The sequence below is a fragment of the Saccopteryx bilineata genome, chromosome 4 (assembly GCF_036850765.1).
Source record: "Saccopteryx bilineata isolate mSacBil1 chromosome 4, mSacBil1_pri_phased_curated, whole genome shotgun sequence".
In the NCBI taxonomy this organism is placed as follows: Eukaryota; Metazoa; Chordata; class Mammalia; order Chiroptera; family Emballonuridae; genus Saccopteryx; species Saccopteryx bilineata.
Window position 1 is genome coordinate 254,941,133 of NC_089493.1, and position 121,896 is coordinate 255,063,028.

Below are 121,896 nucleotides of genomic sequence, written 5' to 3' on the forward strand. Positions count from 1 at the left end.
ACATCAAAAAGGGTGGGAAAGGCTTAATCCCAAAACCAAGCCCCAGGTTACAACGATCCCCAACACACATTAATATCACCTGGGCAACGGCCTCACGTGGGCAGCACCATCTTTAACAAAGTGAGCATAATACAATTTATCTGCCCAACAGTGGTACAATCCCATCATGTCTCTGATAAGTGACTTTGTATTAGAGACTTCCCTATTTTGTATATTGGATTAAAGGTTTTGATTTCTACACTATAAAATGGGGGCAGAACAGGAGCTTGGGCTCTTGGTTCCTGAGATTATCATTAGAGGAGACAGCAGAGAGCAGAGAAAGGCCATGTGAAGGAAGCCAGGAGAAGCAGCCAAGATAGCGGAGTGCTGAGTGAGAAGCCAGTTTGAGCAGAGTTTGTGCAGGGAGAAGGAAGGAGATGGGGAACAGAGGTGAATAAGGCTGGTGAGCTAGAAACCTTTGATTCTAGGAAACTCAGATTAAGTCAGTAGCTTTGTGAGCACTGAATGTGAGTGGGTTTTGGAGCCCAGTGTGTGTTTTTACTTGCCCGCCGGGTGCAAGCTAGAATTAAAGAAGATGGCCCATCAGTTTTTGGCTCCATTGTTTCTTTACCAACTGTCCGAATCCAATGCGAACCTGCATGGGCCAGGCGGCTGTGATAGTGGCCGTGGCTTCTGGATTTACAGTTCCCCATCTCCTTCCTTCTCCCTGCACAAACTCTGCACAAACTGGCTTCCCACTCAACACTCCGCCATCTTGGCTGCTTCTCCTGGCCTCCTCCACGTGGCCTCTTTCTGCTCTTCTCTCTGCTCTCTCCTCTAATGCTAATCTCAGGAACTGAGAGAGCAAGCTATCAAAACCTTTAATCCAATATACAAAATAGGGAAGTCTCTAATACAAAGTCACTTATCTGAGGTATGATGGGATTGTACCACCCCACATCAAAAAGGGTGGGAAAGGCTTAGTCCTAAAACCAAGCCCCAGGCTACAAAGATCCTGCCTGCCCACAGCTCGCCCCCAACACACATTAATATCACCTGGGCAACGGCTTCCACATGGGCAGCACCATCTTTAACAAAGTCAGTTAAAATATAATATATTTTATCTGCCCAACAGGCAGCAATGTTTTCACTATGATAGTATTGTTATAATATGTTAGTAAGATACGTTTTGAGTATATATTTTTTATTTTTCTTAAGTGAGAAGTGGGGAGGCAGAGAGACAGACTCCTGCATGTGCCCCAACCAGGATCACTTGGCAAGCCCCCTATGGGGCAATGTTCTGCCCATCTGGGCCATTGCTTTGTTGTTCAGCACCCAAGCTACTTTAGCACCTGAGGCAAGGCCATGAAGCTATCCTCAGCTCCCAGCACCAGTTTGTTCCAATTGAGCCCCAGCTACGGGAGGAGAAGAGATAGATTGACAGAGAAGGCAGAGGGTCAGGGGTGGAGTAGCAGATAGTCACTTCTCCTCTGTGCCCTAACCGAGATTCAAACCCAGGACATCCACAGGCCAGGCCAACACTCTACCACTGAGCCAGCCAGTCAGGGCCGGGTTGTTTTTTGTTTTTTGTTTTAAGATAAAGAGTAGAATCTCTGAAGCTCGCAAGAACTGTGGTCTGATATACAAGTATATAAAATGCCAAGCCCAGCCACTTTGATATTTCATGAGATAATGTTTTTGTTCCTTCTGAAGTCACTTTATATTCTTTCCAACCTTGTCTCTAACAATATCTGTTTGTGCAAACTTTGCTCCTGCTTATTGGCTGATCTGGATTGCTTATGTCTACATCTTGATCTTCCAGATTCCTATTGTCTAGGACCGTGATGGTGAACCTTTTTATAAAAACCGCCCACTTTTGCAGTGCTAGTCGACCTGGTCCCTTCAGCCCACTAGTGGACATTCCAGCTTTCATGGTGGGTGGTAGCAGAGCAACCAAACAGCGCCGCGATTGGCCCACCATGAAAGCTGGAATGTCCACTAGTGGGCGGGAGGGACCAGGTTACCAGCACTGCAAAAGTGGGCGGTTTTTATAAAAAGGTTCGCCATCACAGGTGTAGGATGTCCTTTCCCCTTGTTGTAGTAATATAATGTTATAATAATTAAATATATAGAAATATAAAAAAATATGGAAGATATATAAAAGTAATTAAGATATATTATTAAAATTAATTAAGAAAATCAAAGTTATGCCATCTGGATAGGAATTAATATAGTGTGTGCAGATGTGATAAACTGACTTTCAAGCAGGGTCCAGTTAGTGTGTGTGTGAAGTTATACATAGATAAGCAGTGACTTGATGTCATAACTCTGTAAGTTAACATAAACAAGAAGCTTCCCTAGGAACATCTTAAAAGTGGCTTGATATAACATTTCGTAGATTAACATTAAAAGGGCTCCCAGTGAGGAACTCCCAAAAAGGTGGTTTGAGGTGATAATCCTATAGATTGACACCTGTTAAAAGGTCTTGGCCAGAAAAGGTACTAAAGCTGAGGGTCCCCCTGCTGAGGTAGCTGCCCAGACTCCAACATGAATGTGAACTGTCTCCAGGCCGCTCTGCGCTCTGACCAAAGACAGCTGAGAGGAGCACACCAACGGGGCCCCCTTAAGCTGTACCCAGGCACGCCAAAAGGATTTGTGACTGATAAATTGCCTGTGTGATTCTTGCAACTAACTTTGTGTGTCTGTCTTGTGCTTTTCCTCCAGTGGCAGTTAATGTCTGCACTCATAAGTAGAATCCTCATAGCCGCCTCGAGTAGTCTCGAAGAGGCTGCCAGCCCTGCTGATATAGCAGCAAGAGGGTCCCACTGCATGGAGAAGTCGAATCAGGGACGCCTGATCGACGCAGAGCTTGGGCTCTACTGGGACACCACTCTCCAATCTCTGATAGCTAAATTCTTCTTTTTTAAGGCCTAATTTATAGTTACTTCCTTTATGAAACAATTGAGAAATAATGATACTATTTCCTAAATTTTCTCATCATTTTTAGGTTAAAATTTGCCATTTTTCCACCCTAGAACTGTCATTCTGATGGTGACAGTCTTGTCTGCTAACCTTGACTAGGAACCTAGATTTCTTCTCCACATGGCACTTCTGAGAGTCCCTAGTAACCAATCAAAATTTGCTATAGCCTGACCAGGCAGTAGCGCAGTGGATAGAGTGTCAGACTGGGATGCAGAGGATCCATTTTAGAAACCCCATTGTTGCTGGCTTGAGCCCAAAGGTTGCTGACTTGAAGCCCAAGGTCGCTGGCTCAAGCCCAAGGTTGCTGGCTTGAAGCCCAAGGTTGCTGGCTTGAGCAAGGGGTCACTCGCTCTGCTGTAGCCACCCCCCCCCCCCCCATCAAGGCACATATGAGAAAGCAATCAGTGAACAACTAAGGAGACTAAGGAGCCAAAATGAAGAATTGATGCTTCTCATCTCTCTCCCTTCCTGCCTGTATGTCCCTATCTGTCCCTCTTTCTGTCTCTCTCTCTGTTTCTGTCACACACAAAAAAATTAAATAAACAAACAAAATTTGCTCATAAAAAAAAACTTACTGGCCACTTTGAACACTGGGCAGTATATCCTTATTCTTCCACATTTGTAACCCTAATAGCTCATATCTCATGAACATTATAAAGCTTTGCCTCAAGAAGATATTCAGTAAATGTTTGGCAAACTGAATTAATTGAATGGAGGGCAAACCTAAAAATAAGTTAGTGGTAACTAGTTAAAGCTAATCATGAATTAAAGATAGATGTTTCTAACATAAACATTTAAAATGTGAGAACACAGAGTTTTCTTTCCCTAAAAAGTATGTTTTCATAAAATGTGAAATAAAATCTTACCATATATAAAAGCTTTGCCTGAGGAAATGGTTAAAAATTATTTAAAGCAAGATACTGGCATCTGATCCCAAGAAATAAAGTATTTCAACAGATACAGTTATTTAGAGAATATATCAATAGTATGTGGTAGGTAATGTAACTGAAGAGGGATGATAAAAAATCCATTCTCATAACCCCTTCTGGCTGGGGAATAAGTTCTGGAATTGTGGGCAATTATTGTGTATATTTTTAGCCATAATTTTAGATGACCTTATAGTATTAGAGATTACAGCATTTTATAACCTAGAAATGATTACACAAAATCATGTTAAAGTGATTATCATAAGTAGTACATGGGCAGTAATGTTTGCTGCTTTGCAAAACACTTAGCTCAGGAGGCTCTTTAAAGCTGAATGAAACAGAAAATGCTTATAGTTATTATTAGACCTGTCTCTTATAAAAATCAGCACTTACCAGCATCCGCAACCAGCACCATTTGCTCTGAATGTCATATCTCATTCACTACTTGATATCAAAACTTCCAGTTACTCTCTTGAAAAACAGAACAGATAAGATATTTAGTATCATGTCATAAGTGCCTCCTCACTTCACCCTCATGTCATTTTTATTTAAAATGCTCTGTTTTGAAGACACTGACTTTTAATTCATTTAGGCCAATCAATAAAAGGGAATGTAAAAACAATATAGAAATTAAAGAATGTAAAGTATCTCTTAATTTAGCCTACATAAAACTTCCAGTTTTTTTAGCACATTTTTTTAAACAGATCATTTTTATTTTTTAAAGACTTTATTCATTTTAGAGGGGGGAGAGAGAGAGAGAGAGAGAGAAAGAGAGAGAGAGAGAGAAAAGGGGAGAGGAGCAGGAAGCATCAACTCCCATATGTGCCTTGACCAGGCAAGCACAGGGTTTTGAATTGGCGGCCTCAGTGTTCTAAGTCGATGCTTTATCCGTTGTGCCATCACAGGTCAGGCTAGCACATTTTTTTTAATTAATTAATTTATTTATTTTTTACAGAGACAGAGAGTGAGTCAGAGAGAGGGATAGACAGGGACAGACAGACAGGAATAGAGAGAGATGAGAAGCATCAATCATTGCTTTTCATTGCGCATTGCAACACCTTAGTTGTTTATTGATTGCTCTCTCATATGTGCCTTGACTGTGGGCCTTCAACAGACCGAGTAACCCCTTGCTGGAGCCAGCGACCTTGGGTTCAAGCTGTTGGGCTTTTGCTCAAACCAGATGAGCTCGTGCTCAAGCTGGCGACCTCGGGGTCTCCAACCTGGATCCTCTGCATCCCAGTCCGACGCTCTATCCACTCTGCCAAGCCTGGTCAGGCAGGCTAGCACATTTTAATAGCAAAATAATTAGTTCTTCAGTAATGTTTCTATCATATATTCATCATTAAGAGAAACTTTTAAATAGGGTATTTATCAGGCTTTTCCTTTACAAATGGCATTTCAGTGTATTAAGGCAGTTGATAAAAGAATGGTGTTCTTTGCAGAAGAATCCCAGTTCATAAATGCAGAAGAAATTATATACGACCCCCAATATAATAATAAGCCTAGTCAATGAACATTAACAGTTGTTAATACCATTAGTGAAATGTTCATGGAGAACTCTATAATGGATAGGTCAGATTGGCAGCACCTGAACCCACTGATAATCTTGGTATCATTAACAGTATGTCAGGCACAGTTTGCAATGCCCTGGTAATTTGTTTTTGCTGCTGCCTAACGTATTACTCCAAAGCTTAGTGCCTTAAAACAACAGTAAATACTTATCATCTCATAATTTCTCTGATGAATAATTCAGTAGTGATTTAGCCATGCAATTCTAGCTCAAGAAATCTCGAGGTTGTAGTCAAGATGTCAGTGAAAGTAACAGTCATCTGAAAGTTTGTCTGGGGCTGGAGGATCCACTTCCAGGATGCTCACTCACATGGCTATTGGCAAAAGGAGTTAGTTCTTCTTTGCGTGTCTTTCTCCATAAGATGGCTTAAGTTTGCGCCTGCCCTGACAACTGACATATATAGTGATCCAAGAAGGAAAGAGGAAGAAGTTGACTTATAACTAACTTAGCTTCATATATCACATACCATCATTTCTGCTATATCCTATTGGTTCATAAGTCAGTCTGTTCGTTGGGCAAACCATGTGGTTTAAGTGTGAATGAAACAAGTGTACTTAGGTTTGCTCACTTGTATTTTGTATTGGCACGGGGCAGTGCCCTGTGTGTGTTGTCAGTGAAAGGCTGTGGGTGCTTGCCCCCAGGGCAGCAGATTGCAAATTATGGACTGCCTTCCTGCTTGGGAGGGGCTACTGTCTGCTATTGTTTGCTGGAGAAGGGTTTTTTTTTCCCCCAGCCTGTTTAGCTGGAGAGAGCTGAGGCTGGTGGGGGCTGTGAGTCAGGTAAAGCTGGAGAATGAGTTGGGGCTTGGGAGCCCTGAGTGAAAGGTAAGTGCTCTTTCCTGCCTGTTTGCTCATCCACAGTTATGAGACTTTAATAAATCAAATGGCCCACCATTTTCTGGCTCCACAGTTCCTTCACCATCTGCCCGAATCCCCTGCATGACCACAATGGCAGCGGCCACCAGCCCTACACTGTTCAGTGTGGGAGGGAACTACACAGGGCATGACTATGAGAATGTGGGGTCATTGGAGGCTATCTTGGTGGCCAGTTACCACAAATGGGATGCAATCCTATGAAGTATTCTTGCCCCCTCTCCCATAAAAATCACTCCAGAGTCTAATCAAACATCTAGATCTATTTACTGCTTTATAGGAAACAGTTGAGGGATAAGGACTGGGTAGGGGAACACAACTGTAAAACTATCAGTCAATTGCAGAATATGGGACAATCACAAGAACAAGTGATTCCTTCAGCCAACAAGAAATGGTATAGGGAATAGTTACGGATTAAAAGATTTAAGAGATGTTAACCAAGTGGTAATGACTCAAATATATCAATTATAAAAATAATTTTTTCTACAATTGTGAACATTTAAAGGACAGGGTATTAGATGATATTAAAGTAACATTGTTAGGCATGTTCAGGAGGATAATGGCATCATGTTTATTATCCTTATTATTACTTGCTGAAGTATTTACAATTAAAATGCTATGGTGTTTGGAATTTGTTTTAAAAAATCCAACGAAAGTAACAGAAAGTTGGGGAGATAGATAAAATGAGATTGGAAAAAAATAATAAAAGTTAGCCATTTTGACACTGGCCAGTGGTGTTATGGGAGCTCATTTTACTACTCTCTCTAACCTGAATATGTTTGAAAATCTTCCACAGTTTTAAGCCACTGAAAGTTTTAGGTTAGTTAGTTAGGTTAGAAGCTAGCATTACCTAAAGATACCCAAGAAGACACTACAGGATTTCTAGCTGAGTTGGGAGGCCAGAGGGAGTCCATAGTTGTGCTTCTACGCTTCCATGACCTTGTGGCATGTGGCCGAAGAGGAGATGGGCCGGACTTGACGGAAAGGTGAGGGAGGCAAGAAGGTCGTTTTGGAGTCAATGCAAAAGCCTGCAATTAATGGTGATAATGATTTCTTGTGGGGAAGTGACCAAAACACCAGAAAGAAAAGAAAAATCTTGCACTGGTGGGTGGCCACATCCTCTGATAATCTGCAGTTGCTTCCCGTCCAACAGCCACTATTTCCTGTGTAGCTTCCCTCTCTGGTGTAACCCTTCATTTTTGCCTAAAATAAATCTCTTAATCATTTAAACTCAAATTCCCCTAACCTTTGTAAAAGTTTTTGTTCTGTTTACAGTTTAAGACTTGTTTTCAAGGCAAGAAGATACTCGCTTTTACTCTTCCTTTCAACCTATATCTCTCATAGGAATATTATGACAATATTTTTAAGTGTGTGATATATATTTAGAAACTTGGGAAAAGCCACTATGTAAATATCAAGTGTTGATTATCATGAGGGTAAATTGGATGTCACAAAAAAAAAAAAAAAAGACTAAGAAAGACTTTAATTTCTTTTTTTCTTTTTGTTTTGTTTTTGTTTTTTACAGAGACAGAGAGAGAGTCAGAGAGAGGGATAGGCAGGGACAGACAGACAGGAACGGAGAGATGAGAAGCATCAATCATTAGTTTTTCGTTGCACATTACGACACCTTAGTTGTTCATTGATAGCTTTCATATATGTGCCTTGACCGTGGGCCTTCAGCAGACCGAATAACCCCTTGCTCAAGCCAGCAACCTTGGGTCCAAGCTGGTAAGCTTTTGCTCAAACCAAATGAGCTCGCGCTCAAGCTGGCAACCTTGGAGTCTCGAACCTGGGTCCTTGGCATCCTAGTCCAACGCTCTATCCACTGTGCCACCACCTGGTCAGGCTTTTTTTTTTAACTTTAATTTCTTATAAATATTTTTAATCATCACATTTAAAAAGTATTTGTATTTAACTTTAATGAAAGGACTCAAAGCCAGTTTTAGAAAGTTTTTTATATCTTTTGCAGTCTTTCATGGATGAAAACATTAGCAATTAGAAAATTCTAAATTTGTGAGAAAGAATAAAGCATTGTCTAAGGACAGGAAAGCCTCAGACTCAAATAATCAGAAATATTTTTACCAAAACCCTGCTACTAAAAGATAGTGTTTTATTCCAAAATAGAATGGAATTCCTTAGCTATTTATGGCTCAGAAAAAGAATCATCTTGTTAGGCTCAGCTATGATTTGTTATTGGAAGTGGTGGTTAAGAAAGAGGAAAGGTAGTCAATTATATCTCAATAAATCAGGGGGAGGGGATGGAGGCAAAAGAAAGAGAAAAGGTATCAAGCTTCAGTTTCCATAACTGAAATGAAGTTAATTACATGGGCAACTGTTCAGAGCATATAAACACATTTTATTGTGTGTAGAATGCTTTTGTTTGGGGAATTTGTTTAATTTCTTTCTATACTCTACTTTCACAGAGTTGTCACAATGATTTCAAATAAAGGAGTCAAAACCTGAACCTTTAATAAAAATAAAACACATTAGTTGTGAAATTTAAAATTCTGTGAAAGTGATCACTTGGGGTTATATAGAACCATAACACTGGGTTTAATTAAAATATAGAATTCAATAAAGACTAATTCAGAAAAAGAACATGTTTTCTTCCCAAAGGGGCCCTGTTTTCTAAGCCATTAGTGAGCGTGAATATGTGTTTCTCTGGGCTGGAGGGTGAAGGCACTGTGCAAAAAAAATATTGCATCTCCTTTTTAGTCTCTTGATACTTTCAGTGTGGCCCCTGGAGCAGCACCTTCTGTATCAACTGAGCAGCTTGTTAGATATACAGACTGTTAGGCCTCATTCTACATCTACTGAATCAGAAACTATTTCATTTTATTTATTTATTTATTTATTTACTTATTTATTTATCTTTACAGAGACAGAGAGTGAGTCAGAGAAAGGGATAGACAGGGACAGACAAACAGGAACGAAGAGATGAGAAGCATCAATCATTAGTTTTTCGTTGCGCGTTGTGACACCTTAGTTGTTCATTGATTGCTTTCTCATATGTGCCTTGACTGCTGGCCTTCAGCAGACCGAGTAACCCCTTGCTTGAGCCAGCAATCTTGGGCTCAAGCTGGTGAGTTTTGCTCAAACCAGATGAGCCTGCGCTCAAGCTGGCGACCTCGGGGTCTCGAACCTGGGTCTTCCGCATCCCAGTCCGATGCTCTATCCACTGCACAACCGCCTGGTCAGGCTCAGAAATTATTTTAACAGGAATCACTTATATGCATGTATGCACAGTTTAAGAAGTACTGCTCTAGAACATGCAAGAATGCTTCAGATTCTTATTCCCACCTTTCACTCCAAATCTTATCATTTCTGTTTCCATCTCAGTCTCTGAGATGTTTCCTGCCCATATCTGGCCCAGGCTTTTAGGGTACTACATATAGCATCCTGGCCCAGACCCTAGCACCTCAAGTTTTAAGCCCCTTGAGGGCAGGGAACAAGTCAAAAATTATGTCTACATCTACTTCAGTTCTTGCCATATAGTACAAACTCAGGTACCATTGAAGAGTGAATAAAATGGATGGCTAAGGCACACAGCTTTTGATAACAAAAGTAAGTATGAAGCCTGATTCCTACACTTACAGTTGTGTAATCTTAAACAGACTACTTAATTTCTCTGAGCCTCATTAAAATGGGAAATAGAATCTCTGACTCAGAGAATTCTTATAAAGAGTAAATGAAACAATGTATCTGGCGTCATGTACACATTTCAGTCTAAGAGTTCTGGGTTTGTTTGTGTTTTTTTTCATATATTAATAAAACAGTACTATATTTTTTTTTAATTTTTTAACTGTTTTGCCCTGTCTTAGTCAGCTCAGGTTGCCATGAAAAATACCTTAGACTGGGAGGCTAAAACAACAGGCACTTATTTTCTCACAGTCTGGAGGCTGAAAAGTTCAAGATCAAGTTTCCAGCAAGATTTGGTTTCTGGTAAGGACTCTTCCTGCTTTATAGACAGCTGTCTTCTCACTGTGTCCTCACATGGTGGAGAGAGAGAGTGCTCTGCTGTCTCTTTCTTCTTTTATAAGAATACCAGTCCCATCAGATAAGGCAGAAACACCCATAAGACCTCATTTAATCTTAATTACCTTAAAAGCCCTTATCTCCTGCCTGACCAGGCGGTGACGCAGTGGCTAGAGCGTCGGACTGGGATGCGGAGTACCCAAGTTCAAGACCCGGAGGTCGCCAGCTTGAGCGTGGGCTCATCTGGTTTGAGCAAAAGCTCACCGGCTTGGACCCCAGGTCACTGGCAAGGGGTTACTGGGTCTACTGTAGTCCCATGGTCAAGGCACATATCAGAAAGCAATCAATGAACAACTAAGGTGTCGCAACAAAAATCTAATGCTTGATGCTTCTCATCTCTCTTCGTTCCTGTCTGTCTGTCCCTATCTCTGACTCTCTCTGTGTAAAAAAAAAAAAAAGTCATTATCTCCAGATACAGTCACATTAGGGTTTAGGGATTTAACATATGAATTTTGGGGAGACATAATACTGTCCATAGCACCCCCAATACATGGGCATTGCAGTACACATAAATAACAAATATTTTCTGTTAGACACATCTACATTGACCGTAACAACACTATTTCTATTTGTTTGACCTTCTGATGTTGTAATGTTCCCATCATTCCAATTTTTATAATTCCTGTGGCTCTCTATCCACCTTACTTATAGAGTCTCATTTGGATAATTTCTCTAATAATTACCATTTCCTAGGTTCTTCAGATTTCTAATAACAAAATTCAGCTATTTTTGCATTTCTTAAAATTTTAAAACTTGGATAAGTAAATGAGCTACCATAAATGGAATAAGTATTTACCTATCCTACATTAAGATAAAAATGAGTTCATTATATATTTTAAAAATCTAAAACTTTACTTGCAAATATACTAACTAGCATCCCTCTTTTACTTTCTGAATTCATCTCTATTTTCCTGCTCCTTTCACTCTAAAAAAAGTGTATAATTCTTTAAGAGAGCCATTTTCTACTTTCCATCTGGGACTGATAATATATTTTAAATGGGTGTGGTTTCAACTGCAGTGATGATATGAAAACCATGCAAGTTGAACTCTTCAATATCACCAAGTACTGTACAGAAATAGACAGTACATTTAACTCAGAGAAAAACTTAATGAAAGGTAGTTATTATTCAATAAAAATCTTCATGGATGTACTGGGCAAGAATAGAAAGCTGAGAAAAAAACCAAATTTTCTCTGAGAGCTGGTTGGCTGGTTGGAAAGGCACCCATATGAACAAAAATAAAATGTTATCGTTGATTCTCTAATAAAAAGTGTCTATAAGATAGATACAAATGGCCTGACCTGGCAGTGGTGCAGTGGATAGAATGTTGGATTGGGATGCGAAGGATCCAGGTTTGAAATCCCAAGGTTGCCAGCTTGAGTGCGGGGTTTCTGGCTTGAGCATGGGATCATAGACATGACCCCATGGTTGCTGGTTTGAGCCTAGAGGTCACTGGCATGAAGCCCAAGGTCGCTGGCTTGAGCAAGAGGTCACTTGCTTTGCTGTTCCCCCCTCCCCCATCAAGGCACATATAAGAAAGCAATCAAAGAACAACTAAAATGCCACAACAAAGAATTGATGCTTCTCATCTCTCTCCCTTCCTGTCTGTCTGTCCCTATCTGTCCCTCTCTCTGGCTCTCTCTGTCTCTGTCAATATATATATATATATACACACACACACACAAATGATTGGTGATGTTATAAGTATACCTTGACTGTGGTTATAAATCAATATTGACTGCAGAAAAACTCAAGAGCACTGTCTGGGTTTGCTGTCTTCAATTCTTCTGCTAACATCCTCTCAGAATGTATACAGCTTGGCTTTGATCCCTGTGACTCCACTGAAACAGACCTTGTCAAAGTCATCAGCTCCCTAAGTAATTTTATTCTCCCTCATGGTTTGAACTCCACTGTACATTTCACAGGTTTATTCTCTAGCCTGATTTTTTCCTCATCTGAACTACAAACCATCCACTTGAATGTTTCTAAATGATCATATCTGTAACTGCATCCTCAATTTTTTCACGCAAACTCTCCTCCACATCTGTTCTTTCATCTTACTATTCAACTAGTTTCTCAGTTCAAAAATACTAAATTATCCTTAATTCTTCTCTTTACCTAACATTTTACATAAAATTCACCAGCAAATCCTGCTGACTTCTCCTTCAAATAATATCCAGATCCAACAACCTCTTATCACCACTAAGTTGCTCTCACTGCTACAAACCATCATGATCTCGTGCTTGAATCCTCCAATAGCGTCTTAGCTGGTCTCCCTGCTGCCACTCTTTCTCCCTGACAGTTGGTTCTCCACGCAGCTGCCAGAGATCATTCTCTTCAAATATCAGCCAAATCATGTCACACTTCTGCTCCAAAACCCTCCAGTAGTTCTCCATCTCACTGCATTCAATAACCTACAAACCCTACACAGTCTAGCATTGCTTACCACCTTCACCTTTAACCTCTGAACTCCTTTCCAGCTTCCCACCCTCACCCTTATTGTGACCCCACCTCGCTGGCTTCCTTGCTGTTCCTTAGTCACACCAGGCATGCCCTTACTTTAGGGCCTTTGCCTTTGCTATTCTCTCTGCCTGAAATACTCTTACACCAGATGCCTATATGCATAGCTTGCTCCCTTACCTCCTTTAGGTCGTTTTTGAGATACCACCTTTTCAGTTAGGCCTTCTGTTTCAGACAGGTTTTAATCTCAGGAGCAAAATCACTTGGAACTATATGGATGGATGGATGGATGAATGGATGGATGGATGGATGGATGGATGGAACGCATATTGCATAAAGTCCAATCCTATAACAAATCAATCTACATATAGATATGTATATATATATGTCAAAAAATTTAAATTGTTTTATATAGTATATACTTTATATATAACTTTATTTAGAGATAAATATTGATAGAATAGCTCAATAACTGATTTCTTAGAGATTTGGCTCTATACAATTGTGGGAAAATGTCAAGTAGTCGCTATGAGGCTGTTTTCTTTACATCTGATACTGGAGAGTGAAGTCCACAGATCAAAGAGTAGAAAGGAAAGAAGGACACAAAATTGGGGAGAATATGCTGGAATTCAACAGGACAGGTTAAAATTCATATCAGTTCTCCCCGCCCCCAACCCAATGATGTGGGTGGGCGTCCTACGTGAGAAGCTGGCCTCCTTTGTCAGGGAGCTAAGCACACACCTGGCCCAGGAGGCAGAGACACTGAAGCAGTTGCTGGCCTGGCCACTGCCCCATATGAATGAAGGGAGCCAGCAGAGAAGCTACAATGCACATGAGTTAAGATAATACCTGTCCCAACCTTTCAAGCATACACAAAAATAAAAAACCAAAATAATAGCTGTTTTCCTTCTTCCCTCCAAATACTACACAAGAAACATACAAGGAAGGGAAACATAGATTAGCCTCATCAAATTACAAAGAAAAAAGCCACTCCCCCTTCCATGATCCCTCAGTCTGAAATCATGATCCTGCCTCCAACATTCACTGTCCTTCTCCCCTGAATTATTTTTGTCTATGACATTAACATTTTTATATTTAACTTATCTGTTTATTTATTGTCAGTCTTGCCACACTTAAATATGAGATTCATGAGGACAGGGATTTCTTTTATTATTCACTGTTCTATGTCTAGGGTCCAGAAGAGTGCCCGGCACATAGTAGGCCCTATGAAATATCCATTGAATAAATGAATTATGTAAGCATCCTGATGAACATTTGAAATGTAGGTGTAATTATTTGTCTCTACGACAATCACAGATTTTCTAACTGAAGCAAATAGAATTAGAGGTATAGGTGATGAATTCACAACCTGTGAATTAGTGAGAAAGCTAAAGAACTAATGGGTTGTAACTTATTTACAGTCTTTATCCCTTAAGAACAGCGAACAAATTTAAGAAAATAGTAAAGGAACAAGATGTTTTCTAGCATCTTTCACGTAATATATAGAATAGTGAAGATGAGGTTTTGTTAATGTAAAAAAGAATGCTTACCCTCAGATTTTGCACTTGATAAATATATTTGGCTGTTACTGATGACTACTTTTAACCTTTTGTCTTCTCTTCCACTCTTTTTTTTTTTCAAAATGTGCACAGCAGGTGCAGATTTGTGGTCCAACGTGATATGAGAAATAAAGATCAGTGCTTCCCTTTCCCCTGCACCTTGTTCAACCCTCCTTCTCAATGAAAACTCCCCCATCACCCAATGATAGCATGAATTGCTCTCTTTTGTGGGATTCTTTTATATTAGCTTATCTGCAACACAGTTTATCTCTTATGAATATCTGCATGTATGTCTTACAAGCCCAATATAACAGTCAGGGTCCCAACACTAAACAGATGGTACATACACATTGGAATAATTCACAATGAATTTATTACGTGGGGCTGAGCAAGATGTACAGAAACCACAAGAAAGAGTCTAGAACAGTGGTAGTCAACCTGGTCCCTACCACCCACTAGTGGGTATTCCAGCTTTCATGGTGGGCGGTAGCAGAGCAACCAAAGTATAAATAAAAGGATAGATTTAACTATAGTAAGTTGTTTTATAAAGATTTATTCTGCCAAACAGCGAAAATCCAACATAAAGTACTTGGTATGTAATTATTATTATATTCTTTAACTTGCTGTAACTCTGCTTTATAAATTTTATAAAGTAAAGTTGTAGGTAGAGCGCAGAGCACATTCCTAGCAGCTGTGGCTGATGCAATGCTGTGAGAACACTCCAGCACCTGAAACCCTCTTAAGCACACCCAGGAGGGAGCTCACCCTCTATAAGGAAGTGACTCAGCGCCAACCAGGCAGCTCCCTAATCTTTTTGGTCATTGGCTTTGAAGAACACGCTGTAGCACCCTATAGGCTGACCTGTGCATATAAGCTAGCTTACTTCCCGAATAAATCAGATCTGCATCACTGAACCTGGTCTCCGGAGTCGGGTCTCTGCATCTCTGTTGTCCTCACCCACAGTGGGCCTTGTCCACATAAAGTTACTTCCCTACTTTATAAATCACCATTACTGTGGAACCGGTGGTGGTTAGAAAATTTTACTACTAACAGAGATACAAAAGTGGGCGGTAGGTATAAAAAGGTTGACTACCCTGGTCTAGAAATTCAGGCTACCTAAGGGATGCTGTTACCATCTCAGGTGTAAAAGGAGGAAGTGGTTACCAGAAGGAGAGTTGTGGACACTTTTTTTTTTTTTTTAGTGAGAGAAACAGAAACAGAGAGAGGAGGGGGTACAGATAGGGGCAGACAGGAAGGGAGAGAGATGAGAAGAATCAATTCTTTGTTGCAATGCCTTAGTTGTTCATTGATTGCTTTCTCATATGTGCCTTGACCAGGGGGCTACAGCAGAGCAAGTGACCTCTTGGTCAAGCCAACAACCTTGGACTTGAGCCAGCAAACTTGGGCTTTAAGTCCATGACCTTTGGGCTCAAGCCAACGACCATGGGGTCATATCTATCATCCTATGCTCAAGCTAGTGACCCTGCTGTCAAGCTGGTGAGCCTGTGCTCAAGCTGGATGAGCCCACAATCAAGCTGGTAACCTCGGAGTTTTTAACGAGTGTCCTTTGCATCCCAGGCCAGCACTCTATCCACTGTTCAACCAACTGGTCAGGTGAGAGGCCCACTTTTTATAACAGCCAACTAAAGGTGGCTTCACAAGAGGGTAACCAGGTTCATAAATACCCTTACCTCATTCTCCTCATTTTCCCTAATTTCTTGTTGAAAGAACCCATTGGCTGACCCCAACCTGAAGCCAAGAACTACAGGAACTCACTGATGGAATCACTATCAGTCAACTTCCTGGGACAGGTAGCAGGTTGGAGGAAAGTGGGGAATAAACCTGGAGTGTCACATGGAAGCTATTCGGCTTCCCAGTGAAAGCAGGGGCTGGGTCCCTCCTTTTCTTTTCATTCCCCAGAGCATCTTTCACAGATCACTTGGTCTGTATATTCTATACCCACAACATATACCTGTGAGGCCTACTAACCTCTCTCAAAACACTTGAGCAGAACATAAAGTGGATCTCAGTCACATCTATAGAAGGGATCATAGTTTTATAGTCATGCCCCATTTAATGACAGGGATATGTTTTGAGAGATGCATTGTTAGGTGATTTTGTTATCATGTGCATGAACATCATAGAATGCACTTACACGAGCCTGGGTAGTGCAGCCTACTACATACGTAAGCTACATGGTATAGCTTCTTGCTCTTAGGCTACATGTAGCTGTACTAACTACTGTAAGCAATTATAACACCATGGTAAATATTTGTGTATATAAACATATCTAAACATAGAAAAGGGACAGTAAAAATATGGTATAAAAGATAAAAAATGGTACACCAGAATAGGACACTGACCATGAATGGAGCCTGAGGGACTGGATATTGCTCTGGGTGAGTCAGTGAGTGGGGAGTGACTGTGAAGGCCCAGGACATTCCTGTGCACTGCTGTACACTTTATAAACACTGTACACTTAGGCCACACTAAACTTATAAAACAACACAAGATTAAATAAAAAAGAAAAGAAAACGATGCAACCAAGAAAGGCAGTAAAGAAGAGATGTGTGAAGCTGCTGCCAGCAAAACATGGCATACTGCTTTATAGCAAACGTTTCTGTAAGTGGAAAGAGTATACTCTAAAATAATGATAAAAAGTATAGTCAGTACAGTAACAGTCATTTACTGTATTATCATTATCGAGTATTATGTGCTATACTTTTATATGACTAACAGCACAGTAGGTTTGCATCCCACAAACATGTAATACATTGCACTATGACGCTGCAATGGCTACAGTGTCACGTGGTGATAGGAATTTTTCAGCTCTCTGATAATCTTATGGGACCACTGTCGTATATGTGGTCCATTGTTGACCACAACATCGTGATGTGGCATATGACTATACTGTAATGGCTGCAGTGAGTCTTGAGTTTACCATTAAAAGAACAAGAATCAGCTTGAAAGGCAAGAATATTCCAGTAAGAGTTATTTGTGACATGATCAAAGACAGGACTGAAACATAAAGCCCTGAATGACCTTCTGAAATATTTCTGGTCCATTGATACTGTGACCTGAAGGTGCCCACAGTGTCCCCTAGGCAGGAGGCACAGGAATGGTGCGATGAACTCTAACAGCAGTAAATCACTCAGTCCCTACAACAGGATGCCTTATGGTAAATGCTACGGGGTATGAATTCATGGACTGGGCCTCACAGTCACTGAAAAAAAACTCTCTTGTATAAAACGGGTTTTAACCAGGGTCTTGCAGGTTTACCCTGTTACTTGATATATTACTCTTTTATCCTGATAACTTTGTATGTGTGATTTATGTGTTGTGTTTAAATGCTGGTCAATGACAGATATAAAGGAAGATCAATAAAGGAAGGAGAAAGGTGCCTGAGAACTTGGAACTTAATTTTTTCGGTGTCAAGCTAAGGAAATCAGAGAGGGCAGCTAGGAGCATGGCATATATCTTAAAAACCAATTAGCATTCTACATGCCTTTTATTAAATAGATACATCCTTTAGCTACAATGCTTTGGCTCCTAATAACCTGGAAAGTAGTAAAACTAAATTAATACCTTATTGATTAGCTGTCAAAAACATTATAATATTTCATCCTCATAAAATATATGCTAAAAATTTATTAAGACATTAATAGAAACATTCACCTCTTTTGTGGGATATACTGCAAATACAAAATAATATGCTTTCTTTGGTCCTTCCAAAGGTAGCATTTTTGTACAGAACTATGGAAAATTTACATATTTATAGCAATTTTCATAAATAAGGGTTTGTCCTTGAGCTTTTCGATGTGTTCTTAGTTCTCTTTCCAGGATTTTAAAATAGCGTAATTTCTTTTTGCTCACTTTAAAGATATTAAAGAAAGAAATACACTGCATAAACATATATTAAACAAAGCTCATTTTTTTTATTCCTGAGAACATGATAAAAATAAAAATTATTGAGGAACAATCATGTTTAAAGAGAAAAGACCATGTCTTATTTTCCTTTGGGTTCCCAAAGCTAAAATTAATGCCTGTCGTATTAGGAGAGTTTTATAAATGTTTTAACTGACAATATAGCATATATACTAAATAAATAGCTGTGTACCTCTGCTATCATTAAAACCCGTTCTATAAGACTAATCAGCCTGACCAGGTGGTGGTGCAGTGGCTAGAGCATCAGACTGGGACACAGAGGACCCAGGTTCAAAACGCTGAGGTTGCCAACTTGAACGTGGGTTCATCCGGCTTGAGCGCAGGGTTGCTGGCTTGAGCATGGGATCATAGACATGACCCCATGGTCGCTTACCTGAGCCCAAAGATCACTGGCTTGAAGCCCAAGGTTGCTGGCTTGAGTAAGGGGTCACTCAATTTGCTATAGCACCCCCCCATCCCCATCAAGATACATATGAGAAAGCAATCAATGTACAACTTAGGTGCCACAACAAAGAATTGATGCTTCTCATCTCTCTCCCTTTCTGCCTGTCTGTCCTTATCTGTCCTTCTCTCTTTCTCTCTCACTAAAAAAAAAGAAAGAGCCTGACCTGTGGTGGCGCAGTGGATAAAGCGTCGACCTGGAAATGCTGAGGTCGCCGGTTCGAAACCCTGGGCTTGCCTGGTCAAGGCACATGTGGGAGTTGATGCTTCCAGCTCCTACCCCCTTCTCTCTCTCTGTCTCTTTCTCCTCTCTCTCCCTCTCTGTCTCTCTCTCCTCTCTAAAAATGAATAAATAAAATAAATTAAAAACCATGCAAGAAAATTAGGCTTTAAAAAAAAAAAAAAAAAAAAAAAAAAAAAAAAGAAAGAAAGAAAGGAAATATTTTGAATGATGCTTATGGTATACTTAATCAATTAGAATGCTTTTAGCTTTTTTTTTTAATTTTAATGGGGTGACATTGATAAATCAGGGTACATATGTTCAGAGAAAACATCTCCAGGTTATTTTGACATTTGATTATGTTGCATACCCCTCACCCAAAGTCAAATTGTCTTCCGTCACCTTCTATCTGGTTTTCTTTGTGCCCCTCCCCTTCCCCCACCCCCTCCCTTTCCTTTTAGCTTTTAATTGGACAGAAAGCCTGGTCCAAAAAAAAAAGCAGAAAAAGAAGAAGAAAACTGATTCTTATAGGATAAGAAGTTATGGTTGGTTAAGTGGCAGCTGAATGACATTTGAGGATCCTGATTCTTTCCATCTCTGTTTTGTAAGCACATCAGCCTCCTCTTCAGACTAACTCCCCCCACAGATAATTTTAGATATTAATACAGTGTTCAGAGACAAGGAGAAAAAATACCTTTCTTTTCCCTGGGTCTTTTTTTAAAATCAAGGAAAAGTCTCCCAGAATCTACTTTTTACATATACAGTAGGCTTCTCCTCAAGTCTCTTGGGCCAGAAAGTAAGTGTGTGTGTGTGTGTGTGTGTGTGTGCGCGCGTGTGTGTTAAGGAGACTAAATCTTAATTATTTCAGAAATACCTGTCCTCCTACATTCTAATACAGCAATCAAGAATATTCCTACAAATGTAATTGTAAGTAACCTATTTACTATATTCAAGCTTTAGGAAATCTGTGTTTTCTCTTGTGTACCAGATGATATGGACTACTCACCCAAAAGCAAAAAATTATCTCCTTCTCCCCAAAAAACACTCTGAAAAAAAACCAGAATGATATATACAGAAAATACTATACCTCTGGCTGACCAGGCAGTGGTGCAGTGTATAGAATGTCGGACTGGGATGCGAAGGACCCAGGTTCGAAATCCCAAGGTTGCAGACCTGAGCATGGACTCATCTGGTTTGAGCAAGGCTCACCAGCTTGAGCCCAAGGTTGCTGGCTTGAGCAAGGGGTCACTTGGTCTGCTGTAGCCCACCCCACCCCCACCCTTGTCAAGGCAAAAGCAATCAATGAACAGCTAAGGTGCCACAATGAATAATTGATGCTTCTCATCTCCCTCCCTTCCTATCTATCCCTATCTGTCCCTCTCTCTGCTTTCTCTATCTCTGTCATACAAAAAAGAAAATACTATATAACTTTAATGAAACTGGAAGACAAAATTAATTGCTAGCAGTGAAATATTTAGAATTCTCCATAAGAAAGAGAGCAGACAGTTTATTCAAAGTATGTCCAACCAGAAGTGTGTGCCAAAGAGGACTACTCAGAAAAATAGATTTGGCCAATGAGAGGCATGGGCAGGAGATCAGTGAGCAGGATAAAAAAGTGGACACTTCTTCCTTCACTCCTGCCTCACTTCAGTGGAAAGTTCTGGAGGAGGTTCTGTTCTTTTACAGCTATGGTTCTTGTTGGGCAAGTCCTCTTGTTTGGCTCTAGGACCTACTAGGCCATTTCCTCCCCTGGCCAGAATACTAGGTGCTCAAGTACACCCAGCTGAGCTTGCCTTCTCTCTCTCTCTCTCTCTCTCTCTCTCTCTCTCTCTCCCCCTCTTTAGTGAAAGGAGGGAGGGCAGAGAGTCAGACTCTAGCATGTGCCTCGACTGGGATCCACCCAGCAAGTCCACTAGGGGACAATGCTCTGCCCATCTAGGTATGTTACTCCGTTGCTCAGTAATAGAGCCATTTTTTTAGCACCTAAGGCAGAGGCCAGGGAGCCATCCTCAGTGCTCCAGGCCAACTTACTCCATCCAATTGAGCCATGGCTATTGGAGGGGAAGAGAGAGAGAGAGAGAGAGAGAGAGAGAGAGAGAGTGGGGGGGGTAGAGAAGCAGGTGGTTGCTTCTCCTGTGTGCCCTGAATGGGAATTGAACCTGGGACATCCATATACTGGGCTGATGCTCTACCACTGAGCCATCCAGCCATGAGCTTGCCTTCTGTTTCCTGCCAGAACTGTTCTAATATAATTATACTTACTAAGATTCTTATCTAAGAGCTAATAAGCTACCTCTTTCATAAGAATAGTACAGGCAAAAAGAACACAGTAAATTGGCATAGTTTTATAAATAACAAGGTCTATGATAGAAATTTGAAAGAAAAAAATTAGGTTGAAGAAATTATATCAAGAAAAAGGGTCTTGAGCTAACAAATAAAAATTAGAAGTTTGATAGGAAAATGATAAAAATAACTTTCTACTTATTTTTAAAACAAAGATACAATTATACAAATGGTGAAAATAATTCTAAGAAATGTACAGCTTATATTTATTGCTTTTAGATTTAACAAACTAACAGGTACATTATCCATATGAACAGTTTCCAAGTATGGCCATGGGAAGAGATAGAGGGGACTGGCAATGTTATTCATTCACATTAACAAAATGTGTGTCAGCAATCTGCATGTTTAAAATGGTCAAGAGCAATGGCTTCAAATCTAAATACTATTAGCACAGGTCACTTGATATACAAACACCATGATAAATAAATGAGCTTTTAGTAAACACTAACTCTGGAACAGGTCCAGTGCTGATGTGTTCACATATATTGTCTTCATTTATTTTCTTAAAACTTGTGCTGGAATGTCAACTTGATTTGTTTGAGAGTTCTCTTTCTCAGAATACCCTTCTCTCTTGTTCCAAGTTAGGGTTGAGCAAAAAAGAGCCTTTTGGCCCTGGCCGGTTGGCTCAGTGGTAGAGTGTCAGCCCAGCATGTAGATGTCCTGGGTTTGATTCCCAGTCAGGGTACACAGGAGAAGCGCCCATCTGCTTCTCTATCCCTCCCCTTCTTGCTTCTTTCTCTCTCTCTCTCTTTCTCTTTCTCTCTTCTCCTCCTGCAGCCATGTCTTGATTGGTTCAAGCGAATTGGCCCCGGGTGCTGAGGATGGCTCCATGACCACTACCTCAGGCGCTAAGAAAAGCTCAGTTGCTGAGCAACAGAGCAATGCCACAAATGGGCAGAGCACTGTCCCCTAGTGGGCTTGTTCGGTGGATCCCAGTCAGGCACATGCTGGAGTCTGTCTCTCTGCCTCTCCTCCTCTCACTGAATTTTTAAAAAAAGAAAAAGAAGAACCTCTTAAGAGCCTGACAGATTATAGTTAACAGACAGATGTGGAATGCCCAGCAGGGTCTCAGCTTGTCTTCATTATCCTCTATGCTGAATCCAACAACATCTGACTGTTGACCAACTGTGGCCCAGGGATCACCACATGGTGCTTGACTGTGCCGTAACACTACCCATATTTTGGATGAGAAAACATTTTCCCTTCTTCCCCCACCATACTCAATCAAATTCCCCAGAGGTAGAAGTCGGGGATCAGTCAGTTTGGCTTGAATTACTTGTCTTCCCATGAGGACGAGTATCTAGAGAGTTCCACCAAGGCTACTACTGCACACTGGGAAATAGGTAACTACTCAAAAAGGAAATCAAGGCTTGGGAAGGGAGAATGGAAATTACATGACCGAAAATAACAAGGACATCAGCTGTCCACTCTGTGCATTTACCTGAGATGTTCTATCAGTCACCAGCAAGTAATGGTAGATAACATCAGCACCTTCTCTGTGCCAATAACTCATTTACATGTACGATCATATTTAATCCTCACAACAGTTCTAGGAAAAGATATTTTTCTTCATTTTACATGGAAGAAAACAAGTGAAGTTGGCATTTTTTCAGCTTCCATCCTGTAAAATATAGCTTCCCAGAGCTAGAGTTGGTTAAAGGTGTTGACTATAATTTCAGAACTACTAGATTTTCAACCCCAATTTAGCTGGAATGTTTGTTAATCCATTGTACAGTAATCTCAGTACTGCTAATTTATATTGTAATAACTGTGTTATATAAAACTCATCCTCTTCCTTCCTTAGGAAAGTCCTACACATGCATGAGGTATTGTATTTTTTATTCAGTTTATCAAGATTAAAAGTTTGAAAACCTACTTTTGCTCTAAGCTTTAATTATAATTCATAAATCCTAAAATTATTTAGCAAATTTTAACAATCACTTTTAAGGGAGCTTTTACAGTTCAGTTGCTCTAATGCTTTTAAATAGTTTTACACTGAACTTATGTGTTTATTTCATTTTACTCAGTATTACAATGAACTCACAAACAAACCTTATCAAGAACACAAATGATTTTGCCCTGGCCAGTTGGCTCAGTGGTAGAGCACTGGTCCAGCATGTGGATGTCTCAGGTACAAGTCCCAGCCAGGGCACACAGGAGAAGTGCCCATCTGCTTTTCTACCCTTCCCCCTTCCTTTCTATCTATCTCTCTCTTCCCCTCCCACAGCCAAGGCTCCATTGAAGCAAAGTTGGCCCCAGGCGCTGAGTATGGCTCCATGGCTTCCACCTCAGGTGCTAGAATGGCTCCTGTTGCAATGGAGCAACACCCCAGATGGGCAGAGCTTAACCTGGTGGTGGGCATGCAGGTGGATCCCAGTTGAGCGCATGCTGACGTCTGTCTCTCTGCCTCCTCGCTTCTCACTTCAGAAAAATAGAAAAAAGGAAAAGAAAAAGAACACTAATTTTTTAACAGCTTAATGAAATACAATGAACATACCATCATCCATCCATTTAAAATGTATAATTTAAAGTGTGTATTGATGGTCCCTGACTTAGGATTTTTCAACTTTACAATGATGCAGAAGCAATACCCATTCAGTAGAAACCATGTATTACATTTTGAATTGTAATGTTTTCCTGGGCTAACAAAGTGTGGTACCATACTCTCTTGTGATGCTGGGCATTAGCAACAAGATCATTTTGTCCAATGGTAGGCTAAAGTGAGTGTTCTGAGCACCTATGAGGTAGGCTATGATGTTGGGTAAGTTAGGTGTATTAAAGGTATTTTTGACTTACAGTATTTTTCAACTTACAGAAAGTGCATCAGGATGTAATCCCATTGTAAGCTGAGAAGCATCTGTAATTCACTGGCTTTAGTATACTCATAGAGTTGTGCAGTCATCATCACCATCAATCTTAGAACATTTGCCTCACCCCATGAAGAGTCTTAGAAATCAAGTAAGTTAAATGTATGGATAACATTAATTTTATGTTTTCGTAATTGTTCTAATTGTACTCTTTATAAACTTAGTACAATTTTAACTAAAATCACAAATATAAAACAGTTATCCAATTAATCACTTTAAATTAAAATCATGAGGTCCTAACAGATTGAATTATGTAAGCTTTATACACATCTAAATCTAGATTGTTTCTTAACAAAAAAAAATAATAATATCTATTACTTACTTCATAATTTTTATATTTAATTGGAAATCTTCCCAGAGTTAAAGAAAAGTTGTCTTACAAAAATAATTTAGGGCCTTGGCCGGTTGGCTCAGTGGTAGATCGTCGGCCTGGCGTGCAGGAGTCCCGGGTTCAATTCCTGGCCAGGGCACACAGGAGAAGCGCCCATCTGCTTCTCCACCCCCCCCTCCTTCCTCTCTGTCTCTCTCTTCCCCTCCCGCAGCCAAGGCTCCATTGGAGCAAAGTTGGCCCGGGTGCTGAGGATGGCTCTGTGGCCTCTGCCTCAGGTGCTAGAGTGGCTCTGGATGCAACAGAGCGACGCCCCGGAGGGGCAGAGCATCGCCCCCTGGTGGGCATGCCACGTGGATCCCGGTCAGGCGCATGCGGGAGTCTGACTACTGCCTCCCCATTTCCAACTTTAGAAAAATACCAAAAAAATAATAATAATAATTTGGTATTTGCTTTCTAGAACAAGCTTGGGGAACCACTTTTTCAGCTAGATGAAGTTGCATATCAACAAGAGATGAGGGTTTGAAAAAAATCTAGAATCAAGGACACCCAAAATAACATTTCTCATAACCGGGAGTGACAAGTTAAGTCTACTTTTATGGACACTATGTGAACAGACTTGGCCGTTGGCACGTTAGTGGCAGCTGAAGGGGGGAGTGTAGGGTAACCTTACAGAGAGAAGGGCCTGAGCAATATGGCAGCAGAGGGAGGCTGGAGATAAACTTGTACAAGAAGAGATTTTATATACTGATACAATGAAGGAAGCTGAGGAATTTTAGGACAGGAATGGTTAATATCTTAAGCTGCTGTTACCCTCTGTTTCTCCCAGCCTTCAGCAGAAGTCTGATAGTCTTATATTTGAAATGTTGAAGTAGGGCAACTGGGAAAGTCAAGAGTGATGTGAGGAACCAGGAGGCTCTGTAGAGGCCGAGACCACTTGGAAAGGGTGCCGAAGCAGCAGGGGGTGTATTAGGGAGGCTCTGGACTGCAGCCAGTGGGATGGGCTTGGCCATGTGGTTTGGATATTAAAGGAAAAGGTGATTCCAGAGAAACAGAAGGCCAAGGAAGCCCCAGGCATCAGAGGCTTGGTTAAAGGAGGATGTGGCCACATGCTTTTTAAGGAAAACTCTACTCAGGAAAACAGATGGGCCATTTCCTCTCATTGTTCCTAAGAAGACCAAGTCATGAAGTATCTCGCTTGTGCTGATTTATGAATTCTGCACAGTTGTGCTCAGCCACTCAGCACCTCAGCCACTAGAGAAGGCTTCTCAGATCCTCTTTTTCAACCAATGCTCAAGAAAGGTGTCAGCTTCTCATACCATAAGGCAGGAAATGAATCATTTGACTGCTATGCCTTGAATTGGCTCACTAACTCCAAAAAGTCTGAATCTTGCCTTTTCTATGTAAGCAGAATGTTTTGTTAATTTTTTCATCAGGGTTGTTTATCTTCATAACCCTCTGATTTGATTTGATTTAAAGATTAAAAAAGTATTTAATGTAAGATTATGCTTATGTGTTCCCAAACAACGGATCTGTTTGGTAAAGTTAGTCAAATCACCGGCACATAGAAAAAAGGCAGCGGTTGAACTGACTCCTGCCATCACAAAGGCTTAAGAATGGAGCCTTAATCCCTACTTTTGATAACAATTCATTAGCCCTCTGTATCTAAATCAGACCATTTGGTTTTGGCTCTTTGAGCCCCAAGTGGACATAAGCTGAGTTTTGAGAATTGGTGTTTCTAAACAGCTTTTGATGTTCTCCTTGACCAGGTATATAATTAGTAAAGGGATGCAAAAGAGAAAGGGTGTGTCCTGCTTCATGCCATTGTGCTCTAGCTTCCAGGAACTTTTCACTCAAACCACCAGGGCCTGTCCGGGCTGTCCCTGGCAAGTGTCCCCACCCAGAAAGTCCCCCACACCCCCTAAGAGAATTCAGGAAACTCCTTGATGAGAGGAATTGAAACAAATGTGAATGGCAGCTAGAACTCCTAAACGTATCACATTTTTTTACATAAACTTCCACATTTCATAGGTTGCTCTGTGGGGTGATTCCAGTTACTGACAGACCCAGTGAGTATGTGTATAGCTTCACAACAGCTGCTCTGGGGAAAGAAAATGTGGGTGGACAACTACTTGCAAGGAAACATATTTTTCTGCCTGCGAGAGAAAAATTTCCACAAGATGGAGCGAAGCTGTCATGATGAGTTTGCTTCCATCTTTTGCCGAGGAGCATAGACCCCTCTGCATTGTCCTTGGCAGAGAACAGCCTCCCCCTGCGCAAAATAGAAACCTCTCTGGGCCCCAGTGAGACAGGTCAGCTGCGCAGTGGAAACCACAAAGGTGGCGTTCCTTGCAAAGAAAGAAAATTCATTTTGATAGTGCATCTCGATACTCCTGTTATTTTCAAAACAGTGGTACGCTTTCTACAAGAAAACATTTGAATTTTTTCTAGTTTTATTTAATCATGAGATGATTAAATGTGGAACCAAGTAAATAAGGTGTTACGAGTTAAATTTTGTGTGCCCTCAAAATTCATATGCTGGACTCCTAATCCCCAGTCTCTCAGAAAGTGACTTTATTTGGAGCTAGGGTCTTTGCAGAAGTAATCAAGTTAAAGTCAGCTTGTTAAGGTAGGCCCCAATTTAATATGACTGGTGTCCTTATAAAAGGGGGAGATTTGGACACAGAGGTACACAAACAGAGAATGTCGTATGAACATGAGGACAGCCATCTACAAGCCAGAGCGAGAGGCCTGGAACAGCTCGTTTCCTCTTAACCCTCAGCAGGAACCAGCCCTGCCAACACCTTGATTTGGGACTTCTAGCCTCAAGAACTGTGAGACGATAAACTTCTAAGTTACCTAGTCTGTGCTACTGTACTTTGTTACAGCAATGCTAACAAGCTACTGTATGTAGCCAAACAGTAAGCCTTCCTCCATCCCAGCCAAGACAGGCCATAGTTTGGGTTTCTCCTCCAGAATCACGAGCTCAGATGCCAGTAGTGCCCAAGCAAGTACCAATGCAGGGAACCGAGTTGGGGGGACTGATTGGGATGGTTAACGGGGGTGGAGGCAAACTGGAAAGAGGCAGCAGCCAGCTCCTGCCAGTAGTTACCGTGCAGAAATACAGGCCTGGCATTGACAGACAATCTGACTTTTTTTGCAAGAAGCCCAAAATGCAGATTTTTAAAAATGTAAATGTCCCTATATTTAAATATTGACAACTAATTGAAAGAGATCTAAATATTGTCCTCAGCCAAGTAAAATGTGTATGAAGCCAAATTCAGCCCACAATCTAGTGGCAGTTTGAGAGACTGCACAGGATACTCACGGGCTATGAGAGACTCTGGGGGTTTCAGTGGAGCCAAAGACTTCATTTCCAAGCTCCCTGCATGTAGATGGGGTTGTGTAACTAGTTCCGACCAGCGGATGGGACTGAAGGAACAGAAAGAAGTACGTCGCTGCTACGCTGAGGCCCGCAGATAATGTGAGCTGCCTGCCTTTTGTTGTCATCCCTTTCCGGAACCTTGGAGGTATGTACCTTTCCAATTCAAGAGGTCCGATTTAATCTGACAAGGTCAAGAAGTATGAGGAAAATTACAAACTGTATGTATAGAGGCCACATCTCCCTAACCCTGACACCTAAGAAAGAGAAAAGAGACAGGAGAAAGTGGCCATGTATTAAGATAGAGAGTCAGAGGGCACAGTTTCAGCCTCCTCTCCTCAATCTTGAGGAAAGGAGAAAATAAGAGTTAGGGTCAAATTCCCAGCTTCATCTGTGAATGGGCACACAGAAAGCAATGGCTGGGAGGTAGCAATTATCCCTTGCCCAAGAACATGGAGGAAGAATTTATTACCCTTTTTGATTTCATTCCCCTGGTGGCAAGGTCCCTGTTTCCCCAGTTTTGCCCATTGCTAGACAACCTGAGGCTTTCCACCTTAATGACCTTTTGTACCTGGCTCATCATCCTTGTTCTGGTCATGTCTATCTAACTGCCTACCACACTTCTTTTTTCTTTTTCTTTTCTTTTTGCAGAGACAGAGAGTGTTGGTTAAATAAGTTTGTAAATATGATATATATATTTGCTCACTTATACTTTGCATTGGGTGTGGGGGACAGGCTGTAAGCAGACAGGGTCATTATAGCCTAAGGCTTAGTTTTAAGACTAAGTCTTTCCCACTCTTTTAATACTAAGATCTTTTCAAAACTAAGTTTTCCCCACACCCTTGACTGTTGCGTGATGTGGGGTGGTGCATTCTCATGAGAATCCCATTATGCCTCAGATAAGTGACTTTGTATCAGGGACTTTCTTATTTGTATATTGAATTAAAGGTTTTGATTTCTACACTACAAAATGGGGGCAGAGGAGTCCAGGCTGTAGGAGAGCAGAGAAAGGCCATGTGGAGGCGAAGAGAAGCAGCCAAGATGGCAGAGTGCTGAAGGAGAAGCCAGTTTGTGCAGAGTTTGTGCAGAGAGAAAGAGATGGGGAACAGAGGTGAATAGGCTGGTGAGGTAGAAACTTTGATCTTAGGAAAACTCGGATAAGTCAGTGGCTTTGGGAGCCCTGAATGGAAAGGGAAGTGTTTTCCCACTGTGTGTATTTCTTGCCCACTGGATGCAAGCTACGATTAAAGCTAATGGCCCACCAGTTCTTGGCTCCGTTGTTTCATTAGCATTTGTCTGAATCAAATTTGAACCTGCATGGGCTAGGCAGCTGTAATGGTGGCCGTGGCTACTGGCTTTACAGAAAGAGTCAGAGAGAGGGACAAACAGACAGGAAGGGAGAGAGATGAGAAGCATCAATTCTTCGTTGCAGCATTTTAGTTGTTCTTTATTTGCTTTCTCATATGTGCCTTGACCATGGGGCTACAGCAGACTGAGCAACCCCTAGCTCAAGCCATTGACCTTGGGCTCAAGCTAACAACCCTGGGCTTCAAGCCAGCAACCTTTGGACTCATGTCTATGAACCCACGCTTAAGCCAGCAACCGCTCACTCAAGCTGATGAGCCTTTACTCAAGCCAAATGAGCCCGCACTCAAGCCAGCAACCTTCGGGTTTTGAAGCTGAGCCCTCCATGCTCCAGTCCAATGCTCTATCCACTGAGCCACCGCTGGGTCAGGCCCTACCACACTTCTAACACCTAGTAGGTTACAGAGCTTAATGAAGTGGTGACATTACTAGAAATGTAACATTTTCTGGATACTAGAAAATGCCACAGAAAGGCTGAACCCCTTTGCCTGACCAAGCGGTGGTGCAATTGACATAGCGTCGGACTGGGATGCAAAGGACCCAGGTTCGAAACCTCGAGGTCACCAGCTTGAGCATGGGCTCATCTGGTTTGAGCAAGGCTCACCAGCTTGAGCCCAAGTTCGCTGGCTTGAGCAAGGGGTCCCTCGCTCTGCTGTAGCCTCCCAGCCTCTCAATCAAGGCACATATAAGAAAGCAATCAATGAATGACTAAGGTGCTGCAATGAAGAATTGATGCTTCTCATTTCTTTCCCTTCCTGTCTGTCCCTATCTGTCCCTCTATCTGTCTCTCTCTGTCTGTCAGAGACAGACAGACACACACACACACATACAGCAGAAAGAAAGAAAGAAAGAAAGAAAGAAAGAAAGAAAGAAAGAAAGAAAGAAAGAAAGAGAACGAGCCTGACCTGTGGTGGCGCAGTGGATAAAGCGTCGACCTGGAAATGCTGAGGTCGCTGGTTCAAAACCCTGGGCTTGCCTGGTCAAGGCACATATGGGAGTTGATGCTTCCAGCTCCCCCCCCCCCCTTCTCTCTCTCTGTCTCTCCCTCTCCTCTCTAAAATGAATAAATATAAAAAAAATGTTTAAAAAAAAGAAAGAAAGAAAGAGAAGAAAGAAAAAGAAAAGAAAAAAGAAAAGAAAGGCTGAGCCCCTTCTTTGTGACTTGCAACTTGACCTTTGGGCTCTTTCAAAATTCCTGTTTTTGCCTAGATATAAACCCGTGGGTCTTGTGACTCTTAGATGAATACATATTAATTTGTCTTTGCCTGCTTTATCTACTATCATTTACTGCTCACATGGGTTTATGTCTGTCATTCATCTTTCTGTCATCCTAAAGGCTTTTGCTGACTATTCCCTCCCACGCCGCACCATTATTCTCCCTGGACAAGCCCTTATCTCACTAAGCTGACTTCCCAGCACTTCCAACATTTTTGTACTTCTGTTTAAGTCCTGACATACTATAAATTTCATATTGTAAATTCCTTGAGGGCAAGAACCGTATATTTTATTTATTGATTTATCCAAAGTACCTACTATACACTGTAGCCTTTTATATTTAATTGATCACATCTATGTCAATTTAAGTTAATTATATGTAAATATGATTTATCATGTTACTTTCTACAATTCTACATATCAAAAACAAACCCTTTGTTAAGCAATATACAAGTTCATTTAGTTAACCTTTAACCTTATAAACACCTAAACCTTTTGTGTCAATATCTGTTGATTGATTTTGATTTTTTATTGTAAATTTGACAAACCTAATGGCATTAGGGAATTATATTGTTCAGACCTTTAACCATGGGAATGCTTATACTGAATGTTTACAGTTCCAAACTAGTCTGTTTTCAAGTTAAATAAACAAGTAAAGTAGATATCTACAGAAAGCCTCCACCTAGAATACAGGATGTTATAGTAACACAAGATGAGTACATATTATTGCGGTAGACTTTCCTCACTCAGCTGAAAATTTTCCTTTGTCATTTAAACATTAACTTGAATAAACTGAATTTTACATAAACATAAACATGTTAACTTTCCTCTCTGATGCAACTCAAGAACATTGTGTTCGGTAGGTCACTGCACTGTTGCTGTAATTCTGAATAGGTTCCCTGGTCAAATACTGAACATAGTAACCCAGTGGCTTCTATTTGTTGGGTGACACTTCACCGATCTGACATGTCTCATGTTTTCGCTCTTCTTTGTACTTTGGAGTTCCTAAATAATCCCATTAGGGATTGTTTCCTAATGGGTATTTGTCAGCAGTTTAGGCACAGTATCTTGATGCACTTAGCAAAATGTCCTGGAATGGTTTGGGAGTGGCGGGAAAGATCTAAAGGCAGGGAGGTAATGGGGAGGCTAATGGAAGGGCAGGGAGCAGAGTGTCTGACCTGGTATCAGATAAGAGGTACACCTTCAGAGGCTTGCAGTGGGGATGCTGGGAGGAGATACAGAGCCAGGAAAGTCAGTGAGGAAATACACTAAATGAGAAAGCTAGATCAAGGCTCAATCCCCAGAAAATACCTGGCAAGGATGTCCCAGGAAGCTGGCTAGCAGGTGTTTGGGTAACTTTACCCTTTGGAGAAGGGTGAAGGGGAAACAAGAGCCTCAGATCCTGGGCATAAGGAAGCCAAGCAATCATCGTGCCTTCTCCCCAGAAGTAAATAAGGGGTCTGACCACATGGCTGACAGCCAGGAACAGTGCAGTGGAAGTGCTCAGGGCTTCAAAACTCCATTGAGGGGCAGCTGGAGCAACTTTGCAAATTCCTTATTAGCATGGAAAAAATCTAATACCTAATCTCTCTTGTTTACTAGAAAGGGACAAAGCAAGTTAGCAAATTATATACTTTGAACAAACAGCTAGGGTGGAGTTGGAAGCAGGATAGAGAACTGGTATTTCTCATACAAGTGCTTACCTGAGTAAAAATCTGTAGGAGGCTTTCCTGCTCAGTAACAGTTTAACACACATGCATTAGAATTAGAAAACATTATTTTTAAATAGTATTATTTTAAATAGTTTAAAATGTATTAATTTTTAGAAAGAAAAAAAGGAAGGAGGGAAGGAAGGAAGGAAGGAAGGAAGGAAGGAAGGAAGGAAGGAAGGAAGGAAGGAAGGAAGGAGGAGGGAGGGAGGGGACAGAGGGAGAGAGAGAAGGAAAGAAAGAAAGAAAGAAAGAAAGAAAGAAAGAAAGAAAGAAAGAAAGAAAGAAAGAAAGAAAGAAACTGAGAGATAAGCCAATTTGTTGTTCTAGTCATTCATGCTATCATTCATTGATCTTTGTATGTGCCCTGCCCGGGGATCAACTCACAACCTTGGGATGTTCGGACAACACTCTAACCATGCCTGACCAGGCAGTGGCACAGTGGCTAGAGCGTTGGACTGGGATGTGGGGGACACATGTTCAAGACCCCGAGGTCGCCAGCTTGAGCATGGGTTCATCTGGTTTGAGCAAGGCTCACCAGCTTGAGCCCAAGGTCACTGGCTCAAGCAAGGGGTTACTCGGTCTGCTGTAGTCCCCCAAAAACCCCCGTCAAGGCACATATGAGCAATCAATCAATGGACAACTAAGGATCCACAACAAACGCAACAAAGAATTGATGTTTCTCATCTCTCTCTCTCCCTGTCTGTCTGTCCCTCTCTCTGACTCTCTCTGACTTTCTCTGTTTCTGCCACAAAACAAAAACAAAAAGAAAGAAACACTCTAACCAACTGAGCTACCTGGCCAGGGCTTATGATTATTTTAAAATATGATATATGAGTACAGCAATGTAAAATTCCTAGATACCATTCAATGCTTCACTCACTATAACTGTCTTAAATAAGTGTTTACTTTAAACCCAGTTTAATTTCCAGGTTTGAGTAGGACACGCTTTAAAAAAAAAATTACTCCCAGACTCTTTTTGTGTGTGTGTGACAGAAACAGACAGAGAGAGGGACAGATAGGGACAGACAGACAGGAAGGGAGAGAGATGAGAAGCATCAAATCTCCGATGCAGCTTCTTAGTTGTTCATTGATTGCTTTCTCATATGTGCCTTGACCGGGAGACCACAGCAGAGCGAGTGACCTTTTGCTCAAGCCAGCAACCTTGGGCTCAAACCAGCAACTTTGGGCTTCAAGCCAGCAACTTTTGGGCTCAAGCCAGTGACCATGGGGTCATGTCTATGATTGGTTGGCTGAAGCCCCAAGTGCAGAAGAAAATATTGGGTCCCTTAAAAAAAAGAGGGACAGAGAAAATAAAAATACATGTTAACCATATTTTTAAATAAATAAAAAAAATTACATACTATTAATGTTAAAATTGCACATATGAAACCAAACTTGGTGTCATTAGAAGAAAACATAAAGTTGAGGTTTTGGGGGCCCTTGAGAAGTTGAACCCAGGGCATGCATCCGGTACGCCCGCTGTTAAATCCATCATTGTCTATGATCCCATGCTCAAGCCAGTGACCCCTCGCTCAAGCTAATGAGCCCACACTTAAGCCTGATGAGCCATCACTCAAGCTAGTGACCTCGGGTTTTCGAACCTGGGTCCTTTGCATCCCAGTTTAACACTCTATCCACAGCACCATTGCCTGGTCAGGCCCTTATGATTTTTTTAATAACATATTTTCTTGAGCCTTACTTTGTTTTAAGAATACAATAAATAATACATATAACATACATATGTGTTAATCAACTGTTTTGTTAAAGGTAAGTCTTCTGGTCAACAATAGGTTATCACTAGTTAAGTATTTGGGCAGTCAAAATACTCTCCAAATGTTTGACTACACAAGGGTGTGGTTGTGGGCAGTTGGCACCCCTAAATCGCATGTTGCTCAAGGGTCAATTGTGTATCATATTGATTATTCCTCAGTGGGTGAGTGGGGGTAATATTTGCTTTCTAATTTGTATGCAGAGAGTTTTATCACATTCATAAATGAATTTTTAAGTTATTATTTTCAGGTAAGCCTACAGAAAAATGGTGCAAAGAAAAACTGACTAGTACCAAAAAGATATGCGTTAAGATCCAGGACATTTTATAAAGGGGGCCTACCAATTAATCTCTGAGATTTCTACACACCAGCAAAGAGGAAACTCAATTAATTACTGATTCTTAAGGTCCATGTGATAAAAAAAAAACAAAAACAGCCCAGTTTACTCCTGTATTATTAGTCCCGTGATGCAAGTAGAAAAACAGGCATTAATTTGCTCAAAGTTCCACGGCTCATGTATGACAAAAATGAGAAGGATGACCTATCCAAACACGTTCATCTATTCACTGTATGTGACTGTTCAAAAGAAGATGAGGTGAGAAGAGAAAACATGGAGTAAGTGTCACTGAGTTTGACCAGATGAGAGACCAGAATTTCAGCTCTTGCAGGAAAGGCATAGAAAAGGTGTCTGTTCCAAACAGAAACAAAAACCCAGCAGTAGAAAAACAAGATCGGGGAACATTAAACAGCATAGCAGCTCATAGGAAATGCAAACACTCCTAACCCTTTGATATAATACATTGAAATTTTTTCATTAAAATTTCATTAAAATGGAGTTCTAATTATGATTCAGTATCACCCAAACATTTTCAATAGGGATAATGATAGTACCTACTTCATAAGATTTTTGTAAAGATTAAATGATATGACATATAAACTTTTAGCTAGGTACCTAGCACAAGCATTCAATAAAAATTAGCTGCTTATTAACATTTTAATTATGATTCAGTCAATACAGTACTTCCAGGCATTCTCTAAATGCACCATTTAAAAAACATTCTTTTCGGCCCTGGCCAGTTGGCTCAGTGGTAGAGTGTCGGCCTGGCGTGCAGAAGTCCCAGGTTCGATTCCCGGCCAGGGCACATAGGAGAAGCGCCCATCTGCTTCTCCACCCCTCCCCCTCTCCTTCCTCTCTGTCTCTCTCTTCCCCTCCCGCAGCTAAGGCTCCATTGGAGCAAAGATGGCCCGGGCACTGGGGATGGCTCCTTGGCCTCTGCCCCAGGCGCTAGAGTGGCTCTGGTCGCAACAGAGCGACGCCCCAGATGGGCAGAGCATCGCCCGCTGGTGGGCAGAGCGTCACCCCCTGGTGGGCGTGCCGGGTGGATCCCGGTCGGGCGCATACAGGGGTCTGTCTGACTGTCTCTCCCCGTTTCCAGCTTCAGGAAAAAATTAAAAAAATGAATAAATAAATAAAAATAAAAAACATTCTTTTAAAAATCATTAAAACTTTCTTCCTTTCCTCCCTTCCTCTGCCCTTCCAGGTTGATGCTTTCTCCACTGCGTCACCACAGGTCAGGCCACATGCTAATATTTTAAACAGAGCATTGGTACCCAAATGTTAACTGCTATATTTAATCAAGTTTTATCCCCCTCTTTCACTGAAAGTTTTCAAATACTACACAAATCTGGCATCAAAGATAGAAAGCCTGATTGTAATTGATATTTACCTCAAGGGCTTTGGCCCTATCCAAACTGGTTATCCTAGAAAATTCTCGCAAAAACAAACTGAAAACTGTCATTTTAAAATATCTCCACAATTGTACCTTCATAGAGTTTTAAAAATTGTTGGAAAAATATTATTAGTATAATCTCTATCAGTTACAATATGGTTTCTTAGATCATTTTTAGGGCTATTTTGTGTCATTTATTCCTGAAGCATCATATCATAATTAAATAGAAGAAAGACTTGCGTTTTTTATTTAATTAGAATATTTCTTTAAATCCAGAGGGCAATGGGGGAATGATATGTAAAGGATTCTTCTCGTTAGTAAATGACTAATACATAAAAACAGACTGAAGAACAAGATGTTGTCACTACAGACACTATGAGTAATGAACAAAAATGTCACAATCTAATTCTACGTAAATAACATTGACTTTGTGTATACTATTTTTTTTCCATCTATGCAAATATTTTCCAGTTATGCTCTATTTGGCAAGTAAAAACAAGTTTTAAATGACTTCCTTACGATGATACCATCTTCTTTATTTATTCTAAGCCCCATATTTATTTTCAACTAAAGATGTTTTTAAACTTTCAGGCTTCACAGGAGATAATTTTAGGAAAGGGCTTAAGAAAAAATTTTCTAATTTTATAAAAACTACCAAATAGATTTAAATTTTTTTCTGATTTTAATTTGCTGGCGCAATTGGTTTCCACATTTTTTTTTAAAAAAAGACAAATATATGGAAGTTGTTCTATTTTTTTTTTTTCTTTCATTTTTTCGAAGCTGGAAACGGGGAGGCAGTCAGACAGACTCCCACATGCGCCCGACCGGGATCCACCCAGCATGCCCACCAGGGGGCGATGCTCTGCCCCCCTGGGGCATCGCTCTGCTGCATCCAGAGCCATTCTAGCGCCCGAGGCAGAGGCCACAGAGCCATCCCCAGCGCCCGGGCCATCCCCACTCCAATGGAGCCTCAGCTGCGGGAGGGGAAGAGAGAGACAGAGAGGAAGGAGAGGGGGAGGAGTGGAGAAGCAGATGGGCGCTTCTCCTGTGTGCCCCGGCCAGGAATCGAACCCGGGACCCCCGCACGCCAGGCCGATGCTCTACCACTGAGCCAGCCGGCCAGGGCCTGAAGTTGTTCTATTAATAAGAGAAATATCTATGTTTTGTATGTACATTGTTCTTATTTTATAAAAGCTATTCTGACTCACTCCAATAGCAGGAATTAAGTTTCTTAATAAATGCAGGGTTCTTTTGAGATTTTACTTGTCTAATAATGGTACTTTGAAAGAAAATATAATACCTGTTAAACAGTCATCAGATTCTACTACTTTATCTTTTTTTTTTTTTTTTTTTTTGGCAGAGACAGAGAGAGTCAGAGAGAAGGACAGACAGACAGGAAGAGAGAGATGAAAAACATCAATTCTTTGTTGCAGATCCTTAGTTGTCCATTGATTGCTTTCTCATATGTGCCTTGACATGGGGGGGCCTACAGCAGACTAAGTGACCCTTGCCCGAGCCAGTGACCTTGGGCTCAAGCTGGTGAGCCTTGCTCAAACCCAATGAGCCGTGCTCAAGCTGGAGACCTCTGGGTCTCGAACCCGGGTCCCCCGCGTCCCAGTCTAATGCTCTATCCACTGCGCCACCGCCTGGTCAGGCCAGATTCTACTACTTTTAAGGGGTGATTTAAGTGTGATATAAAAACATTTAAGATTTGAGATTCCTTCATTAGCCTTAACTTTAAATATGATGGCTTGAAGTAATAATAGTACACTGGGCTCTTTCATATTCTGGTAAAAACATTTTCATTGTTACTCCCACACTTTTTAATCTTTCTTGATGCAGGAAGAGCAGAGTAAGGAAAAAATGAAATGTGCCTTTCTTTAATTCCACATGCCTCCCCAACTCCAGGACAACATTCTGTCCCATCTGCCTAGAACAGGGGTCCCCAAACTACGGCCTGCGGGCCGCATGCAGCCCCCTGAGGCCATTTATCCAGCCCCCGCCGCACTTCCGGAAGGGGCACCTCTTTCATTGGTGGTCAGCAAGAAGAGCATAGTTCCCATTGAAATACTGGTCAGTTTGTTGATTTAAATTTACTTGTTCTTTATTTTAAATATTGTATTTGTTCCCGTTTTGTTTTTTTACTTTAAAATAAGATATGTGCAGTGTGCATAGGGATTTGTTCATAGTTTTTTTTATAGTCTGGCCCTCCAACGGTCTGAGGGACAGTGAACTGGCCCCCTGTGAAAAAAGTTTGGGGACCCCTGGCCTAGAATGTAAGGAATGAAACTCTTTTATTTGGCTACGTGCATTATCTCATCTAAACTTTCCAAGAAACCATTAAGAGACCAGAGGTGATTTAATGGCGGGCGCACCAGGCGCATGCCCTGGACCCTGACTTCTGAAGAGCTCTGCAAAACCCAACTTGACACTTTTTTCTAATGACACCAAGTTTGGTTTCATATGTGCAATTTTAACATTAATAGTATATAATATTTTTTATTTATTTAAAAATATGGTTAACATGTATTTTTATTTTCCCTCTTTTTTTTTAAGGGATCCAATATTTTCTTCTGCACCCAGGGCCACAATCGACCTTAATTGGTCTCCGTAAGGGGGTTACTCTTTTTGTTATCCTCATCTATGAGATGAGAAAATAAAAGCCTAAGGATATTCAGGAACTCCAAAGCCTGCATGCTTTATCACCGCACAATATGACCAGAGATAGAGGAGGCTCAACCAATTTATGTTCATGGAGTGAACAGCTACCACTCCCAAACTGTGGGATCTCCTGTACATGTTCTACTTCCCAGAGACTGGGATTTTTTTCATCCTATTTACCTTTGATAATAATAATCATGATGAAGAAGCAAAACCTTGCTTATTGGAGATGACTTACAATTGTATTATTTAGGATTAGGTTTGCCTGTACACAACTGCAATTCACAAACAATGCTAGTTTAAACAAAGTAAAAACTGTTTGTCTGGTTTAAAAGCCTGGAGGTAGGCATCCCTGGGCTGATGGAGCAGATAGATTCTCAGAGCCAGAGACTCAGGCCCCCTCTGTATCGCTATACCAGTCCCAAGGTTACCATATAGTCATGGCTGTTGAAGCACCAGCAATTACATTTGAAGTCCAACCTGCAGAAGGAGAAAGGGGGGGGGGGGGAGGGCATGTCTTCTCCTTTTAAATATATTCCCCAGAAGTTGCACATAAAAGTTTGTTTACATTAAATAATCTGGCTAGCACAGAGTCACAAAGCCACCCCTGGCTATATGGGAGGAGAAAAAGTTCTCATTATTCAGGTTACCATGATGTCTGCTGAAACCTGATACTTATTAAGGAAGATTAAAAGTCCAGTTGGATTTGGAGGATCAGTTTACAGTCTCTGCTAAATGGGGTAAAAATGCATTCATGTTGAGAGGGCAGCAGTGTAAACTGAGGACTGTGGAGAGCTGGAGAGCATGCCCATATAGTTCTGGGCCATATGTAGGCAGGTCTTTTGATTTTCTAAAAATAACTCAGAAATTTGGATTTTTGTTTGCATTTGCCAATTTTTAAATATTTCCAATTAATCGAAATATTTAAAAAAAAACAGTGTGGGCTAAATAAAACCTATCTGTGTCAGCCTGCAGGCTGACAGTTTGCTTCCTTTGGTCTAATATAATTTTTTAGATTATTTTCCATCAAACAACAAATATGGATTGCAAAGTACAAAGTGTAAAGTATCATATAAAGGGTAACAAAGAAAAAAAAGACATAATTTCATTCAAACAAGAAAGTCTCTGATGTAAGAGGTGGGGTTTATGACTAGAATGGAAAAAAGAGGTTGCTGTAACTGGTTTTTAGGTTTTTTTAAATTTTTTGCGTTGGTTAGGATCCATTGTCTTTGCCTGACCCCCAAACTGTTTCTTATTCCCTTACTCATCCAAGTGAACAACTAGGTTCCTAGAATTCTGTTTCATATACATACCTTTTGGAAATATCATATATTCTCTTCCTTATTTTCTTGCCAATGTTCTAGTCAACTAAAAAAAGTTACTTTACGTCTTTCCATGTCTCAATCCTTGTCAAGTTAACCATACACATAGAGGCGTCTGAATGTCCTCAAAAGCATGTGTTATAAGACAAAAATTATTAATGTGCAAATGTTGACAACATTCACTGTCGCTCCTCTCAGAAGTAGAGAGCTGAAAGGCATGGTGAAGCCACCAAAGCACTGAGCCCATTCTCTTGGGAATGCAGCGAGAGTGGAACACAGCCTAGATGTCCCTGGGGGACATGAGACACACACTCCACTGTCCTCTGGAGCTGTCATAACTGGCAGACCGGAGCAGGACCAGCTGCATAATTTGCAGGGCCCTTGTTAAAAATTTTTAAGAATTTTAAGACAGTCACAGAAGAGCATTAAACTAAGCATGGGACAGGGTTTCTATGTTGCTTTTTCTGTGTGCAGGGTACTAGGTTGCTGTGCAGGTCTCACGAGCATCAAGCCAGCCGTAACTATGGTAATGAACCTGGGGATACTGTGACCAGAGAAACGTGGGCCCCAGACATAGGGGGAGGGTTTCTTTCAGGGGCATTTTGGGGTGAGAAAGGCACCAGGGACAGTTTGCAATATGAGAAAAAAAATGGAGGGGGAACAATACAGATTTTGTTTGTTTAAGTGTTGTCATGATTTGCGTGTCTCCCTTTATGAGGTTCAAGAAATACAAGTGAAGAAACAGTTATTTTGAAAGAATGTTTTATTCTGTAGGGCTCTGCTGCCATTGAGGGGCTGAAACATGGGGGTCACAATTATAAAACCATTTTATAGTTATTAGTAGTGGTACTGATTTGGGATCGATGACACATACAGAGTAATGGTAATTTTTTTGCATTTATGACCTGTGAAAAAGAGAATACTATTCTTTTTTAAAAAAAAATTTATTGATTAATTTTTAGAGAGAGGGGAAGGGAGAGAGAGACAGAGAGATACAGCAAGTTCCATTCATTCATGCCATCACTGGATAATTCTTGTATGTGTCCTGACCAGGGATCCACCCTGTAACCTCAGTATGTTGGCACATTGCTCTAACCAGCCGAGCTACCAAACCAGGGCCTGAAAACACTTCTTGACTGATTCATTTCCTTCCTTCAACAAAAGCAAAGTCCTTCATTATCTTTTAGTAACAAGTTTAAATATTTTTACTTAACTATTATTAAAATTAAGCAAACAAATGATTATTTGGCTAAGCAACCAAATAAGCATTTTCCAGATATAATTGCAAGATTATATCTGGAATTATAATAATGAATCTTATTTGTTCATAGCTCCTACCCCATGCGTCACTTCATTCACTAGAAGCTGCATTCGGGATAAGGTCCCTTTAGGGTCTTCTTGACCTGCTCCTTCACCTCCTACACCCCGATAATCCATAGCTGACTTCCAACTTCACATTTTTACCATGCCTCCTATATCCCCAATGCTCATGCAAACACAAGTTCTTACATCATAAATTTCCTCCCAGAAAGTTCCATTGACCTCCTTGCCTGGAGTAATATGTCACTTTTCACCAAAAATATAGCTCATACTATCACTGTTGGAAAGAATGTCTCTTTCTTTGAGATACATGCTACCTGCTATCCCTCCCTGTCAGTGAGAACCACCTACTTCTGGTCATTCCTCCCTGTTGAGAGGCCTAAAAAGTCCTCAGCTCCGTGTCCCTCCACCAAACGAATCCTAAAAATGTCTAACCATGGATAAATTTAACCATCCATCTCCTCTCTTACACCCCCAATGCTAGACTATTGGAGAAAATCATATAAATGTTGGGATTATTGCCACCAGAAACATATGGTCTCACCTCATTTAGGTTTCCAGTACTATTTGCCAGTTCCTCATATGTCCCTGGGTGAATGTTCTCTCCAATCTTCACAAGATCTACTGAAAATACTTTTCAATTTCCTCATACCACCTGTGCTGACACTGAGCTCTTTTTTTTTTCCGTAGAAATTAACCTTTATTAGTCCATAGGAAAGAATTATATTGCTCTTAGCCCTTGCTGAGTATCTTAGTTGGTAAGAGTATCACTCTGGTATGCCAAGAATATGGATTGGATCCCTGGTCAGGGCACATATAAGAATCAACCAATTAATGCATAAATAAGTGGAACAAGAGATTTATGTTTCTCTCTCTCCCTTCTTCTCTCTCTAAAATCAATCAATACATTTTTTTAAAAATCTTAAATATTTATATATATATTGCTCTTAGGAGTGGACTTTTGCCGTTTCCTGACCCATATTTACAAAGAAGTCTATAAAATGCATTTACTTTTTGGTGAACTGATTGCATTAATGGCCCAAATTAATGGTCTCCCTATTCCATACCCTTTGCCCTGCAATTTTTTTTAATTTTACTTAATCATTTTTAGAAAGAGAGAGAGAGCGAAGGAAGAGAGGAGCAGGAAGCATCAACTCTCATATGTGCCTTGACCAGGCAAGCCCAGGGTTTTGAAACAGTGACCTCAGTGTTCCAGGTTGACGCTTTATCCACCGCAACACCACAAATCCGGCTGCCCTGCAATTTTGTAGTCACTCATTCTGATCCTGGGCTTTGCTATGTGACTTTGTTTTGTGAAAGCTTGAAAAGGTCCTTGTGTGTCTTCACCTTCTGTTTTGGAGCCCTGTCACAGCCCTGAAAAGAAGCCCAGTCTAGGAATATGAGGGCATATGGAGCAGAGCTGAACTGTGCTAGCCAAGACCAGCCTGGTCCAGCCGGCCCCTAGTCAATCCCTCAGCTGACCACAGATATAGAAACAAGCCCTCAGACAAGATTTGCCAAATTTGGTGCAGTACAGCTGTCTTGCTGACCTGCACTCATAGAAAATAATAAATGGTGGTTGTTTTCAATAATTAAGTTTTTGATGGTTCATTATGAAAAATAGCTAATACGAACTCTAACCTCCCTCTCTCCATTCTCAGGGGAAGAAGTATACCTTCTCTTTTTAAAGGCACATTTTCCACTTTCTCTTTATCCCATTATTGCTGGTATGCTTTTGGATCTTCAGGTCTCATTCCTTATGATTACAACTCCTCGTATTGTATTTTCAACCTCTTTGTCTCTTTGTACCTCTTGCCCTGAATATATAAACATGTTTAAATCTAATTAAAACAAACATACATACAAAAATAAACCTGTATCTTCAGCAAGTTACTGACCTAGGGTGTGTATTATGTATCAACAGGGTGTGTGTGTTTTTGTTTATATATATATAAAGAACAGGGTATGAATATATATGCATAATATATGTATATTATAAAAGAGAGAGACAGAGACAGAGAAATGGGGGGGATTTATTATAAGGAATTGGCTTATATAATTGTGGAAGTTTGGTGAGTCCAAAATCTGGCCAGCAGGCTGGAGACTCTGGCCAGAGTCACAGTGGAAAGGCAGTCTGCTTGCAGAATTTCTTGCTCAACTGAGGTGTTTGCTCTATTAAGGCCTTCAATCTATTGGATGAGGCCTGCTCACATTATGCTGGGTAATCTGCTTTAACTAAGAGTCCACTATTTAAATGTTAATCTGATCTCAAAGACACCTTCACAGAAACAGCTGGAATAATGTTTGACCAAATACTTGGGCATCATGGTCTAGCCAGGTAGACATACAAAATTAACCATCACAAGTTGTTATATTCATTTTTTGTACTTATTAATTATTCACCTTTTCCGGTTATCATCATATTAATATACCCAAGGTATTGATACTGCCAGTCTCTTTTTCTTTGTCTGTTTACTTCATTTATGGCCTTTTTTCCTAGATTGCTTCCTATCTCTCTGACTGCTGCTTTTCAGTTCTCTTGATGACACCACTTCCTTTGTCTACTTCTTAAATGATCCTTAGGGTTATGCTTCCCAGACTACCTTGATCCTCTCATGTACTAGATTCAACAACTAGATCTATATCTTCCACTTAGGCCTCTATTCTGAATTTCATACATTCATTCATTTAAAGTACTAGTAGGCTATTTTATTGAGTATTAAGCACTGAGGGTTGGTGGTAACCTATAAAATGGCCCTCAAGATCCCTGCCTCCTATTTTTTACACTGTTGTTTTACCCCTCCCCTTGAGAGTGAGCTTCTGATGAACAGAGTACAGCAAAACTAATGAGATGCCACTTCTGAAATTATATTACACAAAGACTCTGGCTTTTGTCTTGCTTGTTGTCTGTTGTCCACTCTTGGCACTGTCTCATTTGCTCTTAGAATCATTGCTCGGGGAAAGCAAGCTGACATGTTATGTGAAAAGCCTTATGCCAAAAAAAAAAAAAAAAAAAAGCCTTATGCAGAGGCTCACCTGGCGAGGAACTCATGTCACCAGTCAACAGCCAGCAAGGACCTGAGTCTTGCCACCATACATGGGGGTATGTTTGGAAGTACATCTTCTCCCATGGTGGGATTCAGCCGGTTTGTACCAGTTCAGCAGAATCGATACCTAATTTTTTGTTGGGTTTGGCAAACCGGTTGTTAAAATGGGACTTGTAATCAGAGTTCTTTCTAAGGTGGGTGCCTGGGTAGGAGCCCAATGTAGAAATCACATATTTATATTCCTTACTCCTTTTTAATGTTCATCTGTGCAACAGCATATTCTAAGCATCTGTAGTAATGTTCATTCTGCCCATAGGTGAAAAAGTCATGAGGATGCCAAACAAGAAGCAATATGGACCCTGACCAGGCAGTGGCACAGTGTAGATAGAGCATCCGACTGGGATGCAGAGGACCCAGGTTCAAAACCCTGAGGTGGCCGGCTTGAGCGCGGGCTCACCAGCTTAAGCTCAGGGTTGCTGGCTTGAGCCCAGAAGGTCACTGGCTTGAACAAGGAGTCCCTCACTCTGCTGTAGTCCCCTGGTCAAGGCACATATGAGAAAGCAATCAGTGAACAACTAAGGAGCCACAATGAAGAATTGATGCTTCTCAGCTCTCTCCCTTCCTGTCTGTCACTATCAGTCCCTGTCTCTGTCTTTGTCACACACACACACACACACACACACATACATACATACACACACACAAAAGAAGCAATATGGAAATATCTTAATAGTTTTATATCATGTATTATTTAATATTTTTCATTAATATTTTAAAACTCTTATAATCTAGTTTTGTGTACCTCTTTTATTCTTATTTAAGTACTAAATGCATGAAATAAATTACATTTTGTTATATCTTTCTTTATACTTAAAATGGTCATTAGGGCAGAGAACTGGTTGTTAAACTATTAAACCCCAACACTGGTCTTCTCCCTGTTGAGTCTTGAATTGACTGTAGTTCTGATAGACACATTCATTGAAGCCTTGTAAGACCCTGAGTTAGAGGCATTCAGTTTAGTTGCATCTGGATTTCTGGACCCACAGAAATCATGAGAAAATACATTTTTTTGTTTTTAAGCTACTAAATTTGCAGTAATTTTTTGTGTGTGTCTGTGTGACAGAGATAGAGACAGAGAGAAGAACAGATAGGGACAGACAGGAAAGGACAGAGATGAGAAGCATCAATTCTTCATTGCAGCACCTTAGTTGTTCATGGATTGCTTTCTCATATGTGCCTTGACTGGGGAGCTACAGCAGACCGAGTGACCCTTTACTCAAGCCAGTGACCTTGGGCTCAAGCTGGTAAGCCTTGCTCAAACCAGATCAGCCCACGCTCAAGCTGGCAACTTCAGGGTTTTTAACCTGGGTCCCCCCATGTCCCAGTCCCATGCTCTATCCACTGCTCCACCACCTGGTCAGGCTGCAGTAATATTTTTTAAAGCAATATTTAGTTAACAATGGGTTAGCCAGGATCAAAAACCAAATAAGAAATAGTCCCAGAAGCCCTGGTCCGTTGACTCAGTGGTAGAGCATCTGCCGGTATGTGGAAATCCCAGGTTTGATTCCTGGTCAAGGCACACAGGAGAAGCATCCATCTGCTTCTCCACCCTTCCCCATCCCTCTTCTCTCTCTTTTTCACCCCCTTCTGCAACCATGGCTCAATTGGTTCAAGTACATTGGCCCAGGAGCTGAGGATGGCTCCATGGAGCCTTGGTCTTGGGTGCTGAAAATAGTTTGGTTGTGAGTATGGCCCCATATGAGCAGAGCATCGGCCCCAGACTGCAGTTGCCAGGTCGATCCCAGTTGGGGTGCATGAGGAAGTCTGTCTATCTCCCTTCCGCTCATTTGGAAAAGAAGAAAAAAAAAGGTCTCTAAACTCAATAATCCTGCAAACTATTAGGGGTGATAGAAAAGTAGCCATGAATACAGTACAATATGATAGGTGTTATGGAAACATATACAGCAGGTGATGGAGGAGAAGAAAGAGGGCGGGTGGGGAGGGGCGGAGAAGCAGATGGGCGCTTCCCCTGTGTGCACTGACCGGGAATCTAACCGGGGATTTCCGCACACCAGGCCAATGCTCTACCGCTGAGCCAACTGGCCAGGGCCAGAGAAGAGAATTTCAATCATACTTGAAGGCTGAAGGATTCATTCAGCCGATTTTATTTGAAATTGAAAGTGAGGAGAAATGATGGTGGAATACTGGAGGAAAATAAAGAATTTTTAGAACCTCTACTGGAAAGAATAGTTGAAGGAGTTGGAAAAGAAAAATATAATGGTATCGAGGCAGGGTCAATTTGGATTTGGAGATAATGGATTTATATTGTAGGATCTGCAGTTAATGTTGGGATTTATTTATCTTCTTTTTTATGTTTATTTTATTGACTTTAGAGACAATAAGAGAGAGAGCAGGAGAGAGACAGGAACATTTGCTCCTGTATGTGTCCTAACTGAGGATGGAAACCAGCAACCTCTGCACTTTGGGTAGATGCAGTCTAACCAACTGGGCTATTGGCCAGGGCTTAGGGTGTATTTTTCAAATGCTGTTAGCAATATGGATATAACAGAGAAGTTGATGACTGAAAAAAAAAAAAGAGCTGAGAAAAAATAGCAAGACAATTCTTATAATTGTGGTTCACGGACTTTAGATTAAAAACATAGGAGAAGAAAGACAAAGCTGCTGAGAGCTTGGGGGCGAGCAGCCGATTCTGACCTCCCACCGATCACTAGGACTAGCTGAGTCAGTGCTATGTTTGGCTTAAGCCTACTTCATGCTCTCCATTTCTGAGTTGGAGGAGACTTTCAGTCAAGGGTGGGAAAGTAATGGTTACCCAGAAAAAATTCCAAGTATACTACTGTGATGTGAGTGGATGCTTTAAAACAGAGACTGCTGATTCCCTACAATAGTTTCTATTTCTTCCGAATAAGGAACCCTTCATTTTTAAAAGCTAGAATAACAACTGCATTTCCTAGTCTCCCTGAGCCAGGGAGTCCTTATAACTAATGAGCTGATCAAAGGGATGTGGGCAGAAAGGGTTTGTGCAAATTCTGGACTGTGCCCTTCAAGGGAAGGAGATATCATTCCATTTCCCTTTTACTTCTTTTCTGCCCGCTAAAATGTAGTTGTGGTTGTGAACCACTTCAGACCATGAGGAAGAGATTACCTCCTAGGGATGACAGAAGAACATAAGGAACTTGTAATCCCTAGATGATCTCATAGAGCTTTTATGGCACTATATATATATGAGGAATAATTAAACAATATTTTTAAAGCTACTTTTAATGTGGTTCTCTGTTTTAAGTAGCTGAACCTATATTTTAACTAATTCAGATGTCCAGTAAAAAAGATAAGCTACACATATAAATGACCATAGCATAAGATAGAAAGTAGTAAGCAATAAACAAAGGCATGGGTAAAAGTTATGGGTTACAAGGAAGAATCACCCCAACCCAGGCTGCGAGCTCTCAAAAGATCTTGAAGTTTCTGCTGTGTAACAGACCCCAGAATGTACACATGTGGTGGGCTGCAGGTCAGGGAATGTGCCTCCACAGCTCATTCTTCAGTAGTGGCTCTAGAAAACAACGGTGATGGTAGCAGGTTAGTGACAATTGACCCATGCATCAAACACATCCGGAACATTGGAACCTATTATACCAGGGATCTCAAACTCGTTGCCATGCGGCCCGCCCACCAATTTTGTGCGGCCTGCAGACTAATCAAACTTCGTGGATTAATCTGCTGGCCAGTCTGCGGGCCGCACAAAATTGGTGGGCGGGGCGCATGCGGCCTGCAGGCCGCGAGTTTGAGACCTCTGTATTATACTCTCTTAAATTAGTCTCGTTTGGCTTGGTGCTTCTGGAAAATAATCACAGAGATTTTTAAATTTAGGGGTAGAAGAAATCTTAACTAGAAAATCTTTCTGCTCCGATGTACTCCCCCCCCCCAAAATGCCATAGGTTTGGACATAGCCATTGGAACCCAGGACTCCCACCCCAGAGAGAGCTGACGATTTGTACTTTATTTGTAAAGAATCCCTGTGAAGCTTTTCTTTCTCCATCAAAATTATGTCAAGATGCTATTTGCATTGTCCCCTTTTATTTTTCAACAAACAGGCCCTGGCCGGTTGGTTCAGTGGTAGGGTGCTGACCCAGCATGTGGAAGTCCTAGGTTCAATTTTTTGTTAAAACACACAGGATGTGCGACCATCTGCTTCTCCTCCCCTTGCTCTCCCCTCCCACAGCCAAGGCTCAATTGATTCAAGCGCATGTGTGCGTTTGCCCTAGGCTCTGAGGATGGCTATGTGGATACTCCTCCTCAGGTGCTAAAAATAGCTTGGTTGCCAGCATGGCCCCAGGTGGAGTTGCCTGGTGGATCCCAGTACGGTGCATGTGGGAGTCTGTCTCCCCTCCTTTCACTTAAAAAAAGTAAAGAAAAAAAGAAATACTTTTCTACAAACATACATTGCATTGGCATAGTACCCTTTCAGAATATTTTCACTTATTTTCTCATTGAATCTTGACAATCTTGTCCAATGAGGTGAGTGGAGGGTTAAGTAACATTCCCATTTTACTGATAAGAAAACTGAAGTCTTCAGTTTCCTGACTGAAGACTTCACTGAAGTGACTTTCCCATGATGAAAAGCTAGTAATTAGATGAGGAAGTTGAGTATGATGCTCTTACCAATTATCCACTTATTTCTCTGTCATTTTTCCAGCCTTTCTTCTTAGGAAAATACAGGCTTGGCAAAAGTAGGTTTACAGTTGTGAGTAGGTGAAACACAGTTTATTATGTTATTATTTATTAAGTATTGTATTACTTTACATACAAACAACTGTAAATTTACTTTTGCTAACCCTGGTAATGTGTGGCTCATGAGGAAACTGGAGTGAACTTCAGATGACAAATTATTCAGGGTCTTCTTGTTATCTAAAGCTGTATTAACCAGTAGGTAGTCTCTAACCACCTGTGGCTATTTAGATTTAAATTAATTAAAATTAAATTAAATACTCAGTCCCCAATCACTCTAGTCACATGCCAAGGTCTCAGTGGTCACACATGGCCAGTGGCTACTTATTGGACCGCGTTGATGGAGAACCTTTCCATCACATCAAAAAGTTCTATTGGATACCCTGAGATGGCTCTTTTTCGTCAACCCTCAGGCTGAGTATAATCCAAGCGGTTCCCAAACTCTTCCACTTCTTAAAAGAGATTTTAAAACAGGTAACGCCAACAGAAATCGTGGGGCCTACTAATAAGAACGCGATATGGTAACAGAAGTCCCATACGCTTCCACAAAAGTCAGCACAGCGAGTGGGCGGTGAAAACACAGACCAAACCCAGACGCCGAGGTGGGAAGAGGCAAACCCGCGGGGCTGAGCGCTGTCACGTGTCGGGGGCGGGGCCACGGGAGGCGGGCCGGCGAGGCGGGGAGCCTGGCGGCCGGCGCGCCAGCGAGCCCTGCGTGCTCACGTGACAGGTCCGCGAGGCCCCGCTCGCGCAGTCGTCTGGGCAAGCGAAGATGGCGGCGGAGAGGGAGCCTCCTCCTCTGGGGGACGGGAAGCCCACCGACTTTGAGGAGCAGGAGGACGGAGAGGACCTTTTCACCAGCACCCTGGAGGTGAGACCGCGTCACCGTGGGCGCTGCGTTCCGCCGCGCGTCTCACCTTTAGGTGCCTTTTTCCTGCCCCGACTTGGCCCTCCTCGCCCCCCAGGTTTGCAAGGACCTGGTCTGGACGCCACCTGTGACGCGGGCCCCACCTCGGGCACCTGTCAGTGGGCTGCAGCTGGCGGGCGGCTTAGGCCTTCCCAGACCTGCCGACGGACCGGGCTCTGCCCTCATCCCTAGAGGCCAGGGACCCGACGGAGCATCGCAGCGCCCTGCTCCCGTGCAGCTGGCCTTCCTGGGTGGCCCTTGCACCTCTTCCTCCAGACCAGGGAAGGGCTTGCCCTGGGTCCGAGTAAACGGCACCGCTGTCCCCGGCGACCTCTGCAGCCCTTTTGCAAGGGGCTTGCTTTTCCCTTCCCCGGGGACGGTGTGCCCCGAAAGATGAAGTGAGCGCCGAGTGACCCAGCCTCTGGGGCCGTGTGCGTGCACTTGGCCCCGTCGTGGCCCTTCATGGACGGCTAGTTTCCCCCAAGCTGATGCCTCTTTGTCGAACGTAAAGTAGGTAAATGCATGTGACCGGTTTTGTTTGTCGTCCTTAGTTCCTAGATTTTTTTTTTTTTTTAAGGATCGTATTATTTGTAAAATATAAAGTTCAAGAGAAGGAGTATTCCAGGAAACTTTTTTTTTAAGTTACCAGGGGAGAAATAAAAATGGGTCCTCACTCCCTTTTCCTCTTTTCTCGCATGGTCAGCGATCTCTGAAACTGACTGTTCCTGTTTTTGTCAAAGGAAGCACCCTCTATGAGCTTCACTGTAGTGAAAGTCCTACACCCAGTTCACGTTTGTATTGCTTTGCATTTGATGAGAGCACACACCCCTCATAGCCCAATTTAAGTGTGCATATGTGTATTAAAATGGAAGCAAATTTTCCAGAGGTTTGTCTGTTTACCTTCCTTTTAAACTTTGGGGTTTTTGTTTGTTTGTTTTGGGGAGCTTTCTTGGCTTGTTCAGCGCTGGGCCAAATCAATTGGAATTTACTGTAAAATATCTACAATATGTCCATAAAGTCATGGTGCACTTTTGACAGGTCACAGGAAAGCAACAAAAGACGATAGAAATGTGAAATCTGCACCAAATAAAAGGAAAACCCTCCCAGTTTCTGTAGGATGATGTGGCAGTATGTGCGCATGCGCAGATAATGACATAACACCGTGTATACAGCAGAGCAGCCCGCGGCCATGCCAGTCGAGATGTGGGTGGTACAGAGGAATGTTCAGTGTGTTCTGTGGCTCACTAAATTCAAATCCATGACCAAAGTGCAACGTGCATATCGGCGTGTTTATAACGAAGCGCCACCACATAGGAATTACATTACTCAGTGGGATAAGCAGTTGAAGGAAACTGGCAATTTGGTGGAGAAACCCCGTTCTGGTAGGCCATCAGTCAGTGACGAGTCTGTAGAGGCTATACGGGATAGCTACCTAAGGAGCCCTAAAAAATCTGTGCGTGAGCCCACATCGAACTGCACTGAATAGGTATGAAACTGGGAGAGTTTTCCTTTTATTTGGTGCAGATTTCACATTTCTGTCTTTTGTTGCTTTCCTATGACCGGTCAAAAGTGCACCATGACTTTACGGACACACAGTATTAACCTGAAATTGAGTTGCCTGAAACTGGGAACTTTCAGGAACAATTTCAGCACTGACTGACCATATTCTTCTAATTGTATTGCAGGTGCAGGTCAAACCCTACCTCCCCTCAGATATATGCTTTTTGAGGATACTGCCTTGATCATCCTCACAAAAATCTTGAACATTTACATTTAGTAAATGTTTTGTCAATCCAGCATCTTCTAAGAATTAGTAAAAGTGATCTTGCAAAGCATATTACCTTTTGGGGTTGGCATCCTTTTAGTCCTTTATACATATTATACAGCTACTTTAACACGTATTGAAAGTTAATATCTACGTGTGATCCTAAGACCTATATTCCCTTTGAGTGTAACAAAGGTTTTCCGATAACTAGCAAGGATTGGGAGAAAGTTGACTGATCTAGTGTAAACTAGAATACCGTGAACACTAATCGTTCTGCTTAATTGACATCTTTTAGAGTTGAGTAAGAGGAATTATAATCTGTTTCCATTTGGGTGGACTTTTGGTAAGGTATTTGACTTTTATCCAGTAACCGTCTGCAGAAGTTTGAGTATGAAGAAATTTATCTTTGTTAGTGCACTATAGAGTTGTAAATAAAGTTGGTTTTTATTGTTCATCTAAACCCCTTATGTCATAGACAGATTAAGGTTATAGATTTTTGCCCTGGCCAGTTGGCTCATGTGTTAGAGCATCGGCCTGGCACATCGATATCCTGGTTTCCATTCCGGATCAGGGCATACAGAAGTGACCATCTGCTTCTCCACTCTCCCCCCTCTTCTCCCTCCCTCTCTCTCTTCATCTCCGGATCTCCTGCCCTGGCTCATTTGGTTCGAGCACATGGGCCCCAGCGCTGAGGATGGCACTGTGGCGCCTCCACCTCAGGCGCAATAAATAATAGCTCCATTGCAACATGACCCTAGATGGGCAGAGCATTATTCCTAGATGGGGCTTGCTGGGTGGATCCTGGTTGGGGAGCTTGTGGGATTCTGTCTCTCTGTCTCCCCTCCTCTCACTTGGAAAACAAAATTTAGGGTAGTATAACTATGAGATTTATAAATTAAGATTTCTTTCTATTTTTTTTTTCTTTTCAAACTATTTGAGAAAGGATATATAACTGTATTTCTTGGTATACCAAAATATATGGGATGTCCTTTTAGTACTTCACTTTTCTTTTAAACAGTTCTTACCATACTTCATTGTGCAAGAGAAACCATAAGATACTTGTTTAAAATGCAGAGGCCTTAGTCTCACTGGAATCTGCATGTTTAATGAGTGAATTACCATCTCAGTCAAGATATAGAGTTACTTCCATCACCCCCTCCCCCAAATTTTCTCTTGTAGATAACCCCTTCTTTTCCCAGCCTCTGCCAATGACTAATTTGTTTTCTGCCTGTGGTTTTGTTTTTCCTGGAATGTCATATAAATGTAACCATACAATATGAAACTTTTTTTTAATTTACTGATTTTAGAGAGAGGGGAAGGATGAGAGAGAAACAGAAACATCGATCTCTTTCTGTATGTGCCCCGACCAGGGATTGATCCCACCACTTTTTCATATTGGAATGATTCTTTAACCATCTGAACTATCTGGCCAGGGCCAGTAGGAAACTTTTTGAGTCCAGGTTCTTTAACTTAGCATAAAGCATCTGAGATTTACCAATATTGTTGCATGTATCAATAATTCATTTATGAATTTGTTGGATGGCTATATCACAGTTTGTTATTGAAGGATATTTCTGTTGTTTCCAGTTCTGGCATTAATGAGTAAAGGCAATATAAACAATTTATGTACAGATTTTTGTATGAACACAGTTTTTATTTTTTGTTTGTAAATATTTAGAGGTAGGACTGCTGGGTTGTATGGTTAATATTATATGTTTAACTTTGTAAGAAACTGCCAAACTTTCTCCCAAAAAGGTTCAATGGAGGTGAGATACAGGGAGGTGAAGTCATTTGCTTTCAGTCCTATGAGTTAATGGCTGTACTATAATATAACTTGAGACTGTTCAGTAGGACAGTGTTTGAGAATTGATTGTCTGTGGTTTCATTAAAAGAAATGCATGATGCTTCAAGAAAAACATATTACTGTATTTCCTAGTATCATAAAAGTTATTTTCATATCAAAATTCATTCCTAATCAGAGTCATGTTTTGTGTATACAAGTGGTCTCTTGTCTATTCTGGGAGATAGGTTCTAGAACCCCCCGCGATAGGCGAAAATCTGCGAAGTAGCAACCTTATTTTTATTTTATTATTTATATATTTTTAAGGCTTATAAACACTCCCCATACTCTTTTTTTTTTTTTTCCTTTTTTTTTTTCTTTTTCTTTCTGAAGCTGGAAACGGGGAGAGACAGTCAGACAGACTCCCGCATGCGCCCGACCCAGCACGCCCACCAGGGGCGAAGCTCTGCCCACCAGGGGGCGTCGCTCTGCCGCGACCAGAGCCTCTCTAGCGCCTGGGGCAGAGGCCAAGGAGCCATCCCCAGCGCCCGGGCCATCTTTGCTCCAATGGAGCCTTGGCTGCGGGAAGGGAAGAGAGAGACAGAGAGGAAGGAGGGGGTGGGGGGTGGAGAAGCAAATGGGCGCTTCTCCTGTGTGCCCTGGCCGGGAATCGAACCCGGGTCCCCCGCACGCCAGGGCGACGCTCTACCGCTGAGCCAACTAGCCAGGGCCAACACTCCCCATACTCTTATAAACTTTTCCCACACTCTTATAAAGACTTCCTATGCTCTTAAAACACTTTCTACACTCTAGAAAGTGCTTATTTTACCGCAAAATAATCAAAATAATAAATATATAAAAGTACCTATATATTGCAAAATCCCGCAATGTAGTGAAAAATCCGTGATACAAAATTAGATATATACAATTTAAAAATCTGCGATGTTGTGCGATCACGAAAAGTGAACCGTGTTATCACAAGGGACGACTATTATTGAGTGTTTGAACCCTGAAAGCTAGCCCCAAGGAACCTTGGATGAAACTGAGGATGTCTAGTGAACCGTGTTATCACAAGGGACGACTATTATTGAGTGTTTGAACCCTGAAAGCTAGCCCCAAGGAACCTTGGATGAAACTGAGGATGTCTAGTGAACCGTGTTATCACAAGGGACGACTGTATTATTGAGTGTTTGGATCCTGAAAGCTGGCCCCAAGGAACCTTTGATGAAACTGAGGATGTCTAATTTTGTCTCTGGTCAGGTTCATTTATTTGATTTTTGAACTCTTATAAAATTATACAAGATTCTAAGTATAAAAAAATATTCTAATTATAAAAGATTCTAAAAGAGAGAGAGAAAACTGCCTATTTTCCAGAGCAGCTGTTTCATTTTGCATTCCCGTCAGCAATGAAGGAGAATTCCAGTTCCACATCCTTGGCAGCACTTGTTAGTGTAGGTTTTTATTTTAGGCAGCAGTGAGATTGAGGCTTATACTGACCCATAAGGAGATTGTTCAATTTTCAAGAATTTTGTAAGCTGAATAGTAAATGTAGCCATTGTTAAAATTGGGGGCGGGGGGGAATAAAATAAAATTAAATTATATTAAAACAAAGGTAAATATTTTAAACTTGTCACTTCCTGATTCCTTTACTACATTTTACTGTTTTTTGTGCTCTTGAGGTTATATGTCTGTTGTGTCTGTATAGTGGAAAGAATATACTTCCCCAGCTTCATAGTCTTGTGAGGAGTAGTCAGTCACAGCAGGCATGTTTATGCCACAGAAATTAGCAAAAGCTAAAAATCAGGGGCCTCTCACCTGACCAGGCAGTGACGCAGTGAATAGAGTGTCGGACGGGGACACAGAGGACCCAGGTTCGAAACCCCGAGGTCCCCGGTTTGAGAGTGGGCTCATCCGGCTTAAGCGGAGTCTCACCAGCTTGAGTGAGGAGTCGCTGGCTTGAGCGTGGGATTGTAGACATGACCCTATGGTCTCTGGCTTGAGCCCAAGGTTGCTAACTTGACCAAGGGGGTCACTTGCTGTGCTGTAGCCCCACCCCCATCCCCCTCAAGGCACATATGAGAAAGCAATCATTGAACAACTAAGGAGCTGCAACAAAGAATTGATACTTCTCATCTTTCTCCCTTCCTGTCTGTCCCTATCTGTCTCTCTCTCTGACTTTCTGTCTCTGTCAAAAAAATACAATCAGGGGCTTCTCTCCCTAAGACCTGGTTGCTAAACATTTACCAGCACACCACTGATTTTTTTTTTTTTTTTTTGCATTTTTCTGAAGCTGGAAACAGGGAGAAACAGTCAGACAGACTCCCGCATGCGCCCGACTGGGATCCACCCGGCACGCCCACCAGGGGCGACGCTCTGCCCACCAGGGGGCGATGCTCTGCCCATCCTGGGCGTCGCCATGTTGCGACCAGAGCCACTCTAGCGCCTGAGGCAGAGGCCACAGAGCCATCCCCAGCGCCCGGGCCATCTTTACTCCAGTGGAGCCTTGGCTGCGGGAGGGGAAGAGAGAGACAGAGAGGAAGGCGCGGCGGAGGGGTGGAGAAGCAAATGGGCGCTTCTCCTGTGTGCCCTGGCCGGGAATCGAACCTGGGGCCTCCGCACGCTAGGCCGATGCTCTACCGCTGAGCCAACCGGCCAGGGCACCACTGATTTTTTAGCTATTCTAATAGGTACATAGTGTTATATCATTGTGGTTTCAATATACAGTCTCTAATGATTAATAATGCTGAGTATCTTTTCATGTACATATTCACCATCTTAATATCTTTGGTGAAGCATCTTTTCACATCTTTTGCACAGTTTTAAAAATTGGGTGACTTTACTAAATTTTGAGAATTCTTTGTATAATCCAATACAAATCCTTTGGCAGATACTTTTTCTCCAGTTTATGGCTTGTCTTTTTATGCTATTAACAGTATTTTTCACAGAACAAAAGTTAGTTATTTTGGTGAAGTTAAAGTTACCACTTCTTTTTTATTGATAGTACTTTATATGTCACATATGAAATCCTTTGCTAACATTAATTCAATGTCACAAAGGTTTTGTTTGTTTTATTCCAAAAGTTTTATAGTTTTAGCTTTTATACATAGGCCTAAGATTCATTGAGTTACTTTTCCTGTGAGTTGATGTTTATTATTTTTACCTGTAGATATCTAGTTTCACCACCATTTATTTCTTGAGGGGTCATCATTAAGCTTTCTTTTTATGACTCAGAATATGTTCAATTATGTAAGGTATTATGTGTGCACTTGAGAGGAATATATAATCTGATGTTACATGGAATGTTGTATACATGTTAGGTCAAGTTGGTTGATAGTATTTTTCATTACACAAAGCAATGTTTTTGAATTTCAGGTGCTTTATGCTAAGTTAGAGAAGATCTTAGAAAGTTTCTCCATTGGGTTGTCTTTGTATCTTTGTTAAAAATCAGTTGAGCATATATGTGTGGGTCTATTTCTGGTCACTGTTTTGTTCATTGATCTGTTTTTTGCCAGTGTTACGCTACCTTGATTCCTGGAACTGAGTATTGAAATCAGGTAGTGTGAATCCACTTTGTTCTTTTCAAAATCTTGTTGACTTATAGTTTTTTTACCTTTCCATATAATTTTGTAATCAATTTATTGGTTTCTACCATGGATTAGTTTAAGGAGAATTAACGGATTAACAATATTGTCTTTATGCCATAAGTATTCTCTTCCAAACCATTTAATACAGGGGTCCCCAAACTTTTTACACAGGGGGCCAGTTCACTGTCCCTCAGACCATTGGAGGGCCAGACTATAAAAAAAAAACTATGAACAAATCCCTATGCACACTGCACATATTTTATTTTTTTAGTTTCCACATTACATTTGAGTTTGTTTTTTTATAAATTTTTATTAATTTTAATGGTGTGACATCAATAAATCAGGGTACATATGTTCAAAGAAAACATGTCCAGGTTATCTTGTCATTTAATTATGTTGCATACCCATCACCCAAAGTCACATATCTTATTTTAAAGTAAAAAAACAAAATGGGAACAAATACAATATTTGAAATAAAAAAATAAGTAAATTTAAACAAACAAACTGACCACTATTTTGATGGGAACTATGGGCCTGCTTTTGGCTAATGAGATGGTCAATGTGCTCCTCTCACTGACCACCAATGAAAGAGGTGCCCCTTCCGGAAGTGTGGCAGGGGGGGGATAAATGGCCTTAGGGGGCCGCATGTGGTTCGCTGGCCGTAGTTTGGGGACCCCTGATTTAATAGGTCTTATTTGATTTTTTTCAACAGTGTTTATAGTTTTCTGCATATATATATATAGATTGAGTACATGTTCTGTTAATTTATATCTAAGTATTTCATGGGTTTATTGTACTTCTATTTCTTTTTACATTTGCTCATTGGTGGTATATTAACCCTGTATCCTGCAAATGTGCTAAACACTCATTCGTTTTAGTAGGTTTTGTTTTGTTTTGTTTTGTAGAGTCCTTGTTATTTTCTGTGTAGGTAATCATGTTGTATGTGATTAGAGCTTGCTTACTTTACTTGCTTGCTTTGCTTGCTTGTTTGCCTGCTTCCCTTTCTTCCCTTCTCCCCCCTACCCCTCCCTTCCTCTTCCTTCTTTCCTTCTTTCCTATCTTTATGTCTTTCTAAAAATATTACTGCCGCCTGACCTGTGGTGGCGCAGTGGATAAAGCGTCAACCTGGAAATGCTGAGGTCGCCGTTTCGAAACCCTGGGCTTGCCTGGTCAAGGCACATATGGGAGTTGATGCTTCCAGCTCCTCCCCCCTGTCTCTCTCTCCTCTCTGTCTCTCTCTCTCTCTCTCTCTCTCCTCTCTAAAATGAATAAATTAAAAAAAAATATTACTGCCTTAATGCACTGGCTACAGCCACCAGTATTATATTGAATTGAAGCAGAGAGAATGGATATCCTTTTCCCTTTCATGGTTGTAGAAGGAAAATATTTATTCTTTATTCCTTAAATACGAAGTTATAGGTAAGATTTTTGTTTTTGTTATTTTGTAGGTGACCTTCATCACGTTAAGGAAGTTTCTTCTATTCCTAGTTTTCTGAAATTTTTTATGTTTGAATGGATCTTGATTTTGGCAATGCTTTTTCTGCATCCAATAAGATAATCATATAATTTTCTTCTTTAGTTTTTTGATAAAGTAGGTTATACTATATTGATATTCAAATGTTGAAATAATCTTGAATTTCTAGTATAAACCACACACAGTCTAATGTATTTATTTTTATATACAGTATGTCCATAAAGTCATGGTGCACTTTTGACCGTTTACAGGAAAGCAACAAAAGATGACAGAAATGTGAAATCAGCACCAAATAAAAGGAAAACTCCCAGTTTTATACCTATTCAGTGCAGTTAAATGTGGGCTCATGCACAGATTTTTTAGGGCTCCTTAGGTAGCTATCCCATATGGCCTCTACAGACTCGTCACTGACTGATGGCCTACCAGAACGGGATTTCTCCACCAAACTGCCGGTTTCCTTCAACTGCTTATCCCACTGAGTAATGTTATTCCTATATGGTGGCGCTTCGTTATAAACACGCCGATATGCACGTTGCACTTTGGTCACGGATTCGAATTTAGCGAGCCACAGAACACACTGAACATTCCTCTGTACCATCCACATCTCGACTGACATGGCCATGGGCTGCTCCGCTGTATACACGGTGTTACGTCGTCATCTGCGCATGCGCACATACTGCCACATCATCCTACAGAAACTGGGAGGGTTTTTCTTTTGTTTGGTGCAGATTTCACATTTCTGTCGTCTTTTGCTGCTTTCCTGTGACCGGTCAAAAGTGCACCATGACTTTACGAACACACTGTATTATTGCATTCAGTTTGCTATATTTTGTTTTTAGGCTATTGTGTCTGTATTCGTGACAGATATTTGTGTGTTTTCTCTTATAATGTATTTGATTTTGGTATCAGAAGTGCTGGTGTCATTAAATGAAGTGGGTTGGTTTATTCCTCTTCTATATTTTTCAAAAGGTTGTATGAAATTAGTTTTATATTTTTCTTAAATGATAGAACTCTAGTGGTTTTGTTTGTTGGAAGACTTTTAACTACAAATTCAATATTTTTAATAGATAGAGGACTTCTTGGTGAACTTTGGTATAATATGTGTCTTTCAAAGAATTTGTCCATTAAAAATTGGGAAATTTATGGGCATAGATTTTTCATAATACTCCCTTACCATGTCAGTGTTGATGGGGTCTATCTATGGGTGATGCCTATCATTTGTCATTCCTGATATTGATAATTTATGTGTTTGCTTTATTATTTATTCTTTTATTTTAATCTTTCAAAAGGTTTATCATTTTCTTGGGATCTTTTCAAAGAATCAGCTTTAGGTTTACTGATATTTTTGTCTGTTTTTAATTTTGTTGATTTGTCCTTTATTTCCTTTCTTCTGCTTGCTTTGTGTTTAATTTATTCTTAACATTTTTTTAAGTTTTATTTATTTTTTTAGAGAAGAGAGAGAAAGAATGAGGGGGAGCTGGAAGCATCAACTCCCGTATGTGCCTTGACCAGGCAAGCCTAGGGTTTCGAACCAGTGACCTCAGCATTCCAGGTTGACACTCTATCCCAGTGGTAGTCAGCCTGGTCCCTACCACCCACTAGTGGGTGTTCCAGCTTTCATGGTGGGTGGTAGCGGAACAACTAAAGTATAAATAAAAAGATAGATTTAACTATAATAAATTGTTTTACAAAGATTTATTCTGCCAAACTTAGCGAAAATCCAACATAAAATACTCGGTAAGTAATTATTATTATATGCTTTAACTTGCTGTAACTCTGCTTTATAAATTTTATAAAGTAAAGTTACTTCCCTACTTTATAAACCACCATTACTGTGGAACCTGTGGGTGGTTAGAAAATTTTACTACTAACCGAGATATAAAAGTGGGCGGTAGGTATAAAAAGGTTGACTACTCCTTCTATCCACTGCGCCACTATAGGTCAGGCACTATTGTTAACATTTTTTTTGTACTTCTCTGAAGTGAGAGCAGGGAGGCAGAGGGAAGGGACAGACTCCTGCATGTGCCCCACCGGGATCCACCTGGCAAGCCCACTAGGGGGTGATGCTCTGCTTGTCTGGGGCGTCACTCCGTTGGAACTGGAGCCATTCCAGTACTTGAGGTGGACGCCATGGAGCCGTCCTCAGCGCCAGGGTCAACTTTGCTCCAATGGAGCCTTGGCTATGGGAGGGGAAGAGAGAGAGAAAGAGTGAGAGAGAGGAGGAGGAAGAGGAGAGAAGCAGATGGGAGTTCTCCTGTGTGCCCTGACCAGGAATTGAGCCTGAGACATCCGCACTCCAGGCTGATGCTCTACTGCTGAGCCAACCGGCCAGGGTCTTAACATTTCTTAAGATAGACTTCTAGATCATTGATTTGAGACCATTGTTTTAGTATTCATATTTAGCTACAAATTTCTCTAAAACCACTTTAGTTGCATCTCCCAAATTTGGTTCTATATTTTTCTTTTCATTAAATTTAAACTATGTTGTAGTTCTCTTGTGACTTTCTGTTTAACATATGGCTTTGTTAGAAGTATATTAACTTCCAAATTTGGGTAAATTTCTAGTTAGCTTTCTGTTACTGATTTTTAGTTTATTTTGATTATGGTCAGAGAATGTTTTATGATTACAATACTTTTAAGTTTGTTAAGGTTTGTCTTGTCTTATAGTTCAGAATATAGTCTATTATAGTTCATATTCTGCATAGACGGGGGTCCTCAGGTTATGACACAGTTTCGTTTCTGTGACAGAGATGTAACTCTAATTTTGGTGTAAGTTGAAACACACCCTAGCCTAGCCATTTACCTATCCTAACACAGTTGTAAAATCATAATCTAGAACGTAAAAACACAACTAAGGCACAGAAAAAGGAAAAGAACATAAATATACTGTACTATATATTTTACTGTAATAACAAAAAAATGAGTATAAAAAAGTTCCTTGCCTTTATTCCTGTGGTTGGCTTGCACACTGGAAGGGACATTGCAAGGAGGGAGAGAGTGACCTATTGGGAGGGGGAAGCTGAGGAGGCAGGAGAACCTGCAGAAGGTGCTGGAGATACTGGGTCAGGTGAATCAAGATTGCCTAAGGACCATGCAGGAGATGCTGGAGATGAATCTGCTTGTACTACAGGTGTTTCATCTTGAGAAACAGCTGATGTAGAGGGTACAGGATCTGTTGCAGGCCTCTCTACCTTCTTTAAAAAAATTGTTCCAGGCTAGTCTGGAAGGTTGATGGCTTCTCTTCCAAAATCTGCCTATAGCATTGCAAGGCATCTATAACAGTTCTATAGACCTTACTGAAATTACAGGTCCTCAGCCTGAAATTTTGCCAGCCGTCCTCTACTGTAGAAAAACCTTCTGCCAAACCTTTGGTAGTAAATCTCTAGGGTTCTGGCATTTCTATCTCTTCCATTTCAATCAGCTGCTTCTCCAGCTGAATGAGGTCCTCAGCAGACAGCTCCTTCATGTGATGCCAGTAGCTCTCTGACATCCATCATGATGGCATTCTTTTTCTTCAAAGCACTACCATCTGAAGACTCTGACTTTCATTTAGGAGCCATGATAAGAGCCAAAAAATCGCCAAACAAATCAACACAAACAGAACACTTGTGCTTTTGACAGCCCAAAATGGCGTAGGTAAGCGTACTGGGGGATTCCAGCTCCCTCACTCATACACTGTGTTACTGTATATTATTCCATCAGGCACAGCCAAACTAGTTTGCCCATGTAGTCCAAAAGCATGATGCCCACAGGTAAGCCAAAACACTCACGTCTCAATTTTTTTAAGTTAAATGTTAGAACACTGAGGCTGCCAGTTAGAAACCCTGGGCTTGCCTGGTTAAAGTACATTTGGGAGTTGCTTCCTGCTCCTCCCCGTTTCTCTTTTTCTCCCCTCTCTAAGATGAAAGTAAAAAAATCTCTAAAACAGAAAAAAAAGTTTTTATGGGCGTGAGCATATCATAAATTCAAAATGTTTTATGTCGAGACTGTCGTAATTCGAGGACCCCCTGAATATATATAGTCTGATGTTATTGTTGGTTTGCTCGAAACTCTTGATTGGTAGTATTTTCCAGGTCTTTCTTTTCTTATTATCTAGTCTATCAGTTACTGAGGAAGAATGTTAAAGTCTCTAAGTATAGTTGTAGATTTTAAATATTTTACTTCTTTTAGTTCAGTTTTTCCTTCATGTATTTTGAAAGCTCTGCTGTTAGACACAGACATTTAACTTTGATACAAATTTTTTTTTTTTTTTTTTTTTTTTACAGAGACAGAGAGTCAGAGAGAGGGATAGACAGGGAGAGAGAGAGACAGGAATGGAGAGAGATGAGAAGCATCAATCATTAGTTTTTCGTTGCACGTTGCAGCACCTTAGTTGTTCATTGATTGCTTTCTCATATGTGCCTTGACCGCAGGCCTTCAGCAGACCAAGTAACCCCTTGCTCAAGCCAGCAACCTTGGGCTCAAGCTGGTGAGCTTTTTGTTCAAACCAGATGAGTCTGTGTTGAAGCTGGCGACCTCGGGGTCTCGAACCTGAGTCTTCCGCATCCCAGTCCAATGCTCTTTCCCCTGCGCCACCGCCTGGTCAGGCTGATACGATTTTTTGATAAATCAATCCTTTTATCATATGATGACCTTCTTTATTGCTGATGATACTCCTTACTACTTTATCTGATGTTAAGGTAACACTCCAACCTTTAAAATAGGTTATTTGTAGGCAGCACGTTGTTGTGTATTGTTTTTACATCCAGCCTGCCACATTTGTCTTCTAATTAGTATGTATAAACTACTATATTTACATTAAATATAATCATTGGTATGATTGGATTAGATCTACCACTTTGTTTACTGTTTTTCTACTGTTTCCCCTTTCCTCCCTTTTTTTTTGTATTACTTTAGTGTTTGTTAATATTCCAATTTAATTTACTGGCATTTTTACTTTTTTCTCACCTCCCTCCCTCCCTCCCTCCCTCCCTCCCTCCCTCTCTCTCCATCTCCCTCCTTCTCTCTCTTTCTCTGTGTGTGTATGTATATATGTGTATATATATACACACAGTATATATATATTTATTTAAATAATCTATATATACTTAAATATACATATTTAAAGTTATTACTCTAGGAATTACAATATATGCCTAAGCATTCACAGTCCATTTAAATTTAATATTGTATTTCTACAAATAGAATTCAGAGGCTTAGAACCATATAGGTTCATTTACCTCCCTTCTTTTATGTTATTTTGCAGCATTACTAGTAATAGCCAAGATATGGAATCAATATGTATGAATGGATAAAGAAGATGTAATACACACACACACACACAGGAATATTATTCAGGACTAAGATAAAATGAAATCTTTCCATTTGTGACATCATGGTTGGACCTAGAGGGTAATTATGCTAAGTGAAATATGACAGAGAAAGACAATATATAATCTCAGTTATACATGGACTCTTAAAAGCATAAGTGAATAAACAAAACAAAATAGAAACAATTCTATAGATATAGAAAACTAATGGTTGCCAAAGGTATTGGAACAAGCCCTCCCTCCCATCTTGCGTGGGAGTTTCTGGTTTTCCAATTTCAGAAACCACTGCGAACTCTTTACCTTCCTCTATGGAGTGAGTAGCAACAAGAGAAGCTATTGATGAAGCAAAGATGGCTCACTCAGCAGGAGAGCAGGGGCCTTGAGAAAGGACCTTTAAAACAAACAAACAAACAAACAAACAAACAAAAACAAAGGGGAGTAAAAGGGGAGTGAGAATTGAACAAAAAGTAGTTCAGCTGGATTTTAAGTGATTATAGTCAATGTAAATGGCTCTAGACAGTCCCCATATACTGTATCTCCTCAATAGAAGTTTTCTTGAACATCACAAATATACTTCAAAATTATATGCTTGTCATGTATTAAGTTGAACATAACATCAGTGCAGAAAAAAATGAAACCCCAAGAGAACATCTACAACTCTGGCCTGGTGATCCAGGTAAAGAAAACCTAGTGATCTATAGAATAGGCAACAGAAATCCTGATTATTTTTCTCTCCCTTCTTTTACTGCTTTTCTACAAGGGTGGTCCTAGCTGAGCAAAAATGTGTGGCAGTACAGGTAGCTAAAACTCTTGAAAGAAGTATGTTTCTGGGAGAGTACCTTGGAAGAAAGATAAGTATCTCTTTCCCAAGTAAAGACCAGGTTTGTTTGAGATAATGTTTCTTCTGGAGAAAAGAATAGCTAGGTTTGGCCTGGGACCATTAGCTCAGTGTTAGAGCGTTGGCTGGGCATGTGGATATCCCGGGTTCAATTCCTGGTCAGGGCACATAGGAGAAGCGATCACCTGCTTCTCCACCCTCCTGCCCCCCCTTCTCTCTCTCTCCCCCTCTCTCTCCCCCTCCCTCCCTCCCTCCCCCCCTCTCCTTCCCACTCCCTCCCTTCCCCCTTCCTCCCCCCCCTCCCAAAGTCATGGCTTGTTTGGTTCAAGCACATCTGCCCTAGGTGCTGAAGATGGCTCCACGGAGCCGCTGCCTTAGGCACTAAAAATAGCTAGGTTGCGAGTAGGCTTCAGATGAGCAGAGGACGGGCCCCCAGATGAGGTTGCTGTGTAGATCCCAGTTGGAGTACATGTGGGAGTCTATCTCCCCTCCTCTCACTTGGAAAAGAGGGGTAAAAAAAAAAGAATAGGCAGATTTATTGCCTATTACAAATGATTTGGGTGCCCTACCTAATGTTCCTCAGCTGTGACACAAACCAAAGCAGTGCAGTATTGGCCCCGGGCCTTTCAATCTCATCACAGTGATAAGTGAGGGGCAAGGGAAATTGTCACAAATATGATACTCATGCTGCTGATTATACTTAAAAAATTTTTTTAAGTTTTTTATTTTAGTGACAGGAGAGGAATACATCCCAACTGGGATCCACCCAGCAAGCCAACTAGGGGGTGATGCTCTGCCCATCTGGGGCCGTTGCTCCATTACTCAGTATCTGAGCCATTTTTTAACACCTGAGGGAGAGGCCACAGAGTCATCCTCAGCACCTTGGGCAGATGCACTTGAACCAATCAAACCATGGCTATAGGAGGGGGTGCAGAAAGAAAGGAGAGAAGGGAGAGGGGGAGGCGTGGTGAAGCAGATGGTTGCATCTGTGTGCCCTGAGCAGGAATCGAACTCAGGACATCCACATGCTGGGCAGATGCTCTACTACTGAGCCAACCAGCCAGGGTGATTATACTTTGAATAATACAGTCCTTTATGTTATCTTCTTCCAGCAACCATAAAACAATTATTTTATTAGCTTACAAGGAGGGTGAAATTTCAAACCCTTTACATTTCTTGAAGGTAAGTAAACTTGAAGATAAGTCATTAGAAAATAATCCAGTCTGAAAAACAAGGGAAAAAAATGAAAAAAAAATAACAATTTAGAGACCTGTGAGACAATATAAAAAAGTCTTAACATTCATGTCATTGGAGTTTTGTGGATTTTTTTAAAAGATTTTATTTACTGATTTTACAGAGGGGGGAGCGAGAAGTATCAACTCATAGCTGTTTCACTTTAGTTGTTCCTATGTGCTTGCTTGACCTATGTGCCTTGTCCCAGCAAGCCCCCGGTTTTGAACTGACACCCTCAGCCTTCCAGGTTGACACTCTATCTACCACACCACCACAGGCCTAGCCATACACTGGAGTCTTAACATTCAGGTCATTGGAGTGCAGAAAAAATATTTCAAGATGGCTAAAACCTTCCCAAATTAAGGCACTGAAAGCAGCTAAAGAAAAAAATTACAGTTAGGGAAACAATTAGAAGAACTGTATATTTCTCACCAGAAATCAGAATTAGTGTTTTTGTTTTCTTTGAATAAATACCCCAAAGTGGAATTGCTGGGTCGTGTGGCAGATCTCTACTTTTTTGAAGACTCTCCATTCTGTTGTTCATAATGACTGCTCAAATTTACAAAATCGCTGACAATACACAAGGGTTCCCTTTTTACCACATCCTCACGAACACTTATTATTTGTTATTTAGTTATTTATTGAGTTACAGTGGTATCTTGAGATACGAATTTAATTTGTTCTGTAACTGAGCTCCTAAGTTAGTCAACTCATATATCAAACTGCAGATACTGGACCCGTGTGGCAGTGCGCCAACTAGTGGCAGCTTCCCGAATCATGACTCTTATCGGAATTTCACTTGGATCTCGAACAAAAATATGGACCAAGTCGCAGCTCGTATCTTAAAAATTCGTATGTTGGTCTGTTTGTATCTCAGGATACGACTGTATTGATGATAGCCCTACTGACTGGTGCAAAGAGATATCGCATTGTGGTTCTATTTTATATTTTAGTTTGATGTATTCCCATTTGTTTATTATTTTATTTTTAGCGAGAGAGAGAAAGAGAGGGCCAGATAGGGACAGACAGACAGGAAGGGAGAGAAATGTGAGAAGCATCAAGTCTTCATTGTGGCACCTTAGTTGTTCATTGATTGCTTTCTCATATGTGCCTTGACCTGGGAGCTCCAGCCAAGTCAGTGACCCCTTGCTCAAACCAGCAACCTTTGGGCTCAAGCCAAGGACCATAGGATCATGTCTATGATCCTACGCTCAAGCCAGTGACCGGTGCTTAAGCTGGATGAGTCCGTGCTCAGGCTGGTGACCTCAGGGTTTTGAATCTAGATCCTCTGAGTCCCAGGCTGATGCTCTATCCACTGTGACACTGCCTGGTCAGGCTGTCATTGTGGTTTTAATTTGCACTTCCCTTACTACTGATGTTGAACTTTTTTTTTTTTGCATTTTTCCGAAGCTGGAAACGGGGAGGCAGTCAGACAGACTCCTACATGCGCCCAACCGGGATCCACCCGGCATGCCCACCAGGGGACGATGATCTGCCCATCTGGGGCATCACTCTGCTGCATCCAGAGCCATCCTAGCACCTGAGGCAGAGACCACAGAGCCATCCTCAGCGCCCGGGCCATCTTTGCTCCAATGGAGCCTCGGCTGCAGGAGGGGAAGAGAGAGACAGAGAGGAAGGAGAGGGGGAGGGGTGGAGAAGCAGATGAGCGCTTCTCCTGTGTGCCCTGGCTGGGAATCGAACCCGGGACTCCTGCACGCCAGCCTGATGCTTTACCACTGAGCCAACCTGCCAGGGCCTGTTGAACATTTTTTCACATATCTTTTAGTCATGTCTATGTCCTCTAGGGAGAATTTTCTATTCAGGACCTCTGCCCATTTTTTAATTGAATTTTATGGTTATTTTGGAATGTAGATGTGTATGTTTTGAATATTAATATACCTTTATTTTGAATATTTTGAATATTGATACACCTTTATCAGATGAATCATTTATGAGTATCTTTTCTCATTCTGTAGGTTGTTGTCTTTTCATTTTGTTAATGATTTCCTTCACTGTGCACAAACTTTTTAGTTTGATGTATTCCCATTTGTTTATTTCTTTTTGTTTGCCTTGCTGGAAAAGATATATCCAAAAAGATACTTCTAAGAGCCATGTCAAAGGGTTTACTGCCAATGTTTTCCTCGAGGGGTTTTATGGTTTCAGGACTAAGATTTAACTCTTTAATTCATTTTGCCTGACCTGTGGTGGCGCAATGGATAATTCGACCTGGAACGCTGAGGGTAGCCAGTTTGAAATTGTGGACTGCTTTGGTCAAGGCACGTATAGGAGTTGATGCTTCTTGCTCCTCCTCCCTTTGTTTCTCTCTCTCTTTCTCTCTAAAATAAATCAAGTCTTAAAATTTTTTTAAATAAATTTTTCATTAATTTTGAATTTACTTTTGTGTATGGTGTAAGTGGTCTAGTTTTATTTTGTGTGTGTATATCCAGGGGAGGCAGAGAGACAGTCTCCCACATGTGCCTCAACTGGAATCCACCTGGCAAGCCCACTAGGGGTGCGATGCTCTGCCCATCTTGGGCGTGTTTTTGTTGCTCAGCAACTGAGCTCTTAGCGCCTGAGGCAGAGGCCTTGGAGCTATCCTCAATGCCACGGGCTACCTCTCTCCAATCGAGCCATGCTGCAGGAGAGGAAGAGAGAGAAGAAGAGAGAGGGAGATGGGTGGAGAAGCAGATGGGTGCTTCTCCTTGTGTGCCCTGACCAGTAATCGAACCTGGGACATCCACACATGTGGTGGACACACTACCACTGAGCCAACTGGTCAAAGCTGTATCTTCAGTTTGGCAATACCTCTTATTGAAGAGACTGCCTTTATCTATGCATATCCTGGCCTCGTTTGTCATAGATTAATAGACCATATAGACAAGGATTTTTGTGGCCAGAAATTTACTGTAGTTGATACTCTTATATGTATCAATTGACTTCTGTAAAATTGGTTTCATTATCTGTTGTTTCACTTAAAATTGCAGTTTCCAAGAACTTAGTGATTACATTAGATTAGGACTTACTGTAGACTTATAGTTATACATATATTTAATCACTTCTGTTGCTTTTTCTTCTCCCATTGCCCCCTCTTGTGCCATTTTTCTTTAGCATAAAGAACTTCCTTTAGCCTTTTTTTTTTAGAGGCAATCAGTGATGCATTCTCTTATTTGTACTTTTATCTGAAACTCTTTATTTCACTTTAATCTCTGAATGATATTTTTGCTGATTATAGATTTCTGGGTTGATTCTTTTTTTTCCAGACCTTTGAAAGTGTTATACTGTTTCTAGCCTTTGTGATTTCTGTTGAGAGCTCTCCAGTCATTTGTATCAGTGCTCCCCTGTAAAGTGTCTATTTTTTTTATGTGCATTATTTTTCTCTGTTTTATTTTCAGCACTTTGATAAGGTTATATGAAAGTATAGTTTTCTTTGATTTTTTTTCCTCTTTGGAGTTTAACTTCTTGAGTCTATAAATTTGTCCATCACCCAATTTAGAAATTTTATTTCTCCTTGGACTCCGGTGACATAAATATTAAGATGTTTTGATACTGCCCCACAGATCCTTGAGACTTTGTTCATATTTTCAAACTTTCTTCATTGTTATTCAGATTATATACTTTCTATAGACTTTTCCATTTCACTGACACTAATTTCTATCATCATCTTCCTGTTATTGAATCCATTCTGCAAACTTTTTATTTCTGACAGTTTCTTTTTCAGTTCTGAAATTTTTATTTGGTGATTTTTTGTAGCTTCTAGTTCCTTGCTGAGAACTTCTGTCTTTTAATTTAAAATGTTTTTACCTTTACCTCATGGAGCATAGAAAGTTGTTTTAACTATTATCTTCAATATCTGTGCTATATTGAGGTCGGCATCTGCTGATTACCTTTTCCCTTGAGATTTGGTTACAAATTCACTTATGTAAATATTACATTATAACAATGAATTGAGATTCCCAATTTTTAATATTGCATTTATTTTTTTCTAATTTTGCTGTTTTGTTTCAAGATTAATTTATTTCTTTTTATCTCAAAGTTAATATCAAGCAAGGTTGAAAAATGCAAAGAAAAATAAAGTTAGGTGGCTCTGGATTTGGAACTTATAAAATAATGAAATGGATAGATTAAAAGAATATGTTAGAACAGCCCTGGCCTGTTTGCTCAGTGAATAGAGCCTCACCCCGTTTGCAGAAGTCCCTGGTTCGATCTCTGGCCAGGACACAAAGGAGAAACAACCATCTGCTTCTCCCGCCCTCCCTCTCCCTCTTCTCTCCCTCTTCCCCTTCTGCAGCCAGTGGATCAGTTGGTTCCAGTGTAACCCCTGGTGCTGAGGATAGCTCCTTTGGAGCATATCAGCCTCAGGTGCTAAAAATAGCTTGGTACTTGAGTATTGTATTTGGCCCCAGATTGGGTTGCTGGGTGGATCTCAATCTGGGAGTCTGCCTCACTATCTCCTCTCCTCTCAACTTAAAAAAAAAATTTCTGATGCACTTATATGGACAAAAATAAGTTGGCACAAGGAAATTTGTTATGTAGCCATAAACAAGTTAGTGTGCAGGCAGAACTAGAATTTAGAGCTAATTCCCAGGAAATTTTACAGATAGAAATCTTTGTTTAAAGTGAAGTTGAGGCCTTGGCCAGTTGCTCAGTGGTTAGAGTGTCAGCCTGACATGTGGACATCCCAGGTTCGATCCCTGGTCAAGGCACACATGAGAACTGACTATCTGCTTCTCTTCCCCCTCCCTCTCCCTCTTCACTCTCTTTTCCCCTCTTGTAGCCAGTGGCTTGATCAGTTCCAGCACAGGCCCTGGGCGCTGAGGATAACTCAGTTGATTCCATCATTAGCCCCAGACACCCTCCTCTCACTTAAAAAAAAAAATGAAGTTGAGTATAGAAATCATATTTAGGACCTTAATGCCTATATTTTATTCAATACAAAGTATATGTTAGTTTCTGGGGGGACAAAGAGACTAGGAAACATTTATTTATTTATTTATTTAGGGACAGAGAGAGGGATAGATAGGGACAGACAGACAGGAACAGAGAGAGATGAGAAGCATCAATCATCAGTTTTTCGTTGGGACACCTTAATTGTTCATTGATTGCTTTCTCATATGTGCTTTGACCGCAGGCCTTCAGCAGATCGAATAACCCCTTGCTCAAGCCAGCGACCTTGAGTCCAAGCTGGTGAGCTTTTTTTTTTGCTCAAGCCATGAGCAAAAAACGCCTGACCATGAGACGCACCTAGGATTTTAAGGAGGAAAATAAGAAAAAAAATACTCTGAACCAAATGGTGTGTTAAAATATTTAGTAAAATATAGCACAGTAATATTTCAACAATGTAAACTCAGCAGTATTAACCATTAGCACTGTTATTAACAAAAGAGAAGAGACTTTAATGTTCAAATACTCTTCTAGTTCTCCGGGAACACCAGGAACTCATCATCGCTAGTGTCAGAATTTAAGAAGCCCAGTTGCTCACAATCACTGGTATCACTTTCTTTACTATTTTCATATATGATCCATCTTCAGTGCCATCCAAGGCATTGCTAATGCCACATTTTTTGAAGGACTATACCATGGTTTCATTCTTCACTGACTGCCATGATGTTTTTACCCAATCACAAACTTGAGTGATAGTTGGTCTCTTCATTCATCCAGTTGGTGTCAGATCATGATTACCAGAAGCCATCCATTTGTTCCACTCTTCTCGCATAAAGACTTTAAACGCTTTGTTTATGGAAATGTCGAAAGGTTGCAACTGGCTGGTAAGACCCCCAGGAATACAGCTAGATTAGTCTTCACTTCTTAAAAGTTTTTGTGTGGTTTCGCTAATATGTGCTCCAAACTGGTCAAGCACTAATAGGGCAGCAAGTGACGTCAGCACTTCACATGGAGCTCCAGCAGCTGCAGCGCAGCCCTCCACCCCTGCAGCGCGCCTCTCACGTCTGCCCTCGATGATGCCAGATGAATGCGCCCACACGACGTTGCTCACCTTCCCTCCTGCGCTGCATGCAACTGTGGAAACCAGAACCAGGAGAGATCACTCAGCAGATGTCAGTTCTGCACGCCGCTGTGGCGGGTATGATTCCACTCTTGCTGGCGCTCATTCTACATGTTTACCAGCGCAGCACCCCACAGCAGCTAAAAAATAAAATGAACAAAAAGATTTATATAGGCAGATGGGGATCCTCAAACCCCTCAGCGAGATCTTCTGAGCATGGCCTTTAAGATACCAAGAGCCAGAAAAAGCCCAATAGAGATCAGGGGAACTACCAGCTTTTAGGATACACCCTTAAAGGCTCCAACGCCTCAAAGGGGTCTCATAGATTGCCATCTGGGTCCTGCTTCAATAGTGGAAAGGAAGGTCATTGAGCTAAAGCCTGCCAGACTTACACGCCTCTGCTGTGAGGAAACAGGGACACTGGAAGGTAGGCTTCTCCCTCACTCCTCTAAGAGAGGGTTCAGTCTCTTCCAGCCCTGCTCCAGCCACCTATGACCTAACCTTGCCTAGAATGCTGGGGTTTGCCACTGAAGGCTGAAGGTGCCCAGGGCCGTCGACCCCATCTACAACACTGTGGATGAGCCTAGGGTATTTCTTCCAAGAAGCAGGTAAACTGATCTCATTTGCACAAGGGCCACTTAACTATGTCTTGCCTAAATAGTCAGGTTTTTTATTCTTCCCTCGAAGATCTCTGTTGTGGGTGTTGATAGTCCTATTTTCTGCTGCTTTGTTTAATATATAGTGTTTCCTTTATTCCTCCTACCTCAATGCCCCACTTATATTTCAGGCTGGGACCCACTCCTAATTTAGAGCTCTCTTTCCCCCTTTTGCCAACTTCTATTATGAAACTACCTTTGCCACCCAGCTTAGTGTATCCCAAGGTTCTCTTTACCAAGCCACAGTCGCAGAGCTCCAGGGAAAAGCAGCCTGGTCTCATCTCTCCAGGCAGAGGAGAACAGAAGCTCCATCTCCACACATGCTGCAGATGGCTTTTCCAGTCTACCTGAATCATTACCAGCTAGAAGCAGCGTTCATTGGGACTTGGACATGAGCTGCAAAGCATAGAAATGTGACAACAATTTTAGTGCCGTGCGGACTTTTCCTGGATGTGGACTTTTCCTGGACTCCTGCTCCTTGTGACAGCTCCTTACAGACTGAACTGGGGTTGGGTTGCATTTTTCAGGGATTTGGCATGGTGTTGGGGCCAGCTTGGACTTGGTGAACATGTTAAGGACACTGCTCTTTTATGGATTCTTGCTGTATTGGCCAAGAGTTTGCTTAAAGGCTTTAATCACTGTAAAAAAAAAAATAGAAGACTGGATAAAGAAGATGTGGCACATATACACCATGGTATACTATTCAGCCATAAGAAATTATGACATCGGATCACTTACAACAAAATGGTGGGATCTTGATAACATTATACGGAGTGAAATAAGTAAATCAGAAAAAAAACAACTGCAGGATTCTATACATTGGTGGGACATAAAAACGAGACTAAGAGACATGGACAGGAGTGTGGTGGTTACGGGGGGCGGGGGGAGGGGGTGGGGAGGGGCACAAAGAAAACTAGATAGAAGGTGATGGAGGACAATCTGACTTTGGGTGATGGGTATGCAACAGAATTGAATGGCAAGATAACCTGGACATGTTTTCTTTGAATATATGTACCCTGATTTATTGGTGTCACCCCATTAAAATAAAAACTTATTTATTGAAAAATAAAATAAAATAAAATGAACATTCACTTCATAAGACACATGGGCATTTTCCCCTCTACTTTGGGGGGGGGGAGCATCTTATGGAGCGAAAAATATGGTACAATGGCACTTCATATTCACTGGAAGTTCATAGTTCACATTAGGATTCACTATTGGTATTGTACATTCTATGGATTTGGTCATATGTATTGACATGTACCTACCATTATATTATCACACAGAATAGCTTCACTGTTCTACACATCCGCTCTGCTCTGCCTATTCATTCTTTCTTCCCCCCAACCCACTGATCTTTTTTACTGTCTCTCCAAAGTTTAATTTTCTTCCAGGATGTCATATAGTTGGGATCACACAATGTGTAGTCTTTTCAGTCTGACTTCATTCACTTAGTAATATGCATTTAAATTTTTTCTTTGCCTTTTCATGCATGGCTAGATAGCTCATTTTTTTTAGTACTAAGTGATATTTCATTGTCTGAAATACCATGCTTTATCCATTCACCTAACTCAAGGACATCTTGATTGCTTCCAAGTTTTGGCAGTTATGAATAAAGCTTCTGTAAGCATTGTGTACAGAGTTTTGTAGAGACATAGGTTTTCAACTGCACTGGATAAATACAAAGTGTGATTGCTGTACAGGATGATAAGAAAATGTTTAGTTTTACAAGAAACTGCCAAACTGTCTTCCAAAGTGGCTGTACTATTTTTGCATTCCCACCAGCAATGAATAAGAAGAGTTCCTGTTACTTTACTATATCCTTGCCAGCATTTGGTGGCCATTCTAATGGGAGCTTGACCATTCTAATAGGAGTATCGAGTGTACCACAGTGAGGTATAGTGGTTTTAATTTGTTTTCTGAGGACAAAGATATGAGGCATCTTTTTATATGCTTATTTATCATGTGTATATCTTTGGTGAGGTGTCTGTTAAGGTCTTCGGCACATTTTGATTGGGGTGTTCATTTTCTTACTGTTTAAAGAGTTCTTTGTATATTTTGGATAACAGTCTTTTATCGGATATGTCTTTTGCAAATTTTTTCTCCCAGTTTATAGCTTGTTTTTTCATTCTCTTGACAGTATCTTTGGAAGGGCAGAAATTTTTAATTTTACTTAAGTCTAATCAATTCTTTATTTCTTGGATTGTACTTTTGTGTTGTATGTAAAAACTCATGGCCAAACCTAAGGTGATCTAGATTTTTCTTCTATGTTATTTTCTAAGAATTTTATACTTTTGTGCTTTGCATTTAGATCTGTGATCCATTTTGAGTTGATTTATTTAAAGCAGGGGTCCCCAAACTTTTTACACAGGGGGCCAGTTCACTGTCCCTCAGACTGTTGGAGGGCCACCACATACAGTGCTCCTCTCTAACCACCAGTGAAAGAGATGCCCCTTCCGGAAGTGCGGCAGGGGGGCCGGATAAATGGCCTCAGGGGGCCGCAGTTTGGGGACGCCTGAAGAATATAAGGTCTTTGTGTAGGTTACTATTTTTTGCATGTGGACGTACAGTTGTTCCAGCACTATTGAAGATACGTTTTTCCTCCATTGTAATTCTTTGCTACTTTCTCAAAGATCAGTTAGCTGTATTTATGTAGGTCTGTTCGGGTCTCTGTTCTGTTCCAGTGACCTGTTTATTTTTTCACCAATACCTGTTTAGTGAACAGCCAGTCTGAAAAGGCATAGAGGAAACTTAAATGTACATTTTTAAGTGAAAGAATTCAGTCTGATTACTGTAGCTTTATAGTAAAGCCTTGAAGTCAGTAGCATCAGCCTTCTAGCTTTATTCTTCTCCTTCAATATCATATTGGCTATTCTGAGTGTTCTGCCTCTCCATATAAATAAACTTTAGTATAATTTTGTCAATATTCTCAAAATAATTTATGGGGATTTTGATTGGGGTTGCATTGACTCTGTAGATCAAGTTAGGAAGAACTGCCATCTTGACAATATTGAGCCTTCCTACCCATAAACATGGAATATATCTCCATTTATTTAGCTTTCCTTTGATTTCATTCATCAGAGATTTGTCATTTCCCTCATATGAAACTTATACATATTTTATTAAATTTATACCTAAGAAGTTTTCATTTTGGGTAGTGCTGATATAAATGGTATTCTTAATTTCAAATTCTATTAGTGTATAGGAAAGTGATTAACTTTTTTTGTGACAGAGGGACAGACAGACAGGAAGGGAGAGATATGAGAAGCTTTCATTCTTCATTGAGGCACCTTAGTTGTTCATTGATTGCTTTCTTATATGTTCCTTGACCAGGGTTCTCCAGCAGAGCGAGTGACCCCTTGCTAAAGCCGGCGACCTGGGGGTCATATCTATGATCCCACACTCAAGCCAGCGACCCTGCACTCAAGCTGGTGAGCCAGCGCTCAAACTGGGGTTTTGAACCCAGGTCCTCTGCGTCCCAGTCCGATGTTCTATCCACTGCGCCACCGCCTGGTGAGGCGGAAAGTGATTAACTTTTGAATATTAACTTTGTATCTTGCAACTTTGCTTGTTAGTTCTGCAGGGGTTTTATTTATTTATTTATTTTGGATTTTCTACTTAGATGTCATGTCATCTGTGAACCAAGAGTTTTATTCTTCCTTCCCAATCTGTATACTATTTCTTTTCTTGTCCTACTACTTTAGTACACTCAAATACAATGTTAAAAAGCAGTGGTAAAGAGACATTCTGCCCTTGTTCCTGATCTTAGTGGGAAAGCTTCGGTTTTTTCATTATTAAGTATAATGTTAGCTGTGGGTTTTTTGTAGAGAGCCTTTCTCAAATTGAGGAGGTTCTCCTATATTCCTAGTTCACCGAGATTTTTATCTTGAGTAAGTGTTGAGTGTTGTAGCCACTCTGCCACATTTTTATGTAGATACGCTGTGGGTTATTTCAAAATTTTCAGTATTATTGACAAACTTGTGGCCAATCTGGCTAATTCTTAGGCATATTTATAATTATGTTCGTAGAATTTATTTAAGAGTCATTGAGTGTTTACTGCCAGGAACTAAGTAAAAATTATTAAAAAACAAAAGATACTTTATTTCCTTACAGAGTTTATAGTCTAAGTGGATGATAATTATACTGTAATGTGGTAAGAGCAATTATGATGGAAGAAGTAGATACTCTGTGGGAGCATATAGACCAGCGGTTCTCAACCTGTGGGTTGCGACCCCTGCGGGTCGCCTAAAGCCATCGGAAAATACATAATGCATATCAGGTATTTACATTCTGAATCATCGTAACTGTAGCAAAATTACAGTTATGAAGTAGCCACCAAAATTATTTTTTTGGTTTGGGGTCACCGCAACATGAGGAACTGTATTGCAGGGTCACGGCATTAGAAAGGTTGAGAACCACTGATATAGACCAGTCACCTACCCAGACTCAGAGGTGAGGTTGAGGTTGTCAGAACATCTTTCAGAAGTATTATAAATTTCTTTGTTTTTAAATTCCTTCAAATGAAAATGCTTAGGAGGCCCGCCTTTGTGAGAGTTTGAGTGTGTAAGAGAGAGCTCCTGAGAGAAATAAAGACCTCTCCTTTAAGTTTTCCAATAAAGAATTGATGTTTTCAAAGCTCTAGAGAAATGTTGCATGGTATAGAGGATAGTTTACTTAAGAAGCTGATGAAAAAATTACATGGATTAGGAGTGGCCTCAAAAGATTATTCATTGTACAGAAAGTTTACTAATTACAAAGAAAAAATAGATAATTTATCCTTACTAAAAATTAAGAAATTCTGTTCATTAAAATCTACCATTAAGAAATCCATGCCTGACCAGTCGGTGGCACAGTGGATATAGAGCGTCAGACTGGGATGCGGAGGACCAAGGTTCAAGACCCCAAGGTTGCCAGGTTGAGCGCAGGCTCATCTGGTTTGAGCAAAAAGCTCACCAGCTTGGTCCCAAGGTCACTGGCTCGAGCAAGGGGTTACTCTGTATACTGAAGGCCCGGGGTCAAGGCACATATGAGAAAGCAATCAATGAACAACTAAGGTGTCGCAACAAAAAACTGATGATGATGCTTCTCATCTCTCTCCATTCCTGTCTTGTCCCTATCTATCCCTCTCTCTGACTCTCTCTTGGTCCCTGTAAAAAAAAGAAAGAAAGAAAGAAAGAGGGAGAGAGAGAGAGAGAGAGGAAGGGAAGGGAAGGGAAGGGAAGGGAAGGGAAGGGAAGGGAAGGGAAGGGAAGGGAAGGGAAGGGAAGGGAAGGGAAAGGAAAGGAAAGGAAGGAAGGAAGGAAGGAAGGAAGGAAGGAAGGAAGGAAGGAGAGAGAGAGAAAGAAAGAAGGAAGGAAGGAAGGAAGAAGAAAGAAAAGAAAGAAAGAAGAAAGGAAGGAAGGAGGGAGGGAGAGAGAGAGAGAGAAAGAAAGAGAGAAAGGAAAGAAAGAAAGAAAGAGAGAGAAAAAGAAAGAAAGGAAAGAAAGAAAGAAAGAAAGAAAAAAGAAAGAAAGAAAAAAGAAAGAAAGAAAAAAGAAAGAAAGAAAAGGAAGGAAGGAAGGAAGGAAGGAAGGAAGGAAGGAAGGAAGGAAAAAGAAAGAAAGAAAGAAAGAAAGAAAGAAAGAAAGAAAGAAAGAAAGAAAGAAAGAAAGAGGAAAGAAAAAGAAAGAAAGGAAAGGAAGGGAAAGGGAAAGGGAAAGGGAAAGGGAAAGGGAAAGGGAAAGGGAAAGGAAAGAAAAAGAAAAGAAGAAATCCACACATACCGGGAAAAATATTTGTATTGTCTAGCTGACATGACGAACTTTTATCCAGAACGTATAAAGAATGCCTACAAATCAGTAAGAACACTAGAAAAATCAGCAAAATTCTTGAAGAGACCCTTTACAAAGAGGATAATCAAATGGCCATTAAACATTTGAAAAATTGCTGAACATCATTATTCATCAGGGAAAAGAAAATTCAAACCACAATAAGATATACTCTACACCTGCCATAATAGCTGAAATAAGATGGAACATAAAGTGTTGACAAGGAGCAACTGGAATTTCCATATATTGCTTGTGAGTGTATACATTATCTAACCATGTTAGAAGATTGTTTAGTTATCTAGCTATTCCATCCCTTAGGTACATACCAAAAAAATTTGTTCACATGTTTGCTAAAAGATATATATACTAGAAAGTTCACACACCCTTTTGGTAGTAGTAAAAACTGGTAACTACCCAAAAGCCCATCAACAGTAGAATGGATTAATTGTATATTCACACAGTGAAATATTTTACAGCTGTGAAAATCAGTAACCTATTACTACATATAGCAATGTAGAAGAATCTCATACAAAACATTAAGAACAAAAACCTATCATAAATGAATGTCTTTTGTATTGTTCCCATTTAATGAAGAGCAAAAACAGGAAAAACTAATCCATGCTGGTAGAAGCCCATGTGGGGAATGGGTTAAGAATGAAAGGGAGTGTGAATAGAGCTTCTGGGTTTGGTGATAATGTTCTATTTCTTGATCTAGATGCTGGTTTCACAGGGATGTTGGGTTTGTGAAAATATCTAGCTGTGCACTTTTGACATATTTAGTTTCCTTTTTTTAATGTTAGTTTTTAGATATATTGGTTTTAAATATTATAAGAAAACTATAATAAAGCTAAAAGCTTTACAATCTAGATTTTGTTATGTTGGTTATTATACATTAAGGTTAAGAAGTACAAAAATAGTCCCTTAGCTAAGTTAAAATGTAAATATTTAGAGAGAGGACATATTTTTAGTTTGATTCTATAAAAATTTTAGAATAATAGTAGTCTTGATTCAACTAGTATTAAACCTTTCTCTTATAATAAAGCACTACTTAGAACTTTACAAATGTTAACATGTTTTCACAATTTCATTTTGACTGTTATATAATAATCTCTTATATATGACCAAAGCATTAAATTTTGGTTTTGTTAATTGTAATACAATAGTTATCTCAAAAGAGGTGACTAGAAAAGAATTTTTTTCAATCTTAAGTGACTTTATGTTAAAAAGAGAGAAGATGAGTAAAAATGTGTTTTTGGTTCATTCTTGCCCTCAGAGGAGGAACTATAAATAACTGTTCTTGTTCTTTCTTCCCTCATATCAAGAGAATGTTCTATTTCTGTAATGTATAGAGACATAATTATAACAGATAAACATGCTAATCTATTACCTATTACTGTTTTTTTTTTTCCACAGTCAATTCCATCATCTCCAGAACCAGTTAGTCTTCTTACAGAAGAAGATGTTAGTACAAACTCTAATGGTCCAAAACCTGCAGAAGTTGTGCTAGATGATGACAGAGAAGATCTTTTTGCAGGTAATAGTAATTACCTCTTTTTTAAAATTATGGCCTATTATAGTATATGTCCTGTTAGAAAGTATTCTTAAAACAAAACTGAAATTTTGTTCAAAACATTAGTGGTAGCATCTTGTTAACTTTGAAGGATAAGAAAATTTTAGTTAGATAATTTTATGAAAAATATAGATAGTTGAGAGAAGCAAAAATGTGATCTTTTCTGGTTTTAAGCCTATGAAAAAAAATATCACGTTATAATTTGGTTGTTTTGATCAGTCCTTAGACTCAAAAATGTAATAGTTGTGGCATTCATTCTTTGAAAAATGGCAGTGCTTATATTCTTTATTAATTAGACATTGTCACAAAGCAAAATTAAACTCTGGATTTAAAGATTACTTTGTAGTCTTTGTGTATTTGAAATCTTTTGCTTTTGATGTATCAGTGTTTACCACCTGTTATATTTTCATTCTCTTTTAGGTGAGTAAATTCATGCTTGAAAAATATAGTTTTGATACAGGGTCAGAGTTTAGTGTAGACCATCCTACGTTTAAAAAAAAATTGGACTCTCTTTAAAATAGTGTTTTGCTTAACACTTAAAATTTAGATACAATTTAATATTTGGATATTAAAAAGCCAAATTTTCCTTAGAAATAATGACACAAAAATTAAAATAGTAACTCTGTATGTTTAACAGCTTAATTTACCTGAACATGCTTTTGTAGAGTTAAAATTTAATATGTCCTCATCTTTTATAGTGTTTGAATAGTTAAACCATTTTGAATATTTTGTACAATTATATTTGAAAATATAGTCTTTCATCCTAAAGGTTCATATACTTTCCTGCTTGATTAGAGCCATGAAAAGTTTTTACTGTAGATGAATTTCTGTATTAGATCAGATCAGAAAATTTAAAATTGGCCCTGGCCGGTTGGCTCAGCGGTAGAGCGTCGGCCTAGCGTGCGGAGGACCCGGGTTCGATTCCCGGCCAGGGCACATAGGAGAAGCGCCCATTTGCTTCTCCACCCCTCCGCCGCACCTTCCTCTCTGTCTCTCTCTTCCCCTCCCGCAGCCAAGGCTCCATTGGAGCAAAAGATGGCCCGGGTGCTGGGGATGGCTCTGTGGCCTCTGCCCCAGGCGCTAGAGTGGCTCTGGTCGCAATATGGCGACACCCAGGAGGGTCGCAACATGGCGACGCCCAGGATGGGCAGAGCATCGCCCCCTGGTGGGCAGAGCATCGCCCCATGGTGGGCGTGCCGGGTGGATCCCGGTCGGGCGCATGTGGGAGTCTGTCTGACTGTCTCTCCCTGTTTCCAGCTTCAGAAAAGATGAAAAAAAAAAAAAAAAAAAAAAAAAAAATTTAAAATATACCTAATACCAATCATATCCCTCCCCCCTTTTATAGCTACCTAACAACTTAGAATAAAATCATAATTAACCAAAGTTGTAATATTTTTGTTTCTTTCTTTTCATGGACTTTTTCCAGGTAGTCCATAAAGTTTTTTTATTGTATTTATGTTTTGTTTAAAAGTTGACTCCTTTCTCTGCTAAATAGGTAGTATTAATCTAAAATAGTGTGTATTTTTCTTATAGGTAGTATTAATCTAAAATTGTGTGTATTTTTCTTATAGAACTTTTGGATTATCCATTTTATTAAAGACTCTTTCACCTTAAAGTTATATAAATAAAGTGTGCTGAAGCTCCAACAACTGTGTGTGTGCGTGCATGTGTGTATACGTTCGTGCGTGCAAGCACAAGGAAAGAGGATTTTGTATTTTTTTAGAGAGTGCAGTTTGCCATGTGAGGACTAAATAGTGATATTTATTTGCTCAGTTAGCTTGATTAGAAAAATCAAAACACAAAAAAATCTTTTGTGTTTTAGTTTGCTAGCAGTCTGTACTAAACATTGTGATTCAAATATAGTCCGTATCCATGCTTGTTTAAAAAGAAAAGAAAAAGGGACAAAAAACTAAACATTGTCAGGTTTCCTTTGTTATTTATGAACATACATTTTTTATGCTTTATCTTTTTTCTTAAACTCAGTTGCATTTCATAATGATATCATTAGTTGTCCAAGACCTAATCTGATCAAAGAGTTAATACTAAATCTGCATCTTATTTACAAACCCTTTAAGTAGGTATATTGTTCCTCCTTCTGTAGAGGAACTAGGAAACCATAATAGAGAGTAGTCGTGTTACCAGGATGGTGGAAGCTATTGTCCAGTAGTAAAAACATGTACTTAATTTATTTCTCCTGTATCAAAGGACAAATATAGATACTGCTCTAGTGATTAGCCATTTTGATTTTAAAACCATAAGGGGATTAGTGTGTATTGGTATGTATGCTGATGCATTTTGTGGAGCATTTCAAGTGCTGGTATGTCAGAAGTGGTACCAGGAAAAGTTTAAAGTATGACACCTTTACTGTTAGTAAAGAGTGCTCACCCACTATGGTTGGCTGCAGAGTACCTCTCCACAATTTGTTGCATCCTGCACTAACCTTCACTGAATATACGTACATATGTGTGTGTATTTATTTTTATTTTTATTTTTACAGAGACACAGAGAGGTTACAGGTAGAGGTAGACAGGAAGAGATAGAGATGAGAAGCATCAGTTCTTTGTTGCAGCACCTTAGTTGTTCATTTACAGTACATCATTTAGGAAACTATCTTAGAGGAGTGAGGATGAACAAGTTGCCAATAGTGAAATTGTCTAGACTTTTAGAACTTTCTGTCAGGATACTTAGCTTATTTAACTTATGCTTTTATCAGATAATATCAATTGTTAGTTTAATGAGTATTCCTTTGTTTAAAAATTCCAAAAAACAAAAAACAAAACAAAAAAAAAAATTCCCTGGTGTCTAACATAGGAGTAAAGTGTTACTTAGATGATATTTGTGCTTGTCTTCAAAGTATCTCTTCTAAGGAAAAGTTAATCTTTCTACTTAGTATCTAGAGGCATCCTCTGGAACCTTTAGGTCTGATTTAAATTAAATTAACCTTCCTGAACTTGTGTGTTATTTTACTTTTGATAAAAGAAATAATGAAAGGATGCAAGGCAGACTATGTATTAGCATGTTGAACCTAAGTTTGTATCTGTTTATTTCCATGTTTCCCTGCATATTAGTTACTTAGATCATATTTAGCTTTTTTTATTTTGAGGCCTTCTACTATTTATAAAACAACCTGTTAGAGTCTGTACAAAGAATACAAAACCTGGTTTATTAGTGAAGTAAAATGTGATCGAAAAGTTAAAATGACTGACTTACCTGTACAGATATTTCAATAAAGTTATAATGTCTTTCACAGTTTCTCTGAGGCTCTATAGTCAGTAATAACATCTCTTTCAATGAAATTTGGTTTTTTTATTTTTTGTTTTCTGCTTGTTATTTCTCTTGTTTGTAGATTAAAGATCTCACACTTTCTAGCTTTGATACTGCTTGCTTATATTTACTGCTCATTGGTTTCATTTCTATAAAAATAAATCAATAAATAAAGATTAGCAATCTTAACAGCCTGAAGTTGCATATAAGATTTTAGTTTGTTATATTAGGGTCATATATAGTCTATTCAACATCCATAGTCCTATTTTTCTTCCTCTGGTTACCATAGTTTGAAAGATTTTGGTTATTATTTCTATTTTTAGTATACTGCCATTATTACCTTCTCAAACCTCTAGGAATCTAAGAACCTCAAGCTAGAAACCAGTGATCTGATCCTATTTATTTACCTTGCAGTTCTGCCTGCCTTCTCTTGGTGTCAATTCTATAAACCAGTAGAGCTGTGGTTTTCCTTATGACCACTGATTGTAATTATTATTTTTATGTCTTTGCTTTTTGCTTATGCTGTTCATTTTAATGGAACTCTACCCATCTGTATCTTCTATGATCAGTTTTGTAATCTTCCTGATTTCTCCTTCCTACTATATTGTCTTCCATCTTAGTTCAAATTGTAGTGTTTGTCCTGTAGTTCATATACTGTAGTAATTAAATGTACCATTCTTTTTATTGTTCACTTGGTTTCTGACTTGTCTTTTATTATTATTTAACATTCCACATGCTTATGTCTTATTTTCCCAACTAGATTATAAACTCCCTGAGGGCAGGTATGATATTTTACATTTTTTTGTGTTTCTACATTACATTTAGCACACTATTACATAGCTTGTAGATAGTTTATTAATTTGGTTTTAAATATATTTATTTTTAGATTTTTCAAGTAAATGAGCATTTTAAATTAAAACATAAATACCTATTTACTTTGTGTCATATTTGTGTATTCAACTAATATCCAGTAATCTTTAGCAGTTAACTGCTTTAGATTACTAACTTTGTGAATTTTCCATAACAAATTTTTAATTCCACTTGGGACATTTCTGGTTAGACTTCTGCCATAAAATTTGTATTTATATGTATAAATTAATCAATGTTAGTCTGAATAAAAGATTTTAGAGGTAAGTTACCACAAGTATAACATATATTACAAATCCAAACACAAATGAATGTGGAATTACCCACATCATTGCTTTCCTACTAGCTTTTTCCTTACTGCTAGATAATTATGTATAGATAATTAAAATTAAGCTGACTTACTGGAATTCTTCCTAAAATCAACAAGGTCACTGTTGATTTCAAAGTTTTGATAAAGAAGTAAGGAAGGATTCATAAAGTTATTTATAACAGTTATTTTTAAATATTATTTTGGTATTTGTGGATACTATAAAAATGTTTTTTGTAATTCATTAACTGCTATATATATAGACTACTGGGGGTTTGTTACCACTGTCCTTAACTAACTTGTTTAATTTGTATCTAGAAGCCACAGAAGAAGTTTCTCTGGACAGTCCAGAGAGGGAACCTATCCTCTCCTCTGACCCGTCTCCTGCAGTCACACCTGTGACCCCTACTGCACTCATTGCTCCCAGAATTGAATCAAAGAGCATGTCTGCTCCTGTGATCTTTGACAGATCTAGGGAGGAGGTATGGAAAAATGTTTACATTCTAAATTAATGTGTAAATATTAAGTATTTTCCCCATCCAATGTCATTCTCCTGTTAGTCATTCCTTTTTGTTGTTGTTGTTATTAGTCATTTTTAATCAAAGCCATTTAGACATTTTGGGAAAAGAACATTGGACTAAAGGAGTCTGATAATTTGAATTCTAATTTTATTCCCACTGCTTTTTAACCCAGTAACTTGGGCAAATTGCTTTCCTTCCTAAATCATGGATTTTGTCATTTGTGATCTTATGATGATGTATTCCTCTCAGAGCTCTGGTGTCAGTCAGATAAGATAACATATGAAAGTACTTGAAAACTTAGTCACAGCAAGTGATACTTTGAGTAATTTTATTTGTTAAAAGCATGCAGTTAATGTTGGTGGTCCTGTGGCAGGTGGAGGATGGGTTCTGACTGGAAGGAAAGCATCGAAGGGCCTTTTAGGCTGTGATACTGTTTGTTTCCTGATCTGGGTTCTGTTTACAAAGGTGTGTTCACTTTGTGAAAGTTATCGATCTACCTGTAGAATTTATATATTTCATATAGTCTATATTTCAAATGTGGCTTACTTTTTTATTCCCCATTGATTTTGAGAGAGAGGAAGGGAGGAGAAAGAAAAGCAGCAAGTTGTTGCTTCATTTAACTGTGTACCTTTTGATTGCTTCTTTTACATGCCCTGACTGGGGCTCCAGTAGCGACCTTGAGGTTGAGCCAGCAAACCTGGGATTGAGCCAGTGACCTTGGTGCTCTGGAATAATGCTCTATCCACTGCATTACTAGCCAGGGCCAAATATGACTTACTTAAAAAAAAAATCTATGCAAGAGGGTAATCTTGAAATAAGATTATGGTTAAAAAAACCCTCATTTTTCTTTTAAATAGTGTTAGACTATTAATATTGCTTTTAAAAATCAGCAGTAGTTAACAATTTCTGTGCTTCTTGAGAATTACAAAGTTTCTTGAAGAGTTGCTATTAGGGTTGCTTATTTAAAATGCCATTGCCACATGACCAGGCAGTGGCACAGTAGATAGGGCATTGGACTGGGATGCAGAGGATCCAGGTTCAAAACCCCAAGGTTGCCAGCTTGAGCTTGGGCTCATCTGGCTTGAGCACAGGCTCACCAGCTTGAGTGTAGGCTCACCAGCTTGAGCGCAGGGTTGCTGGCTTGAGCTTGGGATCATAGACATGACCCCATGGTCACTGGCTTGAGTCCAAAGGTCACTGGCTTGAAGCCCAAGTCTCTGGCTTGAGCCCAAGGCTGCTGGATTGAGTATGGGATCATAGACAGGACCCTAAGGTTGCTGGCTTGAGCAAGGGGTCACTCGCTCTGCTGTAGCCCCCAGTCAAGGCACATATGCGAAAAAAATCAGTGAACAACTAAGGAGCTGCAATGAAGAATTGATGCTTCTCATCTCTCTCCCTTCTTGTCTGTCTTTCCTTATCTCTCTCTCTCTCTCTCTCTCTCTCTCTCTCTCTGTCACAAAAGAGAAAAAAATTAAATGGTATTGCCTTGGCCAGTTGCCTCTGTTGGTTAGAGAGTCATCCCTAAACACAAAGGTTGTGGGTTTGATCCCCAGTCAGGGCACGTGTGGGAAGCAACCAGTGAATGTACAATAGAAGTGCAACAACAAATGGATGCCTCTCTTTCTGCCTCCCTCTCTCTTTCTGTCTCTCTCTTTCTCCTCCCCCTTCCTTCCTCTCTTTCAAGTCAATCAAAAAAATTTTTTTAATAAAATACCATTAAAAAGGTCTCTGTAGTTTTCCAGGGTTATCATTTTTCCTACTTACTGGTTTTTTTCAATGAGCTTTATAGTGTTTTCATTGGCTTTAAGAAGAACATGTTTACTAGGTAATTAAAGAAATCAGACACTAAAGTTGCTTCTTAGTATAATTTCTGCACATATGTAGTAATCTGCCAATCTACTCCTTGTTACTAAAAAATAAAGATACCACTTTGAATGCTCTTACTGTTAAGAATAATTAATGATCTAATTATTTTAATAATCTGAGTCTGAAGATTTGATATATAGAACAAAAAGAAATCAACAATATCATTGCAAAAGACCAAAATGCTTTTTTCTCCATTTGAGGAGTTTTAGGAGCACAAAATTTTGTGTTACTTTTCCAAAGGTTCTTTTTCCTATTGTCTTTATATGTGTGTGTTTTTACATTGTCAGGAAATAGAAAGCTTTTATTTTTTAGAAATCGATCATTGAATGCTTTTTTAATTGATGTGACAGTGCCCCTAATAAAAGTTCGATGATAAAAATTATAGCGATTTAGTGTGATGACTATAAATTGGAATCTGTAACACCAAAAATAATCTTTCCTAGATCGAAGAAGAAGCAAATGGAGATGTTTTTGATATAGAAATTGGTGTATCTGATCCAGAGAAAGTTGGTAAGTAAATATTTATTACATTTTGTATTTCTTTTTGATAATTGGCTTGGTTGTTAATGTGCTGTTTTTCTTTACTAATAAGTGCATTGTTATGATATTAAAATGGTACTTTTATTTTTAAGCTCGTGGAGGATTTTTGTTTATTTTTTTCTAGCTTAATTGAGGTATAACTGACATAAAAATTGTATATATTTAGGATGTGCATTGTGATGATTTAATATATATATACATTATGAAATTCACAGTGAAGTTAATTTGCACATTACCTCACATAGTTATCTTTTGTGTGTGTGTGTGGCTAAGTTTATGTTTTTAATGATATTGTTTAACTTTTCTTATAGGTGATGGCATGAATGCTTACATGGCATATAGAGTAACAACAAAGGTGAGCCTTTTGCTCTTTTAAAAAATACTGAGCCCTCACTATATGTAGTACAAGGATAATTAAAGTATAATCCCTGTCTTTACAGGGTGACCGTCCAGTAAAGATTGCAGATTAGTTGTGAGTGGTTTGGTAGATAGAGTATTCTTTGAATGTATGCAGGAAGGCTACTAATAAACAAAGGTAGGAGGAGTCACTAGGGAAGATGGTGAGGGAAGAAAGGAGAGTGCATGTTCCAGGCAGAGGAATTTGCTTGTGTAAAAGCCAGAAGTCAAGAAAGCATTGTGCCTTCTAGCACCTACAAGAAGTGATACCTGATTGAATTGTTTGCCAGTAAGCTGCCCTCTATTTTGAACAGCCACCTTAAGGAATCTAAACTTCATCTTGAGGATAATGAGAAGCCATTGAGGAGGATTGAACAAGAGTATGGCACTAGATTTTTGGTTTAGAAAGATCTCTTAACTCAGTAGGAATTGGGACTATCAAAGTAGAAATCAGGATTCTACTTGCAATCCCTAAAGGATTGTAGGCCTTCAAGTCTTAAAGAGAGAGAGGGTCAGTAGCAGTCTTAGCTGTGAGAAGTAATACATTATGTTAACAATTTGGTTGTGGGGTAAAGCAAAGTAAATGGTTTCTTGAGCCTGATGTGTGGTAGCCCAGTGGATAGAGTGTCAACCTGGGACGCTGAGGTTCCCAGATTGAAACCCTGAGATCGTTGGCTTGAGCACAGGGTCGCTGACTTGAGCCTGGGATCAAGGACATGATCCCAAGGTCACTGACTTAAGGGATCACTGGCTCAGCTTGAGTCATTGTGTCCGTCCGTCGTCCCCCTCCCTCCCCCCCTGTCAAGGCACAGATGAGAAGCAACAAAAGTGAAGCAAGTATGAGTGATGCTTTTCATCTCTCTCCTCCCTCTCTCTTCCTGTCTCTGTCTCTCTCTCAAATCAATAATAAATGAATGAATGGTTTCTGGAGTTGTGTAGGAGGTAAAATCGATAGGGCTTAGATATAAGGAATAAGGAAAGAGGAAATGCCTATGTTCCTCACTAGAGGAACTTGTGGTATTTGGGTGATCCTGGAAAAAAAGGCAGAGCAAGTGGAAAAACACAGTGTGGATAGGGCTGTGATTTGGTAATTCATTTACAGATAATTTAACACTTTACCATGGGTTAGGCTATTTTCTTAGCACTAGGGCATAACAGTAAACAATATAGACAAGTGTCTTTCCCTTTGGAACTTACGTTCCAGAGAAGAAAATGCAGTGAATTCGAGGTGTCAGTGAGATTTACATGGTGTACCTTGAGCAGCATTTCGATATGTTGGACTGAAGGTCAAAAGAGATCTGGGTCAGAGGTAAAGATTTAAGAATCATTAGCATAATAACTATGAATAGAATCAATAAGATAAGTCAAGGATGTGGTAAAGCAAATATTTTCTGTCCTCTTAAGATTCTATAAAAAATGTGTGATTTAGGTTTTTTTCATTTGTTAGCAATTTGTATACCACATTAGTTAGCTACTCTGGATTCTTTTGTAAAGTAGACCTGTGTGTATACATATGTATGTTCACATTTCTGTATGACATTGACTTCTGAATAATTGTTTAGTATTCAGAATTTGAAATACCTCTTTTTCACTTGTAGACTTCTCTTTCCATGTTCAGTAAGAGTGAATTTTCAGTTAAAAGAAGATTTAGTGACTTTCTCGGTTTGCATAGCAAGTTAGCAAGCAAGTATTTACATGTTGGTTATATTGTGCCACCAGCTCCAGAAAAGAGTATAGTAGGTAAGTGTGAAAAAAAATAACTTCTGTTTGTTACTGTATTAGTTCACTTTTAACTGTATAGATTTGTAGATTTCATGGTCATTTATTATGACATTTCATAATGTCTAGAAATACTGAATTTAAATATTCCATTTATGATAATTATTCACCAACTGAAGACTGTATAAGCTAACAGTTTTATTTTCTAACACCTGAGGATTTTGGTTTATATAATACAATGATATTAAATATTGGGTCAGTATTTGCCAAATCGAAGGCAATTGAAAACTAACCTTTTAGGGTCATTAGAGTACCATATTACTGAGTTACATTTAGAGGGTATTTAATGTTATTAGCATGTTAATGTTTTTTAAGGGATTGAGGTGCTTGGCTCTCAAGCTATATATTGTCTAAAAAGATTTGATCTAGCTTCACTCAGGAGCTAATTCTGTACCTCAATGTAATGTTTAAAAACATGGCTACTTATACAAGTAATAGAAGAAGAGTTAAGAATATGCAAAAAATTACAAAAGAGAACTCTTAATGTCTCACCATTAAGATATCTGTTATCGCGTAAAATTTTGTAGTATTTTTTCCAATATTTTCAGCCATAGATTTTTATTTGCCTTACATTAGATTTTTTATACATGATTATTATTTAGAAAAATAGCCTAAAGTGAATTTTTCTGATCTTTAAATTGTTATTTTACTTTTTCTAGCATTTAGCTTGAAGAACAGTTTTATGATTTTGAAACCTGATATATTGGAATGGATTTATGTATTTTTTTAATTCAAAAATCTAATTGTGTAATTTTTCAGCTTCTTGCTCTCAAGACATATTCTTCAAATTTATTGAGAACTCTATAAAGAGCTTTTGTGAGCTATACTGATATTTATTATAGGTGAGAATGTTTTAAAATTGTATTTATTAATTCATTTAAAAATAAACTACCTGTTAACAGGTAAAATTTGGTCAAAACAATTTTTGTAAGACAAAAATTAAAAGCTTGGGTTTTTTTTGTTTTTGTTTTTCATTTTTACAAATATCTTTTATTTCTGGCTTAATAGAAGATAGTTATATTCTCATATCTGCTTCTGCGCTCAATCTGTTGTGACATACACATCATATAACTGAGCTTTAATGAAAGAATGAGAGTAAAAATTACAAATAATATAATTCTGGGAATAGGCTTCTTTGCACTATCCTCCTTCACCTCAAAAAGTGTCTCTGAAACCTTCCAGGTATTCTGACCTTACTTTGAGAACTGCTGATCTGGTTAATAATTTTATTTCTCTCTTCTCTAAACTAGCACACTGGTATCTTTCAGCATCCTGCTATCTTTCTAGAAAAATTAAAGTTGTATCATAAATGATTTATTAATATCCTTTTTTTCTTGACTTTAAAGTCATGTAACTTTTTTAATATCAAAAGAAGAAAACAAATTATTTCTCTTATTTTGGTGGCTAGATATGCTGCTGCTAGTTTAGTCTTTAAACATTGACCAAAAAATAAAATATTTAAAAACTAAATTTTTATACTCAGGTTCATTGTGTTTCAAATTAATATTTTGCCTTTATAATCTTCAACCTTCCACATGTGATTGCAGTATAATAAATAGCACATATAGCCTAACCAGGCAGTGGTGCAGTGGATGGAGTGTCAGTCTGGGACGCAAAGGACCAAGGTTTGAAACCCTGAGGTCGCTGGCTTTAGCGTGGGATCATAGACATGACCACATGGTTGCTGGCTTGAGCCCAAGAGGTCATTGGCTCAGCTGGAGCCCCTATGTCAAGGCACATATGAGAAAGCAATCAATAAACAACTAAGGTGCCACATCGAAGAAGTGATGCTTCTCATTTCTCTCCCTTCCTGTCCGTCCATCGCTATCTGTCCCTTTCTCTGTCTCTATCTCTCTTGCTAAAAATGAATAAATAAATAGCACTTATAAATTGATAATAGAAACTAAATTTTTAGAGCATCCTTTTCTGCTACTGATTTTGACAGCCTACAAAGGGTATCAGGGGACAGTGACACAGTTATGTTAAAATTGTTCATAGGTATGACGAGGGTAGCCTGTTAAAATATCAGAATAATTAACATTCATTGAGTACTTACTGTGCCTAAGGCATTACACTAATTTATGGGCATTCTCGTTTAATCCTCAGAATGATTTTAGGAGGTTAACTTAAATTGTCCTTATATAATAGATAAGGAAGCTAGGGTTCATCAAGGTTATGTAACATGCCCCATGTCATACAGCTATTAAGAAGCAGAGCTGAACTTTTTTTTTTTTTTTTTTTTTTTTTTTTGTATTTTTCTGAAGTTGGAAACGGAGAGGCAGTCAGACAGACTCTCGCATGTGCCTGACCAGGATCCACCCGGCATGCCCACCAGGGGGCGATGCTCTGCCCCTCTGGGGCATTGCTCTGTTGCAACCAGAGCCATTCTAGCGCCTGAGGCAGAGGCCATAGAGCCTTCCTCAGCGCCCGGGCCAACTTTGCTCCAGTGGAGCCCTGGCTGCGGGAAGGGAAGAGAGAGACAGAGAGGAAGGAGAGGGGGAGGGGTGGAGAAGCAGATGGGCGCTTCTCCTGTGTGCCCTGGCCGGGAATTGAACCCGGGACTCCTTCATGCCAGGCCGACGCTCTACCACTGAGCCAACCGGCCAGGGTCCCAGAGCTGAACTTTTAAATGCCAGCTGACCATTTATTCCAGAGCTTCTATGCTTTACCACTGTTCTATTCTGCTTCAATTTTGGTATGTTTTTTGTTGTTATTGTTGTTGTTATTGTTTTTTCAGTACAATTATGGTTTGCTTTTATTTTTTACCTAATATAGAAAACCTTTTAGTTTTAAAAAATAATCTAACGTAACACTGTGTGATTGTAGAATTGTCTAATACACATTTAAGGATTAAATTGTTTTAAATTATATATACACCACATTACTCTTAAAGGATTTGAAACAAGTACATATAATGCAGTTTTATTTTTTAAAAAGATAAACAGGAATAATAATCAAATAGTAAGAAGCCAATATAAAGTTTTCTCAAAGTATGCATAAATCTGAACAATTGTTAAAGGTGGGCAACAAATTACTTTCAGAGCTTTTTATCAGCCAACCAAGTAGAGAAGCAGTCATTTAAAAATTTCATATTGTTCATCTTTTTTTTTTAAGTAAAAAGGAATACATTGCCTCATCAGGCAATGGCTCAGTGGATAGAGTATCGGCCTGGGACACTGAGGAGCCAGGTTCAAAACCCAGAATTCACTGGCTTGAGCGTGGGCTTGCAGGCTTGAGCATTGGGATCATAGACATGACCCCATGGTCGCTGGCTTGAGCAAGGGGTCACTGGCTCGGCTGGAGCCCGTCTGTTAAGGCACATAGGAGAAAGCAATCAATGAACAACTGAGGTGCTGCAACTATTGATGCTTCTCACCTCTCCCCCCTTCTTGTCTGTCTCTCTGTTTCTCTCTCAAAAAAAGAAAAAGGAACACATTATCTAAGAAATATTTAACATATGGATGCTCCTTTAATTATATAATCAGTGGTTTTCAAATAACAAACAGTGATAATGGGTTGGTGAAAAAAAGAGTAACTTCTCTGCTGGGAAGCTATGACTGCTACTGAAGGAAGAGGAGTTTTCATTAGCACATAATGGTTACTACACTTTTATAGAACCTTAGTTGACTTAAATACACTATTTTAGTAAGCTTTTAGAAAAGAGCAACAAAGTTGAAACGTTTAGAAGGTAACTGGTTAGAGGAAGATATTTTTATTTTTAATTTGCCACCATGGTGTATAAAGATCACCTCTAGGAAATAGCATGAGCAAAAGAACCTTGAAGGAAGTAAAAGCAAAGAACTATATCTTGGTAAGGATTTCTTCACGGAAACAATATGTGAAATAATTAGCATCCCACACATCTTGTGGTACATTCATGGTAGGTGTTTGAGTTTTATTTTTTAAACTATTTTATTTCAGAGGAATTAAGTTAAATGGAACATTCATAGGTGATATATGTTTATTCACCAGCTATACCACCCTGAGTAAAAGTGACATGGTTTTAGATAACCCACTTAATGACTTGATTGACATATAATTTACATGCTAATACAATTCATCCACTTCAAGTGTGCCTTTTAATATATTCAGAGTTGTCCATACATCACCACATTCATTTTAGAATATTTGTATTACCTCCTTAGCTATCATCCTCTAATTTCCCCATCCCCCCAGTCATAAGCAATCACAGAGTTTATTTTCTCTATAAATTGCCTGTTCTGGACATTTCATATAAAGAGAATCATATAATATTATGGTCCTTTGTAACAAGCTTCTTTCACAGTATAATATTTTCAGGATTTATGTATGTTGTAGCATATACCAGTACTTCTGTAGAATTGATTTTTGAAAGAAAAGAACGAGAAAAGCAAGAAGAATCTTTGGTCTGATGTATTAGTGTTAAAATTGAAATTGCCAATAGAGAAATTAACATGATTTTTATTTTTTAGTTTGAAGAGTTCTAAATTTCTCTGTGAAAGAAATTGTTTAAATTATAAAACAGCTATGATAAACAACATGCTCTTAGAATCTGCAAGTGATAATATTTAGCAAATTCATGGATTACACTTATTTTTATTTTTTTTGTCCCCGAGGTAAAGAATCTTAATTATTGATAAGAAATGAAAGTATTAATTGAGATTAAATTTGCTAATTTCAAATCCATTGAACTGCGGACACATTTTAATTTACCAGGAGTATAATATATAACAGATAAGGAATCCAAAAGTTATAGGTCAGAAAACTACAGACACAGCTCAAACTCTGCTTTATTTGTAAGTACTTACCAAGTAGAGTTAATATATCATGAGTTTTAATTTTTAAAAAATATGATATTGATTATAAGTTTAGGAGCATTGTCAAGTTCAGATTTAAAGTGTATTTTAAATTAGGCAGAAATGACTATAAAAGAATGTCCCATAATAACAAAATCATCATGAGTCTCATTTGATTTTTTTAAAGGCATGACCAAGGTCAAAGTGGGTAAAGAAGATCTATCATCCACTGAGTTTGTAGAAAAACGAAGAGCAGCTCTTGAAAGGTAATTCTAGACAATTCTGCTTTATTACTCTCATGTTTTTACTTCAGTAATATAAGTCTAATTTTCTTATATGATTCAACTATATTTCAGTGATTAATTTTTTTCAAAATAGCATTGATGACTCTTACCGAGAGCACTTTAAACTTACTAAGAAAATTACTTCTTTAAACAACGTAGTATTGTATGCTTGTTCTGCTTTTATTAATAATAGTCTATCAACATACCACCTATTTTTGTATCATTGTTACAGGCAGAAATATTAAGGCATGAGTTAGTTGAGGATAGAATTATTATGTCATAGCTTTAGTCAATAAGAGAAGTAAGAAATAAAGAAAACATGAATCTTGTAAATGGGGGGAAAAGGTTAATAAAAATATTTGAGCCTGACCAGGCGGTGGCGCAGTGGATAGAGCATCAGACTGGGATGCCGAGGACCCAGGTTCAAGACCCTGAGGTTGCCTACTTGAGCGCGGGCTTATCTGGTTTGAGCAAAAGCTCACCAGCTTGGACCCAAGGTCGCTGGCTCGAGCAAGGGGCTACTTGGTCTGCTGAAGGCCTGCGGTCAAGGCACATATGAGAAAGCAATCAATGAACAACTAAAGTGTTGCAATGTGTAATGAAAAACTAATGATGGATGCTTCTCATCTCTCTGTTCCTGTCTGTCCCTGTCTATCCCTCTCTCTGACTCTCTGTCTCTGTAAAAAAAAAAAAAAAAAGTTTGTGTGTGTATGTGTGTGTGTGTGTGCGTGTGTGTGTATTAATAAAAATAATACCTCTTGCCCTGGCCACATAACTCAGATGGTCAGAGTATCATCTCAGTATGTATAGGTTGCTGGTTTGATCCCTGGTCAGGGCACATACAGAAACAGATTGATGTTTCTATCTCTCTCGCCCTTCTCCTTTCTAAAATAAATAAATTAATTAAAATAATAATAATATCTCTTTAGTGTTATTTAGGTCCTTAGGAAGTTATACTCGCACTCATGAACTGTGTTGAATAGTTTGGCTAATTATAGTTGATCTTAATCAGTTGTTTCTTTGAATTATTACTGGATAAGATTATTAAATACATTGAAAAATTAGGCTTGTGCTTCTTCCTTTAACTTTGTATAATTGATTTGCACTTAAGTATACAAAAGTATTAGTGACTACTTGAGTTGACTATATCTTTAAAGGCTAACATGTATGCTCTACCTTCCTTTAAGTACTTGACCCAACACATTCCTATAGCTTTAAAGACTTGTGTTCATTTTGGCCAGCTAAAACTGGGATGGATGGAAGATTCCCACTTCCACAATCTTAACATTTATTCTTTCCTTGCGGGGCTGGGAATGTGAGAAAACAATTTTGAAACTATCATAAAGTCCTACTTTTAGCCCATAAGTATAGAACATTGATTAAACTTTAAACATTTTCTAATTTCATAGGATGTTTTTGTTATTTTCATTGAATTTGCATATTTGTTCTTTGTTTTGTTTTCTGTTTTGGTTTAAAATCAGTGGTTACAGTGGGGTGGGATAGAAGAGATTTTAGTGAGTGGTAATATATATTAACTCCGAGGTACAGGCTATTTTTTGAAACTATTTTTAAGGCAACTTATTTCTAGTTTTTTGTAATAAATTTTTTAAATTATAAAAAAATGCCACTGTAAAGTCTGGTTTGAGCAGTTGCAGTAAGAAAAGCTGAAGGTTATACAGTTTAAAATTCTTACTTGAGCCTCACCAGGCGGTGGCACAGTGGATAGAGCGTCGGACTGGGATGCAGAGGACCCTGGTTCGAGACCCCGAGGTCGCCAGCTTGAGTGCAGGCTCATCTGGTTTGAGCAAAGCTCACCAACTTGAACCCAAGGTCGCTGGCTCCAGCAAGGGGTTACTCGGTCTGCTGAAGGCCCACGGTCAAGGCACATATGAGAAAGCAATCAATGAACAACTAAGGTCTCACAATGAAAAACTGATTGATGCTTCTCATCTCGCTCCATTCCTGTCTGTCTGTCCCTCTCTCTCTGACTCACTCTCTGTCTCTGTAAAAATAAATAAATAAATAAATAAATAAATAAAATAAAATAAAAAAAACTACATTTATCTTGAAAACACTTTAAAAATTTTTTTGAGAGAAGACTTAAAAGATGAGATTTTATATTTGAGAGTCAGTAATTATTCAGGGAAAGGATTTAAATTGCATCAGGAGATGTTTAGGTTAGTCATTAGAATTGCTTCTGTTGTGAAAGAGATCATAGACTGAATATTTTTAAGAATAAAGGTAGATAATGCTCTACCTTGATTTTGCTAAGTCCTTCCTGAAAGTGTAAGCATGACCCTTTGAGAAACCTTTCAAGTCCTATTTTTCTATGAGTAAATTTGAAATATTTCAAGTGGCATGCTTGATAAGGAACTTAATGAAGATTTATTGTACCAAGCACGTATAATTTGATTCTACATTCACCTTTCTCGTAACTTGAATGCATTGCATAGTGCTTATGATACCTTCATGCAGTATGAAATATTGAGGAGAGTTTTAAGGAAATAGTGAAACCTAACCTAATATGTGAAGACAGTTTCTTTACTGATTAATGTTACTTGTTAAATACTATTTTATTGGAATTTGCAATAGTGAAAAAAAAGAAACTGTACTACTGAGAGGAAAGTTTATTTTGCATTAGAAAATATTACTAAAGAAAATATAGGTGTTAGTGGAAACAAAGGAACTGGAATGGATTTTCTAAAATGATTTTTTGTGGCATTTCTTACAATTGAAATGTTAGAACAAGTATATCTGTGAAATACCCAACCTCTTCAAAACCGGTGGGTCAAGGAAGTAACTTCTCTTTGTATATACTATGATTTTCATTGACATGTTTATTTGTTCAGTTTCAATAATCCTGATGACTATCTTGAAATAAAGGATAAATATCTGGTCTTAAATTATAGGAAGAAGAAGGGAGTGGTTAAGAACCCAAATATTTCTCTGTGTCACAGTCAGTGAATTAAGCAGAAACTACTGTTAAGAGTGTCTCTAAGACCAGAGTGCTTCACATCTTACCTTAAAAGCATAGTAAGTCTATTTTATAGGTAAGGATACACTTCTGCAAATATAAACTGAGGATATAGTATGCACATTTAGAATCCTTTCTCTGTTGAAGCCTCACTTCACTGCACACTGCACATTCATTCTTTATCTCTAAGATACAAGTGTATAAGTTAGGAATGTGTTCATTCCAAGTACCTAAAAACCACTGGAAAGGCCTAAACAGTTGGTGTAGATTGATTAATCCACTCTTTCATATCAGGAAGTTTGGAGGGTAGGCAGATGTTTAGGATTATCTAATTCATCAGGAAATCCTTTTGCTTCCTTCTAGTATCTGGAATACAGCCATTTCTCACCAATTCTGTTCTAGTCCAAATACCTGAATTTACTGCGGTAGGCTCCTAATTCTTCTCCGTTCCATTTTTGTACCTCGGCTCACTTTTTAAAAATAATTTATTTTTCAATTACAGTTGGCATACAATATTGTATTAGTTTCAGATATACTTCACTCTTTCAATATAGCAGCAAGATTCATACTTTTAAAACATAATTCAGATTATATCAATACCCCCCATTTCACTCAGTAAAAGCCAGAATTCCTTATAATAGCCTACAAAACTTTACATGAAGTGTACTGCTCATTGTTACCTATGCCATCACATATCCTCCTTGATCACTCTGCCCGCTAGAGTGATCAGTGCCACACTCACCTTTTTGCTGCCTTTCTAAGATCCTGGGGGCAATTTTTCATCCCAAGTTTTTTTCATTGGCTCCTCCCACTGTGTAGAAAGCTTTTGTTCTCAGTTATCTCTATGGCTAATTCCCTCACCTCTTTCTTTTTTTTTTCAATTCAGTGTGAGAGGAGGGGAGGCAGAGACAGACTCCCGCAAGCGACCCAACTGGCATCCACCCGGCAAGCTCACTAAGGGACAATAATTCTCTGCCCATCTGGGGCTGCTGCTCTGTTGCTCGGCAACCAAGCTATTTCAGTGCTTGAGGCCGAGGCCATGGACCCATCTTTAGCACCCGAGGCCAAATTGCTTGAACCATTCAAGCCATGGCTGTAGGAGGGGAAGAGACAGAGAAAAGGAGAGAGAGAGAGAGAATAAGATAGTGAAAGAGAGAAGGGGTAGTAGGAGAGGTGGAGAAGCTGATGGTCGCTTCTCCTGTGTGCCCTGACTGGGAATCAAACCTGGGACTTGCATACAACAGGCTGATGCTCTACCACTAAGCCTACTGGCCAGGGCCTTGACTTTTTTTTTTTTTAATTTTTATTTAGATGAGAGGAGGGAAGATAGCAAGGCAGAATCCTACATGCGTCCTGACCAGGATCCACCCTGTACCCCATCTGTAGCCAATGCTCAAGTACCAAGCTATTTTTAGTGCATGGGGCTGACACATTTGGACCAATGGAGCTATCCTCAGCACCTGGGGCCAAGTTCAAACCAATTGAACTGGCTTAGGGAGGTGGAGACAGAGAGAAAGAGGAGTGGAAGGGGGAGAGAAGCAGATGGTCGCTTCTCCTGTGTACCCTGGCTGGGAATCAAACTCAGACATCCATACAACCCAGCCAGCACTCTATCCACTAAGCTACTGGCCAGGGCCTCTTTTGCCTTTTTTTATTCTCATTATTAGCACATGTTTGAGGTTTTGATTTTTTTGTTTTTTATGGGGAAAAGAGAGGGAGATAAGCAGACTCCCTCATGCGCCCTGACTGGAATCCACCTAGCAACCCCGTCTGGGCCCACTGTTCGAGTACCAAGCTATTTTTAGCATTTGAGGCTGATGTGCTTAGACTAAACTAGCTATCCTCAGTGCCTGGGGCCATGCTCGAACCAGTGGAGCCACTGGCTGCAGGAGAGGAAGAGGACGTAAAGGGAGAGGGGAGGGTGGGAGAAGCAGATGGAGCAGATGGCCACTTCTCCTATGTGCCCTGACCAGGAATCAACTGGAATGTCCACATACTGGGCTGATGCTATAAACTCCAGTGAGCCTCTGGCCAGGGCCGTGTTTCAGTTTCAAGCAAAAAAATATATTTTACTTTGTTCTTATCAAGGATTTTATATAATCTGCTTTATTTGGTTTTGGTTTTGGTAAGTAATTAGGAACTTGAAAGCTGTAAATGATACTCTTAAATGTATCAATAACGTTTTCTTAGAGTACATCTGAAGAATCCAATAACTACTAACCACCTCTTGTTAAGTCTGATACTTACTTTTCATTAATTCCCTTGAGTCTTTCATTTTTGTCTTCCTTCAGTGATCCTGTTTCTTCTCATACCCCTTTTCAAATGTTATTCCTACATGCTTTTCCTATTTTTGATCTGTATTCTTTCTTTATATATCAACAACCTTCCCTCACTGTAATTCTGAATTGGGGCATATTTACCAATATTAATTTTAAAATTCATTTTATGTTTTCTTAATTTTAACATTATATAAGCTTGGTACTTTTTTATTATTATTAATTGAGAAGCAGGGAGGTAGAGGCAGACTCCCACGTGCACCCTGGCCAAGATCCACCAGGCAAGCCCCCTGCAGAGCAGTACTCTGCCCACCTGAGGCTACTGCTCCATTGCTCAGCAACCAAGCTATTTCAGTGCCTGAGGCAAGGCCATGGAGCCATCCTCAGTGCCCAGGGCCAACTCGCTCAAGCCAGATTGAGCCATGGCTACGGGAGGGGAAGAGAGAGAGAAAGAAAGGAGGGAGAGGGGTGGAGAAGCAGATGGTCACTTCTTCTGTGTGCCCTGATTGGGAATCGAACCCAGGACTTTCACACACCCAGCTGACGCTCTACCACTGAGACAACTGGCCAGGGCTTTTGTTTTTAATTGTTACTTGCTCTTTACTTTTATATAACCCTTAAGAAGAAGAAAAATTTTACTGTCATTTTCTAAAATTTAATTCCTCAGAATGCTTGTATGTGGTAGGATGAAGAAAGGAAATCTATGGTCAGTTGAGTTTTGTTAACGTAGGGTTTAACAAAGTTAAACCAGGTTTATTTCCTGCAGGACTTCTCAAAGCATCTACTATGCTGCTGTTCATTATGAATCTTAAAGAACTATGATATAATATGAACTAATTTTGGAAAGTTATTTTAGAATGTTAATAGTATTAAGTATTTTCATTTAGGTTTGAAATATTGGTATATTTCTTAAAGGTTGTGTACTAGATGTCTTCTTTCTTGTTCATTTCACAAATATCTGAGTGCTTGCTATATACCGGCTGTTGTGTGCACTCAGATAAACAACTTACGGAAACTGCTTCAAGCAGTGGCAGCAGTCTACAATGAAATAACCTGGAGAATCTTAGTATTTAAATTGTAAATAAAATTCCAGTGGGAAAATACCAACATTTCTTAAATTTAGTGGATTAGTGTCCCTGCTGCATCTCTTTTAGCTTAATAATATAAGCAGCAAATATTATTTCAAACAACAGTGTAGATTGTATGCAGGTATCTGTTGAATGCTTTCTTTTTATTATAATGACTTCTTATATGGGCTAATGACTTGAAGTTCATTATGGTATGTATTTTAAATATACAGAAAAACACTATAAAAGAGGGATTTTAGCTATTGGGTAGAATTTGACTTTAGAGAAGGTATTTGCTTTTTTCCAGAAACTTTATTTTAGCATATTTTATAATCTTGTAAAAAGGTAGAAGCAATTACTGATTATATTTATTTTGCAGAAATAGAATAAAGGTATATTAACTATGAGGTATAGAATATAATTGAAATACTACTTTATGTAATCTTTAATCTGGGGAAAGAGCTAATTTTTTAAAAAAATAGAACTACATAAGCAAGTAATCAGTAGGGTGGCTCAGTGGATAGAGCCTAGGACACTGAGGACCCAGGTTTGAAACCCTGAGGTGGGCTCAACAGCTTGAGGGCATGTTCGCTGGCTTGGGTGTGGGATCATAGACATGACCTCACGGTCACTGGCTTGAGCCCTGAGTCAAGGCACATATGAGAAAGGAATCAGTGAACAATTAAGGTGCCGCAACTATAAGTTGATGCTTCTCATCTCTCTTCCTTCCTGTCTGTCCCTGTCTCTCTCTCTCTCTCTCCCTCTCTCTCTCCCTCTCTCTCTCTCGCTTAAAAAGAAAGAATTAGTAATAGACTTTTCTTTTTATTAAAGAATAGTAATTTATTATGAATGATAGGGAAATGTGGTATTTCTAGTAAGGAAATGACTAAAGCTGGGCTAATAGTGATTTAATAATGGTGTTTCTCTACTTTTCAGTTTTATGTGATGTCATACAAGAAAAACACTTATCAGTAAAAAACAAAACCTTAAATATTGAAGAAAATTTAGTCCTCATTAAATAAGGAACAGAACTGATTTAATTTGACAAGGAAAAAATTGATAGGCTGTTCTCCATTTTGGTAATAGGTAATAATAAAAACAATAGTTGAGCCTGACCTGTGGTGGCGCAGTGGGATAAAGCGTCGACCTGGAACACTGAGGTTGCCAGTTCGAAACCTTGGGCTTGCCTGGTCAAGGCACATATGGGAGTTGATGCTTCCTGCTCCTCCCTTCTCTCTCTCTCTCTCTCTCCCTCCCCTCTCTCTAAAAATCAATAAAAAATAAATAAATAAAAAATAAACAATAGTTGACTGTAATACAAATAATGATGTGTTTCTTAGGACTTTGAAGTAATAACTGGGAACATATTAACTCCAACCAAAGATAAAATCATATATCCTTTTATACTCTGCAGTGAGAAGTTTGGTAACCTACTTACACTCTTCTCCTCTCCCTCCCTTCCCCTGCCATATCTCTTTTTAGATAAGTACAAATTTTCAAATGAACAGAAAGCTTTTTAATTCTTAAATTGTTGTAAGATTCTGAATAATTAGAGTAAGGCAGACTGATATGATAGGAGACAGATTGAGGACATTTTTTTACCAAATTTATTTATATATTATTTTATTGAAATAAAATTTAAAATAAAATGCTACTGATAAGTAAAGGAGCAATTTTATTCTTAAACCTAGGTATCTTCAAAGAACAGTAAAGCATCCCACTTTACTGCAAGATCCTGATTTAAGGCAGTTCTTGGAAAGTTCAGAGGTATTATTTCTACTTTTAAATTTTGTATATAAATGTTCTCGGTATTTATATTTTTCAGTGTAATAATTTATATAAGAATAGAGGTGTTTAGTAAGTAAATGGATTAATATATGGAATAAAGATATATATATATATATATATATATATATATATATATATATATATATATATATAGTTAGTGCTTTAATTACCTAACTAAATTATTAGCAAACTGTCTTTTTGGTATTAATAATTATAGGATTATCAGTCCCTTTCTTGAAAATTTAAGACCAGATTTAAAAGAATGGCTTATGTAGTCAAAAATCAGTGCTCTAAATTGTTGTTTAGGCATTATATTGGAATAAGTTTATTCAGAAAACATTTTTAGAGACAGTTGAATGTGTTTATGTGTGATTCTAACATTCTTAAGGTTTTGAAATGCAAATTTGTAACTTGAAAGAGTTTAAATTATAACAAGCATGCTGCTCTTTATATTCGAGGTGTCTGGCACATTTTGGGCTCTTAAAGAGTAGAGTTCTAATTGTTTCTACTTGAGATTATTTTAAAGTTTATTGAGTCCCAGAATATTTTAAAAATTCAAAATTGCACAGTCTTAACTGAGCATAAGGAGATTTTTCTTAAGACTTTCTTCTTTTCTTATAAACAGTTTATTTCTGCTAGCAAACAGGTGGCCAGTGTTAAGGCACTTGGCAATTACTTAATATATTTTGACAAATAGACTGTTGTTCCATCTAAATGTAAACGTGCAGAAGAAAAACAAATGGAAAGTCTATTTTTTAAGTTTTCCTTTGAGAATGTACAAGTAGTGTATTTGAGAAATTAGGTCTCACTATTGAAATGTATGAGAGTGAAGAAAATACAACCTCCTTTTCTCTTTTTCTTTTTTTGGAGGGGGAGGGGGACAGTCCCTTTTGTGCCCAGTTAAACCTCCAGGCTTTTAACCGGTTTGTTTGCCCTTATTTGTCATTCAATTCCAGCTGCCTAGAGCAGTTAATACACAGGCTCTGAGTGGAGCAGGAATATTGAGGATGGTGAACAAGGCTGCCGACGCTGTCAACAAAATGACAATCAAGATGAATGAATCGGATGCAGTAAGAGCTGATTTTTCGACTTGAATAATGAGATGAATTAATGAGCCCAACAATTGCATTTTAAAGCTGTACAAGTAGAAAATAGGATATTAATTTGCTTATTGAGTTTAGTTCTCAGCCACATCAGTTGACCACCATGGTTATCCATGGTTAATTTGTTGCTTTAAAACAAGGAATGTTGCTTGCTATTGGTAACCTAATTTACAGTAGTTTGTTCTGGTTAAATTAGCTCCATTTTTCATTTTTTTGTTAGTGGTTTGAAGAAAAGCAGCAGCAATTTGAAAATCTGGATCAGCAACTTAGGAAACTTCATGCCAATGTTGAAGCTTTGGTCTGTCATAGAAAAGGTTTGTTGGCCTTGTTATTTATGTGTTTTAACACTGTGACTTAATTGAAACATATTATTTAAATGTTATTAAAATGAATATACTTAATTATTATTATGGAAGAGAAAATAATTTAAGAGAATGTTTTGTTTCAACTTTGTTATGTTTTTGTTCTATTTTAATTTAAATTCTAATTTAGAAGTAGAAAAATCCTGAGCTTATAAAAGTACAATATATTTTGAATTATGAATTAAACTTGGTTCAGTTGATTAACTCTTTGTTAAATATTTCTACCACTCATTGAATGAAGATGTCTTAGTAACTGATTATAATAAAAAATACAAGATTCAAAAATTGATGTCTGAAATTTTTCTTCAAGGTATTTGTTTTGTGCCTTTATTTTCTAGAAAAATTCTGAATTATAAAATTTCATGGTGAGTTTTTTTGGTTTTGCTTTATTTTTAAAGAAGGTTTTTAATACTAGATTTTTAAAATTCTTGGTAAGTAATTTTGAATGTACCATTACCAGCAATACATTTGAAGATAATTACAGAAATCTAATTTGTTAAAAGCAGTTTGTTATAGCTTGTGCCATTTGTATTATGTCCCTTAGTGAATGGGCTTTAGGGTCTTTTAGATCACTTTACGTAATGCAGAACAACAGAGCAATTTACAGACAATGTAGTTAGTCACTGGCCAGCCTGTGGACATCATTTTTATATGAAGTATCTAGTATAATTATGTCCTAAAATTTCTTTAGAAATTCTTAATATTTCACCAAACATTCTTGCATGCAAAGAAAAAAGAATTAAGGCCTATGAGAATTGCATGTACTGTTTTTACCTTGCTTTCCTCCTGTTGGCCAAATAATATTCTCATTAAAAATTACAGACATTACTTTAGATGAGAAACTTTTTAAGGCAAAGTAGTGTAAATCAAAACTTGTGTTCTCAATGCTTTCCATTATTAAATATGGTTATACTTATTTAAATTTTAAGGAATAGAAAGAGTAAGCACTTTAGGAGAGAAAAGGGAGACAGATTATTTTATTAAATTATTAAACATAGTTCATCTTGAAATATACACAATGGTTCCTCTTACCTTTCAATAGACTTTGAGTAGATGGCATTTATGCCCAACACATTTTAATGACTGGTTATTATGTTAATAATTTATCTTAATTTTAAAATATTATTTGAGCAATTTGTAAATAGACAAAATTTAGAGAGAAGGTAAAAAATCAATGCAATAATTTAAAACTTTACTAGTGAACATTAAAAGTGAATACGTTTCTACTTTTCTATTTCAGAACTTTCAGCCAACACAGCTGCCTTTGCTAAAAGTGCTGCCATGTTAGGTAATTCTGAGGATCATACTGCTTTATCAAGAGCTTTGTCTCAGCTTGCAGAAGTTGAGGAGAAGATTGACCAGTTACATCAAGAACAAGCTTTTGCTGACTTTTATATGTTTTCAGAACTACTTAGTGACTACATTCGTCTTATTGCTGCAGTGAAAGTAAGCCTTATTTTGCTATCTTTCTTGAATTCTTCTTTGGCTATTTGCTTATAAGCTAATTTGGTGTCCTGTTAGGCACGTATTTAAAAGCGTGTAAGTTTCATACTATACTAGTACATCTAAAATGGCTTCAAGATGATTATTCATAGCTTAAATTTTTTTTTATATGTGTTGGACCATACAGTAGACAGAATTGATATTTTTAAGAAGTCTTGAGGAATGCCAAATAAGATAAAAACAGTATATATTGATTTACATATATACATACACAAGTTTGCAAATAACCCGTGGCATTTATTTGCTTATTGTAACATGAACTGAAACTACCCACTGGATTTTATTTCCACCTTTAAATCTATAATGAAAAGCAGGACAAAACTGGAATTGATTGTTGAGTGACCATGTTTTATGCTTTAGCATGGATTTGGACTGTAAATAAACATTCTGTATATATTCCAAAATGTGTAGTCACCATGTATTTATAGATGAGATGGGACTAGATTAGTTATTAAGTACTATCTAGTGTAATGTTTGAGAATAAAGTCTTCAATTTCTGAATAGTTAGAAAAGTTAATGCAGTTAACTAATGAAACTCAATATTTTGTAGTTATCTCCAATATGCAAACAATTAAACTGAACTGAATATTATTTTATCTATCTTATATTTCAGAAAATACTTTAAGGTCTTAGTTAATGAGACCTTTTTCCTTGCTTACTAATGCAAAATATATATATATATTTTTGTATTTTTCTGAAGCTGGAAACGGGGAGAGACAGTTAGACTCCCGCATGCGCCCGACCAGGATCCACCTGGCACGCCCACCAGGGGGGCGACACTCTGCCCACCAGGGAGCGACACTCTGCCCCTCTGGGACGGCGCTCTGTTGCGACCAGAGCCACTCTAGCGCCTGGGGCAGAGGCCAAGGAGCCATCCCCAGCGCCCGGGCCATCTTTGCTCCAATGGAGCCTCGCTGCAGGAGGGGAAGAGAGAGACAGAGAGGAAGGAGAGGGGGAGGGGTGGAGAGGCAGATGGGCGCCTCTCCTGTGTGCCCTGGTCAGGAATCGAACCCGGGACTCCTGCACGCCAGGCCGACGCTCTACCACTGAGCCAACCGGCCAGGGCCTTAATGCAAAATATTTTCATCTGATATCTGTGATGAAATTAATATTCATCTACAAACAAAACATTGATACATTGCATACTTATTGATGATTTGGTTTTTAAGTTAATAGTGACAGCCTACTAGAAGTTTCTTAGCCTTTCAAAAATGGTGCTTTCTTAGGTTTGGTAAAATTACCAGTTTTGCTTATATTTACTTTTAGATGTACTTTTTATATCCCTGGTGGTTAATTTATATTTTCATGTATTTAAAGATGTTAATATAGGTGGCAGTTATGAGAGAATACTTTATAGGTAATTTGAAATATACAGAAATCCATTTTATAGATAATGGTTTCTTTTTATTTTTCACCTCCTCTCACTTTATTCCAGAGCTCCCACTAGCATGAGAGCTGTTGTAAAAATGTATAACTGAAAGAAAAAAACAAAACAAAACCCTGTGGGTCCAAGCAGGGAAGCTCGGCAGCGTCTGTGGGAAGGGACCTGCCGAGAGGAGCCGACCCGGGAGATACTCCTCGGCAGGACGGCCTGTCTGGATGGAGGTTGATCCCTCAGAAACAGCTTTCCTGCACTGCCCAAGTCTGGCTCTACTTTTAGGTTTCATGGAATTCGAGTTATAGTCATGTTTCCTAGAATTGGTACTCCAGATCATTGACACCAGAAGTTGTATGTACCACAGTCAACCAAGTTTGGGAGATAAGGTTTAAAATATCCCTGTCTGTACGTACAACTCAGAGTGATGTAAAAAGCTCAGAAACATGTAGGAGTAAAGCATGAGACATTTAACTTTGTTTAATTTGAAGACTTCAAAATTTATGTGAACAAAAATCCTTTTCCACTTAATTTTCTTATACATATATGGAACACATTTTGGAAAATACTGAACTAATGATTCCTTGACTAACAGAGTTACTAAGCTATGGTCAAGTCATACATGAGGTAAATTAAGCTCTTTCAGATTGCTTTTCTACCGAAACCTAGGCCAGCTCTATCGCACCAAGGAGCTCATAATTCTTTAACAGCCCAAAAGCTCAATTTCTTCTCTACCTAAATCTAAGGCTGCTAGCCTTTTCTTCCCACAGTCAAATGCTGTTAGGTTCCTGTGTGTCTTTATAGAATTAGCTGTGCATGTATATAAAGCTAATTTATTTTCTTTCTGTCTCTCGCTCCCTCCCTGCCTCCATCTCTTCCTTTCTTTTTAGAAAAGGAGCATACTATATGCACAGTTCTTTGCCTGCCTTTTTCACCCATTCTATTTCAGATAGGTCTCTATATCAGCATAGTATTTTATCATATAGCATATAGGTGTGCTTTGAGTTATTTAACCAGACCAATCTTAAGTATTTTGATAATAACTCTTTGGGCATAAAATTCTTGAAAGTAGAATTGCTTGGCCAAAAGGTATATGATTTTCAATTATTACTTCCATATTTCTATCCGAGGATGGTTATACTTCTTTGTACTTCCCTCAACATACATGTATGTTCCTGCTCCCACCCAGCGATGGTTTTATATATATATATATTTGTGTGTGTGTGTGTGTGTGTGTGTGTGTGTGTGTGAGTATGTGACAGAGACAGAGAGAAGGACAGGCAGACAGGAACGGAGAGAGATGAGAAACATCAGTTCTTCATTGCAGCACCTTAGTTGTTCATTGATTGCTTTCTCATATGTGCCTTGAGTGGGGAGGAGGGGCTACAGCAGAGTAAGTGACTCAAGCCAGTGACCTTGGGCTCAAGCTGATGAGCTGTGCTCAAACCACATGAGCCCGTCCTCAAGTCAGGGGTTGAGGGTTTCAAACCTGGGTCTTCTGCATCTCAGTCCGTGTTTTATCCATTGCACCACTGCCTGGTCAGGCTTTTTGTATGTTTTAATTTCTTTAGTTAGTGTGAATTTAAGTATCTTTGTAAATGATGAGCCATTGCTTTTCTTTTTTCTTTTTATATAAGGTCGACCGGAAAGTTCTGTCTGTTTTTGGAATAAACAAAATACAAATTTTTCTTACTGTCAATAAACTTTATTAAATAATATAATTGCCATTATTATTAATCATTTCTTGCCAGCGTGAGGGCAATTTGTATATCCCATTTTTGAAAAATGTTTTATCTTTTGATGCGAAAAATTGAACCAGTGCTTGTTTGATACCTTCTTCATTTTTGAATTTTTTGCCCTTTAAAAAATTTTGTAAGAACAAAAACAAGTGATAGTGGGAGGGTGCTAAGTCCGGGGAATATGGTGGATGCGACAGACATGCTTCTGTAGCATTTCTTCCTTGTTGAAATTCATAAAAATTACAGTGGCGTAAATGAACTTTATCAGTAGCCATGGGTACGCTATCGCTTCACACATAAGACTAACGTGAATCAACTTTGTTTTAGTTAATTTGCTACGTCAGTATGTATGCATTAAGTGATAAAAATAGAGAGGCACACATGCACCAAATAAACATGTGCTTACGTGTCGAAACTTATTGTTTATAGAAACGGACAGAACTTTCCGGTAGACCTTATATAATGTCCTTTGTTCGGTTTTTGTTTTTTCTATCATATTTCTAATGGCTGTTTAATACTCCTTAGCCTTTTGTTTTATCCATACTAAGGCTACTTTTCTGATGATTATTTTCAAACTAGGAATACTTTGGGAATTAAAATATTGAACAAAAATAGGGAGCTAAGAACATCAGAAGCCTGACCAGGCAGTGGTGCAATGCATAGAGCATCGGACTGGGACGCAGAGGACCCAGGTTTGAAACCCTGAGGTTGCTGGCTTGAGCATGAGCTCACCAGCTTGAGCACATGGAGTCTCTGGCTTGAACATGGGATCATAGACATGAGCCCATGGTCACTGGCTTAAAGCCCAGGGTCACTGGCTTGAGCAAGGGGTCACTCGTTCTGCTGTAGCCCCTCTGGTTAAAGCACATATGAGAACGCAATGAACAACTAAGGAGCTGCAACGAAGAACTGATGCTTCTTATCTCTCTACCTATTTGCCTGTCCCTGTTCCTCTGTCTCTGTAAAAAAAAAAAAAAAAAAAAAAAAAAAAAAAAAAAAAGTAGAAATTGGGACCCTAAAAAAATATAAAATTTAACCATTCAAGCCTGACTGGTGGTGGTGCAGTGGTTAGAGCATCGGCCCAGGACACTGATGACCCAAGTTCAAAACCCTGAGGTCAGCGGCTTTAGCGCAGGCTCATCCGGCTTGAGTGTGGGATCGCCATCTTGAGTGTGGGACCATCAACATGATCCTGTGATCACTGCTTAAGCTCAAGGTCACTGGCTTGAGCAAGGGGTTACCGGCTTGGTGGGAGCCCCCGGTCAAGGCATGTATGAGAAACAATCAATGACCAACGAAAAAGTACTACAACCACAAGTTGATGCTTCTCACCTCCTTCTCTGTCTGTCTTTGTGTGTCTTGCTCTCACTAAAAAAAAAGGAAAAGAAAAAGAAATGACCCATTCAGAATATTGCCTAGGCCTGGCATTCTATCCAGGGAACTCTTGTTTTTCTCTTTTGTTCAGTATAGGATCTCTGACATATATTTGTATTTGGCCAGTACTGTTGGCTAAGATTTATTAAGTGGTAAACTCTTTGCATGCATTCTTATGTATTCGTCTTCCGTGAACCACTACAGTAGAGTCAGAGATTGAGGGTAATGGATGGTTATGACTGTTTTTAGCACTAGAATGCTTTGTTAAGAATTCTTACAGGGAGTCCAAATTTATAAAATATATATAGTATTTTTTTTAAAAAAAAACAAAAACCAATAGATGGTTCCCCAAGGAGTCTAAAATCTTTGTTATTTGGCCATAAGTAATCAGCCTTCTTTCAGGACTCCAGGAAGCTAAGCAGCATTTTTTCAGATTTACTGAATTAGAAGATAGCATTAATTAAATTAAAATTGCAGCATCAAATTTATTGGTGGTCTATGAAAACTGCTTCACAACTGCAACCTGTCCAATGTAGACCAGCTTGCATGCAAATGTGTACCATACATGGGTGGGGGGAGGGGCAAAGTGGATCATCTGTGTATACATCTCCCTCTTACAGAAGAGGCTGGTTCTAGAATAGATTATCTTCACATACAAAGACATTTTTCTGATTTAGTTGCTTTTTAAAAAAAATTTTATTTTTAATTTTTATTAATTTTAGAGAGAGAGGAAGGGAGATAGGGAAGGACAGGAACATCAACCCACTCCTGTATGTGCCCTGACTGGGGACCGAACCCGCAACCTCTGAGCTTCGGGACAAAGCTCTAACCAGCTGAACCATCCAGCCAGGGCTAATTTAATTGCTTTTGAGGATAGCATTTTTAGAAGAGCTGGTATGGTTATGGTTGTTTTATTTTCCAATGTTACAAGGGTAGAAAAACAAATGAATAATTTTAATTTTTACAGTTAATATTTTTTTTTCTGAAATAATTTGATTTTAGTAGTCTTACCTTTATCATAACTCCTACATCTGTACCACAATGAAGATGTAATGGTTTTGGAATATTATGAGATAATAAATTGGTTAGGGACCAAATTACTTTAAATTAGTATATCAGTAAAAAAGCCCATTGATATATACAAGGTGGAGCAAAAGTAGGTTTACAGTTGTGAGTACATGAAATATAATTAAATTATATTTTAATTTATTAATTATATTACTTTCTTGATGAACAACTGTAAGCCTACTTTTGCCTCACACTGTATTTAGGTCTTAAGCAAATATTGGAATTCAGGGCATTTTGGTTAGCTTTTGCTCTGTATTGGTACATACAGTGTGTCCGTAAAGTCATGGTGCTCTTTTGACCAGTCACAGGAAAGCAACAAAAGACAATAGAATTGTGAAATCTGCACCAAATAAAAGGAAAACCTTCCGAGTTTCTGTAGGATGATGTGGCAGCATGTGTGCATGCACAGATGATGACGTAACACTGTGTTCACAGCGGAGCAGCCCACGGCCATGCCAGTCAAGATGTGGATGGTACAGAGGAATGTTCAGTGTGTTCTGTGGCTCGCTAAATTCGAATCCGTGACCAAAGTGCAACGTGAATATCAGCACGTTTTTAACGAAGTGCCACCACATAGGAATAACATTACTCGGTGGGATAAGCAGTTGAAGGAAACCGGCAGTTTGGTGGAGAAACCCCGTTCTGGTAGGCCATCAGTCAGTGACGAGTCTGTAGCAGGGGTCCCCAAACTTTTTACACAGGGAGCCAGTTCACTGTCCCTCAGACCGTTGGAGAGCCAGATTATAAAAAAAACTATGGGCCCTGGCCGGTTGGCTCAGCGGTAGAGCGTCGGCCTGGCGTGCGGGGGACCCGGGTTCGATTCCCGGCCAGGGCACATAGGAGAAGCGCCTAATTTGCTTCTCCACCCCCAGCCCCTCCTTCCTCTCTGTCTCTCTCTTCCCCTCCCGCAGCCAAGGCTCCATTGGAGCAAAGATGGCCCAGGCGCTGGGGATGGCTCCTTGGCCTCTGCCCCAGGCGCTAGAGTGGCTCTGGTCTCGGCAGAGCGACGCCCCAGAGGGGCAGACCATCGCCCCCTGGTGGGCAGACCGCCACCCCTGGTGGGCGTGCCGGGTGGATCCCAGCCGGGCGCATGCGGGAGTCTATCTGACTGTCTCTCCCCGTTTCCAGCTTCAGAAAAATACAAAAAAAAAAAACACTATGAACAAATCCGTATGCACACTGCACTTACCTTATTTTAAAGTAAAAAAACAGAATGGGAACAAATACAATATTTAAAATAAAGGACAAGTAAATTTAAATCAACAAACTGACCAGTATTTCAATGGGAACTATGCTCCTCTCACTGACCACCAATGAAAGAGGTGCCCCTTCCAGAAGTGCAGCAGGGGCCGCATGCAGCCTGCAGGCCCTAGTTTGGGGACCCTTGCTGTAGAGGCTATACGGGATAGCTACCTAAGGAGCCCTAAAAAATTGTGCGTGAGCCCACATCGAACTGCACTGAATAGGTATGAAACTGGGAGAGTTTTCCTTTTATTTGGTGCAGATTTCACATTTCTATAATCTTTTGTTGCTTTCCTGTGATCGGTCAAAAGTGCACCATGACTTTACGGACACTCTGTATTTTAAGTAATCAAATAGTCACTGAGCAGAGGAATATATAAATGGAGAGCTTTTAATATAATATGACCCCATTTTCCTAAAGAGAAAGACTAGGCCTAAAATTTTTAATTATTTTTTGGTTCTGTGGATGTGTATGCAAAGGGGTAGGAGTCAGATTGTTTTTAGATAGTAGTGACTTTTTCTGAGTTTATTTATTATATTAAATATATTACTTTGGTGATTTGGGCTCAGATTAATTTGGCTATAGCAAAATGAATAAATAAATATTTATAGGAAAATGTCTTTTAATACAGGAAATGCAGACAGTGGGGACAGTAAGACTTACTGTGAGGATATAAATTATATAAGAAGACAAATTAATTCGGCACAGTAGGTTTTAAAACCTATTGATAGGATGCTTTGAATTAGCAGTTTGCCCAGGGTGTCTGTTGTCCTGGATAATTTAAAATGTACAATATGTAAGAACTCTCTAGTATAAAATACTTTAGTTTCAGGTTGATTTGGAGTTTCTGATGTCCTTGCTCATATTTTTAAAATATGCTTATATGGTATAAATGCAGTCCAATTATTCTTTTTATGTTACTATTTGTACTTTTAGTAGAAATCTTGAGTTAATCAACTGTTGCTCATCAAATTAGGGGATATTTTATCGCTTCATATTCTTTTTGAAATATCCCCCTAATTTTGGTGAGAAGTATATATTTATATGTGTATGTTATTTAGAAGTGACTCAATAGCACCTACTCGTTATTAAATATACACTAGGTTAAGATACTCTGCTGCAGCCTGACCAGGCAGTGGCACAGTGGATAGAGCCTTGAACTGGGATGCGGAGGACCCAGGTTTGAGACCCCTTGGTCACCAGCTTGAGGGCGGGCTCATCTGGTTTGAGCAAAAGCTCGCCAGCTTGGACCCAAGGTCGCTGGCTTGAGCAAGATGTTACTCGGTCTGCTGAAGGCCCGCGGTCAAGGCACATATTAGAAAGCAGTCAATGAACAACTAAGATGTCGCAATGAAAAACTAATGATTGATGCTTCTCATCTCTCTCTGTTCCTGTCTGTCTGTCCCTGTCTATCTCGCTCTCTGTCTCTGTAAGGAAAAAAGAAAAAAAAAAGATACTCTGCTGCATACTTGTCATTTTATTTCTAATCCAAAATATATCTTACTCCTTTTATATTTGGGAGACTAAGGTTTATAGAAATTAAATTAATTTACCCAACATCATACAGTGACAAAGCCAGTATTTAAAGCCAAGTTTGATCTAGAGCTTGCTTTTATTTATTTTTTTAAAGCAAGAGAGACAGGAAGGGATAGAAATGAGATGTATCATCTCATAGTGGTGTCACTTGAGTTGTTCATTGATTGCTTCTCATACGTGCCTTGACCAGGGGGCTCAAGCCAAGCTAGTAACCCTGCTCAAGCCAGTGACCAGGGGATCCTGATTTTCATATGTGCCTGACCAGGGTGCTCAAGCCAAGCCAGTGACCCCCTTGTTCAGGCCAGCGACCATGAGGTCATGTCAGTGATCCCACGTTCAAACTGGTGAGCCTGCACTCAGGCCAGCGCCTCGAGGTTCTGAACCTGAAACCTCAGCATCCCAGGTTCTTGCTCTATCTACTGTATCACCACTGGTTAAGCAAGAACTTACATTTTTTAAGTGTACTGTCTACATACTTTTTCTTCTGCAGGTCCCATTAAGAACATGTATAAATATTTTATTTACTGTTGATCCAAAAACGCTATTTGGGACAAATGAAAATTACTCTGATTTTGTGCTTTCTGGTTTACCCAGTTAATGCTTGCTTCATTTGTTCAGTTAATAAATACTAAAGTAATATGACTGTATCCCCAACTTCAAACTAGAGAATAGATTTTGTTCTCTTATATCCATCATTTTTTTTCATGAGATTATATTTCATTTCTTTCCTCTACTCACTTGCTCTCTCTCTGCCAAACCCCATGAGAAGAAATAACGGGCTTGATTGACTTGTTCTGTTAGTCTTCTTGTCTGTTTCTTTAGTTCTACATAATAGTGTGTGTGTGTGTATTTGTTTGCCCTTTGTATCTTCTGTAGGACTATTTTCTTGTTTGTTACATATTTTAATTTCTTTGCTTTTATTTACTATTGGTAACCTCTTCTACCACATTTTTACTTTCTGTTCTGGGTTTTTCCCATTTTCTTTTTTCAGTTTCTGGCATAGTTCCAAGACTTAAACCTACTTTGATATTATTTAGTGGGAAAACTTTCAGTGTAGATATAACATCCAGAATTTTCCTATTGAAGACATTTTTCTTGAAGGCATAAAACTGTTAGAAATCTTATAAGACACATTTAGCCCTGACTCCTGGCTTAGAATGTCATTCTGAAGCACAGTAGGTGTGGCCAACAGTTTTTGCCCCCGGGCCAGATTAAGAAGAAAACTTTTTTCACAGGCCAGACGAAATATTAAAATTAAAAAATATTAAATACAGGCCCTGGCTGGTTGGCTCAGCGGTAGAGCGTTGGCGTGGCGTGCGGGGGACCCGGGTTCGATTCCCGGCCAGGGCACATAGGAGAAGCGCCCATTTGCTTCTCCACCCCCCCTTCCTCTCTGTCTCTCTCTTCCCCTCCCGCAGCCAAGGCTCCATTGCAGCAAAGATGGCCCGGGCGCTGGGGATGGCTCCTTGGCCTCTGCCCCAGGCGCTGAAGTGGCTCTGGTCGTGGCAGAGCGACGCCCTGGAGGGGCAGAGCATCGCCCCCTGGTGGGCGTGCCGGGTGAATCCCGGTCGGGCGCATGCGGGAGTCTGTCTGACTGTCTCTCCCCGTTTCCAGCTTCAGAAAGATACAAAAAATATATATATATATATTAAATACAAAAATGATTCATTTAAATAAACAAAATTTTATTATGTAATTTGTTTATGAAAAATGTGAGTGAAAAAATTTAATATACAATATTATTTTAATAAAAATATATTTTAATAAAAATATAATTATATACCATATAAATATCCAAACTGTATCACAATCAATCAAAACAATGTTTAATTAATAGAATGAGCTTGAAGGGGTTATATCGCAAATAAAACAATTATTTCGTTTTACAAACAGCCTGGACATGTTTTCAGTTATCAACTGCAGCTATTGTCTATGCTACAATGCCACTTGATTAAGCATACTTAACCACAAAAATAACTAATTGTTTGACCTTGGGTGTGCACTAGCAAACTATGCCTAAAAGAATGTGGGTTTCACCTGACCAGGCAGTGGCGCAGTGGATAGAGCGTCAGACTGGGATGCTGAGGACCCAGGTTCGAGACCCCGAGGTCACCAGCTTGAGCGCGGGCTCATCTGGTTTGAGCAAAAAGCTCACCGACTTGGACCCAAGGTCGCTGGCTCGAGCAAGGGGTTACTCGGTCTACTGAAAGCCCGCGGTCAAGGCACATATGAGAAAGCAATCAGTGAATAACTAAGGTGTCACAATGCGCAATGAAAAACTGATGATTGATGCTTTCATCTTTCCGTTCCTGTCTGTCTGTCTCTGTCTATCCCTCTCTCTGACTCTCTCTCTGTCTCTGTAAAAAACAAAGAATGTGGGTTTCATATCACCGCTAAACATCAAACAGTTCATATCGAGTACAGACGAGTACAAAAGTTGTAAATCTTTATAATGGAATTTTTTAAAAAATAAAGAAGTATCACGAATCCATTCCACCAATTATTGGAAGTTAACCCTAGATTAGTCACACACAAAATTCTTTTCTGCGTATCACTATCTTCTTAAATATCTTGATTTCCAGTAATCAGAGACGCTTCCGCTTCTCAGTAGCTGAGATTTTAAAGTAGTGGAGAATATTAAAAATTTAACTGTGGGCCGCATAAACTCATTACACGGGCCAGATGCGGCCCACAGGCCATATGTTGGCCATGCCTGGATTAAAGTGTCATTCTGAAGCATGGAGATTACTGGTTTGATCCCCGGCCAGGGCACATACAGTAATAGATTGATGTTCCTGTTTCTCTGTTTTTCTCTCTCTCTCCCTTCTTCTCTTGCTAAAATTAATAAAATTTTAAAAGAAATTTTTTAAACCCTAAAAACTAGTTGGATGAATTTAGTATATTCTTTTTATTGTTAATTCTGAGCTCTTATATTTTATCTAGTCACTGGAATATCTTTTTTTTTAAGCAAATGTATATGGAAATTTATTTTTTGATACTGGCATGTTTATTTTCAGTACTTCAGTATATTAGAATAGAATTTAAATACTAGGTTTTATTGTTTTTAGTATTACAGCACTTCTAGTATGAATGTATTTTGGTGTTAACTGTCACTTAATAGCATTATGTCATTTACTTATAGGGTGTGTTTGATCATCGAATGAAGTGCTGGCAGAAATGGGAAGATGCTCAAATTACTTTGCTCAAAAAACGTGAAACTGAGGCAAAAATGATGGTTGCTAACAAACCAGATAAAATACAGCAAGCTAAAAATGAAATAAGAGAGGTGATTAATACAAAATGCTTTATTTATCTCTTTACTAAATTTTTCACGAGTCATTCATATATGCATAATTTTTCATAAATTTTTTTCTGAACCATTCAACACCTAGCTACTTTTTCACAATTTTATGAACTATGTTGAATTACCTTAATATTTGATTTTCATTAAAATCTTCAGAACCCTTTGTTACTTTTACATGAGCGTGGGGTGAATAAACCTAAGGAAAATATTTATATTTAAGAATTACACATTTGTTTGAAGATGATCAATTTGATTTCAGATGATTACTTAATTTGTGTCTAAAAATTGTTTTAGAGGTGGACTTGTCCCTCATTTAGCTGTACAGGCAACATTATCCCCCATATATATGTATTATATATGGTATTTTAGTAAATTTGTATAAGTTTATTATAATTTATACACTTTTTTTGCCATGCTTCAATAAGGAAATTGAAGAGGTAGGACAACCTTTATGTTACTCAAAGTAAATGTACCTGCTCTTGGAAGAGTATGTACCAGTGTTTTGGTTACATAGTGGGAAATACCATTTCATAGCTTTAAGACTTCAGTTATTTTATTTTAGCTGTTTCATTGGTCACTTTAATCATGTTTTGTTGTTTCTGTACTGAATTTAATGTTTACCGATAGGTCTTCAGTAGACCATATTTCACAATTTTTTTAATCTGGACATTTTGCCATTACAGAAAAGTTTTTTTTTAATGTTTATTTTTTAGTTTTCCTAATTTAAAGTATTTCCATGGGCATATAAATTGTGATGAACATGCAGTCTTAAAAGGCAGTTGGGCCCTGGCCGGTTGGCTCAGCGGTAGAGCGTCGGCCTAGCGTGCGGAGGACCCGGGTTCGATTCCCGGCCAGGGCACACAGGAGAAGCGCCCATTTGCTTCTCCACCCCTCCGCCGCACTTTCCTCTCTGTCTCTCTCTTCCCCTCCCGCAGCCGAGGCTCCATTGGAGCAAAGATGGCCCGGGCGCTGGGGATGGCTCCTTGGCCTCTGCCCCAGGCGCTAGAGTGGCTCTGGTCGCAATATGGCGACGCCCAGGATGGGCAGAGCATCGCCCCCTGGTGGGCAGAGCGTCGCCCCTGATGGGCGTACCGGGTGGATCCCGGTCGGGCGCATGCGGGAGTCTGTCTGACTGTCTCTCCCTGTTTCCAGCTTCAGAAAAATGAAAACAAAAAAAAAAAAAAAAAAAGAAAAAAAAAGGCAGTTGGTATATTTTGAAATATCAGTGATATAAAAATGAGAATTAAAATACAACACTGCTAAATTATTTGATAGTGAATTTTATACTCAAAATTATGTCATCTATTTTATAGTTAATCCAGCAATGGAGATTGTAGTTCAGTAAGTACTAGAATATTCTAATTTTGAGTAAATCAGACAATGAAATATTAAGCTGATCTGCATCTCTACTACTAGAAAGTTAGATACAAGTTTGAATGATGCTAAATTTGACTTGGTCAATATTGAGCTTTCTCGGGGTTTTCAGGCATTACAGTAAATTGATTATTTGTCATGACTACTAGTTTCATAATTGTTTTCCAGACAAGAATAAAAACTGTACATTTTTGTTTGTTTTTATTAGTGGGAGGCAAAAGTACAACAAGGAGAAAGAGATTTTGAACAGATCTCTAAAACAATTCGAAAAGAAGTGGGAAGATTTGAGGCAAGTATAATAATTTTACACTTTTCTTAACAGTGTGGTCACATTTGCTGCAATTTTATGGTAAAATCAAATTTTGTTTTGAATTAATGGGCCTTTTTTTTCCTGTATTATCCTTTAACAGAAAGAACGAGTGAAAGATTTTAAAACTGTTATTATCAAGTACTTAGAATCATTAGTACAAACACAACAGCAGGTAAGCTGATTTTTTTTATAAATTACAAAACTTCTTCCAGAATTTATTTTTGGTATACTTTTTCATTTTAAAGATGATAGTCAGTGAAAGGAGCTTTTATACCTAAAGAGTAATAAATGAAGTAGAGAAAACTGATAACAGCAAAGGAAATGGTAGTGGAAGTAACTGGGAACTCTCAGGTCCTTGTTGCCTCTCTGCTTTCTGACCCTGGGCTAGAGATCGAGACTGCCCAGTGTCAGGCTGGCGAGAGAGACTGGGCAACTTGCCCTTCTCTGTCTTCCCAATTATATTTCCCTGTTATCAGACCTATTTGAGTACATTTTTATACTAAGTTCTTCTCTTTCCTGAAAGAGAGAACTTAAACTAAAAATAATATTTTTTAAGGTTTTTAAAATATTGTTTTGATTTTTATGTGAGATAGATGGTGATTGTATGCCACAAATAGTGGCATTTGTTTTCTTAGCTAGAGGAGACTGCTATTCATGTTACATTAAATAAAAGTCTTTAACAAAGATAATGGCAGAGTTTTTTTGTGTGTGTGTTTCAATATAAATTTGAGTAATAGATCAAATTACTTAATGTCTTGAATAGAAAGTTATCTTTCTCCAATTAGTTTTAAAATATGTGGCTTAGAAACTTGCCTATATAATTTTTTTTAATTAGGTGATGACATATTTTTAATTGTTTTTTATTTTAAATAATTCATAAGATCAGATTTTTAAAATATAATAAATGTTATATAAGCTTGTTTTTAAAAGAATGTTGTTTTGTTTTAAAAGAATGTTTTAAGTGTAACTTTAGTTTATATCTTAATCTATTCTCTGGACTACCCAGGAAAGATGGCAGTTAATTCTTTCCAGTCCTCTTTCCCATTCTTGCCCAGTATTTTCTTTTCTTCCTCCTTTTCTCTCTCTCTCCCTTTTTTTTTTTTTTTTTTTTTTGTATTTTTCCAAATTTAGAAGCAGGGAGGCAGTCAGACAGACTCCTGCATGTGCCAGACCAGGATCTACCCGGCATGCCCATTAGGTGGCGATTCTCTGCCTATCTGGGGCGTTGCTCCATTGCTGCCGGAGCCATTTTAGAGCCTGAGGCGGAGGTCATGGAGCTGTCCTCAGCACTTGGGCCAACTTTGTTCCAATGGAGCCTTGGCTGCGAGAGGGGAAGAAAGAGACAGAGAGGAAAGAGAGGGGTAAGGTGGAGAAGCAGATGGGTGTGAAACCCTGAGGTCGCCAGCTTGAGCACAAGCTCATCTGGTTTGAGCAAAGCTCACCAGCTTGGACCCAAGGTCACTGGTTTGAGCAAGGGGTTACTCGGTCTGCTACAGCCTCCCGGTCAAGGCACATATGAGAAAGCAATCGGTGAACAACAACTAAGGTGTCGCAGTGAAAAACTAATGATTGATTTTTCTCATCTCTCTTTGTTTCTGTCTGTCCATCCCTATCTCTGACTCACTCTCTCTGCCTCTGTATAAAAAAAAAAAAGAAAGAAAGAATCAGATTTTAGTAAATATTAACCACTATTGGCTATTTGTATAGATTTTGGATTTTTTAATGCTCTGCAGGATATATGTATGTAAATGACAAAGGTAACGAGAATAGTTTTTACTTTTGTTATCATCCACAGCTGATAAAATACTGGGAGGCATTTCTACCTGAAGCCAAAGCCATTGCCTAGCAAGATTACTCCTTTTAAGAAGATCTTGGATGTTTGTTCCAGTTATGCTGAATTCCACCGTGAAATCATTTAAAACCATCTAAATAAACCACTATATATTTTCTGAATTACATGTGGTTTTATATATATATATATATATATATATATACCTATATATATATACACACACTTTGACATTTTATTACAAGCTGCATGTCCTGACCCTCTTTGAATTAAGTGGACTGTGGCATGATATTCTGCAATACTTTGCTGAATTGAACACTATTGTGTCTTAAATACTCGCACTAAAAAGTGCGCTGCAAGGCCAGAAAACTTTGCAATATTTTTTCTTTACCATTTGTTCTGTAGTGTGTTCACCCTCTTTATGAAGTGACTTATCAATGCATTGATTAATGTTCACTTACACATTTCTGTACAGAAGTTATGATTTTGTGATTACAGTAATAAAATGATATTCCTTGTGAAGTATTAGTAACAAATTATTTGGGTATATTAACATTTTAGGGATCTTTTAAAAAGCATTTTTAATTGGAAGAAACTTTTCCTTCTAGATGCATATATTTTTTTGACATAGAGTTGAACTCTTATCATTAAATGACTTAATGAAGCTTAAGTTTTCTTATGAAATTATCACAAACCAAAGAATATTTATCTTTTGATTCAGTTCTGGGGAATGCTCTAGTCTTGAGTAAAGGAGAGAATAATTGTCTTTGCTTGTATTTATCTCTATTAAAAGTACCCAATTTAAGAATTAGGAAGAATATATTGTGCTTCTGTTACAAGTCTTAGGGCTTTTGATCATCTACTATTATCTTCAAAATCCAAGACTTTGCATATATTTAATTTATTCACTTGCCTTTCTTTGTTTTTGTTTTAAACAAAGTAGATTCTCTGTGGTCATAATTGACAACGAATGGCATCGTGCTAAAATATCCTGTGATTTCATTACTAACCAAGGATGACACAAAGCAAATTTGAAGTAAAATGAAATTTGTCTTTAGCAACCTTACATAGTCTGTATCCTGTTTAGATGGCTATTATCCTTAATACTGGTGAAAGTTAACTTGTGACTGGCATTAGAGTTATTTTCACTTTTTCAAAAGTATTCTTAAGGTTGTCTCATTTCTCAAGCTTAAGAACTAAATCTCCTCCCAGAGGAGTAAGATACAGAGTGTGTACCTGTGTGCTTTCTAGCAGATTAGTATGTCAGACTAGCAGATCCTCAGGTTGCATTTGCTTTCTCCACTGATTTTAGTTGATTATTTTAAGCATACTGTAGGTATTACTTATGTTCATATTCCTAGAACTCAGAAGATTATCTGACACATAATAG

General features: G+C 39.2%; 1 protein-coding gene across 1 annotated transcript; it reads left to right on the forward strand.

Annotated features, from left to right (window-relative positions):
- Positions 1-49,503: 49,503 nt before the first annotated feature.
- SNX2 (sorting nexin 2) lies at positions 49,504-121,567 on the forward strand. Its single transcript, XM_066274188.1, has 15 exons — positions 49,504-49,669; positions 79,566-79,686; positions 84,479-84,642; positions 86,991-87,057; positions 87,399-87,442; positions 89,082-89,223; positions 94,225-94,303; positions 102,330-102,405; positions 103,383-103,496; positions 103,750-103,843; positions 105,132-105,337; positions 116,872-117,015; positions 118,616-118,700; positions 118,822-118,889; positions 120,513-121,567. The coding sequence occupies exons 1-15, from the start codon at positions 49,571-49,573 to the stop codon at positions 120,561-120,563; spliced, it is 1,554 nt and encodes a 517-aa protein (XP_066130285.1). The 5' UTR covers positions 49,504-49,570; the 3' UTR covers positions 120,564-121,567.
- The last annotated feature ends 329 nt before the right edge of the window (positions 121,568-121,896 follow it).

What these genes read in the sequence shown, in the direction of transcription:
- SNX2 (XM_066274188.1), top strand. Translation starts at nt 49,571, where the DNA reads ATGGCGGCGGAGAGGGAGCCTCCTCCTCTGGGGGACGGGAAGCCCACC. An exon ending in TTGACAGATCTAGGGAGGAG is followed by an intron (nt 84,643 to 86,990) that starts GTATGGAAAAAT and finishes AATCTTTCCTAG; the next exon opens with ATCGAAGAAGAAGCAAATGG. An exon ending in TCCAGAAAAGAGTATAGTAG is followed by an intron (nt 89,224 to 94,224) that starts GTAAGTGTGAAA and finishes ATTTTTTTAAAG; the next exon opens with GCATGACCAAGGTCAAAGTG.